The sequence below is a fragment of the Ranitomeya variabilis genome, chromosome 1, assembly GCF_051348905.1.
Source record: "Ranitomeya variabilis isolate aRanVar5 chromosome 1, aRanVar5.hap1, whole genome shotgun sequence".
In the NCBI taxonomy this organism is placed as follows: Eukaryota; Metazoa; Chordata; class Amphibia; order Anura; family Dendrobatidae; genus Ranitomeya; species Ranitomeya variabilis.
Window position 1 is genome coordinate 1064285908 of NC_135232.1, and position 144179 is coordinate 1064430086.

Sequence of the window (144179 nt, forward strand, 5' to 3'; positions counted from 1 at the left end):
GGTTCCTCGTAAAGCAATCCGAGCGCCAGAAAAAACGCATCAATATTCGCCAATGCCGGATCTCCTGGCGCTAGCGAGAAAACCCAATCCTGAGGGTCGCCCCGCAAGAAAGAGATAACAATTTTAACTTGCTGAGCTGAGTCTCCAGACGAACGGGGTCTCAGAGAAAGAAACAATTTACAATTATTCCTGAAATTCCTAAACTTAAATCGATCTCCAGAGAACAGTTCAGGAATAGGTATTTTAGGTTCAGACATAGGACTACTGGTAACAAAATCTTGTATGCCCTGCACACGAGCAGCAAGCTGATCCACACTTGTAATCAGAGTCTGGACATTCATGTCTGCAGCAAGCTTAAGCCACTCAGAGGTAAAGGGGAGGAAGAAAGAGAGGAAAAAAAACAAAAAAAAACTCAGAATTTCCTTTCTTACAATCCCACTTCTGCAATGCATTAAACATTCAACTTTGGCCTGGCATACTGTTATGACCCCAATGGCAGAGGGTCTCTGCAAAAAATACCAAGTCTGCAAACACAAAAAAACCAGCTCATAGGGCGGTGGTAACTGGGCTGACCGTATATCTAATCCTAGCACCACAAATAGCAGCAGCCGGGGAACGTGCCTATGTTGGTTCTAGACGTCTCGCGCCAGCCGGAGAACTAACTAACCCTAGAAGGGAAAAGATAGACCTTTCTTGCCTCCAGAGAAAAGACCCCAAAAGTTGGATACAAGCCCCCAACAAATAATAACGGTGAGGTAAGAAGAAAAGACAAACGTAAGAATGAACTAGGTATTTAGCAAAGAGAGGCCCACTGACTAATAGCAGAATATAGTAAGATGACTTATACGGTCAGCAAAAACCCTATCAAAAATATCCACGCTGGATATTCAAGAACCCCCGAACCGTCTAACGGCCCGGGGGGAGAATACCAGCCCCCTAGAGCTTCCAGCAAAATCAGGAATCACATTTAGTACAAGCTGGACAAAAAATAAGAGCAATACAAATAACCAAAAAACAAGGAAGCATGACTTAGCTTAATTTTGCATGAACCAGGACCAGCAGACAGGAGCAAACAGAAAGGACTGATTACAACGATGCCAGGCACCAGACTAAGAATTCAGGAAGTTCATATAGCAACACCCCTGGACTAACGACCCAGGTGGGTGCCAAACTAGGGAAAGACAATCTCAGAGTCATACCACTAGTGACCACAAGAGGGAGCCAAAAAAGTCTAATTCACAACAGTACCCCCCCTTTAAGGAGGGGTCACCGAACCCTCACCAAGACCACCAGGGCGATCAGGATGAGCAGCGTGAAAGGCACGAACTAAATCGGCCGCATGCACATCAGAGGCAACCACCCAGGAATTATCCTCCTGACCATAGCCCTTCCACTTGACCAGATACTGAAGCCTCCGTCTGGAGAGACGAGAATCCAAGATTTTCTCCACCACGTACTCCAACTCGCCCTCAACCAACACCGGAGCAGGAGGCTCAACAGAAGGAACCACAGGTACAACGTACTGCCGCAACAAAGACCTATGGAACACGTTGTGAATGGCAAACGACACCGGAAGATCCAAGCGAAAGGACACAGGATTAAGGATTTCCAATATCTTGTAAGGACCGATGAAGCGAGGCTTGAATTTAGGAGAGGAGACCTTCATAGGAACAAATCGAGAAGACAGCCATACCAAATCCCCAACACGAAGTCGGGGACCCACACCGCGGCGGCGGTTGGCAAAACGCTGAGCCTTCTCCTGTGACAACTTCAAGTTGTCCACCACATAATTCCAAATCTGCTGCAACCTATCCACCACAGAATCTACCCCAGGACAGTCAGAAGGCTCCACATGTCCCGAGGAAAAACGAGGATGGAAACCAGAGCTGCAGAAAAATGGCGAGACCAAAGTAGCGGAACTAGCCCGATTATTAAGGGCAAACTCAGCCAACGGCAAGAAGGTCACCCAATCATCCTGATCTGCAGAAACAAAACACCTCAAATAAGCCTCCAAAGTTTGATTAGTTCGCTCCGTTTGTCCATTAGTCTGAGGATGAAAGGCAGACGAAAACGACAAATCAATGCCCATCTTAGCACAAAAGGATCGCCAGAACCTGGAAACAAACTGGGATCCTCTGTCAGACACGATATTCTCAGGAATGCAGTGTAAACGAACCACATTCTGAAAGAACAAAGGAACCAGATCGGAAGAGGAAGGCAGCTTAGGCAAAGATACCAAATGGACCATCTTGGAAAAGCGATCACATACCACCCAGATGACAGACATGCCCTGAGACACCGGAAGATCTGAAATGAAATCCATGGAAATGTGTGTCCAAGGCCTCTTCGGGACAGGCAAGGGCAACCCACTGGCACAAGAACAGCAAGGCTTAGCTCGAGCACAAGTCCCACAGGACTGCACAAATGACCGCACATCCCGTGACAAGGAAGGCCACCAAAAGGACCTAGCCACCAAATCTCTGGTGCCAAAAATTCCCGGATGCCCTGCCAACACCGAGGAATGAACCTCGGAAATGACTCTGCTGGTCCATTTAACAGGAACAAACAGTCTGTCAGGTGGACAAGAGTCAGGTCTACCAGCCTGAAATCTCTGCAACACACGTCGCAAATCCGGAGAAATGGCTGACAAGATCACTCCCTCTTTAAGAATACCAACTGGTTCTGCGACTCCAGGAGAGTCAGGCACAAAGCTCCTTGAAAGAGCATCAGCCTTCACATTCTTTGAACCTGGTAAATATGAGACCACAAAGTCAAAACGGGAGAAAAACAATGACCAACGGGCCTGTCTAGGATTCAGGCGTTTAGCAGACTCGAGATACATCAGATTTTTGTGATCAGTCAAGACCACCACACGATGCTTAGCACCCTCGAGCCAATGACGCCACTCCTCAAATGCCCACTTCATGGCCAGCAACTCCTGATTGCCAACATCATAATTCCGCTCAGCAGACGAAAACTTCCTAGAGAAAAAAAGCACATGGTCTCATTACAGAGCAACCAGGGCCTCTCTGCGACAAAACGGCCCCTGCCCCAATCTCAGAAGCATCCACTTCAACCTGAAAGGGAAGTGAGACATCAGGCTGGCACAAAACAGGTGCTGAAGTAAACCGGCGCTTCAACTCTTGGAAAGCCTCCACGGCTGCAGAAGCCCAGTTAGCAACATCAGAACCTTTCTTGGTCATATCCGTCAAAGGTTTAACAACGCTAGAAAAATTAGCGATAAAACGACGGGAGAAGTTAGCAAAGCCCAAGAACTTCTGAAGACTCTTAACTGACGTGGGTTGAGTCCAATCATGAATAGCTCGGACCTTGACTGGGTCCATCTCCACCGCAGAAGGGGAGAAAATAAAACCCAAAAAGGGAACCTTCTGTACTCCAAAGAGACACTTTGAGCCCTTAACAAAGCATTCTCACGCAAAACCTGAAACACCATCCTGACCTGCTCTACATGCGAGTCCCAATCATCAGAAAAAACCAGAATATCATCCAGATAAACAATCATAAATTTATCCAGATACTTCCGGAAAATATCATGCATAAAGGACTGAAACACTGAAGGAGCATTAGAGAGCCCAAAATGCATCACCAAGTACTCAAAATGACCTTCGGGCGTATTAAATGCAGTTTTCCATTCATCTCCTTGCTTAATGCGCACAAGGTTGTACGCACCACGAAGATCTATCTTGGTGAACCACTTGGCACCTTTAATCCGGGCAAACAAGTCCGACAACAGAGGCAAAGGATACTGAAATTTAACAGTGATTTTATTCAGAAGCCGATAGTCAATACAAGGTCTCAAAGATCCGTCCTTCTTGGCCACAAAAAAGAATCCCGCACCAAGAGGGGAAGAGGATGGACGGATATGCCCCTTCTCCAGAGATTCCTTGATATACGAACGCATTGCGGTATGCTCAGGTACAGACAGATTAAATAATCTTCCCTTAGGAAATTTACTACCCGGAATCAAATCTATAGCGCAGTCACAGTCCCTATGAGGAGGAAGAGCACTGGCCTGGACTCGCTGAATACATCCTGATAATCAGACAAATACTCAGGAACTTCCGAAGGAGTAGAGGAAGCAATAGACACCGGTGGGGAATCACCATGAATTCCCTGACAGCCCCAACTTGACACAGACATTGCCTTCCAATCCAAGACTGGATTATGGGTCTGTAACCATGGCAGACCCAAAACGACCAAATCATGCATTTTATGCAGAACAAGAAAACAAATCACCTCCCGATGTTCAGGAGTCATGCACATGGTTACCTGTGTCCAAAACTGCGGTTTATTTTCCGCCAATGGCGTAGCATCCATACCTCTAAGAGGGATAGGATTTACCAATGGCTCAAGAACAAAACCACAGCGCTTGGCAAACGACAGATCCATAAGACTCAGGGCAGCACCTGAATCCACAAACGCCATAACAGGGTAGGAAGACAATGAGCAAATTAAAGTCACAGACAAAATAAATTTAGGTTGCAAATTACCAATGGCGACAGGGCTAACAACCCTTGTAAGGCGTTTAGAGCATGCTGATATAACATGTGTAGAATCACCACAGTAAAAACACAACCCATTCTGCCGTCTATGATTTTTCCGTTCATTTCTAGTCTGAATTCTATCACATTGCATTAAATCAGGTGTTTGTTCAGACAACACCACCAGAGGATTAGCAGTTTTGCGCTCCCGCAAACGCCGATCAATTTGAATAGCCAGCGCCATGGAATCATTCAGACTTGTAGGAATGGAGAAACCCACCATCACATACTTAATGGCTTCAGAAAGGCCATTTCTGAAATTTGCGGCCAGAGCACACTCATTCCACTGAGTAAGCACGGACCATTTCCGAAATTTTTGGCAATACACTTCAGCTTCATCCTGGCCCTGAGAAATAGCCAGCAAGGCTTTTTCTGCCTGAATTTCAAGATTAGGTTCCTCGTAAAGCAATCCGAGCGCCAGAAAAAACGCATCAATATTCGCCAATGCCGGATCTCCTGGCGCTAGCGAGAAAACCCAATCCTGAGGGTCGCCCCGCAAGAAAGAGATAACAATTTTAACTTGCTGAGCTGAGTCTCCAGACGAACGGGGTCTCAGAGAAAGAAACAATTTACAATTATTCCTGAAATTCCTAAACTTAAATCGATCTCCAGAGAACAGTTCAGGAATAGGTATTTTAGGTTCAGACATAGGACTACTGGTAACAAAATCTTGTATGCCCTGCACACGAGCAGCAAGCTGATCCACACTTGTAATCAGAGTCTGGACATTCATGTCGGCAGCAAGCTTAAGCCACTCAGAGGTAAAGGGGAGGAAGAAAGAGAGGAAAAAAAACAAAAAAAACCTCAGAATTTCCTTTCTTATAATCCCACTTCTGCAATGCATTAAACATTCAACTTTGGCCTGGCATACTGTTATGACCCCAATGGCAGAGGGTCTCTGCAAAAAATACCAAGTCTGCAAACACAAAAAAAACAGCTCATAGGGCGGTGGTAACTGGGCTGACCGTATATCTAATCCTAGCACCACAAATAGCAGCAGCCGGGGAACGTGCCTATGTTGGTTCTAGACGTCTCGCGCCAGCCGGAGAACTAACTAACCCTAGAAGGGAAAAGATAGACCTTTCTTGCCTCCAGAGAAAAGTCCCCAAAAGTTGGATACAAGCCCCCAACAAATAATAACGGTGAGGTAAGAAGAAAAGACAAACGTAAGAATGAACTAGGTATTTAGCAAAGAGAGGCCCACTGACTAATAGCAGAATATAGTAAGATGACTTATACGGTCAGCAAAAACCCTATCAAAAATATCCACGCTGGATATTCAAGAACCCCCGAACCGTCTAACGGCCCGGGGGGAGAATACCAGCCCCCTAGAGCTTCCAGCAAAATCAGGAATCACATTTAGTACAAGCTGGACAAAAAATAAGAGCAATACAAATAACCAAAAAACAAGGAAGCATGACTTAGCTTAATTTTGCATGAACCAGGACCAGCAGACAGGAGCAAACAGAAAGGACTGATTACAACGATGCCAGGCACCAGACTAAGAATTCAGGAAGTTCATATAGCAACACCCCTGGACTAACGACCCAGGTGGGTGCCAAACTAGGGAAAGACAATCTCAGAGTCATACCACTAGTGACCACAAGAGGGAGCCAAAAAGTCTAATTCACAACAGGCAGCATCATGGTTTGTCCCTGCTTTTCTTCAGCAGTGACAGGGAAGATGGCCAAAATTGATGGGAAGATGGATAGAGCCGAATACAGGACCATTCTTGAAGAAAACCTGTTGGAGTCTGCAAAAGACCTGAGACTGGGACGGAGATCTGTCTTCCAACAAGACAATGATCCCAAACAAAGCAAAATCTACAATGGTTCACAAATAAACGTATCCAGGTGTCTGAATGGTCAAGTTAAAGTCCAGACCTCAATCCAATCGAGACTCTATGGAAAGAGCTGAAAACTGCTGTTCACAAACGATCTCCATCTAACCTCACTGAGCTCGAGCTGTTTGCCAAGGAAGAACGGGCAACAATTTCAGTCTCTCGATGTACAAAACTGATAGAGACATACCCCAAGTGACTTGCAGCTGTAATCACAGCAAAAGGTGGCGCAACAAAGTATTACGTTAAAGGGGCCGAATAATATTGCACGCTTCACTTTTCAGTTTTTGATTTTCCACAAAAATGTAAAATAACCAATAAATTTCGTTCAACTTCACAATTGTGTTCCACTTGTTGTTGATTCTTCACCAAAAATTTGCATTTGGATGTAAATAATTGGAAGCCGAATATATTAACAACCCCTCTGAAAATTCTTTTCATAAATGGCTAGGGAAGGGGAGGGAATATTTGTTATATTTACGGGAAAAAGCCAGAGAAAACTTTTTTTTACCAAACAAACTTATTTTGAACTAGGGAACCAATCTAGTAAACTTTTTGCATATATAGTCCAACAAAATCAAATGTCCCCATCCATTCTGTCCATTAGCATGACGGAGGGAACCCCATTGCTCAAGTCTAACCAAATTGCAAACAGATTTGAAGAGCACTTTAGAGAGTTGTATAATTCTCAATTGAACCACACTGTAGAAGAAATTGATGAGTATTTAGACCAGATTGAATTTCCTAAACGTTCTTGTGAGGACCAGGCATTCTTGGATAGGGATATCACTTTGAAGGAAATCCGGGAAGCAACCATTTCCTAGTGGAAAAACTCCCGGACCTGACGGTATGCCCACGGAGCTATATAAAAGGTATTTAGATCAGTTAGGGACAGTTCTGTTGCAGACCCTTTCTGAAGCACTTGCAGGACACTTGCTCCTCCAATCCTTTTATGATGCCACTATTGTGGTGATTCCAAAGCCTGACAAGCCTGCTGAGGAGTGTGGTTCTTATCGTCCCATATCCTTGCTCAATACTGACTATAAAATACTTACGAAACTTATTGCTAATAGACTGAAGGCAGTAATATTGGGCATTATACATGAGGACCAAACTGGTTTTATGCCAGGAAGCTCTACCTCCTCTAATATTAGAAGGGTGCAGGTTCTGATGCAGATAGGCCATAAATATAAAAGACCTTGGGCGATAACCTCTTTAGATACTGTAAAGGCCTTTGATTCATTAGAATGGACATTTCTGCAACGGGTGCTTCTGAAATGTGGTTTCTCTGTTAAATTTTGCAAATGGATTGAATTGTTATATAGTATACCGAGAGCTAATATACTGGTAAGTGGCGTATTATTGGAATATTTTAATCTGAGTAGGGGCACCAGACAGGGCTGCCCACTATCCCCAATGCTCTTTGCACTGGTGATTGAAACAATTGCACTTAAATTTAGACAAGATCATTTGGTGGAGGGAATCAACATAAACTCTAGGGTGAATAAGGTAGGATTATATGCTGATGACCTGGTGCTTTTCCTGGATAAGATTGGACAGTCCCTTCCTAGAGCGATTGACCTTATTAATTGCTTTGGAGAATTATCGGGTCTTAAAATTAGTTGGAGCAAATCGGTAGTCATGTCTATAGTGGATAATATAACAGTACCGTGTTATTTGTTTAAAAGTAGTTAAAAAATGTAAGTATTTGGGCATTGCAATTAACCAAAATCCAATTAAATATCTTGGAGACAATATATACCCCCTCTAGGATATGATGAAAAAAAAGTTTGGGATATGGTCTCGACTCCCCCCTATCTGTAGCGGTAGAAGCGGTAGAAGAGTAAATGATGAATGTCATAGATGTGAGGAGGAGGGTGCGGATTTTTGGCATCTCACTTGGGATTGTAGACTTATAAGATATTGGAAGGATGTGATTTTTACACTAGAGAGGATTCTTGTGATACCGGTTGGATGTAGTCCAGAGATGTGTGTGTTGGGTGTTGTGGATGAAGAAATGTGGACTCAATATGACAGAATATTTCTCAGAGAGGCTCTGTTTATGGCTAGGAAAGCGATAGCGCTGAGGTGGATGGGGGGAAAGTCTCCTTCAATCAATCAGTGGAAAAAATTAGTGAACGATATAATTCCATATGAGAACATATTATACAGGAACAGAGGATGTCCCCAGAAATTTCATAGAATTTGGGAAAGGTGGTGCAATTCACCCCTGACACACCTAGCCCCTGGTGCTGTGATTTCTTCAACCGCGAGATATAATCCTGAGGTTTCTCTTTTTCAGTACATGAACGTGATGCTTTATGTGGACTCAGGAACATTTGGTTATTATACATACTTGTTACATACTCAGAACCTTGATAAATAACTTCTTGGCTGATGGTGCAATGCTGCTGAGAATACATTGTGTTTAATGTTCTATTTTACTTATTTTATTTGTTTGTTTTGTCATTGAAAGTATGATTTTATCATCGATATTGTGGATGATGATTTGATGGATTACTCTGATTTTACACTGCAATGTCACAAGCCTGTTATATTATTTTGTGGAATCTTTCAATAACAAGAGTTTAAAAAATTTTTTTTACATTTGGTATCTTTATGTTTGAAGCATGATATGTGGGAAAAGGTTGAAAAGTTCCAGGGAGCCGAATACTTTCGCAAGGCACTGTAACTCTGACAGTGGGCATTTAAATGCTCTTCTGGACGCCGGTCCGGAAACACTGCGCAACAAATTTCAGGGAAGTTCTTGTCCCCTGAGAAAATGTTATTGTATGCTATAGATTTTGATATGCTGAACACAAATATGTGCTCCCAAAGTCTGTATCACGTAAGGTTTTTAACCCCTTCATGACCGGAGCTTTTTTCGATGTTTCGCTCCCCTTCTTTCCAGAGCCATAACTTTTTTATTTTTCCATCAATATGGTCGTGTGAGGGCACATTTTTTTGCGGTAAGAGTTGTCCTTTTGAACGACACCATTGGTTTTACCATGTCGTGTACTCAAAAACAGGAAAAAAATTCCAAGTATGGTGAAATTGCAAACAAAGTGCTATCCCACACCTTTTTTTTTTTGTTTTGCTTTTTTGCTAGATTCACTAAATGCTAAAACTATTAGGATTCTCCAGGTCATTACGAGTTCATAGACACCAAACAAGTCTAGGTTCTCTTTTATCTAAGACTAAGTGGTGAAAAAAAATTCCAAACTTCGCTAAAAATAAAAAAAAAATGCGCAATTTTCCGAGACCCGTAGCGTCTCCATTTTTCATGATTCTCGGGTAGGGTGAGGGCTTATTTTTTGCGTGCCGAGCTGACATTTTTAATACCACTTTTGTGCAGATACGTTCTTTTGATTGCTAGTTATTGCATTTTATTGCAATGTCGCGGCGACAAAAAAAACAACTAATTCTGGGGTTTTGATTTGTTATCGTTACGCCATTTAGCGATCAGGTTAATTTTTTTTTATTAATAGATCAGGCGATTCTGAAAGCGGCGATTTCAAATTTGTGTAGGTTTGATTTTTTTTTTTATTGTTTTATTTTGATTGGGGCGAAAATCACCCCAATTTAAACTTATGTTTTTTATATTTGTTTTATATTTTTAAACACTTTATTTTTTATTTTTTTTTACTTTTGGCATGCTCAGATCACCTCTATGCAGCAGAATGACAGGCTTGCTATGAGCTCCAACCACGGCCATATTGACGGAAAAATAAAAAAGTTATGGCTCTGGAAAGAAGGGGAGCGGAAAATGAAAAAAAGCTGCGGTCATGAAGGGGTTAAAAACCTTACGTGATAGACTTTTGGAGCGCATATTCGTGTTCAGCATATCAAAATTTATAGGATGCAATAAAATTTTCTCAAGGGACAAGAACTTCCTTGAAATTTGTTGCGCAGTGTTATTGACCCAACTCCCCCATATAGGAAAAGTGATAACATTGACTGGTGGTGGGGGGGGGGTTTCTGATTGCTTGGACCCATTCCGCAAAATGTGGAACTTTTTATCCTCAGACTGGAGTGGCATGTCCGACTTGACCACTGATCCATTCATTCCCTCAGTGGCTGCACTTGTTTTTTTTCTGGAAGCCCCAAAGAGAATGAATGAAGATGCCGTCAGACATCCCACCTTCCGCTACATTTTAGAATGGGGATAAGTGTCCAATCAACGCTAAAACGTCCTCATTCTTCCGATCGGTGTAGTTCCCAACGGTCGGACTAAAGTGATCATCTATCTTGTAGATCCCATGGATCGGTGATAACTTGTTTTAACCAAAGAACCCTATTAATGTAAACTACATTAGGATGTGTGAAGAAGTGCGCGAGCTCCCTGTTGAAGGGCCACGGCCTTGTCTCAAGGGAGTATTACCAACCTTCTGGAAGTGTCCAGGATCATCCTCAAAAAGGATATCTGCTGGGCTGGAAATGAGGAAAAACTTGTCTAAGATTAGCTGCCAGCCCAGGTGAGAAAGGGTATCGCAAGAGATATAGACGACTCAGCGCAGTCCTGGAAGAGTGGCTAAAAAGTCGACCAGATAGGGCAGGACGACCACGCCTCTAAGGGTGCAAGAGGAACATGACAGCCGCCATAACCCATGCGAACACTAGGGGTGCGGTATAAATAACCAATATCCCACACTAGTATATGTTAACCTCAATAACAACCGAATTTCAACAAACTCTCCATATAGGAAGGAGAAAAACCGAGGCATCCATAAGATAATAAATGTCCAATATTTTATTAGAAATTTTTTTTTTTTTACATAAAATTGATTAACCAACGGGTTAAATCCATACAATGGGAAACTCAATTAAAAACAAGCAACAATGGGCAAGAATGAAAAATGAGACTCCTATATAGCATGTAAGATATATAAATATTATGATATAATTATGACATTCAGTTCCCCATATGATAAATAACATTAAATGATCTATAATAATTGTATTGAAATACAAATCTTTACTGCGGACCTATATCAGTCCAAAGACATGTGAAATATCAGCAAATACAATTATACAAGAAAAGAGTCTTACTTTTCGGTCCCCTTTTTGGAACCAAGATCCCTTAGATCTAGACCGTCCTGGTCAACTCATCCACTGCTGGTTGGGTCTATAGGAAACATGCAATCCTTTGTTCCTGCGTGGGGAACGCTCCCAACTTCTCACCGAATAACTGAACACCCTGGTAAGGGAGTGATGTCAGAGGCTTTTTGAACGCAGAGTACGCTTCCATTCTCTGAGCTATAAAGTCCTTCTGAGTGTAATGGCATTTGCTGCTCACAGCGCCGCGCAAATAGCCGCATCCGAGAGGCGTGAAGCAGCTAGTCTCCCACTCAAGAAATTAGATTGACCAGCTGTACTCTCTTTGGGAGGTTACTGTTGTGAATCAAGGAAGTTAAGGTTTCCGACCAGGAGACCATTGCTGTAGCAACCCATGCGGCAGTTAAGGAAGGGTAGAGCGCTGAACCCGAGGCCGCAAGAAGGAACTAACCAGATTTGGTATCTGACAGTCCATTATATTTTTAATTGATGACCCATTGGGCAGGGATACTGGAAGGTATACCACAGGAGATTCTACCCGGTTAATCTGCCAAGTGGCAGAATGCGCGGCTACAAACGGAAGGTCAGGAATAGCAGTCTCTTGCAATCGCCGCTCTCTTTTGACGGTGCGGAGTTAAAATTATGAACCCTCAATCCACCATCCTCTTAACAGGGAAGTGGAGAGGGATCGTCCGCCTTCTTGCATCATCTGCTATATAGTGATGATGCAGAGGGGGACGTTCGGACGCCAAAAAGGGTGCCTCTGTACATCCACAGAGGTCAGGTCACCGGGAGGGTGGACAGGGCTGGTTGTCCGGCGTTAGGCCTGGCTGCAGAAGAGGATACATGGAGGCGACACTCCGTGTGCTCGTCTATTGATGGTGTGGGGAGATTGGTGCCCTTTAAAAGGACCCGTCGCCCCTAAGAATCTGACCAGGCATGGCATCCCACCTCCTAGGGGGTATACGTGGAGGGGACACCCCACGTGTTCGCATATTGGCTGAAAAAGGATACCGCGCTTGCAGAGTCTTCTGTCCAGTGAATCGCTTATCCGGACGCTCCCTGTCTGGGTGCATGGCAAATGCTCTGCTGGGAGTTTAGTCTCCTTATGAGGGACACTGCGTCATCTAGAGTAGAACCGAAGTCCTCGTCAATCTACAGAGATTGGTTAATGATATAAATAGGCGAATCCAGCAAATCCATCCTTTTCTGAAGTTCTGGTGAGTCCAGAACCAAGGCCGATTCATATTCAGAGTCTTGTTCTCAGCAAATCATTGGTGAGGGATCAGGAAATGAAACTTCAGTTTTCTAGATGCCTGTACGTTTCTAGAATACTTGCGGCCTCTGCTAGCCAATGGCTAGCATGAAGGAGAGGAATCATCTATATCGGTCCTGCGAGCACTCCGAGCCACAGAGGGTTCAATCTCTTGGTCAGAGAAGCCATGGGTTGCGGCAGTGACGAAACCCACACAGGGAACTAGGTACTCTGGGATAAGCTGGGGTTGGCGGCGGAGGGCTCCTGAGCTCATTTAGGGTGACCGGTCTCGGACTGGTCATGTGCCTTTAAGACAGGGAATATTGGTCATGAGCCTTTAAGACCAGGGGATACTGGTTCTGTGCCTTTAAGACCAGCTAATACTGGTCATGTGCCTTTAAGATCAGGGAATACTGGTCAAGTGCCGTTAAGACCAGGGAATACTGGTTCTGTGCCTTTAAGACCAGGGAATACTGGTCATATGCCTTTAAGACGAGGGGATACTGGTTCTGTGCCTTAAAGGCACATGACCAGTATTAGCTGGTCTTAAAGGCACAGAACCAGAACCAGTATCCCCTGGTCTTAAAGGCACATGACCAGTATGTCTTGATCTTAAAGACACATGACCGGTATTCCCTGGTCTTAAAGGCACATGACTGGTATTTCCTGGTCTTAAAGGCACATGACCGGTGTTCCCTGGTCTTAAAGGCACATGAACAGTATTCACTGGTCTTAAAGGCACATTACCGGTATTCCCTGGTCTTTAAGACCAACTAATACTGGTCATGTGCCTTTAAGATCAGGGAATACTGGTCAAGTGCCGTTAAGACCAGGGAATACTGGTTCTGTGCCTTTAAGACCAGGGAATACTGGTCATATGCCTTTAAGACCAGGGAATACTGGTCATATGCCTTTAAGACCAGGGAATACTGGTCATATGCCTTTAAGACCAGGGGATACTGGTTCTGTGCCTTAAAGGCACATGACCAGTATTAGCTGGTCTTAAAGGCACAGAACCAGAACCAGTATCCCCTGGTCTTAAAGGCACATGACCAGTATGTCTTGATCTTAAAGACACATGACCGGTATTCCCTGGTCTTAAAGGCACATGACCGGTATTTCCTGGTCTTAAAGGCACATGACCGGTGTTCCCTGGTCTTAAAGGCACATGACCAGTATTCCCTGGTCTTAAAGGCACATTACCGGTATTCCCTGGTCTTTAAGACCAGCTAATACTGGTCATGTGCCTTTAAGACCAGGGAATACCGGTCATGTGCCTTTAAGATCAGGACATACTGGTCATGTGCCTTTAAGATCAGGAATACTGGTCATGTGCCTTTAAGACCAGGGAATACCGGTCATGTGCCTTTAAGATCAGGACATACTGGTCATGTGCCTTTAAGATTAGGGAATATTCTAATTTACTGAGATAATGACTTTTGGGTTTTCATTGGCTGTAAGCCATAATCATCAACATTAACAGAAATAAACACGTGAAATACATCACTCTGTAATGACTCTATATAATATAGGAGTTTCACTTTTTGTATTGAAGAACTGAAATTAACTTTTTGATGATATTCTAATTTTGTGAGATGCACCTATATAGTCAATCTGCTTCCCGGGGCTTCAGGAAAATGGCCGTGGGAGGCCGCACGTGTGCAGATTGAGATCACGGCGGCCATTTTCCTGAAGCCAAGTTCGCAGATTGAGATCTCGGCTTCAGGAAAATGGCCGCCATGATCCCCATCTGCGCACACGCGGCCTCCCGCAGCCATTTTCCTGAAGCCCCGGGAAGCAGAGCACTCAATGCGCGCACGCGCGGTCTCAGGAAGATGTCCGCCGCCATCGAGAAACCGATGATTAACAGAGCAATGCTGCTCACCTTGGATACCGGGCCGCCACAGCACTGCCGCAACCCCCCCATGGACACCAGGCAGTGGCGTCGCCCACCTAAGCAGGAAGGGACCCTGCTCAGGTGCACGCCGTACCGCCCACGGCGCCTCAGCATCACCGCACCTCTGCCGACACCATGCCTCCTGTGACCCTGCTCTGCCACTGCCAGCCCTCAGCTAAGACACCGTACCTTAAATTCGGACAATAAAACGGACCCCCATCTTCTAAAAGATCTTTTTTTCTGCAATTTTCACCCCAAATTTGGGGTGCGTCTTATGGTCCGGTGCGTCTTATAGTCAGAAAAATACGGTAAGTCACATCCTGACATATCCTCCTGCTAAGTACGGGAGCATGAGCAGGATGTCAGAGGCCCAGAGCAGCGCAATGACATCACAGCGCTGGGACTCAGACGTCCTGTGCAGTCGCTCCACACACCACATCATATACAGCACTGGGACTCAGAAGTGCCGCGCATCCAGGCACCGCATCATCCTGACTTTGTGTGGACAGCATGCTTAAAGGAGAAAGGAGAGCAGTAGTGCAGGCAGATTGTGTATTCCTGCTCTACTGCAGGACTTTACTATATCTGCAGGCTGCACACGCCGAGATAGTTAAGGATAATGTAGACCCCAGGAGGACCCCTGTGTGTGTGTGACTCTGGACCACCGCACCCCTCTGCCCTTCCCGGGTAGCTAGGCTATTGCTATTTGGGGGTTTGTATTGTTTGACTGCAAAAATATTTTCTAAGACACCTGTCACTGCACTTAATGCCTTTGCTACACTTTATTTTATAGAGTAATAGGTTATAGAACACAAATGAACATGCAAGAATCACTCGTTAAAAATCAATTTTATTTGTATTATTTTAAAAAATATCCATAAAACTGTTTACACTTCCAAAACAAAAAATACATGCCATAAAAGTTGGTTTTAATAAACTATAAAAATAGAATATAGACATTATTACCTCTTTGCAGTGGTCCACACATCCAACATATGCCAGACACAATATTTGGTAATAGTTTTCTTTTGCGCATGGAACCAACTGGCAGCATAATGCTCTCTTGCAAAAAATATTATAAGACAATTCATAATATGTACATTCCATATAAAAACATCCAGTATGTACACATCACAATATATAATACTCTGTACATTTGTTCACATCCAAGAAAGAAAACAAAAACAGAAATAGAAGCTCAACTCCAATAAGCTCTGTATTTCTGGCATTAATAAGGCTGTGGGCACACGGAAGAACAATCAGAAGCCTAATAGAACCTATTAAAAGGGGTTTCCAATATAAAAAAAAAAAAAAACGTAGGTCTTTGAAAGACAAAGCCTTTGACACCTTTATACCTTCTATATGTTGTTGCATTCTGGAGAAACAAAATTAAAATATCAAAAAGTTAATTTATTTCAGTTTAATTTATTTCAGTTTATTTACAGTCAATGACTTTTGGGTTTTCATTGGCTGTAAGCCATAATCATCAACATTAACAGAAATAGACATTTGAAATAGATCACTCTGTAATGACTCTGTATAATATACGAGTTTCACATTTTGTATTGAAGAACTGAAATAAATCAACTTTTTGATGATATTCTAATTTGAGAGAAGCACCTGTACATTAAAATGCCTTTTTTCTGATCTAGGAAAACCCCATAAAGGTTAATGAGTTCAGTGTCTGCCTCTAGCAGATTGAAACAGGTCATGACTATTATGAGCAGAAGCCATGATGCCAGTGTGCTCAGAGCCCAAGACTCTTTTATGCATTAAACATCAGAGCATTTTTATTTGCTCCATCCTCTTTTCAGATTATAAAAAGATTATAAATTACTAATAAAAACCTGAGCAGAGAATTTGGTTCTTCATTGAATCCGTCATATAAAAATCTATCTACATAGTTTCTGTGATAAAAAAAAAATACATTAATGTTGCTTGTAGCCTAAGAATTAAATAGGCTGTGTTAAAGAGAAGAAAGTCAAGTACAGGACATTATTAATGCACGGCATATAATACAAAATAATTTAAAGAATTATTTGAAAAGGGGAAAAAAAATATTAAAACATAAATCCTCTTGCCAAATCCAGGTGAATCTTCAGATGAAATAAAAATCTGTTTTTTTGCAAGTTAACAAGTATTAAACTTCAAATGTAATAGTTTTTGGTGTTCAACTTTCCTTCCAAATAAAAACAAAAAGTGTTAAAAAATAAAATAAAAAGTGACGACTTCTAAAAATAAAAGATTGTGATATTCCAAATTGTGATAAAGAAAAAACAAAAATGAGCGGAGCGTTAAGGTAAAGAAGTAGACTATAGACCACTGTGACGGATGCGTCCCTATAAACATATGGCGAGTGTGAAAACAGACACCCAGAAGCTAAAAATGGGCCCAGACCTATTTCTACTCACAGCTGAGAGTTTGCTACAGCTGTATCCACTCTAAAGTAGTCCTGTCACATACAAAAATTTTATTTATTCATTTTTTGTTTTAATTTGGAGTAAACGCCACTGCTCTGTTGAATATAGTATTTTTTTTTATTTTTGCACCTATCCGTTCCTAAGGGATCCCCTTTTCCATATCTGTAAGGGCTCATGCAGACGTCCATGTATCTCTGGCAGATATGCACACACTGGTCGGCGGCTCTCCCCACCTGAGTGGGACCACTTCATGTATTTCTATGAGGCTGTCAGGACCGGGTAGGGCCAGTCCGACCATTAGTGTCCGATTTGCAGGGAACAAGCGTCTGTATGAACCCTAAGGCTATGTGCACACGATGCGGATTTTGCTGCGGGTCCGCAGTAGTTTCCCATGAGTTTACAGTACAATGTAAACTTATGGGAAACTGAAAAAACTGTGCCCATGCTGCGGAAAAAAACGTGCGGAAACGCAGCGGTTTACATTCCGCAGCATGTAAATTCTTTGTGCAGAATCCGCAGCGGTTTTACACCTGTTCCATAATAGAAAATCGCAGGTGTAAAACCGCAGTGGAATCCGCACAAAAACCGCGGTAAATCTGCAGGAAAAACACAGTGTTTTTGCCCTGCGGATTTATCAAATCCGCTGCAGAAAAATCCGCAGTGGACCATTCTACGTGTGCACATACCCTAAATCTACTGGTTAGCCAGGTGGGTGTGATCCTCAACACTTGTCTATATGAGTCTTCTTAAGGAACACACCCAGTTGGATAAAAGACTAGTCCATACTGCTAACATTTATCCACACACAGACACTGTAAGCAAGGTTTAGGACAGGCATTTGTGCTGTGGATGTATTCATGGCTGAAATTAATCTTTAGAAAACAGCTTAATTTGACAAATGATTCAGACAAATTTTCAGCATCTGAGTGTAAAACCAGAATGATTCCATTCTCCATAAATAAAGATTTCCTAACCCTGGCAAGGAACTAAAAGATGAAGAGCTGCACCTTACAGAGAAAGTGACCCTGCTGCAATCTCTGTATCGGTCACCAGAAAACAGCCAACTTTGTGCTACGCTGCTAACTGCATAGATGTCAGCGGTAATTAATGGGATTGTCCTGGACTGAACAAATGACGATCGATGGCAGGAAACATCATCAAATCTGCAGCGTGTCACTTCTTACTGCATTCTTGCAGCGTTTGTCACTTAATAAAAAGCAAAAAATGCATAAATAATGCATGCAAAAACAAGGCAGGAATGCACGCATTTTTGGTGCAGAAAATGTCTGCTGAAAATACGTAACTTATGTGCTTCATGTCTAGTGGATATGAGTACTAAATGCTATATTTGCTTCTACAGCTCGCCCCATAGACAGACTTGAAACGGAGCATTAAACGTGGCTCCAAAAGTGGTAAATTATTTGGCTCAGCACCACCATACTCTAATATCACAGGTACCTAAAATCCAAAGAACAGTAAGATCGCTCTGTACTAATAATATTGACACTGATTACTCGGTTCAAATATGGAAACTTAAAAGATCACAATAAAATGTCTATTGAGCAAATTAAAGGTCCGCCAATAAAGCACCAGTATTTTGTCATAAAACAGTCAGTGGCCAGATAGGCGCACGGCGGACACTCCACACATGGTGAAGCCCCCTATAAAATAAGCAAACACTTCTATGTTGTCACACAGCACCGGCAGGTTAAAAAAATATATATAAATAAAGACATCATTATTTTCTTGGTTGTATGGTGCTGGCGTGCTACTCCGAATAAAGAGTACTATTCACTTCCAACAGCCTAGATTACAGTATAGTCGCAGATTCACTTCAATTTTACACGGAGAACTCCGGGGGTCTTTTCTTGAAATCTAAATGAAAAGAAATACAAGGTTCATTAGATTTCTGTATCAAAATTTTGTGCAACTTACAGCTCTGGATGCAAGAGAATGCATATAATGAGGGAAAAAGAATTGTATTTATAGAATCAAATTTTAAGACTGAGTTGCGTTCAGTAGGAGACGTACAGGACTCACAAAGGCATCTGAGGGCCACTGAGGTGTTAACAGGTTAACATGGAAAACAAGAGCTCCAACTTCTGATGGAATACATTCAAGAGGCTGTCTACTAGGGCAAGGATGTAAGAGAGAAACGGCCCCTGCTGTCCTGCATTAGCCAGAGACCAGTGCCCAATGCCAGTGGCTTCTGCCCAATACAAAGACTAACATAATGGCTGTCCCCATAATCACGTACAGAAAAGAAAAAAGAATTGAAAGAAGAACACATCACAAAAACTAAAAAAATAAATAAAAAATAATGCTGACATTTTTATTTTCTAACTGTAGATCAGGTTTTAATTATCAAAAAGTAATGTAAGTGGCATGTTCCCTTTAATGCTTCATTTGTCCTGTATCATAAAATCAAAATAAAATGAACCCAAAAACTAATTTAGGCAGTACTGGCACATTCACAAACTGTTCCTATATTGTGTTTTGCAGCAAATATACTAATTTTATAAGGTATTCTTTTATAGTGAAGGTAAAAACAAAACAAAGATCAGAGAAATCTGAAAGTAACATTACCCCCCTCCAAAGAGCATATACAGGTCCTTCTCAAAAAATTAGCATATAGTGTTAAATTTCATTATTTACCATAATGTAATGATTACAATTAAACTTTCATATATTATAGATTCATTATCCACCCACTGAAATTTGTCAGGTCTTTTATTGTTTTAATACTGATGATTTTGGCCTACAACTCCTGATAACCCAAAAAAACCTGTCTCAATAAATTAGCATATTTCACCCGTCCAATCAAATAAAAGTGTTTTTTAATAACAAACAAAAAAACCATCAAATAATAATGTTCAGTTATGCACTCAATACTTTGTCGGGAATCCTTTGGCAGAAATGACTGCTTCAATGCGGCGTGGCATGGAGGCAATCAGCCTGTGACACTGCTGAGATGTTATGGAGGCCCAGGATGCTTCAATAGCGGCCTTAAGCTCATCCAGAGTGTTGGGTCTTGCGTCTCTCAACTTTCTCTTCACAATATCCCACAGATTCTCTATGGGGTTCAGGTCAGGAGAGTTGGCAGGCCAATTGAGCACAGTAATACCATGGTCAGTAAACCATTTACCAGTGGTTTTGGCACTGTGAGCAGGTGCCAGGTCGCGCTGAAAAATGAAATCTTCATCTCCATAAAGCATTTCAGCCGATGGAAGCATGAAGTGCTCCAAAATCTCCTGATAGCTAGCTGCATTGACCCTGCCCTTGATGAAACACAGTGGACCAACACCAGCAGCTGACATGGCACCCCACACCATCACTGACTGTGGGTACTTGACACTGGACTTCAGGCATTTTGGCATTTCCTTCTCCCCAGTCTTCCTCCAGACTCTGGCACCTTGATTTCCGAATGACATGCAAAATTTGCTTTCATCAGAAAAAAGTACTTGGGACCACTTCGCAACAGTCCAGTGCTGCTTCTCTGTAGCCCAGGTCAGGCGCTTCTGCCGCTGTTTATGGTTCAAAAGTGGCTTTACCTGGGGAATGCGGCACCTGTAGCCCATTTCCTGCACACGCCTGTGCACGGTGGCTCTGGATGTTTCCACACCAGACTCAGTCCACTGCTTCCTCAGGTTCCCCAACGTCTGGAATCGGTCCTTCTCCACAATCTTCCTCAGGGTCCGGTCACCTCTTCTCGTTGTACAGCGTTTTCTGCCACATTGTTTCCTTCCAACAGACTTACCATTGAGGTGCCTTGATACAGCTCTCTGGGAACAGCCTATTTGTTGAGAAATTTCTTTCTGGGTCTTACCCTCTTGCTTGAGGGTGTCAATGATGGCCTTCTTGACATCTGTCAGGTCGCTAGTCTTACCCATGATGGGGGTTTTGAGTAATGAACCAGGCAGGGAGTTTTTAAAAGCCTCAGGTATCTTTTGCATGTGTTTAGAGTTAATTAGTTGATTCAGAAGATTAGGGTAATAGGTCATTTAGAGAACCTTTTCTTGATATGCTAATTTATTGAGACAGGTTTTTTGGGTTATCAGGAGTTGTAGGCCAAAATCATCAGTATTAAAACAATAAAAGACCTGACAAATTTCAGTTGGTGGATAATGAATCTATAATATATGAAAGTTTAATTGTAATCATTACATTATGGTAAATAATGAAATTTAACACTATATGCTAATTTTTTGAGAAGGACCTGTATGGGAATGCAGGTCTATTAAAGCTAAGTCCATCGACACCTTTATATCTCATATCTGCTGCTGCATTCCAGAGAAATTGGCATTTTAATAAAAAACGCAAAAGAGATATTAAAGTGCTATGAGTGCAACAGAGCACTTCCAAAGCCTCTGCCTCCCTATGTTGTTTCTTTGCCCAACACTAAAGTTTATAGCTTGATTCATAGATGTCGGATTTCCTTGCTTGGTGCTTAACATCACACAGACAGTGAGCTATCAATCATGCTAAACAGCCCGATGCTGGGTGGGAGAACAACCCTGGAATGCAGAGGCTTGGGAAGTACTCTGTCATGCCCAGGGCACACTCTCATTTGCATATGAATGTAAACATTGATTTCTCAGGAATGCAGCAACAGTTAAAAGATCTAGAAAGAATTGATGGATTTAGTTTTTAAAGATCTGCATTCAGATGTGTGTCTTGTGTTGATCTTACTGACAGATTCCCTTTAAATCATCAATAGGGTAGGTGGCACTCTCTTAGGAAATAGTAGATTGTAAAGGTGCAATTCCTTTGGAACAAACCACTGAGCTACTGTAAGAATGTAGCAGACAAGATGAAGGGTGGGAAATCACAACCAATCCTGAACTGTTGCATTTGTATGGGGATAGGATTACCTGTAGTCATGATTAGTGAGGAAATCTATAACAGCAGGTTTAATGCGAGGAACACCTCCTTGGCTATGGTTTCCCTTTCCCGTGACCACAAGGAGATATGACTTGCCTCCGTTCTGTTTGAACGCTGATAAATGTAAGAATAATTGTTATTATGCAAATAAAAAAACAAACATTTTTGACTTGTGTTTTGTTTCAGAAGCAAGTTGAAGACTTCCTAGCTGTATTACCATCACTACTAAAATCTGCAAAGACTGAATACTTCAGATAATCCTGTAAAGCTCATAATATCAGGCATACCATTATGTTCCTGAGCTAAGCATGCATGGGTTTTAAATTGGTAGAGGGGTATAAGCCACTGTCAGACATATGGCCTCAGTTTATCCCTCTAAGGCCGGAGTCACACTACCGTAGAATGTTAATCTATGGGGCAGCTCACAACAGCGTTATTTTCTCAGGTGTATTTGGCGTGTGTGTAAGGAGAGAAGAGAAAGTAAGTGGCTATTGATATCAGCTCACAACTATATACTTAGCTTTTACTGGCTATTACAATGGGGGACTTAAAAAATAAAATAAAAATAAATAAATAAATAAATGACGTAGGGTTCCCCTAGAATTCATAACCAGCAAACGCTATGCAGACAACTACGGGCTGATATTAATAGCCTAGGAAGGAGCCATGGATACCGGCCCACTCCCAAGCTGAAAACCTCAGCCGCCCTGAAAAGACGATTCTCTAAGATGCGCCAATTCTGGAACTTAGCCTCGCTCTTTCCGCTTGCCCTGTAGAGGTGGCAAGTGGGTTGATGTCACCTTTGTATTGTCAGGTGACATCAAGCCCAGAGGTTAGTAATGGAGAGGCGTCAATAAGATGGCCGCATTACTAACACCATAGTCACATTGTATGAAAACACACACACACAGAATAAAGTCCTTCAAATGAAAGAATGAGAGACTCCTTTAATAAATCTTAATTAAACCATACTTATGACCTCGCCCATTCCAGCGACGCCATTGACATCTGCAAAAGAGTTTAAAAAAAAAAAAACAATAAAAAAACTAACAACCAACAATATTCCTCACCTTTCCGCAGAGATGATGATAATCCATTTGTCCCACGACGGATCTAGCTCTGCTACATCTAGATGGCAGGCTGCATGGTTGCATGATGCGGCCATACAGTTTGTCATCCAGCAGAGACACTGAGCAGAGTGTGCTCAGTGTCTCCCTGTGAACTTCCTATTCCCTGTCAGATGCCACCGTGAGCATATGAAAGTTCTCCTGCTCGCGGTGCCGTCAGACAAGTAATGGGAGTTGACAGCCAATGAACTCATGTCACCTATGTGACTTCAGCGCGAGCATTGCATTTGGACAGCAATAGCACTACATTCGGATATAAATCGAATGCTAGGTGTGAAAAATCGGATTGTTCTCGCATTATACTCGTGCCACTCTCGGCAGGGAGACTCGGACCGACTTTTCATACGTTTAGTGTGACTCCAGCCTACGAGTAATGAACTGCCATGCTCAAATATAACATGGTTGATCCTTCTGCTGTCATTTCTCTTTGGTTGACAGTGGACACCAGCATATAAATTAGAAATAGTTGACTGATACTGATGCGATAATTGTGTTCGACACACTTAGTCTGCGATAATTGATATAAATACCGGTCAAAAGTTTGAACACATTTGTTCATTCATAGGGTTTTTCTTGTTCTAACTGAAAGTAAAGAGAAACTTTGGGCCATCATTAAAGAAAAAGACTTTGGTCCATCAAGTACAACTCCACTAGTTATACATTCTCTATCCCTAGATTACCTATAACCCAAATGCCACTTTTTGTGAGTAAATAATCCAGCCCTTTTTTTTTTAAAAGCTGCTGTAGTGTCTGGCATTCCTACCTCTTGTGGTCGGGCATCGCACAGTCCGACTGCTCTAACTGTAAAGAACCCTTTCCTATTTAGCTGCAGGAATCGCCTTTCCTCTACCCACGAGTTTCCCCTCATCATGTCAGTCAATCCAATAATTGCTAGACCCTAGAAGGTATCCTCAAGTGCAGCCATGAAAACTATCAATTGCTATGATGAAACTGATGCTCATGAGGAATGCCACAGGAAAGAAAGACCAAGAATTATCTCTCCTGCAGAGGATAAGTTTATCAATTTTTACATACCACAGAAATCGCAAATTGACACCACCTCAAATAAGAGCCATCATAAATAATGTACAGATTCCAAGTGGCAGTCACATAAACTGCCCAGAAGAGACTACGAGGAGAGGGCCTTAATGGTCGAATTACTGGAAAGAAGCCCTTACTGAAGACCACAAACAAGAGGAGACTTGCCTGGGCCAAGCAACACAAGGACTGGACATTAGATAAATGGTTGAGTCAAAGTTTGATATTTGCATTGTGACAGAAAATGCAAAATGATGGATTCTACATGTGTGGTGCCCATCGTGAAGCATGGAGAAGTGAGATGGTGTCAGGGGGGTTTTCACTGATGACGTATTTCAATTTCAAGGCATACTTTCCGAGCATGGCTGCCACAGTATTCTCCACTGACATCCCATCCCATTTGGTTGGTACTTAGTGGGACCATCATTTGTGTTGCAACGGAACAATGACCCAAAACACTCCTCCAGACTAGGGAAAGACTATTTGACCAAGGGGAGGAGGGATGGATCGCTGCATTAGCTGACATAGCCGCCACAATCATCAGACCTCCACCCAGTTGAGATGGTTTGGAATGAGTTGTACCACAGAGTGAAGGCAAAGCAGCCAACAAGCGCTCAGGAGTTCTCCATCTCTGGAAGCCATTCCTTGTGATATCTGATGAAGCTGCTTGAAAGAATGTCAAGGCCGTGTAAAGATCTCAGCGTAAAAGGGAGTACTTTGAGAAATCTAAAGCTTGACACACATTCTGATTTGTTTCACACATATTTCTTTAATCCTAGTTTCCAAATCTGTTTGTTCATGGTTTTGCTGCCGTCAGTCTGAATCTACAATATGCACATCCCAATAAGAACGATGAAAACCAATGCATGAACAGGTCATTCCAAACTTTTCATCGGCACTGTACATTTACCTACCCTTCTATGCCAGAAGGCCTCGCAAGAGTCAAAAGCTACTAGCCTTTGCTCGCAAAAGCTTAGAAAACACAAGTCCACTTTAATACACACAGTTTTAAGATGTACTGTAGTTTCTACTTCTGAATCTAACAATGAAATGAAAATGTTAATGTACATACCATCTGCTTTGTCCAGTAGCACCTTGCGCAAGTGTTTCATTGCTTCATCCAAATGGAGGCCATGTAAATCTAATATATTCTCGGGCAATAGATACTCATTAGACCTCTCAAAGATCTGTACAGCTGCTCTCAGATTCTCCTCTTTCATCTTCTGCCCATAGAGATACCCCTATAGTAAAGCAATGACCATAAAATCCCATCCATCAGCCGTACATTATACAATGTATAAAGTAATCGTAATTCATGCTCCGAATTTGCCAGAACCAACCTGCTGAGCATAGTAGGCTGCTACTTGCTTCATGCCCCGGTTATGAGCTTCTGCCGCTTTCCTGTAGCTCTCCTGCTGCTTCTGATGATAGAGGAAAGCCTCTGCTCTGAAGTCATCATAATTTGGGAACTTCAGGTCCTGGAAATATCGCTCTCTTAGGATTTCATCATCTGGCTTCAATTTCTTTGTACATCATAAAATAAAAACACATTTGGTTAGTGCACATGGTCAGATCACAGATGAACACAAAATGATGAGAAAACGCAGTTTCTTCACTGGGTTCCATAATGACAAGAGTAAAAGATCAGTAAATATGGGATATGTAATGACACTGCAGAAAATTGGAAAAGCTTTGTCCACCTGTGCAAATAATAAACCTAAAAAAAAGCAGTTGTGCAAATAATTCCCCTAGTCAACCCCCCTTCCCGCTGAGGTCAATATTCATTTTGGCCCTTTTGTTTTTTTCTTCCTCTTCTTCCAACAGCCATAACTTTTTTTTTTTTTTTTTTTTTACTTTTCTTACGATGTCCATTGTTCGATAAAAAATAAATAAATAAAAATTAAAGAGCACTATGATTTTTTACGTCAGTACAATACAGCTATATTTAACTTAAATGATAGTTTTTATTTATTTAAATTATTTTTAAAAAATTTAAAAAAAGAGGGATTTTTGGTTCTTACAGTAAAATCTCTTTCTTGGAGCCTTCATTGGGGGACACAGGTAACCATGGGTGTATGCTGCTGTCACTAGGAGGCTGACACTATGCAAATAAAGAAGAAGTAGCTCCTCCCCGGCAGTATACACCCTCAGACAGACACCAGGCAACTCAGTTGGTGCAAAAGCAGTTGTAGGAACAGGTAATATAAAACTCAACCTATGTACCAACCCACAACAACGGCACGTTAGCCAACACGGTACAACTTCAAGGGAGGGTGCTGTGTCCCCCAATGAAGGCTCCAAGAGAGAGATTTTACGGCAAGAACCAAAAATCCCTCTTTCTTTCTCGCTTCATTGGGGGGACACAGGTAACCATGGGACGTCAAAAAGCAGTCCCTAGGGCGGGTATTCTGCAGAAAAAGAGGAGTTAGGTCGGCCAGTGAGAAACCGCCGCCTGCAGTATCTTCCTACCCAGGCTCGCGTCTGCGGAAACCTGAGTATGCACCTTGTAGAATTTGACAAAGGTGTGAATGGATGACCATATAGCGGCCTTGCAAACCTGCGAGGCCGAAGCTTGGTGACGAACTGCCCAGGAAGCTCCCACAGCCCGGGCAGAGTGAGCTTTCACCCCCGAAGGGGGCTGTTTGTCTTGGACACGGTATGCCTCCAGAACCGCCGAACGGATCCAACGAGCAATTGTGGACTTGGAGGCGGGAAGTCCCTTTCGACGCCCATCCAAGACGACGAACAGAGGATCGGCCTGACGAAAAGAGGCAGTTCTGGCGAGGTAAATTCGGATAGCCCTGACCACATCCAACCTGTGAAGAGATTTCTCCAAGGGATGAACCGGGAAGGGCAAAAGGAAGGGAGGACAATGTCCTCATTGATGTGAAAAGATGAGACAACCTTCGGTAAGAAGGAAGGAACCGGACGAAGAACCACCTTGTCCTGATGCAAGACTAGAAAGGGAGAACGACAGGATAATGCCGCCAGCTCTGACACCCTTCTATTGGGAGGTGATGGCGACCAAAAAGGCTACCTTCCAGGATAGAAAAGAGAAGGAGACGTCCTGAAGCGGTTCAAAGGGGGCACGCTGAAGGGCATCTAAGACGAGGTTGAGATACCAAGGCTCGACAGGAGAACGATAGGGGGGAGCTATATGAGCGACCCCCTGGATGAAGGTCCTCACCTGAGGCAGGGAAGCCAGGTCTCTTTGAAAAAGAATGGATAGAGCGGAGACCTGACCCTTCAAGGTGCTAAGGGAAAGACCCGAATCTAGACCCCTTTGAAGGAAGCTGAGAAGGGAAGGAAGGGAAAAGGTCATAGGAAACAGATTGTTGTCCTGACACCACCGGAAAAAGGCCTTCCAACATCTGTGGTAAATACGCGAAGAAGCCGGTTTTCTCGCTCTTATCATAGTCTGGATGACGCTATGAGAAAAACCAGCATTCTTCAGGACCGCGGCCTCAACGGGCATACCGTTAAATACAGAGACCGAGAATTCGGGTGGAAGACGGGCCCCTGCGAAAGGAGGTCCGGAAGATCCGGAAGCCTCCACGGAACGTCGGATAGCATATTCGACAGTTCTGCATACCAGGCCCTGCGAGGCCAATCTGGAGCTACTAAGAGCACGGGAACCCCTTCTGTCTTGAACTTCTTTACGACCCTTGGGATCAATGGGAGGGGCGGGAACAAATAGGGCATCTGGAACTGGGCCCACGTGATCACGAGAGCGTCGCATCCGATGGCCATTGGATCCCGAGATCTGGAGACGTACTGGGGAACCTTGCGGTTTGCCCGGGAGGCCATCAAGTCGACATCTGGAACGCCCCACAGCTGGCAAATCTGGCTGAAGATCACGGGAAGAAGAGACCACTCGCCTGCCACGATGCCCTGGCGACTTAGAAAGTCGGCTTCCCAATTGTCCACCACAGGGATGTGGACGGCTGACAGAGAGGAAACGTGACCCTCTGCCCAACAGAGAATTTTTGCCACTTCCGACATGACTTGACAGCTGCGAGTCCCTCCCTGGTGGTCTATGTAAGCCACGGCTGTGGCGTTGTCCGACTGAACGCGGACCGGCTTCCCCGAGAGGAGGGACTGCCACCGGACGAGGGATAGGAAGATGGCTCTGATTTCCAAGAGGTTGATAGGGAGGCACGCCTCCTGGGCAGTCCAGAGGCCCTGGGCTGTGAGGTGGAGAAAGACTTCTCCCCAACCCAGGAGACTGGCGTCGGTGGTGATCACCTGCCAGTGGGGAGGGAGAAAATGACCTCCCGCGCAGAATGGAGGAGGACAGTGTCCACCAAGAGAGAGACTGCCTCACCTTGGAAGAGAGGCGAAACGGACGGTCCAGGGAAAGAGGGTTCCTGTCCCAGGCAAACAGAAGGGCCAGCTGGAGGGGACGAGAGTGGAACTGCGCATAGGGGACTGCTTCCATAGAAGCGACCATTTTCCCCAGAACCCTCATGGCGAGACGGAGGGACAGAGGGTTCGGGCCTTTTAGTCTCTGACACCCCGACGAAGAGAAAGGAACTTCTCCTTGGGAAGGAAGAACTGAGCCCGAAAGGTGTCGAATTCCGTGCCTAAGAGCTCCAGACGCTGGGTTGGAGTCAAGGAAGACTTCTGGTAATTGATTATCCAGCCGAGGCGAACCAGCGTGTCCAGAGTAAGCTGGAGGCTCTGGCTGCAATCTCGACGGGATGAGCCCTTGATCAAGAGGTCGTCGAGATATGGGATTACCAGAATCCCTTTGGAACGCAGAATGGCCATGACAGCTGCCATGACCTTCGTAAAGACCCTGGGAGCAGACGCCAGCCCGAAAGGGAGGACCGTGAACTGGTAATGACGCTCTTGGATCGCAAACCTCAGATGCTGTACGCAAATCGGAACGTGAAGGTACACATCCCGAATGTCCACTGAACACAGAAACTCTCCCGGTTCCATGGACGCGATCACCGAGCGCAGAGATTCATTTCTGAAGTGCCGAATCCGAAGATGGCGGTTCAATCGCTTGAGATCTAAAATCGGACAGAGAGAGCCGTCCTTTTTTGGAACCACGAACAGATTTGAGTAAAAACCCGAAAACTGCTTGCGAAAAGGCACCGGCACTACGACTCCCGAGGCGAGGAGCGAATCGACGGCCTGGAGAAGCCCTGGGAGATGAGAGGGCTGTTTCGTAGGGCGAGAGAGAAGGAAACGACTTCCTGGGGGCGAAGAAAATTCTATTTTGTAGCCTGACGTGACGATCTCCCTGACCCAGGCATCGTTGACTACTGAAAGCCAAACCTCTGAGAACAGAAGAAGGCGGCCTCCCACCCTGGAAGGATTTCCAGGTGGGGGCGACCCGTCATTTATTAGAAAACCTGTGGCCGACTTCCGGGAGGCGGGGCATCTGAATGGCCGCATCTTAACAGAGCTCCTGCATGCAGTGCCAGAATCCATGTCCATCTGGCTTCAAATCTCCACAGAAAGGGGAGAGAAGACGCTGAGGAGCTGTGGACACCATCAGGCAACAGGAGCAGTGTGCTTGTCCCGGAAGACAGGGCTGGAAGAGCCTGAGAGCAGCTTGCAGACATCGTGGGTGCAGACGGCCGCCATCTTAGGGGCCTGGAGGACCTGACCATCGAAGTGATCTGCTGCACTACCTGGTAGCTGGAAGCAGGTAGGAGTGGAGCCTGATAGTGCCCTCTCCCTGGAGCTGTGTGCCTGTCGAGGACTGTACGAACTGCAGCAACTGTGAGCACATTGTCCCCCCTTCCTTCATCGTCCATCACTGCAGTGGGGGAGAGACTGTTCTGTGGGGATCCCAGATTCACACGGAGAGACAGCAACACCTCCTCCCCCCAGCAAAGACTTAACCCTAAAGGAGGCACAAAGGAGAGAGTCACTTGGAGGTTTGTGCAGGGGCAGTGTGTACGGACAGAGGGGGCCCTTCCCCCCTCCTCTCACAGGAGAGCTACTCGGTGCAGGGCAGTGAAGACTGTGTTAACCCCTTCAGCCTGAAAGTCGCCTAATGCATCAGCTATCAGTCTGTGACTGGGGTGAGACAAGATTATCACGCACACGGGACTCACTGTGGAACGGGTTTTCTGGGGTGGGGGCTGTGTGTGTGGAGGAGTGATTATAAGCTTCATCCCTGCGGGAGTTTTTGCTGGGGGCGTGCTGCTTACATGACTGCTATTTGATCATTGTTTGACAGAGGAACTGTTCACCCCTGTGGTATTGGTTGCTGCACAGCCTTTTTTGCATTGATCAGAGACTGTCATAGGGCTGCATGTGACTCACCAGAAGGAGCTGAAAGTGCTTCCGAGCTCAGTAATAATCCACGCAATGGAAGGTTTTGTAACCCTTTGTTAAATGATTTGAAGTACCGTGAGTAGGGACATGGGGTAGAAGGTCGTACAATTCTCCGAAGCCGCCACATAAGCCTCATCTTTTTGATATTGCTAATCTAATGGAAAGGTTTCTTACAGTACCTGTGTATAACATGGCACCCAAACCACTAAAAAAGACCACAGACCTTACCAGCAAGGACAAGACAAAAGCAATGGCTGAGCCTGCTCCATCACCTCCTAAGCATGCAGGTACAGGCTCGCCCTCAAGTGGACAATCTGCCAAAGTACGCCCCCAGAACAACTTAGAGCAGACCAGAGCCGACACTCTGGCTCTGGATGTTTCACGTATTTTAATGCCCATGTTTGACAAGAAATTCGATGAATTACGGGACTCAATTACAGCAGTGCTGGCGCAGGTCGCGACTCTATCGCACACAGTGGGGAACCTGGAGGCTCGTACCCAGACATGTGAAACATCAACCGCAGAGCTTCATCAGATGCTTGCACAGCAACAGGAGGAAATTAAGCAATTGAGGGAGCACAATGATGATCTGGAAAACCGCAGCCGAAGAAATAATCTACGATTTGTGGGTATCCCAGAAACCATCAGAGGAGAGGACCTTACTCTTTTCCTGACCAAAGACTTGCCTGCGGCTCTGGAACTTTCCTTCCCACAATACCCCCCACTGCTTGAAAGGGCTCACCGTATAGGGGACACCATGCCAGCAGACAACAAGAAACCGAGACCTGCAATAGCCAAATTCCTGCACTACGTGTCCAAGGAAGCAATCCTTAGAGCATATCGACAAAAGCGTAATGTCTCAGTCCGTGGCCTCAAGATCTTAATTTTTCAGGACTTTTCAAAACAGGTCTCAGACAAGAGAAAATTATTTACGCCAGTGTGCTCCTATCTGGCGGAACACAACATTAGATTCCAGTTGCAATATCCTGCTAAACTCAGAGTGCGGGAAAATGGACGTTTTACGGTGTACACAGATCCTGATGAGGCTAGGGTTAGGCTCATTCCTCAAGAGGACACTGGCTAGGAGAAGTTATAGGGTGTTAAACACCTAGCTTGAGATTATTGCAATGTTCTACCCTGTATGCTCACGGCTTCAGATTAATGTTTTAATATGTTATAACTGATGTTTTTCTATCATAGGTTTGTTCTTATGTTGTTTTTACCCTTGTGTGGACTCCCCTTCCCCTCTCCACCAACACACGACTCTGTACGCCTTACCGACTTCCTGGAGGGTCCTGCTCGCTGGGACAGGGACCACAGGATCCAGATGCAGGATTTTCAGCATTTTGAGACGCCCAGGACTGGGGTAGGATGAGTAACACACCACTTAACACACAGCCATACATTTTTGTATCTTGGAATGTGGCGGGCCTGAATTCCCCGATTAAACGTAAACGGGTCCTTACGCACCTAAAGAGGCTGAAGCCTGATGTGGTCTTCTTGCAGGAGACTCACTGGAGGCAAGGGGATGATAACACTTTGAGAGCACCTTGGATTCAGCATTGCTTTTCAGCGCCGTTTGTTTCCAAGTCGCGCGGAGTGGCGATTTTGCTGGGGAATTCTCTGCCTTACACTTTGCTTGATGAATACTCAGACACTGAGGGACGGTTTTTATATCTTGCGATCCAAATTGGAAACACAGTATACACACTATTGAATATCTATGCTTCAAATTATCCCAATACTACTTTCTTTTCAGAGTTATATCAATTTATTCTGACAAAGCGCACAGATAATTTAATTGTGGGCGGCGACTTTAATGCTGTCCTTGATCCACACCTGGATAGGTCTTCCGCGGCTTCCCATGACAAACGTGCTACTTCAGTCATTTTAAAGATTATGCAGCACACTGGGTTGTGTGATCCGTGGCGGGTGCTCCATACCACGGAAAGGGACTACACATTCTACTCGAGGGTCCATGATACCCATTCTAGGATAGACTACTTCCTAGTAACAGAAACTCTATTCGAAAGGATATCAGAAACCACAATAGAGTCTATCATGATATCGGACCACGCACCAATTAGACTGCAACTGGGGATGGAGCCTCCGAGGGGCTCTTCAGCGCCCTGGAGGTTTCCATCCTATTTGGTTAACTCGGAGGATTTCAAACAGTTCCTCCAGGTCCACTGGAACAACTTTTTGGACGATAACATGTCCTCATCTTCGGATACCTCACTGATGTGGCGCACATCTAAGGCCGTCATGAGAGGCCATGTCATTTCATACATGATACACCAAAAAAAGGAAAGGAGAACTAGGTATAATCTTCTTCATACTGACCTGCTAGCCACACACCAGGCGTACTTGAGACCCTACAGACATTAATAAACAAAACTACTTCTCCGCCAAACAACTGCTAGATGCTTTTACTATTGCCCAAGCAACCAGGAATATAGAGTTCACGAAAAATCATTACCATAGATGGGGGGGGGGAAGACGGGTAGTTTACTGGCCCGCCTGACTAAGCCGCATACCTCCAAGCGCACAATCCTGCAGATTCAACAACCCAAAAGTAACCGACTGGTCACCTCGCCACTTGAGATACAGCAAGCGTTTATAACATATTATACCACACTTTATAAAGAGAGACCGTATGACGCCCAGGGTGCACGGGACTTAATTTCCTCGGTGGAGCCCACAAAGCTGACAGCAGAGCAGAGAGATTTTTTGTCTGCCCCGATAACCATTGAGGAGGTGCAATCGACGATTAAATCTTTCCACAATAGTAAGTCTCCGGGACCTGATGGACTGACCATAGAATATTATAAGCTTTTGCAACCGTATAATACCCCTATTCTAGTGGATATACATAATGATATTTATCTTAAGGGGGAGGTGCTGGAGGGCTTTCATGAGGCCCACACAATTCTTATACCCAAGCCAAATAAAGATCCCCTTGATGTGGGTTCCTTTCGCCCTATTTCACTAATGAATGTAGACTACAAACTTTTAACTAAGATATTGGCGAATAGAATGCAGGTATTTCTGCCACAGGTATTGACATCCTCACAGTTGGGGTTTACGAGGGGGCGACACTCGACCTTAGGGGTCCGATTGGCGGTGGCGGCTACGGTTATGGCCAAACAACAAAACTATCCCCGGACAATGCTTCTCAGCCTTGACGCGGAGAAAGCGTTTGATTCTATCTCATGGAAATTTTTAAATACAGTACTGCGCTACAGGGGTTTTGGAGAGACTTTCCTGGGATTCTTGCAGAATATTCAGCGTGGCGCGGCTACTAGACTCTGGGTGAACAACTTGATGTCCCCTCAGATTAATTTGGAAAGAGGGGCGAGACAGGGATGCCCGATATCGCCCTTATTGTTCAACCTGGCTTTGGACCCTCTTTTACAGTATCTCCATGGCTGGGCAGGTCTTGAGGGCATACGATGTGGGGCGACAGAAATTAAGACTGTGGCCTTCGCCGATGACTTATTGATCTTCCTGTCAAATCCACGGGAGTCTCTGGGCCCGCTCCTTAGAATAATAGAACAGAAGGGGGCGTTGGTGGGTTTCACCATAAATGTTGGTAAATCTGAGGCAATGATGCTCTCTGGGCCTCCCGAACCACGCTGGACACAGGAACACTCTTTACGTTGGAAGACTCACTCCTTGACTTACCTGGGGGTTCAGATCACGAGAGACCCGGCAAAACTTTACAAAACTAACCTGCAAACGTACATCACCTCATTGCAGGACGAGTTGACAGCATGGGAAAAGTTTACCTTGTCCTTCATAGGCCGGGCAAATTTGATAAAAATGATCTCATTTCCCCGATTATTATACCTATTCAATGTCCTGCCATTTTATCTGAGACTAGTGGATGAACATAATATTAACCGTCTGTTTCGCAGATTTATTTGGCAGGGGAAGAGGCCCAGAATAGGATTCCACACCCTCACACAAACCCGAACCAGTGGCGGAGTGAATTTCCCAGACATTAAGCTGTATAACCTTGCAGCAAACATGCGAATTCTCCGAGACTGGTTGAAGGGTACCTCTACATACTCAGCTCTAGCAGTTGAAACATCATTAGTGGGAGGCAGGTCACTGGTAAACGTACTACATGAGCCTTACACATTGGTGCCCCAGGAGCTGAGATCCAATCCTCTGTTTATAACAATCTGGCGGTCTTGGGCGGTCATACGTCGTAGATTAAAGCTATCACCACGGGTGTCACTGGCACAGACGTTTTGTACTAATTCTAGGTTTCAGGCAGGGAAGGCACACCACATTTTTCATGGTTGGCAAACATTAGGCCTGGGCAGGGTGGGAGACATAGTAGATGTACATTCCAAAAAGGTCCTTACCTTCAACCAGGCGACACTCTTATTTGATTTCATCAGTATACACCCTTTCCACTTCATGCAATTACAGAGTTATGTGACGAGTGTTACTTGTGGTTTCAGTGATAATGACTGGCAGGATAGGCTGATAACCAAACTTACCACATGCAAGCTGACGAAAAGGCTTGTGTCAGACTACTATACATTCCTAAGATCTGAGACCGAGAGGGAAGAACATTCCACAGGAATAATGAAGTGGCAGCTTAGTGACCCGTCATTATCACCTACTCTGATTCTACAAATGTTGAGGAATACGCTTAAATTTACACCGTTTACATCTTATTGGGAAATGACGTTGAAGATTATGCATAAATCCTATATCTCGCCAAGGCGCAACTTTCTTATGGGTAATATACCGAGTCCGATCTGTTCCAGGTGTGGAGAGGTCGAGGCAGACATGTTCCACTGCTTGTGGGCTTGCCCACAAATCCAACAATTTTGGCAACGCATACTTGTATTTACTCATACGCATACACCATATAGGGTGGCTCTCACTCCAGCCTGGGCTCTTTTCGGGTACATTACTAATGAAGGGGCTGTGATCCCCACTTATGGTAGAAAATTCTTGTACATGATTTCGGCCTCGGCCCGGAAAACGATTTTACAAACCTGGCTGGCACCTAATGTGCCCACCCTGAGGATCTTCCTGGACAAACTCTCCTTCCTATTTAGGATGGATTGGGTGGAAGCATCCCTTCAGAAAGAACTAAAACCCCAAAATTTTTTTGAACTATGGCAGCCACTTATACCCATTCTTCCGACGCATATACAACAGAGGCTCAAACAATGCTTCTGCACAACTACATGGTTCCTGGAACAGACGGTAGCGGGCCGAGCACCCTTGTGAGTGGAGTTGTCTCTTAAATAACACATTGGGCGAAGTGCGGAGCCGTGTGTTCCCCCCCCCTCCCCTCCCTTCGACTTTCCCTAGTCTGTCTGTTGACCCCTCCACCCTTTTTTTTTTTTTTTTTTCTTCATTTTCTCTTTGGCTATAACTTCCCCTCTTTCACCATTTGGGGTTATCTAGTTACAGAATGGTAGTCCACTCGTATTGTATTTCCATGTTGAATTCTATGCTTTATCTTGATTGAGAGGTATTTTGCCTTTAATTTGCAAACTGGAACGCTAAAATAGTTACCGTCTTTAATAATGGGCTTCTGTAATACCGGAAAGAGGGAAATAATCCCGTGTACCTATGTTTGCATATTGATATGCTAATGTTGAAAATGTTTAATTGAAAATGTTTAATAAAAACAGTTTGGAAAAAAAAAAGAAAACCTGTGGCCCCGAGATCCAGATGATTTTGCGGGGTGGCTCTTAGCTCTCCAGCGCGGCGGAGGCCTGAAGGAAGGTTTTCTTCAGTCCCCTTGTGAGGAGGAACGGTCCTGGTTGGGGTTTCCTGAGGAGGTAAAGGACCGAAAGGGACGAAAGGACTGGGGACCCCTCCTGTTGAAGGGACGTTTCGGCTTGGAGTGGGGTAAGGAGGTACTCTTACCACCCGTAGCGTCCGAAATCATTTGATCTAGCTGCGTGCCGAAGACCAGTGAGCGATTTCTTAGAGGCGGAGTCAGCGTTCCACGCCTTTAGCCAGAGAATCCAGCGAATGGCCACAATGTTGCCGTTAGCCCTGGTGGAGCAGGCCGCCGCATCAAGGGAGGCATTCATGAGGTATTTTCCTGCCAGAGAAATCTGATCTGCCAAATCGGACAGTTCCTCAGCAGGAGCAGAAGCTAGAATGCCCCTGCGCAGGGTCTTGGCCCAGGCTGTAACAGCCTTGGCTACCCATGACGAGGCGAAACTAAGGCAAAGGGAGGCTCCGGAGGCCTCAAATGCCGATTTTTCTAGTGCCTCGATCTGTCTGTCCATGGGGTCCTTAAGGGAAGCTGCGTCCGGGATAGACAGAACTGTCTGTGAGGATAGCCTGGACACAAGCGGGTCGACCTTAGGAGACTCGGACCATTTGGAGACCAGGTCAGAGTGAAAGGGGTATAAAACGTCGAGTCGTTTCCTGCCAGGGAAACGCTTACCAGGGTTTTCCCAGTGAGTGGAGGTAGTGTTGTCAAACTCCTTGTGATTAGGAAAAACCCTAGAGGGACGTTTAATCCGTTTGAACGCAACGGAGACGTCCTGAGAGCTTGCCTCATCCTCCTTAAGATCAAGCGTCTGAATGATAGCTGAAATAAGGCTATCGACCAGGTCCTGTGTTCCGGAAGTCTGATCTGCATCCGAGTCAGATTCCGACTGAGAGGTTACGTCAGACCCGAGGTCCGCCTGCGAGGAGGGGGGAACGGGCAGATAGGGGTATCCCGATATGGTCCGTGGAACTGGAGGAGGATCTAGATAAGGTCCTTTATCTGTCTCTTTTGTCCGGTCTGCCTCTGTGACATGGGCAGGTGCCAGCGAATCGCCGTGTGAGGCGTTCGTGGCACTGGTGGCATTAGAGAGAAGCGGGATACGTTCAAGTGCCTGAACCAGGGACTGAGACACCTTAGTCAGGTCTGACACTGATTGAGACATTGCAACAGCCCACTCCGGGGGAGGGGGGGTGCACTCATCCCGGGACCTAGGAGCTTCTAGGGGAGCTGACATGGTGGGAGGAACGCAGGACGGGCAGAAAGGGGAAGACTGACCTGAGGTCCACTTTTTCTTGCAGAGAGCGCAGGCGTAATGGATGGCCGTAGTGGCAAAGGCCGGAGTGGGGTCGGACATAGGTGGATATTACCTTGTCCCGAAGAGGAAGAATACTGCCGGGAGTAGAGCAGTAGCGCTGAGCCGACCGCGGTAGTCGCAGAAGTCTGTGCCTGTGATCCCCCGAGAATCCTATGTCCCCAGCATGTGACAGGAAGCAGGAAACAGCAGAAAAAGGCGTGGAGACAGCGCGACGCTGTAAGCATATACAGGCGCTGAGGGGGAGAAGCATAAGGAACGCCCCCAAGCGCTGAGCTCCCGGCCGCCTCAAGAGGGCGCTTAAGCGCCGAATGAGGGAGAAGAAAGCCAGGAGAGATAGAAAAAAATGGCGGGCGCGCGCTCCCGCAGTTTGAATAAGAAGGAGGGAAATAGTCGGCGCTGCAGTACGTATCCACGGCGATTGCGCTCCCGCATGTAGCCCCCTTCCTTATACAAGGGACCCTTGATAAGGTAATGAAACATCCAGCCGGGTAAGATCAGGGAGATTGGATTGCCGGGCCGGGGGGGAGGTTTGGGGAGGGCTGTTGCTTGAAGGCTCCCTACCTGGATAAGAGGAACGCATCAGGATCCCTGGAGGAGTAGAGGGTCCTGGAAGAAGTCCTCCTTCCCGCGCCGCGAGCCCCGGCGCAGAAGACGGCGTCGGCCCCTAACCAGGGGGAGAGGGTCACTGGAAGTGACCGCCGTCTTCCTGTCAGCCCTCTCCGAGGAGAGGGATGAGGAGGGGATACGGGCAGGACTGGCCACCGAGAAGGTCACCCTGAACACCCGAAAGGGTGACAGAGGACCAAGTCCTACCCAGCGGGTCCGAGAGGGTGGGATGTGGGTGATGCCACACTGCTCTCTCGGTCGCTCAAAGTGGGGAAAACAGGGTGAGAAAACTGCACCCTGTTACCCTGAAGAAATAGTCTGAAAAAGAAAGGGAAAATGGTTAATACACACAACAAATCCCTGCAAAAGAAAATGCGGATCTGGGGTTAGATCCAGGTCCGCCTCCTACAGACACTAAGCAAAAACTGAGTTGCCTGGTGCCTGTCGGAGGGTGTATACTGCCGGGGAGGAGCTGCTTCTTCTTTATTTGCATAGTGTCAGCCTCCTAGTGACAGCAGCATACACCCATGGTTACCTGTGTCCCCCAATGAAGCGAGAAAGAAACGCAGTAACATCTGCCATCTGCGTTTTTGACACTGCATTAATAAACAGCATCAAAACCACAGCAATTCCTGATCATGGGCACATACCCTAAGTGGTTAGAGCAACAATGCAGCCCTATGTGTCTTCATGGTCAGAGAGTACAAACAAATCCTGGTCACAAGGGTAAGCAGAACTTTTAATGTTGTGTTTTGCAAGCCAGCATTTTTTCCAGAACCTCTTCAAGATCAGGAACATGAGACATTTTGGCTGTGTGGCTTCTTTTTTTAATTATTTTTCTTACTTTTTTGAAAAATTTTCTTTTGTTTTTTAAAAATCAACATTTTTTCTAAAGAAAAAGCTCTAAAACAAATAAAATATTTATGATTAATGGGAATCTGACAGCTGATTCATGTTGCATGGACCCTGAACAGCATGAATCAGATATGGCTGCGTTATTGCAGTTCTATAGGTTTTACTCCTTAATGTTGCGGCAAATCAGAAATAACCTACTTTGAAAAGCCGTCCGGGGACTTATTGGATGACTAGTCCAAGAGGCAGATTTTTGGTGGACTCACTGTGCCCCAACTCTGCTAGACTAACGTTTATCCCTTTGTGTGTGTATAGGGAGAGACCTGTCAGTCTTTGGTCGGCTTTTGAAAACATATTTTCTCTGAAATGCGGCAATGTAAGCGTAAAACATAAAGAGCTGCAATAACGCAGCCTGTGTCTGACTCCTGCTGCCCAATATCCAGGCAGAATGGATCAGCTTTCAGGTTCACGTTAAGGATTTTTTAAATGAAATAAGTCAATTCACATTCACTTAAGACAGGTCAGTAATTAATGGGGATAAGGAAATGTAAGACTGGGTTTTTTCCACATTCAAGAAATGTCAAACTGCTTTTTTTTTCTGTATATGACCCAAATAAAAGTCAAGATTGCCTTGTGAAACAGTTCTTGAACACCAGAAAAATCATTGCACAATGATGCATGACATAAAATAAAAAGAAATACCAAACACAAACCTATAAATACTTAAAAATGTAAGGCCCCCCCCATACACTGACTAATTTTGGACGAACGCACCGATAGCAACAGGTTTGGCCAACAGCCTATAGTGTATGGGGTCATACCCTGTTTCCAACTTGCATTCGCATTGTTCTCCCTGACATAAGCTGATGGCCGAGGTCTCAGCTGGCGGCTTTCACACAGAGCACTCGGCTGAGATAGCGTCCTGTGTATGGGACACCCATCTAATGTCTATGGCCGGTATCAGGCTTTCTAGGGCTCAGAGAATCTCTTTAGCATAGGCCATGAATATCCAATCAGCTGAATCTAAAGGGGGCATCACATTAGCAGAGGATACGTCCTCGTCATGGTTTTCTTGGCACATCACAGTACATACGATGTCTACTAGACTCGCCAATAGGAAGCTACATTTCCATGCACTATATATATGGCAGAGTGCCTACATAAACAATAAGAAGACCGCATTCCTGGCGGAAACACTGTGGCCCCTTTATTCAAATGATTGGGGGGAGTTTGCAGGTGTCAAATCACAACCAAGTATTGATTGATGTCAAGGTGGGTTTCATGCGTCAGACATTCACGATCCAAGTAAGGGGCTGTAGGGTTTGGGTCAGAAGACCTACAGTCAGTCTGGACTGTGTTAAAAAAAACGAACATATCTAAAAGAGCCTGGAAATAACAGATCTACTTAAAACCATTTGTTGTGTTGCAAAGAGACTGGAACTGTTTATGGAGAGAAACAATAAATCATTCAGTAGTAATTATTATAAGGCTAAAAGTTTTAAGGGGAGACATGTAACCTAAAAGTAAGCACGAAGCAAACGAAAAAGCTCCTGAGTTTGTGTATATTGGTGTTAACTAAATATTAAGAGGATTTTCCAATGTATGACACTATATAGGCACAGACTGCTATATTAACCAGGAATTGTACTTTCAAAAAACTTGGCATAAATCAATGGTACAGTAGACTATAAGAAACTTTGGGATATATCTTATCAGCGATATTTTCTTCTTTCTCCACTAATCAGACAAATCATTTGCATCCTGAACTCACGGACCATCCCTTCTGGGGAAAAAAAAACAACAAAAAAAAACAGCTTAACCCCTTCACACTGCAGCCCCTTTTTCGTTTTTGCGTTTCTGTTTTTGCTCCCCTTCTTCCCAGAGCCGTAACTTTTTTTAATTTTTCGGTCAATATGGCCATATGAGGGCTTGTTTTTTTGTGGGACGCGTTGTACTTTTGAACGACACCATTGGTTTTACCATATTGTGTACTCGAAAACAGGAAAAAAAATTCCAAGTATGGTGAAATTGCATAAAAAAGTGCAATTCCACGACTATTTTTTGGATTTTTGCTACTGTTTTCACCCAATTCTAAAACTGACATGCCATAATAATTCTCCAGGTCATTACGAGTTTGCAGATACCAAACATGTCTAGGTTATTTTTTATTTACATGGTGAAAAAAAAATCCAAAGTTTGTAAAAAAAAAAAAAAAAAAAAAAAAAAAAAGTGTGTCATTTTCTGTGACCTGTAGCGTCTCCATTTTTCGTGATCTGGGATTGGGTGAGGGCTTATTTTTTGCACGCCGAGATGACATTTTAAATGATACCATTTTGGTGTGGATAAGATCTTTTAAGTGGCCGTTAATGCATTTTAATCCAATGTTGAGCTGACAAAAAAAACGTAATTCTGGCGTTTTGACTTTTTTTGCTACACCGTTTACTGATTGGATTAATTATTTTTATAGCTTGATAGATCGGGCGATTCTGAACGTGACGATACCAAATATGTGTATTTTTTTTAAAATTGTTTTATTTTGAATGGGATCAGTGATGCGTTTCTGGCGCTATCACATATCGTCAGATTGACAGCGGCATTTAACGGGTTAACACCCGCGGCTGTTAGGGGGCACATGTGAGCTGTACAAAACAGCTGACGTGCTGGGAAAGATGTGGGCTCAGCGCTGGAGCCCACATCAAAGGGAGGGACACGACATGCGCTGTACATGTACAACACATGTCGTGAAGGGGTTAATTTCACCTTGCTAAAGACAATAGTTTATTGCTATCTCAATGAGGTGTCAATTTAAAACTATTATTGTCTATTGAGGGGGGGAGGTGGAAGGAAGAGGAGCAGAGTGAGTAAAAAAGCAGAGGGAGACCCGTAAAAATCATGCAGAGCTTACTAACAAGTGTTTTACTTCACCCCAAAGCTGGATTCACATCTACTCTGATCAGTCCTGATGTATAATGGCCTCCATGCTGCTGCTTGTCTCTAAATGCTAAAGAATGAAGGGAAGGCATCCCTCTCTGTATGCTGTATATGAGGAGATCACAGTAGCTATACTCCACACACAGCACAGAGTCAACTGCAAATAAAACCTGCAGAGGGAAAAAGCACGACCCAAGCCATATAATGGCCCTCAATAGTTTTATTCCTCATACACATACAGGATAGTTTATTTTGGAAAGTTATTTGAAAACACAATGACCCTTTAACCTTAGGTAACCTGTCACCAGTTTTGGGGATTATAAATCCTGCCCATCACCTTTAAGATCTTAAGAATGGGGTTCCAGCAACCCCTTTATATCCTCTGACGTGTCCCTGCATACCTCAGGAAAAGTCTTTTATTCTTGTCCTGCACTGTACTGTATGTAAATTGTGTGGTCAGGTCCCTGGGTATCTTCACATTGTGATCAATGCAGCCTCATGTAAGTGCATTTAAGTGTATGACGTCTTCCCGTAATCCACGTAGGGCCTGGAATCTCGCGCTTGAACAGTGGAATCGGAGAGCTTATGCCCTATTGAACAACCAGTGATTCCCTCATCCACACAGTGCCTGTAGCCTTGTGCCTGAGCGATGGAAAGATATCATCCATTTAAATGCACGGCACTGATCACAATGTGGAGACATTCATCGGACCGGACAATTTGCATGCAATGTGGGACAAGTATAAAACACTTTTTCTGAGGCATGCATGATGGTGGGGCTCAGTAGTTAGCACTATATGGTGGCTCAGTGGTTAGTATTGCAACGCTGGAGTCCTGGGTTCAAATCCTGCCAAGAACAACATCTGCTGTTTGTAGGTTCTCCCAGTGTTTGTGTGGTTTTCCTTCCACAATCCAAAAGACACACTGATAGGGAATTTAGATTGTGAGCCCCAACGGACACAGCGATGATAATGTATGTAAAGCGCAGTGGAATTAACGGTTCTATAAAAGTGAGTAAAATAATAAGAAATAAATAGTAATAAAATAAATATGTAGGGGTGGCAGGAACCCCATTCCCTTTAAACTATGCTGTACATTTTTACAGAATTTCTTTTTGTAAAATAGCATAGCCAATTAGGAAAAGACACCTAAGGAAAAATAAAATCTCGAACCAACAGATTACGCAGAAGTACCTTTTCCTTGCTTTTCTCAGTCGCTGTAGACACCGGAGGCTTGAAGCCTTGAGCTATCACATTCTGCACGGGGTCGGCCTCCAAAACGGAGCTCATGAATTCCTCAGTCTTCTCTAAAGAATAACTGTGGGCCAAAGAAAGTCGTAACTCAACTTAATGCACTAAGTGTATTAAACATATGTCATAAGGTAAAGCTCCATGCTGGAAGTGCTGCTTCATCTGCGATGTTCATGCAGTTATTGTATCATGGTGTATAGCTACTGATCAAAAAATCGGCACTACAACGTGAGCGCCTCAGCTTCATCACCATACACTGCTCACAAGCTCTGCCACTGTCTGAACATGGGGGCAAGGGAGCAGAAAAGCTGACACTGGAGTGCGGATTTTTGGTACAGCTCAAATCAGCTATTCTAAGACTGACTTCAAGCTTTTCGCTGTGTTGTACTTTTTTTTGCAAGCTACAGTAAAAACAGGATTTTTGGTTGCTTACCGTAAAATCTGTTTCTCGGAGCCTCCATTGGGGGACCCAGGAACCATGGGTGTATGCTGCTGCCACTAGGAGGCTGACACTATGCACAAAAAAAGTTAGCTCCTCCTCTGCAGTGTACACCCCACCGACTGGCATTATGCACTTCAGTTAGTGAGAAAGCAGGAGGAGAAACAAACAACAAGGTTGAAAACATAACCATAAACATGAGAACTGTAAACGTGAGAACAGTCATAGAACATAGAACAACAGAAACTGAGAAACATTGGGAGGGTGCTGTGTCCCCCAGTGGAGGCTCCGAGAAACAGATTTTACGGTAAGCAACCAAAAATCCTGTTTTCTCCATCGCCTCTCATTGGGGGACACAGGAACCATGGGACATCCCAAAGCAGTCCCTGGGGCGGGAAAAACAGACTTCCATCAGGTCAGAGGACTCACCACTGGAGCCTGCAAGATCCTTCTGCCTAGGCTGGCGTCCGCCGAAGCGTAGGTATGGACCTTGTAAAATTTGGCGAACGTGTGGATGGAAGACCAGGTTGTCGCCTTGCAAGGCTGTAGGGGAGGAAGCCCTGTGGTGCACCGCCCAGGAGGCGCCGACTGCCCGGGTAGAGTGAGCCTTTATCCCAGGAAGGGGGCACTATGTTCTTGACCCGGTAAGCCTCCAAAATTGCCGTTCTGATCCAGCGAACAATAGTCGCCTTGGAAGCCGGCAGGCCTCTACGTGTGCCATCAGGAATGACAAAAAGAGAATCCGTCTTCCGGAAAGCGTCCGTTCTAGCCAAGTAGATCCTCTCTGCCCTGATGAGGTCCAGCTTGTTCAACGATCGCTCCAGAGGATGAGTCGGAGCTGGACAAAAGGAAGGTAGAACAATGTCCTCGTTGAGGTGGAAAGTGGAAACCACCTTAGAAGGAAGGAAGGAAGGCGGAGGCCTGAGGACCACCTTGTCCTTGTGGATAACCAAGAAAGGAGGTCGGCAAGAAAGGGCCGCCAAATCGGAAACGCGGCGGATAGACGTGATGGCCACAAGAAAGGCCACCTTCCAAGATAGAACGGACGGGGAAACCTCCCTGAGGGGCTCAAAGGGGGAACCCCTCAAAACGTCCAGCACCAGATTTAAATCCCATGAATCCACAGGAGCCCTGTAAGGAAGAGCAGCATGGGCTACTCCTTGAAGGAAGATCTTAACCTGTGGCCGAGAAGACAACGTCTTCTGAAAAAGGACAGAGCGCAGAAGCTGGGCCCTTTAGGGAACTAAGAGCAAGACCCGAATCCAGTCCTGCCTGAAGGAAGGCCAAGATGGAAGGCAGAGAAAAGGACATAGGTGAAATGCGGTTGGACTCACACCAACGGAAGTAAGCCTTCCAGGTACGATAGTAGATCCTGGAAGACGAAGGCTTCCGAGCCTGGATCATGGTGTTAATCACCCGGTCCGAAAGGCCAGACGCCCTTAGAACTGTGGTCACAACAGCCACGCCGTTAAACTGAGCGACCGAGAATTCGGGTAGCAGATCGGACCCCGAGACAGCAGATAAGGCCTGTCTGTAAGGCGCCAGGGGGCGTCCGCGAGAAGGTTGACGATGTCCGCAAACCAAGGTCTCCTGGGCCAATCCGGGGCAATCAGAATGACCAGCACCCCTTCCGCTTTGATCTTTTTCAACAGTTTGGGAAGCAAGGGAAGGGGTGGGAACAGGTAGGGCAGCGCGAACTATGACCAAGGAATGGCAACAGCGTCGACGCCCACTGCAAGAGGATCGCGAGGCCTGGAGACGAACCGAGGAACCTTCCTGTTCATTCGGGACACCGTGAGGTCCACGTCCGGAGTCCCCCATCGAAGACAAATCTGATGGAAGACCTCCTGATGCAAGGACCATTCCCCTGCCGCGACACCCTCGCGGCTGAGGAAGTCGGCGGCCCAAATGTCCACGCCGGGGATATGCACAGCGGATATCACTGGAACCATTGCCTCTGCCCAGAGGAAGATCTTGGATACCTCGGCAAGGGCCAAGGAGCTCCGGGTCCCCCCTTGGTGGTTGACATAAGCCACAGCCGTGGCATTGTCTTTCTGAATTCGGATTGGTAGACCCCTGAGAATCCTTTCCCAGTGATGAAGGGACAGAAAGATGGCCCGAATCTCGAGGACATTGATCAGAAGAAGACTCCGGTGCCTACCAACGACCCTGAACAGTCAGGTGGCGAAACACCGCACCCCAGCTGAGCAGGCTGGCATCAGACGTCACCACCTGCCAGTGAACTGGAAGGAAGGACCTGCCCTGGAAGATGAGAGGTGACATCAGCCACCAGTTGAGAGACAGTTTGACCCGGGGAGAGAGTCGGATCGGACGATCCGGGGAGAAGACAGACCTGTCCCACTGAGATAGGATGGCTCACTGAAGAGGGCGCGAGTGAAATTGGGCGAAGGGAATCGCTTCCAATGTTGCTACCATCCTCCCCAGAACCTTCATGGCGGATCGGAAGGAGGGAAACCCAGGACCCTGGATCAAGCGTACTTCCCGACGAAGGATGGATCTCTTGTCTTCCGGAAAAAAGACTTTGGTCTGATGAGTGTCGAAGAGCATGCCCAGAAAGACGATGCGCTGAGAAGGAATAAGGCAGGACTTCTTCCGGTTGACCAGCCACCCGAAGCGAGCTAGGGTGTCGAGGACGATAGACAGACTTTCGTGAGCCTGAGAAAAGGACGGAGCCTCGATGAGGATGTCGTCGAGGTATGGAAACAGAATCAGGCCTCTGACCCTCAAGATGGCTATCAGCACCGCCATGATCTTCGTGAAAACCCTGGGAGCGGTTGCGAGACCGAACGGCAGGGCGACGAACTGAAAATGGTCTTGGAGCACCGCAAAGCGCAGGAATCGGTGATGTCCCGGGAATATTGGAACGTGGAGGTAGGCGTCCTGAATATCTATGGAACATAGCTTCCATGGAGGCTCAGGAATTTCTATTACTGAACGAAGGGATTCCATCCTGAAGTGATTCAGACGAACTCTCCTGTTCAGCAATTTGAGATCCAGAATGGGGCGAACCTTGCCGTCTTTCTTCGGTACCACAAAAAGATTGGAATAGAAACCTGTGAACTGTTCTTTTTCTGGGACGGGAACGATTACCCCGGATTTGAGGAGAGAAGAGATGGCTGCGAAAAAGCCCCGAACTAGAGCGGGATCTCTTGGAGGACGGGATTCGAAAAAACGATCCCGGGGTGGTGAAACGAACTCTATCTTGTAACCCGAGGATACAACTTCCCTGACCCATGCGTCCTCTACTGAAGAGATCCAGACGTCCCTGAAGAAGAGGAGACGGCCGCCCAGCCTTGGAGATGGACTGGGTTTTGCTGAGAGTCATGCCGAGGTGGATCTTCCAGTCCTGGATCTGGAGGATCTGCCCTGGGGTAGCGAGGACGCCAGGAAGGAGTGGGTCTAAAGGATACCATCTTCTTCTCTTGACGTGCCTGTGGCCTTTGTTGCTGCTGGGAAAAGGAGTTTGACGCTGCGAAGCGACGAAAGGACCGAAGTTGACGTCTAGGAGGAGGGCGACGAGGTTTAGACTGGGGAAGAAGAGAGCTTGTGCCCCCGGTGGCGTCCTTAATGATTTGGTCCAGCTTGGAACCAAAGAGACGTGAACCTTGAAAGGGCAGGCTGGTAAGGGACTTTTTAGAAGACAAATCCGCCTGCCAGGCCTTGAGCTGCGGGTTCCATAGAGGACTCCTTGATGCCACAGGTTTGATTTATCGCTCCAATGAGGTTATAATAATAATAATAATAATAATAATTTTATTTATATAGCGCCAACATATTCCGCAGCGCTTTACAACTTATAGAGGGGACTTATACAGACAACAGACATTACAGCATAACAGAAATCACAGTTCAAAACAGATACCAGGAGGAATGAGGGCCCTGCTGCTCGCAAGCTTACAATCTATGAGGAAAAGGGGAGACACAAGAGGTGGATGGTAACAATTGCTTTAGTTATTTGGACCAGCCATAGTGTAAGGCTCGGGTTACCGTGGACACTCACCCTAAGGCTCGGGTGTTCATGTAAAGCTGCATGAACCAGTTAACTGCCTAAGTATGTAACAGTACAGACACAGAGGCTATTAACTGCATAAAGTGTATGAGAACATGATGGAGGAACGTGATTATGTTGTTGTTTTTTATTAATAGGCCACACAGGGATAATTAGGTTAATGCGTTGAGGCGGTAGGCCAATCTGAACAAATGAGTTTTTAGTGCACGCTTAAAACTGTGGGGATTGGGGATTAATTGTATTAACCTAGGTAGTGCATTCCAAAGAATCGGCGCCGCACGTGTAAAGTCTTGGAGACGGGAGTGGGAGGTTCTGATTATTGAGGATGCTAACCTGAGGTCATTAGCAGAGCGGAGGGCACGGGTAGGTTGGTAGACTGAGACCAGAGAGGAGATGTAGGGTGGTGCTGAGCCATGGAGTGCTTTGTGGATGAGGGTAGTAGTTTTGTACTGGATTCTGGATTGGATGGGTAGCCAGTGTAATGACTGGCACAAGGTAGAGGCATCGGTGTAACGGTTGGCGAGGAATATGATCCTGGCAGCAGCATTCAGGACAGATTGGAGCGGGGAGAGTCTGGTAAAAGGTAGGCCAATTAGTAGAGAGTTACAATAGTCCAGACGAGAATGAATAAGTGAGACAGTAAGAGTTTTTGCAGAGTCGAAAGTAAGAAAAGGGCGAATTCTGGAAATGTTTTTGAGATGCAGATAAGAAGAGCGAGCCAGTGATCGGATGTGGGGGGTGAATGAAAGCTCGGAATCAAGGATGACTCCAAGGCAGCGGGCATGTTGCTTTGGAGTAATGGTGGAACCGCACACAGAGATGGCAATGTCGGGCAAAGGTAGGTTTGTAGAGGGAGAGAACACGAGGAGTTCAGTTTTTGACAGGTTCAGTTTCAGATAGAGGGAGGACATGATGTTAGAGACAGCGGTAAGACAATCACTGGTGTTTTCTAAAAAGGTCGGCGTGATAACAGGAGAAGAGGTATATAATTGGGTGTCGTCAGCATAGAAATGGTACTGGAAACCAAAACTACTGATTGTTTGTCCAATAGGGGCAGTATACAAAGAGAAGAGGAGGGGGCCTAGGACTGATCCTTGAGGAACCCCAACAGTAAGGGGAAGGTGAGAGGAGGAGGAACCAGCAAAACAAACAGTGAAGGATCGGCCAGAGAGATAGGAGGAGAACCAAGAGAGAACGGTGTCCTTGAGGCCGATGGAGCGGAGCATAGTGAGGAGGAGCTGATGATCCACAGTGTTGAATGCTGCGGAGAGATCCAAGAGAATTAGCATGGAATAGTGACCATTAGATTTAGCTGTTAGTAGGTCATTAGAGACTTTAGTGAGGGTTCTGAACCATATCCCTCATGGTAGCGATTTGGTTCGAATCCAGCTCCGAAACATCCTCCGAAGGCGTATCAGAGAACGCCTCGCCTGACTCGGGAGGAGGACCGCAGAGAAGGACCGTGTGGCGAGACGGAGCGAGAAGAGGTCCTGTCTGGACCTTTTGCGGCTTATAATGGAGGGCTCGGACAGAGGTTCCTGCGACCCGCTGGCTACTGCGGGAATCTGCTGGGGTAATCGGTCCAGCACTGACACCAGAGCTTGAGACACCCGTGTTAGGTCCGCCACCGATTGCGACAGAGAGGAAACTCAGCCTGGGGTGGGGGTATCACTCTCAAGCGGAGCGGCCGGGGGATCCTGGGCAGTGGGAACAATCGGGTTGCTGCAGGCCTGACAGAGTGGAGAGGACTGACCTGAGGGAAGTTTGCAGTTACAAGACGTACATGCAAAGTATTTGACCAAGGCAGATGAAGAAGAGGAAGAAGTAGGAGGACGAGAGCGGTCTCCCTTAGAGGAAGACATATTGAAGGGTGCCTGCCAGAAAATGCCAGAGGGTTAGGGGACAGGGGGCAGAGGGGAGTGTCAGTCTGCAGTGCAGAGCTACTTATGCAGACGAAGCGGTTCCAGACAGAAAACGCAGCCCAGCTTGAAGATGGTCCCTCAGGGAAGAAAGCCTTTCGTGGAAGGGAATGCGAATCCTGCAGCAGTGCAGCCAAAGGGACCGGGGACCCGTAGTCGTCCACTGCAGAGCACAGAGGAGTGAAGAGGCGTGCGTGGGCTAATGTGCACTAAGATGGCACCGGTGGGCGGAGCAATGCTGAGGGATGATGGTCGGGCGGGAGAAAAGCCCGCCGAGTAAAGGGGAAGTGGGCGGAGAGGTGTCGCCGGAGGTAGGCCCCGGGAGAAGCCGGGACCTAAATTAGAAATCGAAGACCGCCTGAGAGGGCCGTGGTGCCGGCGCTGCCCAGTTAGAAAGTACGGCCTCGGAAGAGCGGCGCGGCGGCCTTACAGTAGAATAGTCAGTAGAAGAGAGCGCGGCCGCAGGGCAGCACGTCGCCGGAAGAAGGCCCGGGGAAGCCGGGGTCTAAATTAGACACCGGCGACTGGAGAGAGCGGCGCTGCCCAGCTAGAAAGTACGGCCTCGGAAGAGAGGCACGGCAGCCTGTAAGGCTGCTGCGTCAGTAGAAGAGAGCGCGGTCGCAGGGAAGCTCGTCGCCGGACGCAGGCCCCGGGGAAGCCGGGGCCTAAATTAGACACCGGCAACCGGAGAGAGCGGCGCGGCGGCCTTACAGGCCGCCATGCCAGTAGAGAGGAGCGCGGCCGCAGAAAAGGTAGCGCGGCTGCCTGTAAAGCCGCCGCGCCGGACGAAAATGTGGCAGCAGGGAACACTGCGCGGCTGCCTATGAGGCCACCGCGCAGGGCGCAGAGAAAGTGCTGCACATGCAGCGATGACCCCTGTCCTCTCCTGGGACACTGTGGAAAACCCAAGGTACCCCCCTGTGACTACAGGAGGGGTTCTGGAAATACTCACCTAAAAACATCCCTCGTCGTCCGTTACTAACCTCAATCCTAATGGGGAAGGTATCAGACGTCCACGGGAGCTGGAGATGGACGTCCTTTTCTCCGCGACCGACAGGCTCTGGTGGGCGAATGGATGGGGGACGGAGCTAGGACCGGACTTCTAAGCACGCTTGTGTGCTAGGCTCTTGGTCCTGCTGAGGGATCTATGAGGATACGGGGTGGCAGTGCACGCCGTACTCATAGTCTGTATTGTAGGATTACAGGTGTGACTGTTCACCCTGTATCTCTTCCAGAAAAAAACCTGGAAGAAAAACGACGCACATTGAGGTAGATAAGGGTCTAAAGAAAGACCCGTGTCCACCTCCTACTGACACTAAGCTAAAACTGAAGTGCATAATGCCAGTCGGTGGGGTGTACACTGCAGAGGAGGAGCTAACTTTTCTGTGCATAGTGTCAGCCTACTAATAATAATAATAATCTTTATATTTATATAGCGCTAACATATTCCGCAGCGCTTTACAGTTTGTACACATTATCATCGTTGTCCCTGATGGGGCTCACAATCTAAATTCCCTATCAGTATGTCTTTGGAATGTGGGAGGAAACCGGAGTACCCGGAGGAAACCCACGCAAACATACAAACTCCTTGCAGATGTTGTCCTGAGTGGGATTAGAACCCAGGACTCCAGCGCTGCAAGGCTGCTGTGCTAACCACTGCGCCACCGTGCTGCCCGTGCTACTAGTGGCAGCAGCATACACCCATGGTTCCTGTGTCCCCCAATGAGAGGCGATAGAGAAATAAACATTACTTTTGAAGCAATTTTCCAAAATCCCGGCAGTATCTTTGCGGTTCTGTCTCGATTGCGGCAACTAATGTAAAGCAGCTACAACGTGTGAACACAGCTTAGGCGTGAGCATAAGTCAGATAAAACAGCACTGAGGGTGGGAGAAACAGAATCAACATAAGGGAATAGAGATTGCAAAGATTCATGACTTAACAAGTTGTATTTTCTAGATTTATCATTCTGAGGTATGTATACGTTATTGCTTACAGCTCACTAGCAACCTCACCTCAAGTAATCACTAATATGCAGTTACTGTACATTAGAAGGGTATCTTGCACATTGCAAAAAGGTTTAACTACTAGAATCTGTACAGTGGCTATGCCCATGAAATCATTGATGGATATATCACAATATGGGACATAACACTGATGTCTGAGATTATGTAAGGGGCTATCTCTCGTATCTGTATTGGGACATGAAAAGCTGTTGTTGCAAATGGCCGCTTACCGGGCGTTGGCAGGTTTTTGCACGACCAGGAGGTATCAGGCACCCGTCCTAATAATTATGGGTGCGGTATACCAGGCACACAACCTGTGAAATGTACCAACAATGCAAATAGCACGACCCAGAATCGTCAAGACTAGAAATGTTCATGCCATTCTTGATGAGGGGGTGATGTGGAGTCTGACGCTCCTGATTCATGACAGGTGCCTCTTAATGGTTCAGAAGCATCTGAAAAGTGGTATGCGCCCATCAACAATTATTACTCCAGTCTAGGACTGGAGTTAAATATTTGGCTTAAGTAATGCCACAGTTCATCATGAATTAGAAAAGCTTTGGTGTCATGCCTCCGCTCCTCCCATTTTCAGATGGGTAAAATGGTTATGAAAAAGCCAAAATGTTGCTAAATTTTTGCGAAATTCTGCAAAAAATGTGGGACTTTTCAAAGTGATGCATAAATCGGGACCTAAATACTTACAATTGTATGATCATATAAAGGTTGTCCCTGCAATTTTTACATTATCCTATCAAAGTTATAGTCTTTTAAAGTTCTTGTATTGTTTTACACAACTCCTTCTTATGTCCGATTACTTGTGTAACAGAGAGGACCCGCAGCAGAAGCCACGGCATGGATCGAGGAGGACCTGGCTCATCCGAGCATCACATGGACACACCCTGAAGATATGCAAACACATGTTGGTCTAATAGGTTATGTCTTCCTTACTTGTTTTCCTTAAAGATATCCAATAGTAGTTGTTGCTCAATGTTAGGGAACAATTCCAGGATTTGCTTCTCCTTCATTTTCACAGCACAGTTTTTGCTTGATGAAGACTTCTTCTACAGAGGTAAGAACATTTTTGTAAATATTTGTTTTTTTTTCAAGTAGATCATTATTTGTTTCAATAAAACAGTAATGCCGTCATATGTTTAATAGACATTTAGACACCAGCTTGCCGTACCGAGTCTTCATGGGCCTGAAATGCCATTTCCTCTGCAATTATCTGACGTAACGACACCTTCTTTACTCTTGTGTTCCACTGATCCATGAACGGCAGCAGGTCTGTATCTCCTCCCTGTGACACAGCGGACTCAGAGCTTTCCACATTTTCCAATTCGGCTGGGTCATCGGGTACGCTGTCTACAGAAAAATAACAGTGTGGTGAGAAATGGCAAATTCGCAGATTTTCGGCAAAATTAATGAACATGCTGCGTTTTTTTCCACAACGCATTTTTTTTTGCAGAAAAAACGCAGCATGGGCACAAAAATTGCGGAATGCATTAAAATAATGGGATGCTTAATGTAAGCGTTTTTTAAGCGTTTTTGCAGCAAAAAAGCTAAAAAAAAACCCGCTAAAAATCTGGAACGTGGGCACATAACCTAAGTGGTCGAGCCCATCACTAATCATAGCAATCATAATCATAGTAATCATAGTGAAGACACATCCTAGCAATAGACAAAATTATTAAAATATATTCAATTTTATTGATACATTATAAACCATAACAAAAATAGAAAAATAAAAATATAATACATCCAACAAATAAAATAAAAGGGATGTCAATAACTTTCATAATGGATAATTATGAATTGACAGTTTAATCTTTTTGCACACCGGTCTCCGCTTTTATTTTGTATATTGGATGTATCTATTATATTTTAATTTTTTCTTTTTCTATTTTTATGATGCTATGGTTTATAATGTATCAATAAAATTGAATATATTTTACTAATTTTGATAGTCTTTTGACTAATTTTTGAACAAGTTTTTGTGGGTTTTCAGTTGGTTTGTTCGTAGGTACCGTATTTAGGTTTTCCTTATTTTTGGCATTTCCTTCTATTTAGGTTTACATCCTAGCAATAACCTGCTAGGATATGCTACAACGGCAATTGACCTCACGGATCAGCTTCCTTTCAGGGTAGTTATGCCGGGGGGCAGACTGCTATGCTGAATTATATAAAAACTATTCGCAGACCGAGCTAGTAACTTCTCCTCACCACTCAGTCACAATTCCCAGGAATATGATATCAACCCACAACAGCATTTTATATTTTCTGATAACTTCTACTCTACTAAAAGAATAAGACCGTTGTCAACTTTACATGTTGGAATGGCGGCATGTTTTCACTGGAGCATATAATAAACCATTATATCATAAGACCAATAAACCACAAGATCTCAGGCAGACTCATCCCTTCTGATAGGAAGAGGCTCCATTCTTCATGGCACAAGGCCCTGCAGCTCATCAGAACAGATGGACAGACGGTCATCCCTTCCACTTTTCAGGGAACCATTGGAGCGATGGCGCCAGCTTGGTGAGAAATTCAAGTCTTATGTAAACATTTATTTTCTAGAAAGTTTCTTATGCTCTGCTAAATTTCTCTATAAGTCACCATTGGATATTAGAAGGCTACAGTAAGAAAATAAGATATACTTACACTCAATCAGCTGATAAGAGAGCGCTTCTTGACGGTGTCTTTCCTGAGGAATGGGGAAAAAAAACAAAGGTACAATATGATTAAAAACATAACTGAAAATTAATCATCTTGAGAAAAAAAAATTATGTGACATGGAGGAGGGAATAGCTAATAAAGGAAAAGTTTTGCAGCTTAACCACTTAACACCATGGACATATTTTTCATTTTCATTTTTTCCTCCCCTTCTCCCAAGAGCCATAACTTTTTTTATATTTCCGTCAACATAGTCGTATAAGGTCTCGCTTTTTGCAGGAAGAGTTGTACTTCTGAATGACACCATTGATTTATACCATATAGTGTACTGGAAAACGAGAAAAAAAAAATCCAAGCGCAGTAAAATTACAAAAAAAAAGTGCAATTTCCCAATTGATTTTTGGGTTATTTACCATGTTCACTATATGGTAAAACAAACCTGGCAATATGATTCCCTAAGTTAGTACCAGTATGCAGATACCAAACGTACAGTTTATTTGTGGTGAAAAAAAAATCCAAAGTTTGCATGAAAAAAACTTTTTGTGTTTGTCGCCATTTTCTGAGACCCGTAGTGTTTTCATTTTTCGGGATCTGAGCTGGGTGAAGGCTTATTTTTTGCATCCTGAGCAATTGTAACTTTGATACCAGTTTAGGGTACATGCAAAGTTGTGATCTCCTGTTATTGCAATGTTGTGGAGGCCAAAAAAAAAACAAAAAACAAAACCCACAAATTTTGTCATTTCGATTTTTTCCCCTCATTAAGCCGTTTACAGATCTGATTATTGTACTCTATATTTTGATAAGATCGGACATTTCTAAATGCAGTGATACCACATGTGTATATTTTTTATTATTATTTTCAATGGGACAAAAGGGGGTGATTTGAATTTAACTTCCAATCGCCTGTGCTACACATAGCAGGGCTTCAGCACTATAATAAAAATGACAATCTCCTATAAACGCAAGCCACAAGCCAGATTTCAGAGGAGCATCATAATGACAAGCACAGGGGTCTTCTGCAGACCCCCAGCTGTCATGACCACCCATAGGCACCCCCCCGATCATGTGACAGGTGCGCTTATGGGCAGGATTTGTAACGCACTTCTGGCTAGTGCATATTAAATGCCGCTGTCAGAGATTGACAGGGGGACTTAACTGATTAACAGCCACAAGTGGATCGGACCTCCACCCGCAGCTGTTAAAGGCTCATAAAAGCTGATGAAATCAGCTGTCATGTGCAGGGAAAGATGAGGGCTCAATGGTGGAGTCGGTATCAAAGTCGGGGACACGAGCTAGGATGTAAACATATGTCATGTGTCGTGAAGGGGTTAAAGGCGCGGATTATGTTCCTTGTAGATTTATCGGCTTCTTTTTCCATGGTGATGACTAATGTCCCCTTACATGTCCAATAACCGGAATCATACGCTACAAATTCATAGACGTGTGCTGACGAGATGCTAAACGGCTTTGTTTTTTTTTCAGTTTGATTGTGCAGACAACTGCACTCCGATCAGTGGAGACCAAATCCCCTGCTGGTCTCCGGCTGCTGGATCCATTCTATCGGATGATTACAGGGCATGTGAACGTCCTGAATAACCGTGTGAATGTACGGATTGCAGTTCATTTACTGAATATATTAACTAACCAAGATGGATTCTTTCCACTTCCTATGGATGGATTCGGCCAAACTGAGGTCAATTGGTACTACACAATCTTGAATAGTTAATGACCCTGGGCAAAAACAAACAAACACAAAAAAAAAAACCAGATTAAATACACTGAATCTGCTAAAGGGAACCGGTCACCATAAAAATGCCGTCCAATCAGCAGACACCATGGTATAGATATAGCGCATGAGCGGAGGGGATTAATTTATAGTTGTGTGAGAAAAGATTTAGTGTAATCTGTGATTTCATCATTTCATCCTCTGCTTTTTCTGGGGTTTTGGGTCAAGTGGGTGGTCCTATCAGTGACTGACAGCCTCCTTTGTATCAGTGTGCATAGAGAGAGCTGTCAGTCACTGATAGCACCGCCCACTGGACCCAAAACCCCAGAATGAGCAGAGGATTAAACGATGAAAACACAAGTTATAGTGAATCTATGCTCACACAACTATGTATCATTCAGCTCTGCTTCCCCTGTTCTGTAACATGATTGCTACACAATAGGCAGCATTTTCATGGTGAAAGGGTCCCTTGAAAGAGTAATAGTATATTTTTTTTTATTTCACAAATCAATAGCACACATGAAAATAAAAATCTTTGCAACATATCAGAAAAATCAGCTTTTTTTCTCCTCTGGAGTGATCATTGATTCTCAACTCATGGTGAAAACTTGTCTCCAGTGAATTCAGATTTTCTGACTAGATAAGAAATGACAGCTGGTGCTAATAAAGTTCTATGGAGAACTGTAGCGGTCGTTTCAGGAGAACTTGCAGCAGAATGTCTGTCTGCCTCTAGCTCCTCCCCTCTCCATAGAATTTTAAAAGCACCAACTGCCATCTCAGTAATGGGGAAAGTATGGCTTCACTGAATATGAATTTTCCCTCCGACAAGAGTAAAAGATCAGTTCAGGAGGAGAAAGAAGTAGATTTCTCTGAAAAGATATATTACAAAGTTGCTTATTTTCAGGTCTACTGCTGATTTATTAAATACAAATTAAAGGGAACCTGTCACCAGGTTTGACTGATACGAGATACAGAGACCACTTCTAACATGCTGTATATGTGGCCCCCAACCCCACCTGCAAGACAAGATATAGAGCATTTTTTATACCTGCCTGTGGAGCGGCTCGGTCTGAGGTGTTGTTGGTCTTGGTCTGGCACCTCCCATCTTCTTGCTTTTGTGTGAATGACTCGTCCATACGTCATCCACAGTCTCCCCGACATCGCGCTCCTGCGCAGGCGTACACATAGGGACGCGTCATCCACACGAAGGCAAGATGGAGGGCAGCGATCGTAAGAAGATTGGAGGCGCTGGACCAATTCCAGCAGTAGCCCTCGGACTGGACTGTCCCGCAGGCAAGTATAATAAAAGCCCCTTTTCTTGTTTTGCAGGTCGGGTTGGGGGCAGATATACAGCATTATAGTACGCTGTATATCAGGCCTGAAAGGTGGTGGCCGTATCTCATGTCGGTCAAACCTGGTGACAGGTTCCCTTTAAAACGACAGTGACTCTTTAATATCCATGTTAAAGAAATGTCAGATTTACATTAGTTTTATCTTACATAGTAAAGATGGCACTAAACTCACTCAACATCTTTAATTTACAATCCAATAATCTCACACACAAGTTTTCTAAGAAACTCTCCAATGTCCTGCCATTAATCAGTATGGGCATGTGAGGGAGCATTGGTTCAGCAGTGTAAGATCCACTTCAATAGAAGCTGCGAGTACAATTTTACTAACCAGACTATGGCTGTATAGGTTGTAAAATAGCAAGAAAATGACACCAGTTTTAAAATAATCTGATGTGTCAGCACTAGGAAATCAAGCTTTAAAGCCACATTCAGATCAGCCTGGTAGCACATAGACTCTATGCCACAATTACATTTTAGGCTAATTCACATGTGGATTCCAAGCTCGATTTCTCAGCAACTGCACATCGGATGCTACCAGACAGGCATACTATCTACAATGCTCTTTTCTTAATAAATTGCATTGCTTGGAATCAGATTTTGCCACTCAAAGAAATACTTGAGAAAAACAAATAATTTTGCAACGCCATCTGTTTTGCTTATGTCCCCAGCAGCCCCACTCCAGTAATCGTAATGTTTGTACAAGACTACACTAATGTAGGGCATGTCCTCTGAGTATTGCACATGCAGGCACTGGAGCATGCCTTCACGTGAGTAAAACGGAACCTGCCATCAGGTTTTTGCTATGTAATTTGGGAGCAGCATGATGTAGGGGTTGAGTCCCTGATTCCAGCAATGTATCACTTACTGGTCTGCATGCTGTTATTTCAATACAAACGCTGTTTCCACTGCTGCAGATACAGCAATGCCAAGAATGATGAGCTCTGCATAATCCCACCCACACCACTGATTCGCAGCGTTCTGTGTATACTATGCATAGGCAGAAAGCTGTAAATCAGTGACTCTACATCATCTCCTCTCAGATTACATTGCAAAAACCTGCTGACAGATTCCCTTTAAGCTGCAGTTATATATAATTGGCACATGTAGTCAAGCTCTCTGGATGTGGCATCCCACAATGTGATTAAGTCAAACACAGTGGAGACAGTTTACCTATACCAGAGGTCCCCAACCTTTCTTACCATGAGCGCCACGTGAAGCACTGAGCAATGGTCGCGAGCCACATTCAGAGCAGCGACATCCAGCTCCTGTGTCCACCACAGTAGAGACACTCAGAGACCCTCAAACACTGGTTTAATGACAGCCAAAGCTTTCCCATAGAAATCACATCAAGGCAGTATACATATATCCACTAGTCCCACCTTACTCCATTTGGTATTCTCCCATCAAGCACTCCAATCACACTACTGAATCCAGCCTCATGCAACCCTCTTACTGGCAAAATCATATCTCCAGCTTACCATCTCTCCCCACCCCCATGGTAAGTACATTCGTATCCAGATCTGCTTTCTGTGTGGGGCTACTCACAAAAGTCACAATCTGGAGACCCACTCTTCATAACGGTTTCTTAGGCCGGGTGCTAATGCACCAAGCTGGCAGACAGCCACGAGCCACACATCATGGACCCTTGAGCCACATGTGGCTCCTGAGCCATAGGATGGGGACCCCTGACCTATACCAATGATCCTGGAAGGATGGGCTGTGGAAATTAATGTATTATAATTAATACATCATACTTTTGGCCAGCATCAGTTGTCAGGGGAAAGTCAGGGGACCCACCGCACAATCAAGAAAATCACCTGCTCTTGAAAAACTTGGTAAGTTAGGTCAACTTTTCCCTTGCATTAATTTGTTTGTTGGCCTTTAGATTGGTAGTCCAAACCTGCGTCCTTCCTCATTATTTCTTTTTCTATTTAGTACAGTATGTATTATGTTAGTATGAATATGTTTTCACTGCTCAGCAATAATTACCTGGATCAATTCCAACTGGGCCAAACAACTCAGTGAGCTGGAAGGCAAATTCTGGAGGCAAAGCCAACTCCAAATAATCAAATTGTAAGGATTCCTTAGATTGTGAGCCAGGGTTGCTTTTATTTTGCATTTTCTGCTCCTCTTCAGCAAGTGCTGTAACTTCTATAAACTCTCGCTCTTCATTATTTTCAACTGCTAATATTCCAGAACGCTGAATATCACAATTTGTGGACAGATTTGTATGATCTAAATGAACTTTCTCTGAGTTGCCTATTTTTATAGGTTCCACTTGGTTACCGCTTTGTAATATATTGAGAGATGAATCAAGTGTATTAGGATGGCGTGCCTGTAAATCTGAAGACCACATTAGGTCAGAGGTGATGGTGTCAGTTATGGTTTCATGGTTCAGAAAAACTTCTTGAAGATCTGGAGAAATTCTACACTGTTGGCCAAGATTAATTTCGTTAGAAGATAAAACATTGCCATTTTTCATTTCTTCTGCGACGACAAGGGGCAATGCGTTTACAAAGGGAGAGCATTCTTTTAAACTGTAATCAGTGTCCTCATTTTCAGACTCCTCTTCAGGGACGAGAATAGAATGTTCCTCAATTATTACAGAATTGTTATCATTATCGGACTGGGAACACGACTCTAAGTCGTCACTTTCCTCGGTTTCACATTCTTCATCCTTGTAGATTTTCTCTCCAGAATCAAGAAGCAAGTTTGTTGTCCACACTATATCTTTATTGCATCTCTCAAACAAATCTTTCAGTATGTCAAAAGAAAGGGATCGAAAGAGTTTGCAAAGAATATCTAACCCGTCCTGATCTCCTAACCTAATAATATCATCCTCCTCCACAAAGGTACTTTTATGATGTGCCACTCTGTATGGTATATTCTCCTGCGTATCTGCATCTAATAACTTGGACGTGAACCGACTACTTACTCCTTTTAGAACTTTTACAGAATCTGAAACATCTACATTTCTTCTCTCTAATCTCCACGCGATTGCAAAGTCTTGAGGTTCTGTTTGCGTACATTCACATAGGCCAACGTTGGGCTGCTGGGAGAACACCGACTCCTCGTCTTTGGAGGAGATGGAACACTTGTTTGTGAAGCTTAGTGCTAATCTGTGATGCCTAGAGTTATGCCTGGGTTGCTTTACTTTAACATCTTCACTTGAGCTTTGCATATCTTCCACTTCAATACATTCAGTTACTTGCTCTTGATCATTAGTCATCTCGTTACTACACTTGCCCTCAGATTTGCCTTCCTCAGTGCAATCCTCTTTATTCTGCAGGGTTAATGGGATACATAACTCATTTCCCAGTCCCAATAAATGTTCTTCATTATTATCTACAGTGGGGGCGTCACTATTAGGCTCCATTGTTAGAGCAGCTTCTTGCAACTGGTTTTGTTCACTGGATCTATTATCTGTTTGTTCATCATTACAATTCGTGGCTTCATCATTTTCCTGCACACAAGGTGTATGTTTTTCCTGCCTGGCTCTAGGTTTCTTGCTCCGCGGGGTCCTCTGACTCATGGTTTGCTCTACAGGCCAGTCTCCTACAAAGCTGAGCAATTCTGGCCTTTCACCTGTCGGAGAAGACGCTCTCTCTATATCTGCGCCCTGATCGTCTGCAGCTGCCTCTATAGAACAGTCGCCATTGCTCTGCACCTCATCATCACTATTATTTTGGACAATCTGAATTACGTCCATATTGTTGTCACTTTCCGCAGTTGTCAGATCTTTTATCTGTGGATTTTCAGCATCAGGAAGAACTTCTAGGCTGTCTTTAGGCACTTCAGCGCTCTTCTGCATGGCTTGGGCTGCACTATCTACATCTGCCGGGTTTCCTGATTCAGTAGATTCAGAAAGAGAAGTTTCTTCTTCTTTAGGTGTTTGTGGAAAGACGCTAGGTTCTCTGTAAGTACAACAAGATTATTTTACTTTTCTTACAAGAATAAATGCATTAATACACATTAGTACAATACAGTGGTGAAGTAAAAGAAAGTAATTTATAAAAGTAGAGGAATGGCTGTGGGACTTAATACAGGGGTCCCACTATCAGGATACTCCTCCTATTATACATGAAGGAAAGCAGCTATATATGTCTGTCTGTGGAGAACTCTATATCTGTGCATAGGTTAACTAAGGTACCTCAAAAAAAGTTGAGCTATGGCTCATTCAGATGTCAGTGATATTCTCTCACACACAAAAAAAATGAAAAAAAAAAAATGGATCAAATTTTATCAGTGTTTTGACCAGCGTTTAGGCAGAGTGTCAGTTTTACCATCAGAGTTTGGCCAGAGTTTCATCAGTTTGTCTCAGATGACAGAATTAACTGACTAAGGACCCTCAGGCTTCTCCTATCAAACAGTACGTGAAAAACGAACAGAACACGGATGGCGTCCGAGTGCTCTCCGATTTTATGAGGACCCATAGATTTGCATTGGCAAGTTTGATCCGACAATTGGATCAATATCAGAAAAGTCTTCAGACTTTTGTGTAGATCACTCGCTGTTAGGAGAAGAAAAAGAAAAAAAAAAATCGGACATGTGAACTACCCCATAGACTAGGATAGCACTCATACCAGAAAAACTGATGTCTAAATGACGCCTTAAATAAATACCTTGGAAAAGACCCTGTGCTTCCCTGTTTTTGCCACCCTTTTCCATTTTGCTCGGTGTTGCTTCATTGCAGAGATATTCATATTTGCTTCTTCTGAAGCGCACTATGTGAAATCTCTGTTGCAGTCCAAGTGGGCATATCTTCACAGCTTTTTTTTTGGAGACAGGCACCTCCCTCCTCCTTTCCAGATGCAGCCAATCATAGTTCGATAGCTGGTCTACCAATTTTAGACACTACCGAGCTGTGACTGGCAGCCATTTGGAGCAAGAGGTGAAAATGCACGCCTCCAGTAAAGACTGAAGAAATGCCAAGCTGAACTGCAAGCAGAGATTTCACATAACGCGCACCAAAATAATAAAATCTGAATAACTCTGCAATGGACTGATGCAGCACAAAACCGAAAAGAGCGTCGGAATCCGGAAAGATCAGGGATTTTTCCAGTATATTAAAACTATATTTTTTAGAGCATGGGAAAGCTCCCTTTTAATGGCCAAGCCCATTTCTCAGTTCTGACTTCTCAATTTATGTGATAATAACTCTGGAATGCTTCTAAATATCAGAGAGATTTTTTTCGTGAGATGTACTTTATGTTAGTGGTGAATTTAGGGCAATAAAATTTGCATTAATTTATGAAATTTGGTGAAAACTTTGCAAATTCCAAATGCTGAATTTGTATGATCTAACAGCATTAAGTCATATAAAAAATATATAAAACATTTACCGTACGTCTACTTTACATCAGCACAACTTTGTTTGGAAGTTAGAAGGGTAAAAAGTTTAGCAGCAAAATTACATTTTTTTTTTTGTTACATATAAGCTCAGCGGCCGCTGTAGCTCCTACGTCACTGACTTGATTTATGATGCCCTCAAAAGGCTGGAGATACGGCAGTAACACTCACTCCTGTGATAAAACAGGCAGGGAAACACGTTACATCAAAAAGCAGCAGGTGTAAGGCTTTGCTGTCTTATCTGTATACTCATTTATCATAAGTGACTTATGCTTCCTTCTCTGGCCAGGAGCTGTGGTATGTGATGATCGCAAACTTTAGCAGTTCTGTATGGTGGAACACAGCAATTTCACAGGAACATTTTTTAAACACATCCATTCCTAGAACGTTTTATTCCAAGATCTATCAATAATAATGTAATTTGTTTGTAGGACAACCCCCTTAACTCGAAGTTTCTGTCTAAATCCCCCAAAAAACGTGCTTCAGATCAAACCTCAACTTTGGAGTAACTTTGGAGTGTGTCCGGTCTCTGTTCCATTGGAGTACCATCTTTATAGGGTGCACAAAAATGCGGCCAATCACACTTTTTATGCTAAAAAGATGCTTAAAAAGATGGACAACACCAGAACACAGGCAAATTGACTACATCTGCCTCATTACAGTGAATTGTTCTTTCAAGGGTTTCGTAGGAATTGCGTTTCTTTTGGGAGTTAGATGAAAATCTCGATGTTAGTGCTCAGTGAGGAGCACAGGATAAATGTAAACCGAGCCTTATGCTGAGTTTTGGGAGGCAGACTAAACAAATAAACCGAAATTTGAGAACTGCTTTTATGTTATTTTTATGCTGCTCAGCATGCAATATAATTGATAAGACAGATTTTAAAATTCTACGGTCCGTATGATTACGTATTGATATAAGAAAATTTTTTGCTACATTTACCATTTTGTTTACCTTATTCTGATAGCTATAACTTTAGATTTTTCTCCAGACAAAAGTGTATGAAGGCTTGGTGTTTTTTTTTTTTTTACAGGACCAGGACATTTTCAGTGATACCATTTAATTTACATACGATTTTTTGATGTTTTTATTCAATTTTTTTTTGCATGATGAAAAAGATACATTTTTTATGCTTATTATTTGAATGGTATTCACAGTACGGGGTGAATATTGACACAGTTTTATAGTTTGGGTCCTTCTGAATGTGACGATGCCAGTTATGTAAACTTTATTTTTGTTTTTAGATAAAACCTTCATTATTAGTTGCAAAACATTTTTAAGTGAATTTTTTTTTCACTTTTTTTTTTTTTTAACTTGGTCCTATGAAGGAACATGAATATATTACATGTCTGTTGCTGGTCTCATACACTGCAGTATTCATGTACTGCTGTGATGAGAGCTGTCAGTTTTATGCTGACACTTGGCCTGTTAGACCCTACTTTTGGCAAGGACTAACAAGCCACTGGGCCGCATTAGCTAGCAGACTATAAGGCCATTACGGGGCCTTGGCTTTGCCATGATAACATCACAGGATACCATTGGTGTTAACCATCTAGATGTTGCAGTCAGCAATTGCCAGGTAGGGCAAAAGGATTATCCCGAGCCGGCTAGCTGCACGTGTCTCCTGTGTAGGAGATAGCAGTTTTAACTAAACTGTCACTGTGCAATTTCATCCTTTGATAGTTTAAATCAATCACGTACATGGACGGCTGAATGCGGTAAAGTACAGCAACCGCTGACGTACAAATGCGCTATACTACATTGCTGAAACTATGCTATATTTCGCCTGTTACTTCACTTCCTGCGACGTTGCGTTTGAGGGGAGTCTCAAGTGGGCAATCACAGGAGGCTGGAGCTGCACTCACTTCCCTGCAGCATGTATCATCCAGCCAGGAAGAGGATGTCAGAGGCTGGAGCTGCACTCACTTCCCTGCAGCATGTATCATCCAGCCAGGAAGAGGATGTCAGAGGCTGGAGCTGCACTCACTTCCCTGCAGCATGTATCATCCAGCCAGGAAGAGGATGTCAGAGGCTGGAGCTGCACTCGCTTCCCTGCGGCGTGTATCATCCAGCCAGGAAGAGAATGACAGAGGCTGGAGCTGCACTCACTTCCCTGCGGCGTGTATCATCCAGCCAGGAAGAGGACATCAGAGGCTGGAGCTGCACTCACTTCCCTGCGGCGTGTATCATCCAGCCAGGAAGAGAATGACAGAGGCTGGAGCTGCACTCACTTCCCTGCGGCGGGTATCATCCAGCGAGGAAGAGGACGTCAGAGGGTGGCGCTGCAGTCACCTACGACGGCTTCTTTCATCGCCATGCTATGATGACTAGGGTTGAGCGACTTTTACTTTTTTAGGATCGAGTCGGGTTTCGTGAAACCCGACTTTCTCAAAAGTCGGATCGTGTGAAATCGGACGATTATTGTGAAAAGTCGGGGGGCCGACCGAAACACGAAACCCAATGCAAGTCAATGGGGATTTTTTTTTTTTTCCCCTTCTCTCTCTCTCTCCTCGGACAGAGTGTAAATCAGTACATTCCTCGGACTGTGTAAATCGCTACACTCCTCGGACTGTGTAAATCGCTACATCCAAAACGGTAAGATGGCGTTTATACCCCCACCCCCTGTAACGCTGCAGAAAGCAAGACAAGACCTATGTCACGCTGCCCACACTCCTTCATTGGCTGAAAAAATGGCGGTTAAAGCGTCATACGAAACGCGACTTTGGCGCGAAGATCGCCGACCGCATGGCCGATCCCACGCTGGGATCGGTTCGGGTTTCACGAAACCCGACTTTGCCGAAAGTCGGCGACTTATGAAATTGACCGATCCGTTTCGCTCAACCCTACTGATGACGTCCTGTTCCTAGAGGGGTGATAGACACTGCAGGGGAGTGAGTGCAACCCTGGCCTCCTATGATATTCCGCTTGAGACTCCCCTCACACGAAACGTCACAGAAATTGAAGTAAAAAGAACACAATTAGGGAATAGCTGGATTGGGAGTAGTGTAAGTTATTTTATACTAATGCAAACTACAAAAGTGCTTAGGGTGTAAAAATAGATATTTATAAAAGGACATTTTAGGCATTGGACCACTCCTTTAACTGAAATAATTTCTGTAATTTTAGGTGAATTTCCAGAATAAGCTATTGTGTGTGTGGGTGTAAATAACTAATAACACTATTTCTTGCCATTATATGACTAGTCTGCACTATTCACCAGGCTCCCTGTCTAATTTGTAGAGGTCTCCGAGTTACTAAATGGAGACTAACTGCTAGAAAGTCTCCCATACCTAGTACATGTAAAGATGAGGGATTCCTGCTCTCCTGTCAATTTAGCACACCTTCAAAAGAAGCAGGAGGACAACATACAACAGTACTGAGCAATGTAGCTGTGAATCCATTACTGGGGTGAGAAAACACTTACTAAAAAGCAAAACGATCCGGAGTTGCTGCGGGTTTGATGCTGCATACTTAGGCAACGACAAACGCACAGCAACCAGCTGTTACAGCATAGTGGATCGGATTTCAAGAAATCTCATATCCACTATGTGTCCATAAACTCCCGCGGAGACTGATATGCGGCACATCTTTCCAGATCGCATCATGTCAATTTCTCTTGCGGATATGCTTGTCTCTCCAAAAGAAACTTCACAAATTGAATGTATTGGATGTGGTGAATTCTCAGTGAACACATGTGGATTCATAGACGGCAGTGCTCTGGAGGCAGCGAACATGTGCTGTGTCCATAGTGCTGCTACTTCCAGATCGTGGGCACCCGGCCTTAATCCCTTATAATCCTCCTCCCCTGTCCATTGACTTTAAGGGTATGTGCACACGTTGCGGATTTCTTGCAGAAATTTCCTGAAGAAAACCGGAAATTTTCTGCAAGAAATCCGCATTTTTTTTTTTGCGTTTTTTTTCCGTTTTTTTAGCATTCTGCAAGCGTAATTAGCTTGCAGAATGCTAAAGTTTTCCAAGCGATCTGTAGCATCGCTTGGAAAACTGACTGACAAGTTGGTCACACTTGTCAAACATACTGTTTGACAAGTGTGACCAACTTTTTACTATAGATGGAGCCTATGCAGCATCTATAGTAAAAGATAGAATGTTTAAAAATAATAAAAAAAATAAAAAAATGCTTATACTCACCCAGACATCTCATAAGCGGCGTCCGGCTCCTCTTCCTATAGCTGGTCTGTGCGCACAGGGCCTTCCGTGACGTCACGGTCACGTGAGCGGTCACATGACCGCTCACGACCAATCACAGGACAGTGACGTCATCGGCAAGGTCCTTCGCCGCACACCAGCTACAGGAACCGAACGGCAGCGTGCAGCGGTGAGGCGGGAACACTGCGTGGGACATCGAGGGTGAGTATAGGACTGTTTTTTATTTTATTTCTTATTTTTTGACCAGTTATATGGTGCCCAGTGCGTGGAGGAGAGTCTCCTCTCCTCCACCCTGGGTACCAACCGCACATAATCTGCTTACTTCCCGCATGGTGTGCACAGCCCCGTGCGGGAAGTAAGCAGATCAATGCACTCCTAGGTGTGCGGAATCCCTGCAATTCCGCATTTTTAATGAACATGTTGGTTTTTTTTCCGCTATGCGATTTTTTCGCGGAAAAAATCGCAACATTTGCACAAAAAATGCGGAATACCTTGTAAATAATAGGAGGCATATGTTAGCGTTTTTTTCGCGTTTTTATCACGTTTTTATAGCGAAAAAACGCGAAAAAAACGCTAAAAATCCTGAACGTGTGCACATGGCCTAATATGCAGCTTTAATCTGATGTCCCTCAGTGAGTGAGTTAACAGTCTGTCTTGCCTTGAGCAAGATGATTATTAGGAACTTTTCTGGGTAAATAATCAAATCAGGAGGCAAGGGGAAGGAGAAAAAAAAATCTAATTTCTCTGAAAATATATATATTACCATGTTTCTTATATTTGTTAATATTATTTTATAGTTTGTTGACCATTGAACATCCATACAATATTAATAAATGCAAGGAAATATGCAACAAGATGTATATTCTCTTGCCTTAGAAATAGATGGCTGTAGGAAAATGCTGTTTTGAATTTAGTAATACCAAAAATATTGTGAACTTACCCATTTCCTTTGTTTATTTTTCCTTGAGAATTACCAGCATTTTTAGATGCCTTTGAATGCGAGAGGTTTAATATAGAATTTACAGTCGCACGCTCAAAATTTTCTAACATTTTTATAATTTTCTCTTTTTTCACACCATGATGGTTACGCCTGGAGATAAAATGATCACACGGACGTTAGCAGGTATGGCACTGTATTAATGCAATTTTAGGTTACATCATTCCGAAAGTGAAATTTTACTGGACTGGTATAAAGCAATTCACAATTAATTCTAGCTGCTGTCCTCATCTACTGCTCCACATCTGTACAGTAATGGCCCCATACACATTTGATAGAAGACGGCCAACAGATGATTTTAGTGGGACCAGATCTGATGTATATGGGGTCTCCTAACTCTCCCATGACCGAGGTCAGGAGAGAAGGATGGGGAATTGTAAATGCAAATGACCAACGCTTCTGTTTTTACAAGCTGGTGTCGGACAGCCTCTGAAAGGGGTTCTCTGGTTTTAACTATAACTACAGTTACTCTATGTGACTGCAGACTTGTGAATCCCCACAGTGTGTGCACTGCACACTGAGGATCCTCCACTGCTTGGAGCAGGTGCTCATGTGATCCCAAGTATGTGATATGCATACATCAGGCCACATTGCGACTAGACAGTGTGTCCTCGCTCAATACATTTGCATTGAGCGATGCTGCGCACATCTTGTCGGTACTTGACAGCATGCATGCAAATACATGCAGAACCGGAGAATTCTCAAGGTGCACATTGCACATGATATGAGGTTTCGCAAGTCTGCAGTCACTTAGTGACTGGCCTATGTAAACAGGCAGTCAAATGTATCTGGCTGTGTATTTACAATATAACTGTAGGATTAGCACTGGATACGTGTCTTATAGACGCCTCTCCATTACTAAGTCGTGGGCTTGATATCATCGGACAATACAAAGGTGACATCAACCCCACAAATATGAACCCCACTTGCCACCACTACAGGACAAGTTAGAAGAGCTGGGCAAACCTCAATGACATCACCACTGCTCACTGAAGCTGCGCTCGCAGCATCTTATTCACTGGTGGTTCTCAGCCTGGACAGTCGCATCTTGGCACCCATGCCCAGATGTTTTGTCCCATGCCCAGACATTGATTACGGCATGGGACGAAACGACAGACAGGTGAGGGATATGGTTCTTTTTTATTTTTGTTTTATTACAGGAGACGATGGCTTTAATGGAATAGATGTTGACATGAGTAAGGTTTAACTTAGACTCTATTAATGAGTCTGTCATTCTTTCAAACAAAGGACTTTATTCTGGCCGTGTGTTTATTTACAATATACCTATAGGATTAGCAATGGGTAGACCCCTTACCAGCCTGAGAATACCAGCCCCAAGCCTTTGATTTAGCAAGGCTGGTAGTCACATCGATTTCTTTAATTATTTATTTAAATAATGTAAAAAAAAAAAAAAAAAAAAAAAAAGTGGGGAGTCCTCTGTTCTTGATAATCAGTCTTGCTAAAGCTAACAGCTGAGGGTTGCAGCCCCCAACTGTCAGTTTTGCCTGGCTGGTTATCAAAAATACAGGGGAACCCACTTTTTTTTTTTTTTAATTTCTTATTTAGAGGGCATGACCCGAATGAATACTCCCACCAGCCGCTCCTGCTCTCACTGTTATTAGCGGCAGCAGCTGTAGGCTGATGGGAGCCCACACCAGTGACCGGAGGTAAACTTTATATCTCAGATCACAGGTGTGGGCTCACGCTGTCATTTTACAGCCAATCAAAAGCAGTGTTTGTCGCGCTGTCGTGCACATGACAGAGTGACAAACACTGGATGTTCGGGCCCCCCATTCAAGTGAATGAGGTCCGCGTACTGTTCTGGTACCTGGACCCCAACTTTTTTTTTAGCTGTTCGGCCGAACCTGCTGGACCCAAACATCCAGGGGTCCGCCCATCTCTACTCTATAGTTTTGGGACATGTGCATATTTTAGCGTTGCCATACGGCTCTAAAATCCATCAAAAATATTTTCAGGGAAACATCATGAAGTATGGATCTTACAGCAGTTCCATTGATGCGGACATGCATATATAAAATAGCACAGCCATCTACCCTGGGCACAGTGCATACAATTCACGTTTTACACCGTAAATCAGCTGCTGTTTGCCAAGACAATGGCAGCTGAGAAGTGGAGCAGAAACAAAGTAGTATTACAGTAAGAAAACCAAGATCCAGCTACAAAAAAAACCCCCACACTTATTACTACTTACCAATACTTGGTATATTACCTTTCAAGCTCTTTCGGTTTAGACCTCCACCAAGTGTCAGGTTCCCGAAATGTTACTTTGTATTTGTACTTCACAGCCTAGTAATAAACACATATCATTGTCATCAGCAGCATTATTTTACTTCTAGATACAAAAAAAAAAATCAAGTAATGATCCTACAAATAACTGGGTGGCATGTACAACCCCAATTATATAAAAAAAAATATATGGGATGCGGTGTAAAATGTAAAGAAAACAAGAATGCAATGATTTGGAAATCTCTTAACCCTATTTTATTCCCCACAGAACATAGGACACAGATCACAAGGTGAAAGTTAGACATTATTTTCATTTCATTTGAAAAATGAACTCATTTATGTTTGCTTGAATCAGTGCGGATGTGAACACTGGACTTTATTAGCTAGCACATTCTCAGAATGCTCAATGTAAGTATATGCAAGGGGGGATTTGGGAAAGGAGAGTCAGCTCACCGAGTCCAGATGCACCTTGTTTCGGTAAGAATCACCGCACCGAGCAGCCTAGTCTGGGTCGTATCAGCAATGTAGAAAGGGAAGAAGTTTTTTCCAGCGATGACCAGTAAGGTAATAATATTTCAAGATTATTAGTCCATGGTGAAAACCAACATTACTAACAAACCACCAAGTGTCCACAGACTAATCAAAGTGTCCTCATGTATTCAACGTTTTTAATAAATTTTCCTCTGTATGTGTTTTTTTCTACCGCAAAATATAGGGTTAATCACTGTTTTTTAGCTGTCAATTTATTAGGCACAAAGGTGATAAGTGGGAGTGTCAAGGTGAAAATATATTTTCTTATATACTTTTGTACTTTTATACTCTTATACTGTGAAACAATAAGTTTTCCCTTGCTAATGCAAATGTAACTGTATTAAAGATGGCTGCCAGTGTTCATTCTTCACTTCAGTTTAGAATCTGAAAGGTTAAAGTTTCATTTCTTCTGAAATCGAAACTTGGAAATAGAAAGAAAAGGAGGAATCCACCAGGAGACGTCCGACGAATCAGAAAGGGATTGAACACTAGACGTATACTGCTTAAACCCCACCTATTGCATTCCTTTTTAATACTGTGTATTGTAAAATAAACTCAGTTGCTGTACTGCTTCTGATAGGTGTAGATGCGGGACATCAACTAAAATTTAATCAGCTGCGTGTCTGAGTCATTTTAATTGGTACCAGATGTTCTGCGCTCACACTATGATTTGGAATGACTGGTGAATGAGGATTTATTGTCGTTACAACCCCGACAATTTGGAGCCCAACGGGGGGCGTGGACAGCGATCCGAGACCCCCTGGACCCATGCCTGGATGTCTGTGGATGATACCCGTAGTGGCTGACCTCGAGGACTGATCACCCTCCGCACACGGTAAGTGGCGATCATATACACTGTATGTGTCACACTTGCTAGTGTCTCAGCCGTTATTGGTTTGTCTGTGGTCTCTTTGGGTCTGGGGAGTGACCGGTCGAGTGGTGAGACCGAGCGCGATCCTGTGCCACGCTCTGAACCAGCAACTGAGAGACGTCGCATCCGGCGCGTCCTCGTGTACACCACACCTCCTCCACCGGTCATTGTACTCCGTTCAATCACCCTACCCATGACTATTGTCTAGTAGTGAAGTGGACTGAAAAATTGAGCCAGTTGTAGATTGTGGGGCAGCTTAGAGAAAGGGATAGGAGACGCAGCCTCTGTGATATTGTGCTGACAGGTAACTAAGACGTTCCGAGAGGGGACCACCTGTCCAGATAGGTAACTTAAGACGTTCCGTGAGGGGACCACCTATATTTTTGTGGAGGGGTCTCATTAGGAGGCTGCCTCCCAACGGTTGGAATATCGTGGCAGGATAGTCTGTAATCACTGTTGTTCAGGTTAGGGACAGACAGGAAACATTGAGCGTGAGGCTCTTTTCCTAGTACGTCGAACGTGAGGCTCCGTACTATATATATATATATATATATATATATATATATATATATATATATATATATATATATATATATATATATATATATATATATATATATATATATATATAGAACACAGTGTTGACGTTGCTGCCAGTGGTTTACTGCAGAAAACCATAGTATTCTGTAAGAGTCATGCTGCGTATCTTAAAGCAGAAGAAGTCTGTGCCCCACAAGTTAGATGAGGATGCCGTGGAAGTCAGGGCAATAGTGGAGTCACGGGAGGGCAAGAGGCAGTCAAGAAGCTTATCTGCGAGTTGCGCAAAGCTTAAAGAACAAAGGATGAAAATAGGTTGATGGAGAGGGAGGGTCAGAGAATGCAGAGCCCTTGTTTGGTTATAAAATGCCTTTGAACTGTGATTTTACAGATTGTAAAATGGCCGCCGTGCCACTGATGATGAAAATGCAGTCCCAGCCACCGCCCTGTAATGGCGGGACGAGCTCTCCAGAAGCATGGGTGTGTCCTGTTTGTGTTGTGCAGAATCCAACCTGGGTGGAGACCTGCCGAGTGTGCGTGTACGGGCTGTCCTTGGGGCTCCGCCCAGACCACGGAGGATCATAGGAAAGTTTTGTAGAAATTAAGTCTGAAAACTGCTGCAATTTGTGACTGTGTAGAAGATACGGAGCTTTGTATCAGTGCTGTGTAGGAGAGGGGAGGAGGGAGCGGACCACTGAGATTTCTCCTCTTTCCTCATCTGTGCTACGAACTTAGAGAAAGGGGGGCAAAGAGCTGGGCTTTTGTATTCTCCCTTGTGCGCTGTGGAATGCAGTGATTTTTCTTATCTCCGTGTTACTAGATGGGAGGGGGTGAGTGAATCCCTGCGCGACCTACTTGAAATTTTTTCCCTCGGTGCTGTGGGCTAGAGGGAAGGGGGGCCATGTATTGCATTCTAAGTTTTCTCTGTCCTTGGTTTAGTACACGCTGAGAGATTTATGTTTAAAGCAATAAGTACTGTATGGAATTGGAAGTGAAATAGATCTGTGTCTAGTCTTAGAGGAAAACTTGTAAGTAATTGAAAGATTGGTAATTACCTGTATCAAGTTGAGTGGTTGATATATAGCAAATTGAAGATAAACAGGGGGGGCTCCCTGTTAGATGATATGGTCTTTTCTCAGGAAATTAAGCCTCCACTCCCGACTGTAAACCCTGTGCCCCTTACAGTCAAGGCAGCAATATATCCTGGACTGCAGAGAAGTTCTATGGGCGTCTTATGGTAGTGTTTGAAGATCTGGGATTTTCACTGTAACAAAAAGCCCATTCATACCTTTTTGTGGTAGACCCGATATTGAGATTTCCACTCCGGATGATGCATTGAAAATAGTAAAGAGTTTTCAAAAGAATTTAGCCCAGCAGGAAAGGAAAGGGGTTAAGTCAGCAGCGCTTCTTACTGTCTACGTAACAGACTCCAGTTTCTGCCCCCTCCTATCGTACACGCAAGTCCAGCCTCACATTCCAATATGTCTTTAACCCTGTATAGGAATCTCACTCTATTCCCAGCCTCGTTATGTCAATTTTCAGACCAAGAGTTTGTTTTAATCGGTGTAAATGGCAGACCCCCCAGCCCGGAAAGGCCCCTACATCTCCTCTTCCCGTGAAACCTTCACACTTAAAAGGCCAGACTTTCCAGGAATCTGAAGTTTGGTTCCCCTGTCATTCACGCTACTACATCACACCTCAGGAATCCCAGGTTCTTTTCTCAGTGGGGTATGGGGACATAATTACCCACCAGGTAGGAGCCATAGTGAACCCAGCTAACTCTACCCTGTCACATAGAGGTTGTTTGGCCCAACAGATAGCTAGAAAAGGGAAGCCCAGTCATAGCCCAAGAGTGTCAGGCCTACCTTGCCGTTTATGGCCCCTTGTATCCAGGAGACGCTATGTCCACCCAAAGAGGGAATTTGCCCTGTGATATAGTGTTACACACTGCAGGCCCCGTATATGATTACAAGACACCCGAGCACTGCCGTACAGTATTGCAGACTGCCTTGCAGACAGAGCTCACCTATGCAGGACATGCTACAGGTGTGCCGACTCAGCTTCATGGAGACAAACAGAGATCTGTTGCTTATTACAGCGGCCGCCTGGATAGGGCGGCAAGAGGAAATCCCTTATGTGTTTGGGCTGTGTTGTCTGTCCAGCTGTTGCTACACAAATCTTCAGAGATTGTTTTGGATCACCCACTGATGGTCCACACCCCACACGATGTATATAGTATCCTTAATCAGGTACAACCTAGCCACATGTCCATGGCTGGACAGCTGCGACTTCAGTGTGCTATTCTCATGCCTACTAATGTGACTTTGAAAAGGTGCACTGTCCTGAACCCCGCTACTCTTCTCCTAGTTCCTATGGATCCAAAGGGGGGAGGAGTAGGTGATAGGTGATATGAGCAAGGACACTTTTTCTTTCTAGAATGGATCCACAGGAACAAGATTAGGTTTCCAAACCACATGATTGTCTAGAATTGATGTCTCAGGAAACGGCTGGTCTCTAGTGTGCCTATTCTAATGCTGATTTTGAGCTTTTTGTAGATGGATCCCGTCACCAAGATGACCAAGGACGCTTCTGTACCAGATATGCTGTGGTCTCAGAACATGAGGTAATCAAGGCAGAGTCAATGCCAGCTCATATGTCTGCACAAGCAGAGCTCAAGGCGCTTACAGAAGCGTGCAAACTAGCAGAAGGTAAGACTGTAAATATCTACACTGAATCCTGTCCAGACAAGATCACATGTAGTGACATAAGAAGCTGACACAGGATTGTGGTTGGTGGATAGTGGGGACATTAATTTTTGGGAGTAGGATGACAGTAATCCTTTTGGGAAGGAGCTGTAGATCAGCATGTCATGTCACTCCCACCACCAGAGAACCAACCACATCAGGTAGGGTAAGACAGATACAGGATTATTATCCCTGGAGGCCCTCTGACTAGCTAGCTACGCAAAACAATTGGCTGACCCTGAGAACCAACCTTTCTCATTCTACAGACAAATAATGATCATATGATGGACGTATAAGTGCACCTAGGCAGGCCTAGGTAGTTAGTGAGCACAAAAACAGGTGACGTACTAGGACGCAAATTAAGATTTTCTACAGATGTGACAAAGGAGAGAGTGTAGAGCTATACTTTGGACGGTTACAGCTGAAATAGGAAAACATGGAGTACAGTCCCATAAACCCACTTGATGTTAGAGTATTGGTAAATACATTCATTGACGGTATGACCAAAGACTTACGAGACGAAATATAGACAGCCAAACCTGAATGGCGAAATGTAGATCCAAAAGACCTGAAGATTTCTAAAGAAGTTGAACAAATTAGGACAATAAGACGACGTGTCATGTATGCTGGAGCAGACACATCTTTCTTCTCCAGTTGGTTAGGTGGGATCAAGGGATTCCTTCAATAAGCTTGTCTGGTACTGATTGCCCTCCTTATAGTTGGATTGATAATTCTCTATTGTGTTATTCCCTTGTATAAAAAGGTTATTGCCAAAGCAACTCCGACTGGCGCCTTCCTCAATCAAGAAATAGATCCACCAGAGTACAATGGTACTGATCCAGGGGAGATCCCGAAGTATATTCCTCAAGAGAATAGACAAAACCCCCCATTCTCAGATGATGCTAAGAGATTTAGTTTAGGCACAGTGGGAGAACTTCATGTGAGGTTAGTGAAGGGTTCAGCTGCCTGGAGGCCTCTCGCTAGGGGAGAGTTTCTGAGGCGTCTGGATGAAGAAATCCACCTCCCCTTTCCCCATCACATGGACAGTCTCGAAGGATCTTTCTTTAAGGGAAAAACTTAGTGTTTAGGGGGGATTGTCAAGGTGAAAATATATTTTCTTATATACTTTTGTACTTTTATACTCTTATACTGTGAAACAATAAGTTTTCCCTTGCTAATGCAAATGTAACTGTATTAAAGATGGCTGCCAGTGTTCATTCTTCACTTCAGTTTAGAATCTGAAAGGTTAAAGTTTCATTTCTTCTGAAATCGAAACTTGGAAATAGAAAGGAGAGGAGGAATCCACCAGGAGACGTCCGACGAATCAGAAAGGGATTGAACACTAGACGTATACTGCTTAAACCCCACCTATTGCATTCCTTTTTAGTACTGTGTATTGTAAAATAAACTCAGTTGCTGTACTGCTTCTGATAGGTGTAGATGCGGGACATCAACTAAAATTGAATCAGCTGCGTGTCTGAGTCATTTTAATTGGTACCAGATGTTCTGCGCTCACACTATGATTTGGAATGACTGGTGAATGAGGATTTATTGTCGTTACGACCCCGACAGGAGTAGATAGATTAGTATATAAGCATTACAAAAAGCTTCTATAATAGACCATGACTAAGGCTTCTTAGTCGAAACGCGTTGGTTTAGTCAATGGACACTTGGTGGTTTGCTAGTAATGTTAGTTTTTAACATGGACTAATAAACTTGAAATGTTATTACCTTACCTGTCATCGCTGGAGAAAACGTCTTCCTTTTCTGCAGTGTAAGTGTATGTAGCATCAGAACAGGGATCCATAGCCATACCATACTTCAGCACCTGCAAAAAACGTAAAATAATAAACCGTATACTACCTGTCCGCCGTAGTCCAATTAATAACGAGGGTCCCACGACAATCGGGTGAGGTCACTGCTCTATAGGACCTTCAGTGACACACTGACAGGAGACAATGGCTCTTGCAGTGCATCACTGAGGTTACTATAGTTCAAAGTCTCACTTTATGGCAATTGCTGCGTGGGAAAATTTCTCACACAGCAATGCCATAAGTGAGACTAGGGACTATTTTTTTACAGCGGCGGAGGAATACAGTGCGGAAGGATACCTTCCTCCCTTCATTGTATTCCCGGAGCCCCTAGAGAGCGGTCGCATCAGCGGATGCTGCCGTTCTCCACGGGAGATCGTTATGGGACACTTGTGGATTTCTGCGGATCAGGGAGTATATTGGTTGTTTGTTATTTTAATATTTTTTACAGATGACACTGGCTTCGGGGATCAAAATGACAAGTAATGGTGAGTATGTACTCTATGTTATATATACTGTATGTCTATATGTATGCATTGTATGTATGTAGTATGTATGTATGTATGTAGTATGTACGTAGTATGTACGTAGTATGTGCGCAGTATGTACGTAGTATGTATGTAGTATGTATGTACGTAGTATGTACGTAGTATGTATGTTGTATGTATGTATGTATGTTTTGGTTTTTTTTTTTTTACATTCAACACATTAGCCGGATGATGGGACTACTACTGTACGATGCCTGCACACCCGCACAGACCCCCGGCAGGCCGCACAGACCCCCGGCAGGCCAGTACAGACCCCAGAGAGGCCAGTACAGACCCCAGAGACGCCAGTACAGACCCCCGGCAGGCAGCACAAACCCCCGGCAGGCCACACAGACCCCAGAGAGGCCCGTACAGACCCCCGGCAGGCCGCACAGACCCCCGGCAGACCGCACAAACCCCAAAGAGGCCCGCATAGACCCCCCCGAGAGGCCGCTCAGACCCCCGAGAGGCCCGCACAGACCCCCACGGTCCCACAATCATGCAGTCTTCGCCCACACACCGCCCACACTCTTCCCCCTTCCGGAACAGGATGTACAAGGACAGAAAGGGCTTATTTTCATTCTGATATTTGTGTCCCATTGACTTGCATTGGTTTCCGGTATCGGTATTGTCGATATCCGATATTTTTGGGATATCGGCCGATCCAATCTGATACCGATATTTCCGAATATCGGAAGGTATCACTCAACACTAGTCATTGCCAATACATCTAAGGCCTCGTTCAGCAGTCTGCTTTTCACATACGTGTTCTGTTTTTCACACATACAACACGTAACCTTTATAGTCTATTGGGCTGATCACATACCATGTTTCTCCAAAAATAACAGTTTCTTATATAATATTTTACTCCGAAAGATGGGTTAGGGCTTATTTTCAGGGAATGTCCTGTTTTTTCCCCCTCTATCATCAACGATCAACATTTATTTTTGAACAAAACAAAAGCAACATTTATTCAAATTTAATCCCGCTGTGGAACCATGGGGTCATATAGACCCCAGCGCTGAATAAATTGAAATATTTCTGAAACTGGTCTATCTCAGACATTGACCTTCTTTGTATTTTCAAGTAACATATTTCTGCTTATGTTGATGATATTTTGAATTTGTTTTTCAATTTTGTTTCTAAGTTATTTTCAATTTTCTGTGTTTGGGACTCTCCTGACTCCATAGTACCTTTATTGTCTGACTTTTTTTTTTTTTTATGTTTTCTGTTTATTCAGAGGTTTTGTAATATAATTGTAAATAAACAATGGCTAGACGAACTGTGATGACTCCTGATGAAATATTGGCAGCTTTGGATGCTTCTAGTGATGTCGATACTGATAATGAAGGTAATTTGGAAGATAATTTGAGCTGGGTCGAAAGGCACCGTCAGACGTTCCAAGTGGCACCAGCAGTGTTACTGGACAGCGAAAACCGTGCTATGTTTGTCCTCGATCGAAGGACAAAAAGACGAGATTTGTTTGCAATGACTGCAAGAAGTTCATTTGTGAAGAACATGGCACTATGACGTGCAGTGAATGCAAGGGCTAAACTTATTGCCAGATCATTCGTTGTCATTTTTTTTTTACTAAAATACACACAGTTGCAGTTGTTGTGCATTTTTTCATTGAATTTGAGTACTTTGTTATTAGTAGTGCATAAAAATAAAATAAATTTCAGTTTCTGTTTGATGATGACAAATAAATCACTTCAAAAGTTATGTTTGATTTCATAACTGTGTTCTGAAATGATGACAGAATAAAACTTGATTATTCTGAACAGCCAGTATGTTCATTTTAATGAAATACGACGATTTTGAGCCTGGGGTCATATAGACCCCATGGTACAAAACAGTGATTTTTTTTCATGGTTCTACAGCAGGGTTAATCAGGTTATCACATTCTGGAACATCAACATAACTCTCCAAACCCTGAATTCCATCATGAATTTCTTGAGATCCTATATCCTTTTTCCATGTACAAGGTCTTCTTTACCGATGCTAATGAAGAACGATGGGGTTAGAACAATCACTAATAGGTCATTCAATTCCTCATACACATTATAGGCAGCGATTCTCCCATTTACACCATGCAATCCGATTCATTAAAATTTTCCTTGTACGTGCCACTCTCAATGAATGGGGTCGCTGAACTAAGCTGCACCTTATTCATTAAAAGGCGCACACCACTTAAAAAATTAGGAATCTTATAAGTGCTGTGCGCCTCTGGCAGAAATGTAAGTACACACACACATGCATATAATATTTTATTTACTATGTACATTTGTACTCTTGATTAGCAGGATGGTCCAGGAAAATAGTGATTTCAGTGGAGAGCGGGTGGACTGCCGGATGTCATAATGAATGTGATACATTTGCAGTAATTTCTCAAGTGTCCTTGTATGATGGAATCATCTCGCTTTCCTAGCAATGCCATGATTTTATTTTAGCACAAGCGATCAGTCTTAAAAGGGATGTCCACGTGGAATGACACGTGGTGCCCAATCAGCGCTGGTGTCGCTGTTCCCACCTTTGCATGGATTGAGCATGAAGATGACGTCCAGGCTGCAGCTGATCTGACTTCCTCTTCATGTTCAATCCGCACGAAGGCGGAGATAGTGACACCAGTGCTGACTGGTCACTGGGGTCACATGTCACAACACCGCAAGAGAGCTCCAGGACCATGAGTGCTGACACACCTGGAACGGCACCAGCGTGGGAGAACAGTATAGGTTCTTCTTATTTTGTTTTATCAAGGCCAAACATTTAGTTCTAAAAGGGTTTGTCTTAGTAGTGGACAACACGTTTCAGATGGCCTGTTGTCACTCTCTTAGGCATGTATGAAGCAGCAGCGGTCATATGTGGCCATACTGCCTTTTTCTTTTCTGGTGACTCGGGGACTTTGACTCGAAAAACTCAAATGGGAACTTCATGTGTGAATGCAACGTAAAGGAAATGTTGGCCTTTTTTCTCCTATTCTTTCTTGGATTCTCTTGTATTGAGTCTACTTTTTCTCACTATTAGGTGGCATTCAGATATCAGTGATTTTTTTTTCAGTACTCAAAAAATAGACCGCTTTTTATCAGTGTTTTGGATACGATTTTGATCAGTGTCTGGTCAGTTTTTACCATCAGTGACTAATAAGTGACTTTCTCTTCTGAATAACGAATTATATTGCAAAACTTCTACACATTGCAGTGTTAATCATTGACAGCATTTGGATAACACATAGCTTACAGTGTGTGCCAGTATTGATTTATTTTCCATGGATCCATAGACTTGGATGTGTAATGCTGTTCTTTGACTCGGATCAAAATGATACCTGTCTCCATGAGTTTTTTTTGCAGACGCATGGTTTAAATAAACATGCATTTTCCTGAGACATGCCCCCAAATTTATCCCTAGCATGATTTTAGGACTATGCTTGAACTATAAGCCCTACTCCAAAACTAAGTCCTAGTTACAGTCAGGGCCAGCGTTAGGGGAAGTCAGACTGGGCAATTGCCCAGGGCCCCAGTGTTTCTATTCTGAGGTTAAGACTGCTTAAGGACTTTTGGTGAATTCACAGTCGTGACCATGGTGACCCCAAAGGCCTTTTATCTGTAGTAAATCTAGCTGAACAGGTGACAGGCTGGTATGCAGGGCCAGCGTTAGGGGAAATGGAGAGAAAACTGGGCAATTTCTCTGAGCCCTCACTCTCTTGGAGGCCCCAAGCATTTCAATTGCGAGGCTAGGATTGCTTAAGGACCTTTGGTGACATCACAGTGATGTGACCACAATTTCAGTAAAGTTCTCCTAAATGCAGGAGTTTAGAGATGAACAGTAGACATGCTGGTATGTGTGTCCTTAAGCAGTCTTAACCTCGGAATAGAAACACTGGGGCCCTGGGCAATTGCCCAGTCTGACTTCCCCTAACGCTGGCCCTGACTGTAACTAGGACTTAGTTTTGGAGTAGGGCTTATATTTCAAGCATACTCCTAAAATCATGCTAGGGATAATTTTTGGGGCATGTCTCGGGAAAATGCATGTTTCTTTAAACCATGCGTCTGCAAAAAAAACTCATGGAGACAGGTATTTTGATCCGAGTCAAGGAACAGCATTACACATCCAAGTCTATGGATCCATGGAAAAAAAAAAATCAATAATGGCACACACTGTCAGCTATGTGTTATCCAAACGCTGTTAATGATTAACACAGCAATGTGTAGAAGTTTTGCAATATAATTCTTTATTCAGAAGAGAAAGTCACTTATTAGTCACTGATGGTAAAAACTGACCAGACACTGATCAAAATCGTATCCAAAACACTGAGAAAAAGCGAATTATTCTATACGGCACCAGAACATTTATCATGCACCCACGTAAGTATAATAACTCATGAATATATCATTTATCAGGAGGACAAGGAGTCAATAATTTATACCAACCATATTGTTTAAATTGAACAAATGTTTTTATTCAATAACATCAATTATAACCATTATAAAAAACCATTATAAAAAAGTACATGGGTCTCATATATCATGTGAATCACCTCAAAGTGTTAAATATGACCCAGGAAAGAACGTGCAGGACTGAAATAAATGAACTGTTTGTAGTTATTTCAATGATTCATACTAAGTGATGTGATGTGCCTGCTCAAATGAGTCTACTACTGGGTTGAAATTACAATCCCTCGTACTCGCAACGACATCACCCGTATCTCATACTCCAAGCTCATATTTCCTTATATATATATACCATATTAGTGGCAATAATTACCCATAATCAGGTCCAAAGTCACGTTCCGGCCTGCGTCAAGTGACCCCGACGCGCGTTTCGCTTAGTAGTAGTATCGCTTCCTCAGGGGGCGTGACTGATAAAAAGCGGTCTATTTTTTGAGTACTGAAACAAAAATCACTGATATCTGAATGCCACCTAATAGTGAGAAAAAGTAGACTCAATACAAGAGAATCCAAGAAAGAATAGGAGAAAAAAGGCCAAAATTTCCTTTATGTTGCATTCACACATGAAGTTCCCATTTGAGTTTTTAGAGTCAAAGTCCCCGAGTCACCAGAAAAGAAAAGGCAGTATGGCCACATATGACCGCCGCTGCTTCATACATGCCTAAGAGAGTGACGACAGGCCAAGCGGCAGACACGATCTCACGTATTTGGTCATCTGAAACGTGTTGTCCACTACTAAGACAAACCCTTCTTGAACTAAATTTTTCGTCCTGATAAAATAAGAAAAACCTGTACTCTTCTAGCACGCTGGTGCCGTTCCAGGGGTGTCAGCACTCATGGTCCCGGAGCTCTCTTGAGGTATTGTAACACGTGGTGTCAATCGCCCAATCAGTGCTGGTGTCCTGCTCCTCCTGCCTTTGTGCAGATTGAACATGAAGGGGAAGTCAGATCAGCTGCAGCCCGGACTTCCTCTTCATGCTCAATCCATACGAAGGCGGGAACAGCGACACCAGCGCTGATTGGCACCACGTGTCATTCCACCGAACCAGAGCTCCGGGACCGCGAGTGCCGACACCGCTAGAACTGCGCCAGCACGGGAGGCGAGTACAGGCTTTTTTTTTTCTTCTTCTTAAATCGGGCCAAACATTAAGGTTTAAGAAGGGGTTGTCCTAGTAGTGGACAACCAATTTAAGACTGATTGCTTGTGCTAAACTAAAATCATGGCATCACTAGGAAAGCGAGATGATTTCGTCATACAAGGACACTTGAGAAATTACTGCAAATGTATTACATTCATTATGACATCCGGCAGTCCATCCGCTCTCCACTGAAATCACTATTTTCCTGGACCGTCCTGGCAAGTCAAGAGTAATAACGTGCATAGTAAATAAAATAAATAAATTTTATATATATATATATATATATATATATATATATATATATATATATATATATATATATATATATATATATATATATATATATATATATATATATATATATATATATATATATATATATATACACATACACACACACATACATATATATTTTATATTCACAGCTACAGAGAGCAGAGGGTGGGAAGTAGCAGACCTGCCAGTAAATGATAGGCCTACGTCTCATATGAAACTGGAAGTCTGAAGTTCAAGGTCAGATGGAACTATTTCAGCAAACACGTTCTGCTCCATGGCTGCCACTTCTGCTTTCACATGCTCACATAATAAACAGGAGAAGATTCAGCGTTGAACATAGCAGCAGAATGAAGGTGAGAATGTCACGGCATAGATTAATGCTCCTGTGTTAGTCCCTGCACTGTTGTATCATGTGAAAACACAGAAAGGATAAGAAAACCTGTGAGAAAGACGACGTCAAACAATACCATCTGTACACAAGCAGCAGTATTTGCACTTGTCTGTTACTTTCCAAGGTGCACACCCATCTCACAAGGAAACAGCTGCTAAAAAAAAAACACAGCCTCATGTACGATTGTCACTCGGTGGAATCTTTCACTCTGAGACTTATAATTATTGCAAGACAGAGGGTCTGAACAAGATTATGTACAGGATCCCTCTGCCAGGAGGTAAGGTGACCAAATAAGGTTCATGAAGTCTCATCCAACTGATGGGAAGCGGTCTCTACCATAATATGGGTATGTTTCCACATGGCGTATTTGCTGCGAATTGGACACTGCGTACAGCTGCAGGGTTCAATCCGCAGCGGCCAGATGTTATAGCACAGTGGAGGGGATTTTATGAAATCCCATCGCCACTATGTGTACAAAGACGCAGGTGGCAGACCCGCGTAACCGGACATGCGACACGTCTTTATAGACCGCAGCATGTATGTTTATCTTGCGGAGACGCTCAGTCTCTGCAAGATAAATATCACCGTTCTATGTATAGGATGCGGTGATTCTGCATGTGATCAATGAACACATGCGGAATCACCGTGCGTAAAAAAAAAAAAAAAGGGGGCAGCGCTTAGGATGGGGCAGGTGTCCGCTGCATCCAAAGCGCTGCCATTCTGGACCGAAACCGAAATACAGACTAAGAATTTAGCTGCCCAAGCACACTACCAGCACTGTACTGCACGATGCACCGAATCTGCCCCCACAGGATTTATTACAAGCTGCCTACGACTCGTCGGCAATTTGGCTGGTTTTCACAGCACTAAAACAGTCACATGACTGAGAATGGCTGTCACGCAACCAGAGTCACCAATTAGCCCCAACGTTACACAAAATGTTCCAATAAAAAGGTAGAAGCAGAAAAACATAAAATGATGCTAAAGGTTAAGAGACCATTTACTGGCCAATAACCAGGAATGTCCACAAATATCGACCTTTGTAAAAACACTCGTTCATTGGGTGACATGACTTGCTAAACTCCTTTCCATTGCGGTCAACTTTTGTTCTTCCTTTTCATCTTCTAAGACCTATAATTTTTTTATTTTTCTGCCTTTACATCCTTATATCAGGGCTTGTATTTTTTGCAAGAGGAGTTGTAATTTTGAATGGCAACAATTATTTTACCATACAACGGGAATAAAATTCCAAGTGTGGTGAAACTGTGAAAATATTGCATTTTTCTTTAAACTATTTTAGTGGTTAATAAAACTCAGAAAGTTGTAAAAATAAAATAAATGTATTTGTCGCTGTTTCCTGAACCCAGTAACTTCTTTTTCACGCAACTGAGCTATGCGAGGGCTTGTTTCTCCAAGACATGCTGACATTTTTATTACACATTTGGGGTAAATACAACATTTCAAATACTTGTAATGCATTTTCTGTAAACCAATTGGCATGTAAAACTTTGGGCACCCCTGGTCAAAATTACTGTTATTGCGAACAGTTAACCAAATTAAAGATGACATGATCTCTAAAAGGCCTAAAGTTAAAGATGACACATTTCATTTGTATTTTAGGCAAAAAAAAAATATTTTCATCTTTTACATTTTAAAAATTACAAAAAGGAAAATGGGACAATGCAAAAGTTTGGGCACCCTGCATGATTAGTACCTAGTAGCACCCCCTTTTCGCAAGTATCTTTTTGCGGCCAAAGTCTTTCAATTCTCGTTTGAGGCATTTTCACACACGTTTAGGATCATTATCCATTTGTAGAAGTCATCCTCTTTTCAACTTCAGCTTTTTTACAGATGGTGTTGGGTTTGCACCAATAATTTGTTGAATCCTTTCTTCCTTCCACCGATGAAATGATCCCCGTGCCATTGGATGCAACACAACCCAAAGCATGATTGATCCACTCTCATGCTTAATGGCTGTAGAGATGTTCTTTTCCTGAAATTCTGTGCCCTTTTTTCGCCACGCATACCTTTGATCATTGTGGCCAAAGAGTTCTATATTAACCTCATTATTCAACAGGACTGGTTTCCAAAATGCATTTGGCTTGTTGAGATGTTATTTTGCATACTTCAATGCTGACTTTTATGGTGAAGACAAAGGAGAGGTTTTTTTCTAATGTCTCTTTTCTGAACAGTAGAACAATGTTCCACAACTCCAGAGTCTGCTAAATCTTTAGGCTATGTGCACACGTCAGGATTTTGTCAGGATATTGTCAGGATTTTGTCAGGCTTTTTCATCAGGTTTTGTAGCCAAAACCAGGAGTGGGTGATAAATGCAGAAGTGGTGCATATGTTTCTATTATACTTTTCCTCTAATTGTTCCACTCCTGGTTTTGGCTACAAATCCTGAGGAAAAATCCTGACAAAATCCTGACGTGTGCACATAGCCTCATGAAGGTTTTTTGCAGTCAAGCAGGGTTCTGATTTACCTCTTTTGCAATCCTACGAGCAGCTCTCACTGAAATTTTGCTTGGTCTTCCAGACCTTATCTTGACCTCCACTGCTACTGTTAACTAACATATTTTAATAACACTTCAAACTGAGGAAAGAGCAACTTGAAAACGCTTTGCTATCTTCTTATAACCTTCTCTTGCTTTGTGAGCCTCCACCATTTTCATTTATCTATGGCAGCTGTTTTTTGCACAAGGTTAAAGGGCACCTGTCACCCCGTTTTTTCAGTATGAGATAAAAATACTGTTAAATAGGGCCTGAGCTGTGCATTACAACAGTGTATTTTGTGGACCCCGACTCCCCACCTATGCTGCCAAAATACGTTACCAAAGTAGCCGTTTTCGCCTGTCAATCAGGCTGGTCTGGTCAAAAGGGCGTGGTGTCTTCCCCCAGATCTTGCTTAGTTTTCCGTTGGTGGCGTAGTGGTTTGCGCATGCCCAAGGTCCCGAATCCACTGCACAGGGGAGTTAAAAGAGCACGACGTGCACTATTTCATTGGTGATCGGTGGGGGCTGCCATCTTCCTTTGGCCGCACGTGCGCAGAAGCGGCGCTCTGCTGGCCGCGGCTTCAGGAAAATGGCCGCGGGATGCCGCGCGTGCGCAGATGGAGATCGCGGCGGCCATTTTCCTGAAGCAGAGTTCGCATCTCGGCTTCAGGAAAATGGCCGCCGCGATCTCCATCTGCGCACGCGCGGCATCCCGTGGCCATTTTCCTGAAGCCGCGGCCAGCAGAGCGCCGCTTCTGCGCACGCGCCGCCAAAGGAAGATGGCCGCCCCCACCGATCACCAATGAAATAGTGCACATCGCGCTCTTTTAACTCCCCTGTGCAGTGGATTCGGGACCTTGGGCATGCGCAAACCACTATGCCACCAACGGAAAACTAAGCAAGATCTGGGGGGAAGACACCACGCCTTTTTGACCAGACCAGCCTGATTGACAGGCGAAAACGGCTACTTTGGTAACGTATTTTGGCAGCATAGGTGGGGAATCGGGGTCCACAAAATACACTGTTGTAATGCACAGCTCAGGCCCTATTTAACAGTATTTTTATCTCATATGGAAAAAAGGGGTGACAGGTGCCCTTTAAAGAAAATTTGCATCACCTGGCCTCTCTTAACAATGATAGCGAACAAGCCATAACCGTAACAGGCTAATTAAGGTCTGAAACCCTGGTCAAAGTTATCTGAGCACACAAATTTCCAAAGGTTATTATACTTTTGCATAGGCCCAGTTTCCTTTATTAACCCCTTCATGACCCAGCCTATTTTGGCCTTAATGACCTTGCCGTTTTTTGCAATTCTGACCAGTGTCCCTTTATGAGGTAATAACTCAGGAACGCTTCAACGGATCCTAGCGATTCTGAGATTGTTTTTTCGTGACATATTGGGCTTCATGATAGTGGTAAATTTAGGTCGATAATTTCTGAGTTTATTTGTGAAAAAAACGGAAATTTGGCAAAAAATTTGAAAATTTCGCAATTTTCACATTTTGAATTTTTATTCTGTTAAACCAGAGAGTTATGTGACACAAAATAGTTAATAAATAACGTTTCCCACATGTCTACTTTACATCAGCACAATTTTGGAAACAATTTTTTTTTTTGCTAGGAAGTTATAAGGGTTAAAATTTGACCAGTGATTTCTCATTTTTACAACAAAATTTACAAAACCATTTTTTTTAGGGACCACCTCACATTTGAAGTCATTTTGAGGGTTCTATATGGCTGAAAATACCCAAAAGTGACACCATTCTAAAAACTGCACCCCTCAAGGTGCTCAAAACCACATTCAAGAAGTTTATTAACCCTTCAGGTGTTTCACAGCAGCAGAAGCAACATGGAAGTAAAAAATGAACATTTAACTTTTTAGTCACAAAAATGATCTTTTAGCAACAATTTTTTTATTTTCCCAGCGGTAAAAGGAGAAACTGGACCACGGACGTTGTTGTCCAATTTGTCCTGAGTACGCTGATACCTCATATGTGGGGGTAAACCACTGTTTGGGCGCACGGCAGGGCTCGGAAGGGAAGGAGCGCCATTTGACTTTTTGAATGAAAAATTGGCTCCAATCTTTAGCGGACACCATGTCACGTTTGGAGAGCCCCCGTGTGCCTAAACATTGGAGCTCCCCCACAAGTGACCCCATTTTGGAAACTAGACCCCCCAAGGAACTTATCTAGAAGCATAGTGAGCACTTTAAACCCCCAGGTGCTTCACAAATTGATCCGTAAAAATGAAAAAGTACTTTTTTTTCACAAAAAAATTATTTTAGTCTCAATTTTTTCATTTTCACATGGGCAACAGGATAAAATGGATCCTAAATTTTGTTGGGCAATTTCTCCTGAGTACACCAATACCTCACATGTGGGGGTAAACCACTGTTTGGGCACATGGTAAGGCTCGGAAGGGAAGGAGCGCCATTTGACTTTTTGAATGAAAAATTATCTCCATCGTTAGCGGACACCATGTCGCGTTTGGAAAGCCCCTGTGTGCCTAAACATTGGAGCTCCTCCACAAGTGACCCCATTTTGGAAACTAGACCCCCCAAGGAACTCATCTAGAGGCATAGTGAGCACTTTAAACCCCCAGGTGCTTCACAAATTGATCCGCAAAAATGAAAAAGTACTCTTTTTTCACACAAAATTTCTTTTAGCCTCAATTCTTTCATTTTCACATGGGCAACAGGATGAAATGGATCCTAAAATTTGTTGGACAATTTCTCCTGAGTATGCCGATACCTCATATGTGGGGGTAAACCACTTTTTGGGTGCATGGCAAGGCTCGGAAGGGGAGGCGTGCCATTTGACTTTTTGAATGGAAAATTAGCTCCAATCGTTAGCGGACACCATGTCGCGTTTGGAGAGCCCCTGTGTGCCTAAACATTGGAGCTCCCCTACAAGTGACCCCATTTTGGAAACTAGACCCCCCAAGGAACTAATCTAGATGCATAGTGAGCACTTATAACCCCCAGGTGCTTCACAGAAGTTTATAACGCAGAGCCGTGAAAATAAAAAAATAATTTTTCTTTCCTCAAAAATGATTTTTAGCCCAGAATTTTTTATTTTCCCAAGGGTAATAGGAGAAATTGGACCCCAAATTTTGTTGTCCAGTTTGTCCTGAGTACGGTGATACCCCATATGTGGGGGTAAACCACTGTTTGGGCGCACGGCAGGGCTCGGAAGGGAAGGCACGCCATTTGGCTTTTTGAATGGAAAATTAGCTCCAATCATTAGCGGACACCATGTCGCGTTTGGAGAGCCCCTGTGTGCCTAAACATTGGAGCTCCCGCACAAGCGACCCCATTTTGGAAACTAGACCTCCCAAGGAACTAATCTAGATGTGTGGTGAGCACTTTGAACCCCCAAGTGCTTCGCAGAAGTTTATAACGCAGAGCCGTGAAAATAAAAAATGTGTTTCCTTTCCTCAAAAATATTTTTTAGCCCATAATTTTTTTATTTTTGCAAGAGTAACAGGAGAAATTGGACCCCAAAAGTTGTTGTCCAGTTTCTCCTGAGTACGCTGATACCCCATATGTGGGGGTAAACCACTGTTTTGGCACACGTCGGGGTTCGGAAGGGAAGTAGTGACGTTTTGAAATGCAGACTTTGATGGAATGCTCTGCGGGCATCAGGTTGCGTTTGCAGAGCCCCTGATGTGCCTAAACAGTAGGAACTGCCCACAATTGACTCAATTTTGGAAACTAGACCCCCAAGGGAACTTATCTAGATGTGTGGTGAGCACTTTGAACCCCCAAATGCTTCACAGAAGTTTATAACGCAGAGCCGTGAAAATAATAAATGTGTTTCCTTTCCTCAAAAATATTTTTTTAGCCCAGAATTTTTTATTTTTGCAAGAGTAACAGGAGAAATTGGACCCCAAAAGTTGTTGTCCAGTTTCTCCTGAGTACGCTGATACCCCATATGTGGGGGTAAACCACTGTTTGGGCACATGCCGGGGCTCGGAAGGGAAGTAGTGACGTTTTGGAATGCAGACTTTGATGGAATGGTCTGCGGGCATCATGTTACGTTTGCAGAGCCCCTGATATGCCTAAACAGTAGAAACCCCCCACAAGTGACCCCATTTTGGAAACTAGACCCCCCAAGGAACTAATCTAGATGTGTGGTGAGCACGTTCAACCCCCAAGTGCTTCACAGAAGTTTACAACGCAGAGCCGTGAAAATAAAAAATCATTTTTCTTTCCTCAAAAAAGATGTTTTAGCAAGCAATTTTTTATTTTCACAAGGGTAACAGGAGAATTTGGACCCCAATATTTGTTGCCCAGTTTGTTGTGAGTATGCTGATACCCCATATGTGGGGGTAAACCACTGTTTGGGCGCACGTCAGGGCTCGGAAGGGAAGTAGTGACATTTGAAATGCAGACTTTGATGGAATGGTCTGCGGGCGTCACATTGCATTTGCAGAGCCCCTGATGTGCCTAAACAGTAGAAACACCCCACAAGTGACCCCATTTTGGAAACTAGACCCCCGAAGGAACTTATCTAGATGTGTGGTGAGCACTTTCAACCCCCAAGTGCTTCACAGAAGTTTATAACGCAGAGCCGTGAAAATAAAAAATAATTGTTCTTTCCTCAAAAATTATGTTTTAGCAAGTAATTTTTTATTTTTGCAAGGGTAACAGGAGAAATTGGACCCCAACAGTTGTTGCCCAGTTTGTCCTGAGTACGCTGGTACCCCAAATGTGGGGGTAAACCACTGTTTGGGCGCACGTCGGGGCTTGGAAGGGAGGGAGCACCATTTGACTTTTTGAATGCAAGATTGGCTGGAATCAATGGTGGCGCCATGTTGCGTTTGGAGACCCCTGATGTGCCTAAACAGTGGAAACCCCTCAATTCTAACTTCAACACTAACCCCAACACACCCCTAATCCTAATCCCATCTGTAGCCATAACCCTAATCACAACCCTAACCACAACACACCCCTAACCACAACCCTAACCGCAACACACCCGTAACCCTAATTCCAACCCTAATCCTAACCCTAATCCCAACCGTTAGCCCTAATCCCAACCCTAACCACAACTGTAACCCCAACACACCCCTAACCCTATCCGTAACCCTAACCACAAGCCTAATCTTAACCCTATTTCCAACCCTAGCCCTAATTCCAACCCTAACCCTAAGGCTATGTGCCCACGTTGCGGATTCGTGTGAGATTTTTCCGCACGATTTTTGAAAAATCTGCAGGTAAAAGGCACTGCGTTTTACCTGCGGATTTACAGCAGATTTCCAGTGTTTTTTTGTGCGGATTTCACCTGCGGATTCCTATTGAGGAACAGGTGTAAAACGCTGCGGAATCCGCACAAAGAATTGACATGCTGCGGAAAATACAACGCAGCGTTTCTGCACGGAATTTTCCGCACCATGGGCACAGCGGATTTGGTTTTCCTTAGGTGTACATGGTACTGTAAACCTGATGGAAAACTGCTTCGAATTCGCAGCGGCCAATCCGCTGCGGATGCGCGGCCAATCCGCTGCGGATCCGCGGCCAATCCGCTGCGGATCCGCTGTCAATCCGCTGCGGATCCGCGGCCAATCCGCTGCGGATCCGCTGCCAATCCGCTGCGGATCCGCGGCCGATCCGCTGCCGATCCGCGGCGGATCCGCTGCCGATCCGCTGCCAATCCGCGGCCGATCCGCTGCGGATCCGCTGCCGATCCACTGCGGATCCGCTGCCGATCCGCTGCGGATCCGCGGCCGATCCGCTGCGGATCCGCGGCCGATCCGCTGCGGATCCGCGGCCGATCCGCTGCGGATCCGCGGCCGATCCGCTCTGTGTGCACATGCCATAACCCTACCCCTAACCCTACCCGTAACCCTAACCCTAACCCTCGGCCATGGCTGGATTGTAATATTTCACCAGTTTTTTAGGTGAAATATTACAAATCGCTCTGATTGGCAGTTTCACTTTCAACAGCCAATCAGAGCGATCGTAGCCACGGGGGGGTGAAGTACCACTCCCCCTCTCCCTGCAGATCGGGTAAAATAGGAGTTAACCCCTTCACCCGATCTGCAGGGACGCGATCATTCCATGACGCCACATAGGCGTCATGGGTCGGATTGGCACGGGTTTTCATGACGCCTACGTGGCGTCATGGGTCGGGAAGGGGTTAAGCAAACAACTCAGACTTAGTCTATGTGCACAAGTTGCAGATTTGCCTGCTGAATCTTCTGCACGGAATCTGCATCTCTTGGCAGAATCTGCTCAAAATCTGCACTTTTTTTGCAAATTTTGTCAGTTTTTCTGCGGATTTCATCCATTTTTGCCCCCTTCGGATTTCAATAATGGAATGGGTGCAGAAACGCTGCAGATCCGCAGAAAGAATTGACATGGTACTTAAAATAATCCGCTCCGTGTGGAAAATTCCTCACCATTTGAACAGCATTTTGATCTGCAACAAATCTGAAACGTGTCCATATACCCTCATAGAGGTCAAGCACTAAAGAGATCAATTAAAATAAATGTTATTGATTTATAATGAACAAAGCTTTAAAAAAAAATTAAAAAAGCAAAATGAGCCAGTGATTCGTATATCATTTTCTAGCACTAGTATCACATTTCCCACACATCTGATCCTTCTCAAAGTGATTACTCTAAACCTTTAAGTCTGGTATCTCTGTTTACTAAAGGTACCTTCACACTAGGCGACTTTACAACGATAACGACAGCGATCCGTGACGTTGCAGCGTCCTGGCTAGCGATATCGTTGTGTTTGACACGCAGCAGCGATCAGGATCAGGATCCCGCTGTGAGATCGCTGGTACGTTGCTGAAAGTCCAGAACTTTATTTCGTCGCTGGATCTCCCGCTGACATCGCTGAATCGGTGTGTGTGACACCGATCCAGCGATGTCTTCACTGGTAACCAGGGTAAACATCGGGTTACTAAGCGCAGGGCCGCGCTTAGTAACCCGATGTTTACCCTGGTTACCACTGTAAAAGTTAAAAAAAACAAAAAACACATACTCACATTCCGGTGCCCGGCGTCCGCTTCCCCGCACTCCTCCTGCATCCTGTGTAAGTGCTGGCCGTAAAGCAGAGCGGTGACGTCACCGCTCTGCTCTGTGGGAGATGCCGGAGATGTTCGGCGCTGATACAGGAATGTGAACGTAGCCTTACACGTGGAAAGCAATGAATTATCCAATTTTCATTTTTGTATTTTTAAAATGTAAAAAATAACTTTTTTTTCCCTAAAATACAAAGGAAATGTGACATGTTTAACTTCAGGAATTTTAGAGATGATTTCAACTTGCTTAACTATTCACAATAACAGTAATTTTGAGCAGGGGTGCCCAAACTTTTACATGATAATATGATAATGCTGATGCTTCGAGGTTTGTCCTTTTTACTTTACAGCATTTACTGTACAGGCTAAATAATTTTATAATTTCATAGATTGAACTCTTATAGACACAGCGATACTGAATGTTATATGTAAAATATCTTTATTTTCAATTGAGGGGGCGGGGGAATCAAATTAATGGCGGCTCTTAAAAAAAATGTTTTAACTTTTATTTTGTATTATTTCATTAAAGGGAAGGTGCCACCAGTTTTCTTGTAGTTTGTTTTTTTTGTGAAATTAAGCTTAAAATAGTAAATAAAATGTACTAATGCAATGTTTGCACTGTTTGCAAACATTTCTATATGAAAAATATTATATATTTTCTTACAAATATATATATTTACCACTAGGGGGAGCATTTTCCGTTTTACACCTCAAGCAGCTATAGTGAGACTTACCAGCTTTACTGTTAGCTGGAAAATCTGGGCAGTAACTGCTGACATCAGCATTTCCCTCCCCTTTTGGGTGGTCTAATATCCCTGGGGCAGAATGAAGAGTAGCATCACAGGGCAGAGCCATTTTGTATGTGACTGCTTTGTGATCTGCTATCACCAGCAGTTACTGCATCAGAAACACAGCTACAGAGTTTACAGAAGAGCAGAACACAGTGGGCTCAGCAGCATGGTGGACTGGAGGAAGAGTGAAGACGTGGGGTGTATGGAGCAGCATTATCTGAGCGGAGCAGTCTGTGACTCATCCCTCAGTAAGGTAAGAAGGAGATCCAGGTCTGCAGTGAATGGCCAGGCAATGTGGAGGGAGGGGAGAGAGACATTGGTTTGGCTGAGAAAGACTGATGGGAGAGAGACATGTAGAATGATGAGTGAGACACTTGGAGCGTGATGGGGAGAGAGATACACATGGAACAGCAGGGGTGAGACATGGAGCGTGATGGGGAGAGAGACATGTACTATGATGAGAGACACATGGAGCGTGATGGGGAGAGAGATACACATGAAACAGCAGGGGTGAGACACATGGAGCGTGATGGGGAGAGAGATACACATGAAACAGCAGGGGTGAGACACATGGAGCATGATGGGGAGAGAGATACACATGGAATAGCAGGGGTGAGACACATGGAGCATGATGGGGAGAGAGATACACATGGAATAAGCAGGGGTGAGACACGGAGTGTGATGGGGAGAGAGACATGTAGTATGATGAGAGACACATGGAACGTGATGGGGAGAGAGATACACATGGAACAGCAGGGGTGAGACACATGGAGCGTGATGGGGAGAGAAATACACATGGAACAGCAGGGGTGAGACACATGGAGCGTGATGGGGAAAGAGACATGTAGTATGATGAGAGACACATGGAGCGTGATGGGGAGAGAGATACACATGGAACAGCGGGGGTGAGACACTTGGATGATTTTGATGTGGATCCGCAGCGTTTTTGGATGCGCGGAATTGCATCAAATCCACAGTGTAGTGCACAACCAATGTTAGTCAATGGGAAATTGAGAATTGTTGTGCACATGCTGCGGAAAAATGCGTGCGGATTTGCAAGGTTTTATTTTACGTAGCACATCAATTCTTTTTGCGGATCTGCAGCATTTCTGCACCCATTGACTACCATTGAGTTAGGCAAATCCGCAGCAAAACAGCAGGTGTAAAAATCTGGGATTTTGCTGCGGAGTTGCGTGCGATAAACGCTGCGGAGGAGGGAGAGTGTGGGCGGAGACTGACACTGAATATGTGCGTGTCTGTGTGCGGGTGTCTGTGTGTGTGTGTGTGTGTGTGTGTGTGTGTGTGTGTGTGTGTGTGTGTGTGTGTGTGTGTGTGTGTGTGTGTGTGTGTGTGAACAGGGAGTATACTGCTGGTTTGTTTTTGTTTTTTTTCAGGAGATTGAGGGCGTTGTACGGTTAGCTGACTAATAAAGATGAGAAAGTGTGTAGTGTTTTATTTCATTAAAATACTTTATTCTGGCTGTGTGTTTATTTAACCCCTTAACAACTACAGGAATAGTAATGGTAGGTGTCTTATTGACGCCTCTCCATTACTAAGGCGGCTTGATGTCACCTTACAATACAAAGGTGACATTAACCCCACAAATATTACCCATATGACACCTCTACAGGGTAGTGGGAAGAGAGGCTAAGTGCCGAAATTGGCGCATCTTAGAGAGGGGGTGGCTTTGAGCTGGTGTTTGTAGCTGGGGAAGGGGGTGGGTGCAATATCCATGGCCCCTTCTTAGGCTATTAACATCAGCCCGCAGCTGTCTGCATAGCCTTTTCTGGTTATTCATTATAGGGGGACCCCACGTTGTTTTTTGGGAGGTCCCCCTATTTTAATAGCCAGTAAAAGCTAAATATACAGCTGCGGGCTGATATTCATAGCCTGGGAAGATCCATGGGTATTAACCCCTTCCTAGGCTATAAACATCATATAGTTCTCACATAATACCGCCATATAGATCACACATAATGGCGCCATATAGTTCTCATATAATACCATCATATAGATCACACATACCGCCATAGTGTTCTCATATAATACCGCCATATACTTCTCACATAATACTGCCATATAGATCACACATAATACCGTTATATAGATCACACACAACACCATGTAGATCACACATAAAACCACCATATAACTGTCACATAATAATGCCACATAGATCACACATAATCCCACAATATAGTTATCATATAATAGTCATATTTTATACATTATTCCACCATACTGATCAAACATAATACCACCAAAAAGATCACATATAATACCGTCATATAGATCACACATGCCATAATACAGATCACACATAATACTTGTCTGCATCAAGTGTAGTCTATATGACAGTACTATGCAAAAAATATATATGGTGGCATCATGTGTGATCTATATGGCAGTATTATGTAATAAATATATATGGCGGTATAATGTGTGGTCTTTATGGGAGTATTATGTGATAAATAGATATGGCAGCATTATGCGTGATCCATATGGCAGTGTGCTGGACTATGGGGGGGTCACAGAGAGAGATATACGGTGGAGGGAGCAGAGTATTTCAGGAGAGCAGTGTGCTGGTCTATGGGGGGAGTGTGCGCACGCTGACGCTCACACGCTGACACACACGCACACAACTGTATACTTAGCCTTTACTGGCTATTAAAATGGGGGACCCCAAACAAAAACAAATTACATGGGGTCCCCCTATAATAACCAGCAAAGGTTATGCAAACAGCTGCGGGATATTAATAGCCTAGGAAGGGGCCATGGATATTACCCCCCAGGCTAAAAACCATCAGCTCTCAGCCGCCCCAGAAATGGCGCATCTATTAGATGCGTCTTTTCTGGCACTTTGCCCGGCTCTTCCCACTTGCCCTGTAGCGGTGGCAAGTTGGTTTCATATTTGTGGGGTTGATGTCACCTTTCTATTGTCAGGTGACATCAAACCCACAGCTTTGTAATGGAGAGGCGTATATGAGACACCTATCCATTACTAATCCTATAGTTGTATTGTAAATAAAGGCACAGCCCGAATAAAGTCCTTTCTTAATCTTAATTAAACTATACTTACCGAACGTATAATCCCCGAATCCCTCGTCCTCGTCTCCTGCAACAAAAATAAAATAAACCACAAATATTCCTCACCTGCCCACCGAGAAGATAATCCATAATGTCCCACGACGATCCTGATCACTTTGAGAGCAGTCACATCGGTGATACGACTGCTCTCAAAGACAGCCGGCGATAAACTGACAGGATGAGATCGCCCCCTGCAGTGGATCACTGCGCCGCCGTGAGTATAATTTTTTTTTATTTTTATGTGAATGTGTATGTAATGTAACTTTTTTTTTTTTTAAACTGTGAGCACAGGTAGCAGCAGATGATACTACTCTCCCATCAGACATAGCCCAATGGGAGCAGTAGTCTCATCGGTCCGCGCCTGCTTTTTTACCGCAGGTCACCGCTGCAGGTCACAGTCAGCTGCGGAATCACACTGACATCTTCCAGCATGATCCCACAGCGCTGTGACCGACAGTACTGGCGGTAGCGTTACCGCAGGTGACAGTGACAGCTGTGGGGGTCACGCTGACATGCAACAGCATGACCCCCGCAGCTCCTGTTATCGCACGCACTGAGCTGTGTGTGCAATGGGGAAAGACATGCAGGGGGAGAGGAGTGCATAGGAGGGAGAGTGAACAGGCACAGGGGGATGGAGAGCACACATGGGGAGAGAGACAGCACCCATTGGGAGAGACAGTCACCTCCAGAGTCACAGAGGGAGATATATAGGGGAAGGAGCAGGGTGACTGCAGCACAGAGTATTTCAGGAGAGCAGTGTGCTGGCCTATGGGAGATTACAGAAGAGATATATGGGGGAAGGGTATGTGATCCCTGTTGTGTGCACACTACTTCTCTCCTGGTTTGTGACTAACATTGTTGCCATCCCCCTTCCCCCACCTTAATCTCTGTCCTGTCAGCTGTCCTGCTCTCTCCAGGTGTCAGCTCCCTCTCTGCAGGCTGTGAATGCAGCTTACTGGAGATCTCCAGGACTGTGTGTGAGGAGGCGGAGACAGAGCAGGAGAAGCACACAGGGCAGCGTGTGAGGAGCTGAGGATGTCTGCCCAGGACGCACAGTGCCTATACAGAGGAGCATGGAGGTAAATCACCCGCACTCCCCATCCTCCGGCTCCAGTGAGCACTTCTGTCCTGCGATAGAGAGTAAGTGGAGCTCAGCAGATAGAACTGGGCTATAATAAAATGGCGGCTAGTCACACTTACAGCAGTGAATTGTGCAGCCCACAGAGGCGTGCCCAGCTCACTGCTAATGCTGCTGCAATGTTAGAGATAGGGTCAGCGCCGGTCTATTATCTCCTATGGCCATGGGGTGCCGTAATATGACACTGTTAGTGTCGTGAACTGCTGTGAAACCAAGATGTCAGCCCCCAGTGCCTTCTTTAAACTCATATAACAAACGAAATCTGTTTCACATGCATTTAAAACATGGTTATAGCAGCATGTTATGCTACATTACAGTGATTTATTAATGATCTACAAACGCGGTACCTTCCCTTTAAGTGGCTTGAGCCTGCGCTTGTCTCATGGCTTGCATTACATGCTGCAGTACCACAGTACTGCGGTCTAGAGAAACCTACTAAGTCACCTATGAAGCCAAGCAACAAGCGTGCACATAGGCATGGAGACCTTCAGCAGGCCCCTAAATACCATGGCACACCATCGAGCAGTGGGAGGGCAGACTGTTGCATGAAATCAGAGTTTGACAGCAGCATTTACGGGACTAACAGAAGCGATCAGAGGTTAGTTCTGATCGTTGCTGTTCGGATAAGCGCATACAGAAATTTTTTTGAGGCAATCAAAAACTAAGTGTTTTCTAGTGGGAACTCCTTCAGGAAATGTTCGCTCTTTTAGGCGTTTTTTTTTTTTTTTTTTTTTTTTTACTTCCTGAAGACCACCCTGGAGCATTTTTCATCAGGAGCAGCTTCAAAGAGGTGATATGCACTTCCTTTTTTTCTCACCATGTGTTTTTGAAATCTGTGGCCCAATGACTTCACTGTTAGAAAAACAAATCTAGCAGAGATCAGTTAGTGAATAACGGACTAAAAAGTTGTGCCAGCACAATATTCTAACAGATTTCTACTGAATACAATCTAACGGGTCATTACTGGACATGTGAACATAGCCTCACTTTACTCTGCATTCACACGTTGCTGCCAAGATGGAGGTTTGCATGTGGCGTTGGCTGAAAGCACTTTCACTGGTAAAGGCTACATAGTTCTGTAGATAAATGACCGGTGTTTGTGTGGCCATTAACAATGACAGTGATTTCAGCTGCTATCCTCTGCCATCACCCGGCCGCATTGTGGCTGCAAGGTTTAACCGCAGCCATAAAAGAACCGTAGGAAAGACACAAAAGTGTCAGTAAAATAATGTGTCCTGCACATATGATAAAGAGCATGCATGAAATTTTTCACAACATGGCATCATATAAAGTCTTTAGGGAACCTACAACAGTATATCAGAGAGTCACACACACACACACACATAAGCGTTTCCGAATACAGTATATTTTATTCATTTCCATGTAGGAACACGGGAAGCCTGGAGCCACCTGGGAAGTGTAATGGCCTACAGCTTCCCTGTGCAGACACCGAAGCCAGCGGTCTGCTGAGATTTGCCTAGCACCGGTGTGAAATTGATTTCTTGTAGCCCCTCAAGTTTGTCAGGACACACGCTTGTCACGTGAGCGATTAAGCTAAACAAGATGTATTCCTATGCAAAGTCCTCAGACGTACACGCACATTACTCAGCAAAGCAGCGGGTCCAGCCTATTAAAGGGAACCTGTCACCCCAAAAATCGAAGATGAGCTGCAGCAACCGGCATCAGGGGCTTATCTACAGCATTCTGGAATGCTGTAGATAAGCCTCCGATGTAACCTGGAGAGGTTAGATTATACTCACCCAGGGGCGGTGCCGCTGCGGTCCAGTCCGATGGGCGTCGCGGTCCGAGGCCTCCTTTCTTCTTATGATGACGTCCTCTTCTTGTATTCAAGCTGCGGCTCTGGCGTAGGCGTACTTTGTCTGTCCTGTTGAGGGCACAGCAAAGTACTGCAGTGCACAGGCGCCGGGAAAGGTCAGAGAGGCCCAGCGCCTGCGCAGTACTTTGCTCTGCCCTCATCAGGCCAGACTAAGTACGCCTGCGCCAGACCCGCAGCGTGAAGACAAGAGGACGTCATCGTAAGATGGGAGGCCCCGGACCGGACCGCTACGCCCATCGGAGCGGGACTTCAGCGGGACCGCCCCTGGGTGAGTATAATCTAACTTGTTTTTCTCATCTTTCAGGATACATCGGGGGCTTATCTACAGCCCGATGACGGTGGCCGCAGCTCATCTTCGATTTTTGGGGTGACAGGTATTTTAGTTGTGTGTTAAAGGGAACCTATCTAACAGACACTGATGGTACAAAGCCATCAGAACAACAAACTGCAAATTACATTAGGGACTACTAAGAGAATCGATGAGAATCTCCCTGCAGAGATTGCCAAATATGAGCCTTATAGGCCATGCAGTGCTTATATGGGACTTTATATATGGATATAGCCTGTTCATAGAGGAAGAGGACTTGAACTCTAGAGCCGCCTATTAGAAGTAGCTAAAATCCAACCCTTGACATAAGGCCCCGTCTCACACAGCGACGCTGCAGCGATACAGACAACGATGCTGATCGCTGCAGCGTCGCTGTTTTGTCGCTGTGTGGTCGCTGGGGAGCTGTCACACAGACAGCTCTCTCCAGCGACCAACGATCAGGGGAACGACTTCGGCATCGTTGAAACTGTCTTCAACGATGCTGAAGTCCCCCTGCGGCACCCGGGTAACCAGGGTAAACATCGGGTTACTAAGCGCAGGGCCGCGCTTAGTAACCCGATGTTTACCCTGGTTACCAAAAAAAACAAACAGTACATACTCGCCTTTCGGTGGCCCTTGCCGTCTGCTTCCTGCTCTGACTGAGCCGCCGTACAGTGAGAGCAGAGCGCAGCGGTGACGTCACTGCTGTGCTCTCACTTTACGGCGGCAGTCAGAGCAGGAAGCAGACGCCAAGGGACCTGACGGGCAACAGATGGTGAGTATGTACTGTTTTTTTTTTTTTACATTTACGCTGGTAACCAGGGTAAACATCGGGTTACTAAGCGCGGCCCTGCGCTTAGTAACCCGATGTTTACCCTGGTTACCAGTGAAGACATCGCTGGATCGGTGTCACACACCGATTCAGCGCTGTCAGCGGGACCTCAACGACCAAAAAAAGATCCAGGCCATTCTGACACGACCAGCGATCTCACAGCAGGGGCCTGGTCGCTGGTACGTGTCACACATAGCGAGATCGCTACTGAGGTCGCTGTTGCGTCACAAAACTTGTGACTCAGCAGCGATCTCGCTAGCGATCTCGCTATGTGAGACGGGGCCTTTAGGAGAAAAAGCCAAACTACACTGTGTTCCAAATTATTATGCAAATTGGATTTAAGTGTGATAAAGATTTAATTGTTTTGTTTTTCAAATAAACTCGTGGATGGTATTGTGTCTCAGGGCTCAATGGATCACTGAAATCAATCTTAAACACAGGGGATAATTAGTTTTCCAGGTGATTCTAATTAAAGGAAAACTACCTAAAATTGATGTTCCACATTATTAACCCCTTTACCCCCAAGGGTGGTTTGCGCGTTAATGACCGGGCCAATTTTTACAATTCTGACCACTGTCCCTTTATGAGGTTATAACTCTGGAACGCTTCAACGGATCCCGGAGATTCTGACATTGTTTTCTCGTGACATATTGTACTTCATGATAGTGATAAAATTTCTTTGATATTACCTGCGTTTATTTGTGAAAAAAGACGGAAATTTGGTGAAAATTTTGAAAATTTCACAATTTTCCAACTTTGAATTTTTATGCAATAAAATCACAGAGATATGTCACACAAAAAACTTAATAAGTAACATTTCCCACATGTCTACTTTACATCAGCACAGTTTTGGAACCAACATATTTTTTTTGTTAGGGAGTTATAAGGGTTAAAAGTTGACCAGCAATTTCTAATTTTTACAACACCATTTTTTTTTTTAGGGACCACATCTCATTTGAAGTCATTTTGAGGGGTCAATATGATAGAAAATAACCAAGTGTGACACCATTCTAAAAACTGCACCCCTCAAGGTGCTCAAAACCACATTCAAGAAGTTTATTAACCCTTCAGGTGTTTCACAGGAATTTTTGGAATGTTTAAATAAAAATGAACATTTAACTTTTTTCACAAAAAATTTACTTCAGCTCCAATTTGTTTTATTTTACCAAGGGTAACAGGAGAAAATGGACCCCAAAAGTTCTTGTCCAATTTGTCCTGAGTATGCCGATACCCCATATGTGGGAGTAAACCACTGTTTGGGTGCATGGCAGAGCTCGGAAGCGAAGGAGCGCCATTTGACTTTTCAATGCAAAATTGACTGGAATTGAGATCGGACGCCATGTTGCGTTTGGAGAGCCCCTGATGTGCCTAAACATTGAAACCCCCCACAAGTGACACCATTTTGGAAAGTAGACCCCCTAAGGAACTTATCTAGATGTGTGGTGAGCACTTTGACCCACCAAGTGCTTCACAGAAGTTTATAATGCAGAGCCGTAAAAATAAAAAATCATATTTTTTCACAAAAATGATCTTTTCGCCCCCAATTTTTTATTTTCCCAAGGGTAAGAGAAGAAATTGGACCCCAAAAGTTGTTGTCCAATTTGTCCTGAGTACGCTGATACCCAATATGTGGGGGGGAACCACCGTTAGAGCGCATGGCAGAGCTCGGAAGGGAAGGAGCGTCTTTTGGAATGCAGACTTAGATGGATTGGTCTGCAGGCGTCACATTGCGTTTGCAGAGCCCCTAATGTACCTAAGTAGAAAATCCCCACAAATGACCCCATATTGGAAATTAGACCCCCCAAGGAACTCATCTAGATGTGTTGTGAGAGCTTTGAACCCCCAAGTGTTTCACTACAGTTTAAAACGCAGAGCCGTGAAAATAAAAACTTTTTTTTTTTCCACAAAAATTATTTTTTAGCCCCCAGTTTTGTATTTTTCCAAGGGTTACAGGACAAATTGGACCCGAAAAGTTGTTGTCCAATGTGTCCTGAGTACGCTGATACCCCATATGTTGGGGTAAACCCCTGTTTGGGCACACGGGAGAGCTCGGAAGGGAAGGAGCACTGTTTTACATTTTCAACGCAGAATTGGCTGGAATTGAGATCGGACGCCATGTCACGTTTGGAGAGCCCCTGATGTGCCTAAACAGTGGAAACCCCCCAATTATAACTGAAACCCTAATCCAAACACATCCCTAACCTTAATCCCAAAGGTAACCCTAACCACACCTCTAACCCAGACACACCCCTAACCCTAATCCCAACCCTAATCCAACCGTAAATGTAATCCAAACCCTAACCCTAACTTTAGCCCCAACTCTAACTGTAGCCTTAACCCTAGCCCTAACGGGAAAATGGAAATAAATACATTTTTTTAATTTTTCACTAACTAAGGGGGTGATGAAGGGGGGTTTGATTTACTTTTAAAGCGGGTTTTTTAGCGGATTTTTAAGATTGGCAGCAGTCACACACTGAAAGACGCTTTTTATTGCAAAAAATATATTTTTTTGAGAGCTAGAATTTTTCCATATTTTGGTCCACAGAGTCATGTGAGGTCTTGTTTTTTGCGGGACGAGTTGACGTTTTTATTTGTAACATTTTCGGACACGTGACATTTTTTGACCGCTTTTTATTCCGATTTTTGTGAGGCAGAATGACCAAAAACCAGCTATTCATGAATTTCTTTTGGGGGAGGCGTTTATACCGTTCCGCGTTTGGTAAAATTGATAAAGCAGTTTTATTCTTCAGGTTCAGTACAATTACAGCGATACCTCATTTATATCTTTTTTTTATGTTTTGGCGCTTTTATACGATAAAAACTATTTTATAGAAAAAATAATTATTTTTGCATCGCTTTATTCTGAGGACTATAACTTTTATATTTTTTCACTGATGATGCTGTATGGCGGCTTGTTTATTGCGGGACAAGATGACGCTTTCAGCGGTACCATGGTTATTTATATCCGTCTTTTTGATCGCGTGTTATTTCACTTTTTATTTGGCGGTATGATAATAAAGCTTGTATTTTGCCTTTTTTTTTTTTACGGTGTTCACTGAAGGGGTTAACTAGTGGGACAGTTTTATAGGTCGGGTCGCTACGGACGCGGCGATACTAAATATGTGAATTTTTAGTGTTTTTTTTTATTTAGATAATGAAATGTATTTATAGGAACAATATTTTTTTTGCATTGTTTTTGGAATTTTTTTTTTTTTGGTTACACATGTGAATTTTTTTTTTTTTTTTACACTATAACATTGCCCCAGGGGGGGGGGCATGATGTTATAGTGTAAGATCGCCGATCTTACACTTTGCTGTGCACTGTGTCAGATCGGCGATCTGACGTGCACAGCTCCTGGAGGCTTCCCGGCCTGCTCTAAGCAGGCGCAGTGAAGCCACCTCCCTGCAGGACCCGGTTGCCGCAGCCATCTTGGATCCGGGCCTGCTGCAGGGAGGAGGAGGTAAGAGACCCTCGGAGCAACGCAATGTAATCGCGTTGCTCTGGGGGTCTCAGGGAAGCCCGCAGGGAGCCCCCTCCCTGCGCAATGCTTCCCTATACCGCCGGAACACTGCGATCATGTTTGATCGCAGTGTGCCGGGGGTTAATGTGCCGGGGGCGGTCCGTAACCGCTCCTGGCACATAGTGCCGGATGTCAGCTGCGATAGTCAGCTGACACCTGACCGCGATCCCCCCATGAACGCGGACGATCGCGCTGGATGTACTATCCCGTCTGTGGTCATACGGGCCCACCCCACCTCGACGGGATAGTACGTCCGATGTCAGAAAGGGGTTAAGCAGGCCACAGTTTTCAAGTAACATGGGAAAGAAAAAGGATCTCTCTGCTGCTGAAAAGCATCAAATAGTGCAATGCCTTGGTGAAGGGATGAAAACATTAGAAATTTCCCGAAAACTTAAGCGTGATCATCGTACTGTTAAGAGATTTGTGGCTGTATCTGAGCACAGATGTGTTTGTGCTGAAAAAGGCATAATGAGGAAGATTTCTGCCAGGCAAGTTCATCGGATTAAGAGAGCAGCTGCTAAAACGCCATTACAAAGCAGCAAACAGATATTTGAAGCTGTTGGTGCCTCTAGAGTCCCTCGAACCTCAAGGAGTAGGCTTCTTTAAAGGCTTGCTGTGGTGCATAAACCTACTATTCAGCCACCCTTAAACAGTGTTCACAAGCAGAAATGGTTGCAGTGGGCCCAGACATACATGAAGACTAATTTCCAAACATTCTTGTTTACTGATAAGTGTTGAGCAACCCTGGATGGTCCAAATGGATGGAGTAGTGGATGGTTGGTGTATGGCCACCATGTCCCATCAAGGCTGCAACAACAGCAAGGAGGTGGAGGAGTCATGTTTTGGGCCGGAATCATGGAGAAACAGCTGGTAGGGCCCTTTAAGGTTCCTGAAGGTGTGAAAATGATCTCTGCAAAGTAGAGTAAAGTGACTGACAACTTTCCTCCATGGTATAAAAAGCAGAAATGTTCCTTCAGGAGCAAAATCATCTTCATGCATGACAATGCACCATCTCATGCTGCAAAGAATCCCTCTGAGTCATTGGCTGCTATGGGCATAAAAGGAGATAAACTCATGGTGTGGCCACCATCTTCCCCTGACCTCAACCCTATAGAGAACCTTTGGAGTATCATCAAGCAAAAGATCTATGAGGGTGGGAGGCAGTTCACATCAAAACAGCAGCTCTGGGAGGCTATTCTGACTTCATGCAAAAAAATACAAGCAGAAACTCTCCAAAAACTCACAAGTTCAATGGATGCAAGAATTGTGAAGGTGATATCAAAGAAGGGTCCTATGTTAACATGTAACTTGGCCTGTTAGGATGTTTTGGAGTTAAATAGCTTTTTGTTCAGTGAATGTGACCTCCTAATGCTGCAAATTCCACAAGTGAGCATTTTCAGTTGTTTTAAAACATCAAATGTTTAGAAATTCTACTGTGCCTAATAATTTGGAACAGTGCATTTTAAGTTTTTATTCATTTTGGAGATTATACTGTTATCATTGGGAGGTTTATTCAATAAAATTCGATGTATACTAGTCTAAAGAGTGATTACTTTTATTAGACTGACTGTCATTTGCACCGACCATTTAGGAAAAATCAGAGAAAAATGTCATTTGCATACTAATTTGGAACATAGTGTAGACACTCCATTTGCAAACACATGTTTTGTGATAATTGCCCCTCATAAGTGCAAAGCAGGTAGTTCTTGCATGGCTGGGTGAGAGGCCTCTGACAGCGAAAAACAAGGTGAAACCTTATCTCTGACTGCGTCAAAGACCTCTCAACCTCTCACAGCCAAACATGATCACCTGTTTTGCACTGATGAGGGGCAAATACCCCAAAACATGTCTGTAAACTGAGTTTATTAGCCATGTGGAAAGGCACAATAAAGGGTACATAATGACTTACGATTGCTACCTCCAATATGAGGAGTTTTGTCTTCTTCCTTTGTGAAAAGGCTATTGCACATGAAAAGGAGTACTTGGTCTGAATCAATGTTTAAATAGACTGCAGTTCATTGCCACCCAGAGAATTACAACAGTGGAAACCCACCACTGTGCAAAAAGAGTGCACACAGGTGCTGAAACTACTCAGAATTTACAGTACATTGACATGCATGGTTGTAAAACGCAGACATCTATATACGGTATATATAATTGTCTAAGGGGTACTTCCGTCTGTCTGTCTGTCTGCAAGTTCCATCACGGAAATCCCGTGTCGCTGATTGGTCTCGCCAGCTGCCTGTCATGGCTGCCACGACCAATCAGCGACGGGCACAGTCCGGTTAGTCACTCCCTACTCCCCTGCAGTCAGTGCCCGGCGCCCACTCCATACTCCCCGCAGTCACCGCTCACACAGGGTTAATGCCAGCGGTAACGGACCGCGTTATACCGCGGGTAATGCACTCAGTTACCGCTGCTATTGTATTGTGTGTCCCCAACTTTTTACTATTGATGCTGCCTATGCAGCATCAATAGTAAGAAGATCTGTTAAAAATAATAAAAAAACAAAAACCTGCTATTCTCACTTTCCGTCGTACGACGATGCGCTCGCGCCTGCCGCCATCTTCCGTTCCCAGAGATGCATTGCGCAATTACCCAGAAGACTTAGCACCGCTAAGTCTTCTGGGTAATTGCGCAATGCATCCTGGGAACAGAAGATGGCGGCAGCCGCGCGCTTATCACCAGAGCTTCGCTGGATCCCAGCGGGTGAGTATATAACTATTTTTTATTTTTATAATTTTTTTTTTAACAGGGATATGTGCCCACACTGCTAAATACTGCGTGGGCTGTGTTATATACTGCGTGGGCTGTGTTATATACTGCGTGGGCTGTGCTATATACTACGTGCCCTGTGTTATATACTGCGTGGCCTGTGTTATATACTGCGTGGCTGCTATATACTGCGTGGCTGCTATATACTGCGTGGCTGCTATATACTGCGTGGCTGCTATATACTGCGTGGCTGCTATATACTGCGTGGCTGCTATATACTGCGTGGCTGCTATATACTGCGTGGCTGCTATATACTGCGTGGCTGCTATATACTGCGTGGCTGCTATATACTGCGTGGCTGCTATATACTGCGTGGCTGCTATATACTGCGTGGCTGCTATATACTGCGTGGCTGCTATATACTGCGTGGCTGCTATATACTGCGTGGCTGCTATATACTGCGTGGCTGCTATATACTGCGTGGCTGCTATATACTGCGTGGCTGCTATATACTGCGTGGCTGCTATATACTGCGTGGCTGCTATATACTGCGTGGCTGCTATATACTGCGTGGCTGCTATATACTGCGTGGCTGCTATATACTGCGTGGCTGCTATATACTGCGTGGCTGCTATATACTGCGTGGCTGCTATATACTGCGTGGCTGCTATATACTGCGTGGCTGCTATATACTGCGTGGCTGCTATATACTGCGTGGCTGCTATATACTGCGTGGCTGCTATATACTGCGTGGCTGCTATATACTGCGTGGCTGCTATATACTGCGTGGCTGCTATATACTGCGTGGCTGCTATATACTGCGTGGCTGCTATATACTGCGTGGCTGCTATATACTGCGTGGCTGCTATATACTGCGTGGCTGCTATATACTGCGTGGCTGCTATATACTGCGTGGCTGCTATATACTGCGTGGCTGCTATATACTGCGTGGCTGCTATATACTGCGTGGCTGCTATATACTGCGTGGCTGCTATATACTGCGTGGCTGCTATATACTGCGTGGCTGCTATATACTGCGTGGCTGCTATATACTGCGTGGCTGCTATATACTGCGTGGCTGCTATATACTGCGTGGCTGCTATATACTGCGTGGCTGCTATATACTGCGTGGCTGCTATATACTGCGTGGCTGCTATATACTGCGTGGCTGCTATATACTGCGTGGCTGCTATATACTGCGTGGCTGCTATATACTGCGTGGCTGCTATATACTGCGTGGCTGCTATATACTGCGTGGCTGCTATATACTGCGTGGCTGCTATATACTGCGTGGCTGCTATATACTGCGTGGCTGCTATATACTGCGTGGCTGCTATATACTGCGTGGCTGCTATATACTGCGTGGCTGCTATATACTGCGTGGCTGCTATATACTGCGTGGCTGCTATATACTGCGTGGCTGCTATATACTGCGTGGCTGCTATATACTGCGTGGCTGCTATATACTGCGTGGCTGCTATATACTGCGTGGCTGCTATATACTGCGTGGCTGCTATATACTGCGTGGCTGCTATATACTGCGTGGCTGCTATATACTGCGTGGCTGCTATATACTGCGTGGCTGCTATATACTGCGTGGCTGCTATATACTGCGTGGCTGCTATATACTGCGTGGCTGCTATATACTGCGTGGCTGCTATATACTGCGTGGCTGCTATATACTGCGTGGCTGCTATATACTGCGTGGCTGCTATATACTGCGTGGCTGCTATATACTGCGTGGCTGCTATATACTGCGTGGCTGCTATATACTGCGTGGCTGCTATATACTGCGTGGCTGCTATATACTGCGTGGCTGCTATATACTGCGTGGCTGCTATATACTGCGTGGCTGCTATATACTGCGTGGCTGCTATATACTGCGTGGCTGCTATATACTGCGTGGCTGCTATATACTGCGTGGCTGCTATATACTGCGTGGCTGCTATATACTGCGTGGCTGCTATATACTGCGTGGCTGCTATATACTGCGTGGCTGCTATATACTGCGTGGCTGCTATATACTGCGTGGGCTGTGTTATATAGTACGTGGGCTGTGTTATATACTGTTTGGGCTGTGTTATATACTGCGTGGCCTGTATTAACGCATCGGGTATTCTACAATATGTATGTATGTATATAGCAGTCACATAGTATATAGCACAGGCCACGTAGTATATTTGTCTGTTATATACTACATGGCTCCTATATACTACGTGGCCTGTGCTATATACTATGTGGCTGCTATATACATACATACATACATATTCTAGAATACCCGATGCGTTAGAATCGGGCCACCATCTAGTATTTCACAAATACAGAACATCCAAAATGTAATTAAGCAATTCTGACCATAGAAACATATGGCTTCATTTCCCATCCTTGTAAGTTGGTATTGTCTATTATGATGGGAGAGACATTCTTCTCAAAGGCGTCCTTAGCTGAAATACAAGAGCAAAGAATAAAGTAAATTTCTACTCGCAGACTGTAGAAAGATGACGTTCAAAAATACTGAACAATTGTCCCTTTTTTGAGTATAGGAACTGCAGCCCTGAGTGCCAGTAAGTACTCACATGTATTACATTTCCATGTCTTAACAGTGAGCAGTCTAGCAAAAAAAATCAAGCACTATTAGCCTAGACAAGCTTACAATTGTCAACACAAGAGGAAAAGGGAAAATTGTTTTTACCAACGAGGCACATTTCACAGAGTAATAATGCACAGCAGCCAAAAGACAGGCCCACAGAATCCAGAATCTTGCCCACAGAATCACCCCCAATTTTAAAGACCATAAATAATAAAAAAACTACAAAAATTAGCAGTAAATATATAGGCCCAAATCGCTGTAACTATATATCAGAACCTAATGACATTTTCAATGAGCACACAACCTGATCAAAGGCATAACCTCTATCAAAATCCAACCTCATTTTATTTTTCTTTGCCCCTGAAGTGACTAAAATCAATATTATTCCACATACTAATAAGGTCGCTCAGCTCACCCTCGGCGTGGTCAAGCACATGAGAGCACGGTTCTCCCCACCAATTTACCAGCAGATGCCTAAAGCAAGTGTGGTCCACAGTCTAAACTCTAGGATGCTGACACTATGGATTTTCAACGCTTTTTTTTATTCCACTTTCACATACACATATATACATATCGCTGTGTATATAAATTATTGGTGAGTTTGGTTTGTGTATTACATGCAACAAAATCTCTTGAGCCATTGTAGGTGCAACACAAAATCGTATGAATCACTTGCAGAACGGTTATGAAAAATGGGTGTGATCATGTCATGTGTAAATTCACGTTTCTCATCTAGGATTGTGTCCTCTACAGCTTCAGTTAAGTTGGCCATATACTTTAGATATACAGTTGTGGCAAAAAGTTTTTGAGACTTACACAAATGTTGTTCTTTACTGTTTTTAGATCTTTTAGGCAGATGTTTCTATTGTTACAAGATTAAATATCTACAGAGTTGAGCCTTATAATTTAAGTCTTCTGCCCGTCACCCTGGCGGCTGGATATCGGTTTCTGGGCCAAACTCTAACTGATGACGGCCCATTCTTGCCTAATCAGTGCTTGAAGATTATCACAACTTCTGAGATTTTGTCAACCCACTTTTTGAAGATTGACCACAAAATGAGATCTGGAGAGCTTTCTGGCCGTTAACCCAAAATTTTAATATTTTGAGCCACTTAGTCATCAATTTTGCCTTGTGACATGGCCTCCATCATGTTGGAAAAAGCAGTGCTCATCACCAAATTGCTCCAGTATCATTGGGAGAAGTTGCTCTTGGATATTTAAAGTCATCTTAGCCAAAATTGTAAGTAAGCCCACTCAATGGACAAAAAGTTCACACATACGAATGGTCTCAGGATACCCAACTGCTGAGACACAGGACTCGTGGTAGCGCTCACCTTTTCTTGTCAGGACAATCATTCGTCCAAAACAGTCTGAAGGGGGCTTCATCAGAGCAAAAACAATGCAGGAAGTACAAGGGTTTGGACTGCAGAGGACTGGGGTAAAGCTATTTTCCCCTACCTTGAGCCCTGTGTCAGACCAACAGTAAAATTATTCTGAGACCACATATGTGTTGGGGTTATGTCAATGACTAACAACACTTTAAGTGGCAATGTGTCCATCTCACCTAGACCAGCCAACCATCTAATATGTCTGTGGGTGTCCTCACTGTCACCTGATAGCAGATGTAAATGGATTTCAAACTACCGAACCCTTTTTTCCTCTGGACGATATACTGTTATCTGAGGACTCTAGCAGTGGTTACTCATCTTCCTAAGGACACATATTCTCAGTTCAACAGAGTTTGTGTCGCGTGTCCATTGTATGTAGGGGTCAGGGGAGAGCAAAGAGCCAAAAATATGCATTGTTTTGACAGCAAAGAATAAGAGAGTGTCATTTGTATGTCTGCATCGGGAACCTGTGAGATAGTAAAGTCCTGTGATTACAGCAGCCTCTGCACTCATTTATGCAGTTTAATAAGCTCGTAAGAGTTCAGCAGTGACGGAGGACGTGGAAGAAGTGTTGACCAACAAGTGTACTGCTGGCTAGCAGGCTTGTAGACTGAGGAACCGTTCCAGGGCTACAATTTGTATTTAACAAGGCATAAAACGATAATCTCTCAATTTAAAAAAAAAAAAAAAGTTGTCTCAGCTTTTTTTTTAGCAAGGTACAATACATGAGGAGATTATTTTACTGGAAGTATGCCTTAAACATTGGTGAAAATTAGTGATATTACAAAAAAAAAAAAAAAAGACCTACCTGACCCACAGTCAGAAGCCTGTGCTTGCCCTTCCAGTCTTTAAGTAAATTGGCTTGAGACAGCTCTAAGTATGGTTGTAGTCTAGATTACTATAATGTAAGGGAAGGTGCGCACCATGCTCCCCATTCACAGACCCGGCATCAGGACAAGGTGTAACTCCAGAGGGAGCGACTGTATGAAAATCATCACACATAGTACATATGTGAACATAGCGAAACTTCGTTCCAGAGAATACAATTATAAAAGCGGTCTGTGTTTTGGAAGCAATAATACACTATTATGTGTGCGGGCGTTTCGTTGGGAGTGATGCTCTGCTATATTTTTCCATATTAATAAAGTTTCAGGAGTCCCAAAAAGCAGATTGTTCTTACCTCGCTTGTGATTCCACTCATGGGCTTCACCAAGACAGCTTATGTCATACTGGTAATCACCATTTAGGCTAAAGAAATCATCAGTACTTAGAATAACTCCAGTTGGATTCTGCCCTAATATTAATCTGGAAGACAAGGATATTTTCTGTTAAGGAAAATATATAAAAACAGAAACATAAAACGGAGATCAAAATAAGAAAACTTCAGTAATTCATGTTCCCTTTCAGGAGTATGGATTCATTGTTTAAGCAGGTTGTCCAGTAAATCCTATTTATCAGCTATCCATGGCGCTGGGACCTGAACCAATCGGCATGGCTTACCATGACACCCAGAGGCCTGATGAAGAAGCCACCTGTCACTGCCATCTTGGTACTCTCGTTACGCCCTAACCACAGGCTAGGCTTCACTGGAGATCAGCCTTTTCCCTAATACTGTGGGGCTTGCAGTATATAGAACAAGCAATCAAAGGATCTCAGGTTGTAAATCGCTTCCTTTTTAGTTTAGAAATAAGAAACATATTTAGCATTGACACATTTGTAAAAGTGGATAAACGCTGTAAAAACGTAAAACGTCAAAATTGCTGTTTTTCGGCTGAGGTATCTCCATAATGAAAAGCAATCAAAAAGTAGTGTGTAACAAAAATGATATTAATAAAATAGAAAAATAAAAAAGTCTGCTCGCCATGTGCCATGATTACATATTGCCAGGTAATTTTTACTGCACGATGAATACTGTAAAAATGAAACCGAAAAATCAAAATTGCTTTTTTCCCCCCCCCACATCATTTAACCTTATTTGGTATTATTTTCCTGTTTTTTAGTACATTATATGGTAAAAGTAATGGTTTAATTCAGAACTACAATTCGGTAAGAAAAAGTAAACCTTCATAGTGCTAGGTAGACTGAAAAAAAAAATTAAGGGTCTTGCAAAGGTGAAAGCAATTTAACCCGTAAAATAAAATTCTAACTACTTTTATTTTATATTCACACTACGAAAAAAAAATTAACACTCTCTTGGGGTGTAGTCCTTTCATTGTTCAGGAAAGCTTGAGAGTTCAGACTGGCGGCATGGTCGCCTCACTGGTCTGAACTGGGCAGCTCTGCCTCTGAGGCATCGGAGACGCCGGGCCCTGCCACCTGTCCAGCTTCAGAGCGGTGCAATGCTAACAATAAATCAACACAAAACCATTGTGACAATGAGAAAAAAAAAAAAAAAAACTTATAGCTCTTGGAATGAGACAAAAAAAAAAAAAAATGGAAAATTAGGGCACAGGCTGGTAATTCTTTAGAGTATCCAAATAACTGTTTACAGCCAGCAGAGATGTCCTTCTCCAACATGTAACTGGAGCAGCCATGTTTGTCACGGACACAGCACGTCCGTTATAGTGCAGGGGCATGATTACCTTTTTGTTTTTGCATGGACAGATTAGGCTGTGAAAAAGAATTGAATGTCTTTTATATTTTTTAATCTGATTTGCAGGTCAAATTCGCCCATTGATGTGAACAGGTCTTATACCTGGATGCCAACCAGAATACGGTTTAATGTTGAACAGGAAGGAGAAACTAATGGTAAAAACGGACGCAAACAACAATGGATGAAAACTGGAAACGCAAAAAACAAAAAAAACAAAAAGAAGGTGTAGAGGGCACAAAACCATGGAGGCCCATTGAATCACATGTTGTTGACCTGCACAGCGAAGATGCAGCGCTGGAGTGACAGGGGCTTCTTTTAAAGCATTACAACAAGCTGTGGCACCAATATTCACTAAACACTGAGAACGTCTTCAAGCTCCAAAATTCAAAAGTCCTAAAAGAGTTAGGGAAAAGGGCTCTAATGAATGAACGACTGCAGCAACATTTAATGATCAAATATATTACCTTGCTAATGTAGATTTTCCAGAGCCTGGAGCGCCCCTCAGAAGAACCAGAACTTTTCCTACAAACGGGGTCACTTTTTTTGCCATCTGTGGACCACTCTGTGCCATATTTATAGGTTTAATAGTCTCATCTTTCCAGTGGGTTTGGGGAAAATTGTTAAAATTCCAGAGAAATTGGGGAGGGTTATAGCAAATTCCAGCAACAGGTGGCCTTATACCAGCTACACTCGGCCACTGCAACGGATTAATAGCTACTGGTGCAAAGAATGCAGGATTGATATTGGAGACTGGATAAAAGCAGGACGCCATAGGATTCCACTTTGTTTGTGAGTTTGGAGATACATTTTGCAGTTTCACTTGTGTTGTCGATGACATTGGCCCAGTAAATGGCTCATCTACTTCCGGAGGTTTCTCGACACTCGTGACATTTTCTTGGGAATATGTGGCTCTATAATTAGAATAGTCTGCATTTACCAACCCATCTGGTTCTGCGACATCTGAAACTGCACCCGGGTCATGTTCATCAGACAGAACATCTGACTCCAAGGTATATGTGTGATCTTCACTCTGCAGATCTGCGCTGGATTGATCAGCTAATGTATGATCTGTGTGGCATGAAGTGTCGTGAATATTCCTAGTGTGATCCGGCTCTGGCTCCACTATATCCTCCTCACATCGTTCTGCGCAGTTTAGGCCATACTTATCAAGTGCCTCATCTAACAACATATCCAAGTCATTGCACACCGTCTCGTCCATATATGAGGAATCTGTTGGTTCTTCTATTTGATCAGGCACATGTTGAAAATTATCTGGAACTTGTGATTCCACCTCAAAATCATCCAGGAATGAAGGCACCTTGGCAAAACCTGTTGACTCTTGAGTATTCCCCTTGGTTGATGTTGATAGCTCCAAAAGGTAGTCCATCACGGTCTCAACTAGGTCAAAAACAGAAACATGCCGAAATAAAACCTCGCTACTTCTCTAAATCAGGTTTATAGACTCACATCATGAATAGTACTTTATTTGGCAGTATTACCTACCTTCTTTATACTCACTGAGCACCATCTCAACCAAGGACGGGTCAAGGTTGGGGAACATCTCACACATGTTGCTAAAAACTTCCTCCCTGTTATTGCTCATTGCTGGAGGAAGGGGTAGACCAGCTGAGAGCGATGGGACTGATGGCGAGCCGGTGAGAGAAACCCTTCTCTGAGGACTTGCCGATAAACTCTTTCTTTTTCTAGGCATTTCACACTTGGATGTTAATCAGTCTTGTCTTTTATTTACCGTAATTTCCATTCTTAACATCTATATATATACCTGGAAAAGTGAGACAACTGTTAGCAAGTAAGGCTGTGCTAGAAAAAAAAGACTAATACAGGATAAGAGAGTTTAACAATATTATAAAAAATTCAAAAAAGGCACCAAATGATCAGTGGTTGGTACATTCTGCCCGGACTTGTCAAACAACTCACTGAAACCGGTTTAATTAATACGTATGGCAGTAAAAGGAATGCATCATCAGATAATAACCTACTATCTAAATCATTTTTTTCTCTTTAGTCTTTGCCAATGATTACCGTATTATTCATATCACATTATGTACTAAAAAAAAGAAATCTTGACATTTAACACTGGCAGCATAGAAGTGAGACGCCTCTGGGGACCTGTGTGTCCGACTAGTCACCCGTGCAGTTCGGTCCCTGCCAGATTATAAAGTATGGTATGTTTTTCTCCGAAATGCTGCAGTGTTTCAGTGTCAATCACCTGGCAGAGCTTATACAGACAGTGCCTGGTACCGGATGCCCGTGGATTGGGCAGCTTGGATCAGATTGTCAGGTTCCCTTTAAGACCAATCTTCTGGGGGAGAGGGGGTCATCACTGAGCTTATGGACTAATTATGTCATTTCCCTCCACAGTTGATTTTAGCACTTATTTGGTTACCCCGACCAGTCTAGCAATGCGCCGTTGAGATGCAATAAATGTCCAAGGTTGACAACAATTGTCATATCTGCAACAATTGCAACAGTTTTTTCTTGGCGATTATGACATTAATATAAGAATGTATATATTAGCATCTTCTAGAGGCAAGCAGCTGCAGCTTAACAGTAAGTAAGTTCACACTGGGCGTTTTTGTTGCTTTGTTATGCTAATTTTCAGCTGTTTTTTACAGCACCAGCAAAGCCTATGAGATTTCAGAAATCTCATGCACACACACTGGTTTATTGTGTGATCAGTATTTTGTGCTTTGCTGCGTTTTTTGGACATCACTTCTTTCATTCTCATTTCATTCATTTTTTTTCAGCGTTTTTCACCAATTGTCTTGAATGGGTGTTGAAAAAACGCAGCAAAATCGCAGGTATCATTATTTGCTGCATTTTTGCTGCTGAAAATTCAAGGACATTAGCATGGACAAAGAAAAAAAAACACACCAAAAAAAAAAAACACACAAAAAAACACAACAAAAACCTGCATTTTTGACGCAGCTTCTTTCCTGCCATGAAGATCAGGTTTTGCTGCAGAAAAAAAAAAGCAGCAAAAACGCCCTGTGTGAACTTACCCTTACTGTAAAGTGGGTGTACATGGGAATGAAAATGAGCTGCAGGGTTCACAATCACAAGACAAAATCAAATGCGGTACTGTGAACTGATGCGTTTCTGTGGCAAATACTGATGAAGCACAGAAAAAAAAAAAACTACTTCTAGACATAGCTGATTACATCCCGTAATAAAAACGTATGTACTCAGCCCAAGATGGATCAGCGGAAGCAATTACTGATGCGATAACACTTAGCTGATCATCTGTGCAATGCATAGAGTCATGTCAGTGAGAAAATCTAGAGCTTCCCACCGCAGACCTTCATGGCTTATCTACAGAACATGTCAATCACCCCATCAGAGAAATCATTGCACATGGAGGCGTTATCAACAATCCAAGAGCGGAAAACATAAGGAACAATGTTATTTAATACTAACTCCCCTAAAAGAAATGTGCGCAGAGTCATTACCTCCAGCAGCGAGCCGCTCTCACAATATCGTCCTATTGCATAGAAACATTTTCCTAGTAACTTATCAGCGGCCAAGGTCTTGTGTGCAGACTATCAGCAGCAAACATTCACAGGACTGGTCCCATTATGCCATCTGCACTCACTGTTCACACACTTGTACTGGTTTTACAGAAATAAGAAACCTTGCCATATTTTCTACTCCACCTTATTTAGAAAGCCACAAGTGTTAGCCACACTGATAGCCTAATAGGGGTAAGTTATGTTCACGTGTCCAGTAGAGATCTGTTAGAATGGATCCAGGGGCAATCCGACGGCAAATAAGTCTTTGAAAAACTGATTTTAGATGGATCTGTTATAACACTGACGTCTAAAAATGGATCCGACAAATAGCCATCCGTATTGGTTTCATTTGAAAAGGATCTGTTTTTTGCTTACTGGATCAGTTTCAAATGGAAGATTACTTGACCGTTCACATGTGTGTATATGTTAAATATTTTTCCAGTAAGCAAAAAACGGATCCATGCTGCTGGTTCCATTCTAGCGGACGATTAGTGGACATGCCTTTGTCATGTAACAGGTTATTTTTTATAGGAGGCTGCCACAATTCCCCTGTATGCCCTGAGTGTGTGGATAAATCACATACATGGGGTCACAAGAACACCCACTCACTTGAGGGATACAGGGAACCATGGCAGTGTGTACACTGAATGCAGACTTATCAATTCATCCTAAAAAAAAAAAAAAAAAAAAAGATATCCCTCTGCTGCTTGCTGTAGGTTTGATAAAATCATTACTATAGGAGATTATCACTGGAAGACTAGTAAACCTGCTGCCAAGTAGTTCTCTATATTCATAAGCTGTGTATAATCATTACTGTGCATAGGCAGAAAGCTGCTAATCAGTGGTGCCGGCAGGGTTATACAGGGTTCACCAGTCAGAGAACTACTACATCCTGAGCAAAGAAAACTGTGACAAGCAGCCCAGTAAGTGATACATCAGTGGAATCAGGGTCTCAGTCTCTACATCATGCTGCTCAAACCTGCTGACAGATTCCCTTTAAATACAGTGTAGGTAAAGCTGAATATGGCTGTGCAATGTGTGATAATATTTTCTGAATTAAAAGAGATATATATGTGTATATATATATATATATATATATATATATATATATATATACACACGCACATATACATACATACACACACACTGTACCTTTGTACTGTAGAAATAGAAACATGTCTCTTTGGCCCAAGTAGCAGATACCTTTTACTGGCTAATTAAAAATTATAACAAAATTATAGATAAATGTATATTTATTATGTTATTTTTTTTCTGAAACGCTCTGGATAGAATCGTGCAGTCTGGCTGTGAATCACGGTGGGACAGCATGAATCTCCTGGCAGGTTTCCTTTAGAAAGCATCTTTCTTTGAGGCACATTGTCCTGGGTAATTTTAGTAGGACATGTGCTGCTTATAACAGGGATATTCAAGATCTACAAAGAGCGCTGCTGTCCTGGTGAAACAGGCTGTTAAATGACTGCCGGTCAGCTTGCCTGTTGCCGATCGGTGGCTGTTTAACCCTTGAGGACAAGTCAGCGTACGTGTAGCCTAAGGCTACTTTCACACTAGCGTCGGGAACAACCCGTCGCTGTGCATCGGGCCGCCGTTCCCGACGCTAGCGTGGTCTCCACCGCACAACGGGGGCAGCGGATGCATTTTTCCCACGCATCCGCTGCCCCATTGTGAGGTGCGGGGAAGTGCGGGGAGGTGGGGGCGGAGTTCTGGCCGCGCATGCGCGGTCGGAAAAAGCGGACCGTCGGGAGCAAAAAACATTACATGTAACGTTTTTTTCTCCCAACGGTCCGCTACCATACGCCCAAGCGTCGCAAAACGGACGCAACGTTTTGCAATGCGTCGCAAATGCGTCGCTAATGTTAGTCTATGACGAAAAAACGTATCCAGCAAGAACTTTTGCTGGATGCGTATTTTCGGCAAAACGACGCATTTGCGACGTATTGCAGTTAACGCTAGTGTGAAAGTAGCCTAAGAAAAGCCATTGCTTTCCAGAACTGAAGACATCCATTAAAGGGTTATGGAGATAATGGAGTAATGGTGATACTGTTTCTTACGTATCAGCACATATTACTATATTAACCCTGAATCTTAGTCCATCCTGTTATTATAACTTTTAGTCTCCATGTCTGGTTGGTAGCCCCAAGGCTCATCTGTTATCTCTGTGGCCTTGGATTATAGTCTCATCTATGAGGACGCTCCAGACTCTGTGCTCAGCTCTAATCAGACTTCTAGGTAATTTGCTGTATCCATCACCAGACACCCGGTCCTGGTACGTGACTCTGTAACTGCTTTGTGTATTGTTCTGTCATTTCTGATTGTTGGTAAACCCCAAAGTGTTGTTAGTAATTGGCCGCACGTATGTAAGGCTCTCCCAACTTTTTATAAATGTAAGTAGCTGGCTATTTCGGGTCGGACCTGGCCATAGCCACACAAGTTCCACAAGTTCTTGGTCTTCTCCACTGGTCAATGTTTATATGGCATAATTAGGAATCGACAAAAATGATCGGAAGAACCATGTATAGGGTTTTGCCTGAGCAATGCAAATTGATAAAACTACTCCACAAAGGGTAGAAACAGACTCTAAAACTTATTACCTAGCGCAGCGATTCCCAACCACTGTGCTGTGACATCTCGGTTAAAGATGGCAGCCAGATTAATACAAAAAAAATACTTGGATTTGGGCAGGAGCCCATTCTTGGCAGCACGACTAATAGTCAACTGCATCTTTCAGGTACCGCAATTGAATAGTCCAGCAGTGCTGCAGGAAACCATGGGCAGCTTCTGGCATCTCTCACAGGCAGCACGTCAGGTGAGTGCGTATTCATTGTATCCAGGGGGCGCAGATTGTATGTACACACACTAATATATATATATATATATATATATATATATATATATATATATATAAAAACACATTGTAAGGCTGCAGTAGCATCGTACGCAGTGAAGAAGCAGTGACCCACAAATTCAAACACAAAAGTCTCTTTTAATGTGTTTCTTCACAGCATTAAAGTCCAATTCACATAAATGCATATAGCTTCAGTGGATAATATCAGTAACCAGTTTACACCAGTTCAAAGCAATACATATCACATGGCTTTAGATTTGCGGTCCCTAAACAGGCCAGACTTCCCTTGTCCAGTTTCCCTGGGCGACCGCACGCCATCTTACAGTCTCTATACGTCTCCATACACACAGCCTCATATGTTGCAGACACTACACACGCCAGCCCTCCTCTGACTAGTTCTCGTGGGTGTCTTGCATCGCTGTATCACAGTCTCATTACAGACTCTTTACTCACACAGCCGTACACAGTTCAGGATATCCTCCGGATAGCAGCCGGGCACCATATCCACCTGTTTGCAATCGTTGCACATGCTAGTCCTCTTTCGGGCACAGGACATCCACCTCCGGGCACAGGACTGTCCACATCCGACTCCTTCGGGCACAGGACATCCACCTCCGGGCACAGGACTGTCCACATCCAAGACCAGTACCATGGACGACTTGCACCTCTGTGTACGCTGCGGGTGCCAGGCTATTCAGCTGCCCTGGGTGCTGGCTCTGCTGGCCTCCATGCACTCTGCAGACCAGCACACACCAGACTGACACTGGCATCTCGCACACCTGACACGGCCTGACACCTGACACACCCATACCCCTTACTGCAGGGTTTTTAACCCCTTCATGACTGTGGGATTTTTTGTTTTTCCGTGTTCGTTTTTCACTCCGCTCCTTCCCAGAGCCATAACTTTTTTATTTTTCCGTCAATTTGGCCATGTGAGGGCTTATTTTTTGCGGGACGAGTTGTACTTTTGAACGACATCATTGGTTTTACCATGTCGTGTACTAGAAAACAGGAAAAAAATTCCAAGTGCGGTGAAATTGCAAAAAAAGTGCAATCCCACACTTGTTTTTTGCTTGGCTTTTTTGCTAGGTTCACTAAATGCTAAAACTGACCTGCCATTACGATTTTCCAGGTCATTACGAGTTCATAGACACCTAACATGACTAGGTTATTTTTTACCTAAGTGGTGAAAAAAAATTCCAAACTTTGCTAAAAAAAATATATATTGCGCCATTTTCCGATACTCGTAGCGTCTCCATTTTTCATGATCTGGGGTCGGTTGTGGGCTTATTTTTTGCATGCCGAGCTGGCGTTTTTAATGATTCCAATTCGGTGCAGATACGTTCTTTTGATCGCCCGTTATTGCATTTTAATGCAATGTCACGGCGACCAAAAAAAAGGTAATTCTGGCGTTTCGATGTTTTCTCTCTTTACGCCGTTTAGAGATCAGGTTAATGCTTTTTTTTACTGATAGATCGGGCGATTCTGAACGTGGCGATACCAAATATGTGTAGATTTGATTTTTTTTTAATTGATTTATTTTGATTGGGGCGAAAGGGGGGTGATTTAAACTTTTATATTTTTTTATTTTTTTTACATTTTTTTTAACTTTTTTTTTTAAACTTTTGCCATGCTTCAATAGCCTCCATGGGAGGCTAGAAGCAGGCACAGCACGATCGCCTCTGCTACATAGCAGCGATCTGCTGTTTGCTGCTATGCAGCAGAAAATCAGGTGTGCTGTGAGCGCCGACCACAGGGTGGCGCTCACAGCTACCGGCGATCAGTAACCATAGAGGTCTCAAGGACCTCTATGGTTACAATGGAGAAGCATCGCTGACCCCCGATCATGTGGCGGGGGTCGGCGATGCCGTCATTTCCGGCCGGATGCGGTAGTTAAATGCCGCTGTCTGCGTTTGACAGCGGCATTTAACTAGTTAATAGCGGCGGGTGAATCGCGATTTCACCCGCCGCTATTGCGGGCACATGTCAGCTGTTCAAAACAGCTGACATGTCCCGGCTTTGATTCGGGCTCACCGCAGAGCCCTGCATCAAAGCAGGAGAGCTGACATCGGACGTACTATCCCGTACGTACGATGTCAGTAAGGGGTTAAACACACACAAACCTGTGGCCTTCAACCACCTGGAAAACCCGGAGCGGAAATCCATGACTCATGCACACCTATGGACTTCATCCGTCTGCATGCACATTCTGGGGAGAACAAACAGCGCCCCCTAGCTGTATCAGAGGCCACAGCCTCACAATATATATATATATATATACACATACACACACACACACACGCGCTGTGTGCAGAATTATTAGGCAACTTAATAAAAACCAAATATATTCCCATCTCACTTGTTTATTTTCACCAGGTAAACCAATATCACGGCACAAAATTTAGAAATAAACATTTCTGAGATGCAAAAACAAAACCTCAAAAAATTAGTGACCAATATAGCCACCTTTCTTTATGATGACACTCAGCAGCCTCCATCCATAGATTCTGTCAGTTGAATGGGTCTATGCACATGTCTCCGTGTTTTCATATGTTTCTCCGGCAGTACGTACAGCAATACGTCCTGCACACGTGCACTCTGCTCCGTGTACACGTACCGCCCGCAGGAGAGGCAGCGCTACAGTAAGCGCTGTCCCACCTGTGTGGTGCTGAAGGCTGCATTCATCTCTTCTCCCCCGCAGGAGAGAAGAGATGAATGATCAATTTTTTGTTCTTTCTTGTGAAAAATAAAGTTTGCTGGGGCCTCCCATGCCCAGTGCGCCGCCCGGCCGCTTGCATAGAAATACTTACCCAGCTCCCGCGATGTCTCCTCTCTCCTCTCAGCGCCGGGAGCCTGTCCTGTGTGAGCGGTCACGTGGGACCGCTCATTACAGTGAGGAATATGCGCATATTCATCACTGTAATGAGCGGTCCCACGTGAGCAAACTTTATTTTTCACAAAAAAGAACAAAAAATTGATCATTCATCTCTTCTCTCCTGCGGGGGAGAAGAGATGAATGCAGCCTTCAGCACCACACAGGTGGGACAGCGCTTACTGTAGCGCTGTCTCTCCTGCACGGTCCGTGTGGTCCTCAGGCGGCACACGGCTGCCGCACGTGTGCCACACGGCTGTGCCACGTGAGCACACGGACACGGATAACTCTGGTACCGGAATTATCTGGACGTGTGAAACCGGCCTACCACTGCTTGAAGAAGTTGTCTTCCAGAAACTGGCAGTAGGTCTGGGAGTTGAGCTTCACTCCATCCCCAACCCGAAAAGGTCCCACAAGTTAATCTTTGATGATACCAGCCCATACCAGTACCCCACCTCCACCTTCCTGGCGTCTGAGTCGGAGTGGAGCTCTCTGCCCTTTACTTATCCAGCCTCTGGCCCATCCATCTGGCCCATCAAGAGTCACTCTCATTTCATCAGTCCATAAAACATTTGAAAAGTCAGTCTTAAGATATTTCTTGGCCCAGTCTTGACGTTTTATCTTATGTTTCTTGTTCAAAGGTGGTTGTTTTTCAGCCTTCCTTACCTTGGCCATGTCCCTGAGTATCGCACACCTTGTGCTTTTTGTTACTCCAGTAACGTTGCAGCTCTGAAATATGGCAAAACTGGTGGCAAATGGCATCTTGGCAGCTTCACGCAATTCATGGGCAGTTATTTTGCGCCTTTTTTGCCCAACATGCTTCTTGCGACCCTGTTGGCTATTTGCCATGAAACGCTTGATTGTTCAGTGATCACGCTCCAAAAGTTTGGCAATTTCAAGACTGCTGCATCCCTCTGCAAGACATCTCACAATTTTGGACTTTTCAGAGCCCGTCAAATCTCTTTTCTGACCCATTTTGCCAAAGGAAAGGAAGTTGCCTAATAATTAAGCACACCTTATATAGGGTTTGATGTCATTAGACAACACCCGTCCTCATTACAGAGATGCACATCACCTGATTTACTTAATTGGTAGTTGGCTCTCAAGCCTGAACAGCTTGGAGTAGGACATGTATAAAAAGTATCATGTGATCAGAAAACAACTTACCTAATAATTCTGCACAGTGTATATAAACATTTACGGTATATTAAATAGGCCTGGGGCGCACATTTTTTTTTATATTAAGGGGACTTTTCAATATTCAGGTGGCAGGGAATATTTTTTTTTTACCAATTATTTGTAGTACATTTTTCAGGATTAAAAAAAAAATCTTAAAATTTTGACAGTTTCTGTGAATAGCTTTCTTTTTTTTTTTTTGGAGGGGGAGGACCCTTCAGTGGTCAAATTTTTTTCACGTGTGTTTGTTCCCCCCACGTTTCAAAACCTGATTAAAAATTATTTAAAAAAGCACAGTGTGAACTATCGATGCGTTTTTCCATTGGTATCAATAGGAAGTTTTTTCAAAGAGGATTTTAAACATTTTTTAGGTGGATTTTGAGGCAGAATCAACTCCAAAACGGGTCCCACTGTTGCAGCTACCACTGGACTGCAGAACAGGAGACGCATGTCCCCACTTCTCCTGTGGCCACAGGACTGCTGCCAGGTGGTGTCCACACTCTTCCTTGTCTTTGGAAGTACTGATAAGAGCAGAGTTCGGCACTTGGCAAGGATCATCGGTGCCAGACACACACTCAGGCACGTATATTAGATGCTTCCGTCGTTTATTCCTACAGAAGAAATAGACTGACATTGCACAGATTAGAATCGGTTTCCATTTTGCATCCATCTTTGTTCCTTCTGGAAATTGATCCGTTTGACTAGAGGAGTCTCTAAACACCTCTAGTGTTCTGGCTGTCGGAAATGCTAAAACACAGACCCGTTAATGGTTGACATAACGGATGACCATTACTAATGTTTCGTTCTCGAGAAGACTTTAATGTTAACCTCTTAACGACCGCCAATACACATAAAAACAGCGGCCGGTAAACTCCCTTATTCTCTCATTGCCCTTTTAAAACGGCGATCGAAAATAAGAGAATAGAGGAAAAAAAGTGTAAAAATAATTTCTCTCTCCTCTTACATGATGTAACAAGTCAGAGGAGAGATAAATTGTGTCCTCAGGCCCCCACGGTACCTTAGTACTGGAACCACCATCCCCTGGCCCTTCATGAAATAAAATGGAGGGTGCATGAGCAGTGCGCCAGCCAAAATCTGTCCGACACCCGACAACCACAGGAAATAATCCTATTGCTTCCTGACTTGTGATCAATGTGATAGACCCCATCACAGTGATCAGAAGCCCAATATTTAGTAAATATGGCAGCACTTGGGCTGTGCCTCTCTTTTCTCTCCTTGTAATTGTTCTATGAGAGGGGAGAGATACACTACGTCCAAGTGATGTCCTGCCAGAGAAAAAAAATTATCTAATTTCTATCTCAGTTTTAACCCCTTCCCGACCTGTGACACAGCGTATGCGTCATGAAAGTCGGTGCCAATCCGACCTGTGATGCATATGCTGTGTCACAGAATGATCGCATCCCTGCAGATTGGGTGAAAGGGTTAACTCCTATTCCACCCGATCTGCAGGGAGAGGGGGAGTTGTACTTCAGCCCAGGGGGGGTGGCTTTGCCCCCACGTGGCTACGATCGCTCTGATTGGCTGTTGAAAGTGCAACAGCCAATCAGAGCAATTTGCAATATTTCACCTATGAAAATGGTGAAATATTGCAATCCAGCCATGGCCGATGCTGCAATAGCATCTGCCATGGCTGGAAATCATGTTCTGCCCCCCCCCCCCACCGCCCCCGATCTCCTCCCCAGTCCTCCGTTCTGTCCGGTACCCACCTCCGTCCCCGTCTGCTCCCCCATGCTCCTGTCCGCACCCCCCGTCCTCCGATCCCCCCCCCGTGCCTCCGATCCACCCCCTGTGCTCCGATCCACCCCCCCCTCATACTTACCGAGCCTCCCGAAGTCGGTCCGTCTTCTCCCTGGGCGCCGCCATCTTCCAAAATGGCGGGCGCATGCTCAGTGCGCCCGCAGAATCTGCCGGCCGGCAGATGCGTTCCATGTACATTTTGATCACTGTGGTAAACTTATCACAGTGATCAAAATAAAAAAAATAGTAAATGACCCCCCCTTTATCACCCCCATAGGTAGGGACAATAATAAAATAAAGAAAATATATTTTTTTTCCACTAGGGTTAGAACTAGGGTTAGAGTTAGAACTAGGGTTAGGGTTAGGGTTAGAACTAGGGTTAGCGTTAGAATTAGAATTAGGCTATGTGCACACTGTGCGGATTTGGCTGCGGATCCGCAGCGGATTGGCCGCTGCGGATTCATAGCAGTGTTCCCTATGGAAAACCAAATCCGCTGTGCCCATGGTGCGGAAAATACAGCGCGGAAATGCTGCGCTGTATTTTCCGCAGTATGTCAATTCTTTGTGCGGATTTCGCAGCGTTTTACAGCTGTTCCTCAATAGGAATCCGCAGGTGAAATCCGCATAAAAAACACTGGAAATCCGCGGTAAATCCGCAGGTAAAACGCAGTGCCTTTTACCTGCGGATTTTTCAAAAATGGTGCGGAAAAATCTCACACGAATCCGCAACGTGGGCACATAGCCTTAGGGTTAGGGTTGGAATTAGAGTTAGGGTTGGAATTAGGGCTAGGGTTGGAAATAGGATTAAGAATAGGCTTGTGGTTAGGGTTATGGTTAGGGGTGTGTTGGGGTTAAAGTTGTGGTTGGGGTTGGGATTAGGGTTGTGGTTAGGGGTGTGTTGGGGTTGGGTTGTGATAAGGGTTATGGCTAGAGTTGGGATTATGGTTAGGGGTGTGTTGGGGTTAGTGTAGGAGTTAGAATTGAGGGGTTTCCACTGTTTAGGCACATCAGGGGTCTCCAAACGCAACGTGGCGCCACCATTGATTCCAGCCAATCTTGCGTTCAAAAAGTCAAATGGTGCTCCCTCCCTTCCGAGCCCCGACGTGTGCCCAAACAGTGGTTTACCCCCACATATGGGGTACCAGCATACTCAGGACAAACTGGGCAACAATTATCGGGGTCCAATTTCTCCTGTTACCCTTGCGAAAATAAAACATTGCTTGCTAAAACATAATTTTAGAGGAATGAAAAATGATTTTTTATTTTCACGGCTCTGCGTTATAAACTTCTGTGAAGCACTTGGGGGTTCAAAGTGCTCACTATACATCTAGATAAGTTCCTTGGGGGGTCTAGTTTCCAAAATGGGGTCACTTGTGGGGGTTTCTACTGTTTAAGCACATAAGGGGCTCTGGAAATGGGCTCTGGAAATGGAATGTGACGCACGCAGACCACTCTATCAAAGCCTGCATTTCAAAACGTCACTACCTCCCTTCCGAGCCCCGACTTGTGCCCAAACAGTGGTTTACCCCCACATATGGGGTATCAGTGTACTCAGGACAAACTGGGCAACAACTATTGGGGTCCAATTTCTCCTGTTACCCTTGTGAAAATAAAAAATTGCTTGCCAAAACATCATTTTTAAGGAAAGAAAAATTATTTTTTATTTTCATGGCTCTGCATTATAAACTTCTGTGAAGCACTTGGGGGTTCAAAGTGCTCACCACATATCTAGATAAGTTTCTTGGGGGGTCTAGTTTCCAAAATGGGGTCATTTGTGGGGGGTTCCTACTGTTAAGGCACATCAGGGGCTCTGCAAATGGAATGTGACGCACGCAGACCACTCCATCAAAGCCTGCATTTCAAAACGTCACTACCTCCCTTCCGAGCCCCGACTTGTGCCCAAACAGTGGTTTACCCCCACATATGGGGTATCAGCGTACTCAGGAAAAACTGGACAACAACTTTTGGGGTCCAATTTCTCCTGCTACCCTTGGGAAAATAAAAAATTCTGGGCTAAAAATCATTTTTGAGGAAAGAAAAATTATTTTTTATTTTCACGGCTCTGCGGTATAAACTTCTGTGAAGCAGTTGGGGGTTCAAAGTGCTCACCACACATCTAGATTAGTTCCTTGGGAGGTCTAGTTTACAAAATGGGGTCATTTGTGGGGGAGCTCCAATGTTTAGGCACACAGGGGCTCTCCAAACGCGACATGGTGTCCGCTAACGATTGGAGCTAATTTTCCATTCAAAAAGTCAAATGGCGCTCCTTCCCTTCCGAGCCTTGCCGTGCACCCAAACAGTGGTTTACCCCCACATATGAGGCATCCGCGTACTCAGGAGAAATTGCCCAACAAATTTTAGGATCCATTTTTATCCTGTTGCCCATGTGAAAATGAAAGAATTGAGGCTAAAAGAAATTTTGTGTGAAAAAAAAGTACTTTTTCATTTTTGCGGATCAATTTGTGAAGCACCTGAGGGTTTAAAGTGTTCACTATGCCTCTAGATAAGTTCCTTGGGGGGTCTAGTTTCCAAAATGGGGTCACTTGTGGAGGAGCTCCAATGTTTAGGCACACAGGGGCTTTCCAAACGCGACATGGTGTCCGCTAAAGATTGGAGCCAATTTTTCATTGAAAAAGTCAAATGGCGCTCCTTCCCTTCCGAGCCCTGCCGTGCGCCCAAACAGTGGTTTACCCCCACATATGAGGTATCAGCGTACTCAGGACAAATTGGACAACAACGTCCGGGGTCCAGTTTCTCCTTTTACCCTTGGGAAAATAAAAAAATTGTTGCTAAAAGATCATTTTTGTGACTAAAAAGTTAAATGTTCATTTTTTACTTCCATGTTGCTTCTGCTGCTGTGAAACACCTGAAGGGTTAATAAACTTCTTGAATGTGGTTTTGAGCACCTTGAGGGGTGCAGTTTTTAGAATGGTGTCACTTTTGGGTATTTTCAGCCATATAGAACCCTCAAAATGACTTCAAATGTGAGGTGGTCCCTAAAAAAAATGGTTTTGTAAATTTTGTTGTAAAAATGAGAAATCACTGGTCAAATTTTAACCCTTATAACTTCCTAGCAAAAAAAAAATTTGTTTCCAAAATTGTGCTGATGTAAAGTAGACATGTGTGAAATGTTATTTATTAACTATTTTGTGTCACATAACTCTCTGGTTTAACAGAATAAAAATTCAAAATGTGAAAATTGCGAAATTTTCAACATTTTCGCCAAATTTCCGTTTTTTTCACAAATAAACTCAGAAATTATCGACCTAAATTTACCACTAACATGAAGCCCAATATGCCACGAAAAAACAATCTCAGAATCGCTAGGATCCGTTGAAGCGTTCCTGAGTTATTACCTCATAAAGGGACACTGGTCAGAATTGCAAAAAACGGCAAGGTCATTAAGGCCAAAATAGGCTGGGTCATGAAGGGGTTAATAAATCCCTTCCCAATCGTCTAATCACCCCCTTTATTATCCCCCCACATCATCCCCTAGTCAGATTACATTTTTATTTTAGAATTTTTATTTCTTTCATTCTTTGCTGTTAAGAGTTAGTCTTCGAATTTAAAAAATAAATAAATTACGACGTTATGGTGACATTTAATAAGAAATGTTATCAAATTCTGTGTCGAACCAGTCTGCGTGTGTGTCTGCTGCGTAGGCACCTTAGGGGCCCTGCAGTTGCACCATGGTGTCCATCTCTTTCAGCCAATTTGTGTTCCAAAATTCAAATATTGCTCGTTCCCAGCCCTGCCGTTTGTCCATGCAGAACTTTTTGCTTACATGTGTGGTATTGCTGCACGCTAAAGAAAATGGGTAGCAAACTGTGGGGTCCATTTTTTTGCCTTTCCCCTTGCAAAAGTAAAAATTGTTTCATTCCACTTTTCATTCATTCCAGTGCAGCACCTGAGGGGTTAATTTTTTTTAATTTTTTTTTTACAACAGTTTTGAAGTACGGTATTTGAGGGGAGCGTTTTTTAAAATGACATCACTTTTGGGGAGCTTCCAATATATAGGCTCCTCAGGGTCCATTTAAATCTGAATAGACCTCCTAAAGAGACAGGTTTAGTAAATTTGTTGAAAAGAAATTGTTGATGTGCATGCACCAAACCACCAATTGAAGGACTATTTTTTCCTGATTGTGAAATGGTGCTCTCCATTGGTAACGGTTATATTATTCAGACAACTTAAAACCCAGGATGCAGCAACACCGAATATATACATTAAATCCACTCAAAATAATCTGAATTTCATTTTAAAGGGAAATAAAAACGCATGCTGCGTTTTTTACTGCGATGCATTTTTTTCACAGAAAAAAAACACAACATGTGCACAAAAAATTGCATATTGCATTCTATTAATAGGATGCTTAATGGATGCATTTTTTTTTCACGGTTTTATCGCGTTTTTATAGCAAAAAAAAGTGAAAAATCCAGAACGTGTGCACACAGCCTAAAGTCTGCGATCTCCGATCATCGCTGGATTCCAGAATGAAAAAAAAAGGCATTTATATACAAGCTGAAAATAGTCCATTAAAACAAACACGAATTTTGGTGCCTTTGTGTGTATGATGTATGCGAGGAAACCATGCCACAAATTTACTCCCATTGAAGTGAATAAAAAGCTTGTTGCAAGCAGATTGGCAGAGCTACTTGATGCAAATGTTGGCACAGAAGGGGCATCCACAATAAAGGTGCTAAAAGGAGTCGGTTATCTGATTCATGCGGCTCAAATTACAGGCCGTGTATATCAGATCCTGACTGCAGGATTACAGCCAGGCATATTTCACTCTGAAACACTGGGGACTCGCCGGCGCCAGGATAGGAGGAGGGATATAGTATGGAGATACAATGGCACAGATGAATTTAAAGGGAACCTGTCACCTGAATTTGGCAGGACCGGTTTTGGGTCATATGGGCGGGGTTTTTGGGTGTTTGATTCACCCTTTCCTTACCCGCTGGCTGCATGCTGGCTGCAATATTGGATTGAAGTTCATGCTGTGTCCTCCGTAGTACACGCCAGCGCAAGGCAATATTGCCATGCGCAGGCATGTACTCCGGAGGACAGAGAATGAACTTCAATCCAATATTGCGGCCAGCATGCAGCCAGCGGGTAAGGAAAGGGTGAATCAAACACCCAAAAACCCCGCCCATATGACCCAAAACCGGTCCCGCCAAATTCAGGTGACAGGTTCCCTTTAAAGATGCAGCCACCGCCTTTCAGGGCTCATCTACAGAGGGGGGGGGGGGGTCCGGCGCCTCCCATCTTCTTGTGATGCTGCCCTCCTGTTGTTTCATCGCTCTCTGGCATCAGCGCTCCTGCTCAGGCGTACCGATCTGTTCTGTTGAGGGCAGAGTAAAGTACTGCAGGTCAAACGAGTCGGGAAAGGTCAGAGAGGCCCAGCGCCTGCGCACTGCAGTACTTTCCTCTGCCCTCAACAGGGCAAATCAGTACACCTGCGCCGGAGCGCCAAGGCCAGAGAGTGATGAAGAAGCAGGAGGGCGGCATCACAAGAAGATGGGAGGAGCCGGACCCGGACCTGTGACACCCATCGGACCAGACCGCCCCCAGGAGAGTATAATATAACTTATTTTTCTTCAGTTTAAGGTCAGTCCGGGGGCTTATAGAATGCTGCAGATAAGCCCAGAAAGGCAGTGGCCGCATCTTATAGCGGCAAAATCTGCTGACAGGTTCCCTTTAAGTGAGAAAACTTGACTTTTAAATCAAAGGAGCATTTGCTAATGATACTTTCAAACGTCAATATTATCCAAAAATAATGTAGGTCGTAGGTTAGACCCAGGAGATCTCTTGGAATCTGCGATATTCAGGAAGAGTTGAAGAATATAATTGATATTAGTTTTCGTTCCCAATGTCTAGTTTTAAGTTCATTATTGGAAACATGCAGGAACTGACTTGGTATAGGAGGACGGCATACATGCGGTCACATGCCGACTAAACTACATCCGCCTCGCTCAATGCGAGTGTACAGAGCAGTGTCTCTCAACTCCAGTCCTCAAGACCCCACAACAGGTCATGTTTTCAGGATTTCCTTAGTATTGCACAGATGATAATTTCATCACCTGCTCAAGCATTAATTCCATCGCCTATGTAATACTAAGGAAATCCTGAAAGTATGACCTGTTGTGGGGTCTTGGGGACTGGAGTTGAGAAACACTGGTATAGAGCGAGGCCAGTTGCAGTCTAATTGGCACGTGACCACATGTATGCAACTCACATGCTTCTGGTCGGCATGCACCGGAGAATCCTCACAGTGTGCAGTGCACGCGATGTGAGGACTCACAAGTCTCCAGTCACATAGAGGGACTGCACACTTCTAGCATTAAACAGGACAAATAAAATTTGTTGCATGGGCTCTGTACCCCCACATTTGTATTACAGCAAGGATTTATTATGTCACTGGATTTTAACCATTAATAAAGAATCTCTTTTATTGGAGCTGGAGCACCTTCTGTTTCTACTTTGTAATTATCCCTCGTCTGGATCCGAGACGAAGCTCCGTGCGCCTGCAAGGATCGGTGAGCTGGCCATGGCTTTTTAGCCATCATCTTATTTTGTTTTTGTATACAAATAAAATTTGGCTGAGCCACTGCCCCGAACTGTCCTCTCTCAGATGCAGCTTCACCTCTACAGCATCGGAGGAGCACAAGGGGACCGCTGTCAGCCGGATCCGGCCAACTCTATTGTAAGACGCTTGCAAACATGTGCTCCTTGCATCACGTGGCCTCTGCGGACACACTGCAGAGGTGGCAGGTAACCTAGGCAACCAGAAGTAAACTATAGCAAGACCATTCTTCAGAACAGAAGATTTTAACAAAAAGTAAATGCTTTGAAAATTTAGACCTTTTAATTAGTGATGAGGGCACGTACTCGGGTAACATCTTATCTGAGCGTCTGGCAGTGCCTGTGTATTATGCGGCTGCATGATTTGCAGCTGTTAGACACCTGTGGGGAGCCCCTAACAGGCAATCCCTGCACGTGCTGAGGCTAACAGACGCATATCCTGCAGTCACAGGGACTCTCATAATATACGAGCAGGCCCAGGAAAGACGTTATCCGAGTACAGTCACTCATGAGAAAGGATTATACAGCCATCCGGATATGGATGTAAGTACACCTTCACTATCAGGTCTATCAGGGGTTGTTCTGTACTCTTATACTGATGGCCTGTCCTCAGCATAAGTCATCAGTTCCAGATCGGAGGGGATGTGAGACCTGGAGCCCCCGACAATCAGCAGCTCCTGGACCGATGTGATCGCTTGGGGAGCTGTACAGCACAGCGCCATCCACTGGATAGTGGCCGCAATTGGGTACTGCACATCTCCCCTATCCGAACAAATAAGTGATTTGCAGTTCCCACTGCGGCCACAATGCCGGTGGTGGCGCTGTGCTGTACTACAGACCGGCACTGATCGGCGAGGGGGTCCGGTGTCCTCCATAAAAGGATAGGTCAGCACTATACCAGTCCTGCACAACCCCTTTAATGATGCACTCAGACTGTATGGTGCAACCTGGTGACAACAGCTGAGAGAAACTAACAATCCCATTCCATGGCTGCAGTTGTCAGGACAGCACGGCTGCTAGGCAGGTTCTGGCACTTGTAGTCCCTCTGCACTGTGTGTGTGCGGTCGGCTACTCACAGCAAACAACTAGTCCTGCGAACTACAACTCCCATAATCCTTTACCGCCAGGCTCTGCTCTATAGCTGCACCGCATAATCACGTTCCTGGCCATTGTTTACCTCATGAACCGGTCACCTCGCAGATTCCGCCTCCCGACATGTACTGAGCACCGCCAGAACACAGGGACCGGAGCCAACATCACACCGAGCACATCACGTGACCCTAACAACAAGGTGAGACGTGCTGCGCTGTACAACAAAGCGCCGCCGGAGCGCCAGCGCTCACAGCCGAGCGCCCTCCTGTGGCCCGGAGGACCTCACTACTCTGCGCCTGCGTGCTATGCGTGAGAGAGGAGGCTGCTGGGGCTCCTCAGGGCACAGGTGACAGCAGCAGCTCCCAGAGCGCTCAGTCCTGCCTTCTAGACAGGAAGTGGTAGGACTATCCATGGCCCAAGGTCTGTATGAGAGCAACAGCGACTAATGCCATGCAAAAAATCTCACATGGACAAAATTCCAGGTTTTCAAGCGTTGGCGCAGTCATTAATGATCATAACCATAGATTATAATGGGAACGTGTTCTGTCTGCCACGTGCGTCTGAATAAGGCCGAACACTGATGGCTACATTCAGCAATGTTCGGAAAACCTGACGTCCGGCCGAGGCCTGAGGCGGCTTTACACCTCAGACATTCAAGGTCCAGGGACCTAAATGTGGAGACCGACCGCAGGGCTACTGACCCTACCGCAGGTCTGCTGACCCTACCGCAGGTCTACTGACCCTACCGCAGGTCTACTGACCCTACCGCAGGTCTACTGACACACTCGCAGGTCTACTGACACACTCACAGGTCTACTGACCAGACCGCAGGTCTACTGACCAGAACACAGGTTTACTGACCAGAACACAGGTCTACTGACCCCACCGCAGGGCTACTGACCCAACCGCAGGGCTACTGACCCACTCACAGGTCTACTGACCAGACCGCAGGTCTATTGACCAGAACGCAGGTCTACTGACCACACCGCAGGTCTACTGACCCCACCACAGGGCTACTAACCCAACCGCAGGGCTACTGACCCTACCGCAGGTCTACTGACCCACTCACAGGTCTACTGACCAGACCGCAGGTCTATTGACCAGAACACAGGTCTACTGACCCCACCGCAGGTCTACTGACCAGAACACAGGTTTACTGACCAGAACACAGGTTTACTGACCCGACCACAGGTGTACTGACCAGAACACAGGTTTACTGATCCAACCGCGGGTCTACTGACCCACTCACAGGTCTACTGACCCGACCGCAGGACTACTGACCCTACCGCAGGTCTACTGACCCAACCTCAGGCTTACTGACCCAACTTCAAGTCTACTGAGCCGAACGCAGGTCTACTGACCCACTAACAGGTCTACTAACCCGACTGCAGGTCTACTGACCCACACACAGGACTACTGACCCAACTGCAGGTCTACTGACCCAACCACAGGTCTACTGACCAGAACACAGGTCTATTGACCCAACCGCAGGTCTACTGACCCGACCGCAGGCCTACTAATCCGACCGCAGGTCTTCTGACCCACACACAGGTCTACTGACCCGACCACAGGTCTACTGACCAGAACACAGGTCTATTGACCCTACCACAGGTTTACTGACCAGAACACAGTTCTACTGACCTAACCGCAGGTGTACTGACCCGACCGCAGGTCCACTAACCCGACCACAGGTGTACTGAACCACACACAGGTCTACTGACCGGAACTCAGTTTTTCTGACCAGAACCAATTTCTACTGACCCTAGAGTATAATGGGAATGTGTTCTGTCTGAGAAAAGCACGTGCGTGTGAATAAGGCCGAATACTGATGTCTTCATTCAGCAAAGTGATGAAAACCTGATGTCTGTCAGAGGCCTGAAGCATCTTTACTCCTCAGACATTCACGCTCCAGGTACCTAAATGTGCACACCGACTGCAAGTCTACTGACCCACACATAGGTCTACTGACCAGAACACAGGTCTACTGACTAAAACACAGGTCTACTGACCCTACCCCAGGTCTACTGACCCAACCGCAGATCTACTGACCCAGCCTCAGGTCCACATGGAAAAATTAGGAGTATGCACTCGTGTGGTCCATGCGCCAGACTAGATCATATAAATAGCAGGCAATCCCTTCACTTGTCTATGATGTGAGTCAGTCACATCTGTAATGTGCGGACATGAGTGGCACTTGTCTTTACCTTAACCTGAGGTACACCAGGTTCTGTGGAGGGTCCCATTATTCTTGACGAAATAGTGGCGTTGCTGCGCTGTATTTGTAGGCAAAAGTGATGGCAACTTTGATGGTATCCCCGATGGATTGTCACAATACATCAAGAATAAGAGGGTTATTGAACGGGTTTTCCAAAAACGCAAAAAAAAAAACTTGCACAAAGTGCCGGACACGTGGTGCACTGGATCCTCAAGTTGTAAGTCATTTATCAGAGAAAAAATGGCTCCTTTTTAGCATATTTCCTCCCTTTTTTGGGAGATCTTGAAAAACTTCTTCAATAACACTTCAAGGGTATGAGTTCACAGTATCTTTTACCCGCTGGGGTATTCGAGTATTTCAAACAGAAGATGCTTCTTTTATCATTACTAGTTTTTACTGGCACCAGCACTGACACTTGTCTAAATTTACTACTTATTTCATTGGTTATAGTTAAGAGTACATTAGATCAAGAAAAAACTTCACTACATTTCCAAGGGTAAAATTCAAACTTAGAGATGTAAAATGACATATAGCTGAATACAACTAGGCCAGCCTACTATACAGTGACAACTCTGAGTACAGATAATGTAGATACCTGCTGTCCTAGGTAATACCATAGATAAAATACAGTGATAACCGTCAGAGTAGATAATGTAGATGTTACCAACAATCCTATGTAACACCACAGATAATACCGTGCTATCGCTGAATAAAGATAATGTAGTAGGTGATTCCAGCCGTCCAATATAACAAGACAGATAACACAATAACTATCGAAGTACAAACAATATAGTAGTTGTTACCTGCAGTCCTATGTAACATCACAGATAACACAAATGATAACTCTCTGCATACAGACAATGATTATTTTAACAACCATCATATGTAAAACCAGAGTTGGCACATTGATAAATCTCAGAGTACAGACAATTTAGAGGCTACTTGCATCCCTATGTAACGCCCCCAATAACAGAATGATAACTGTCCAAAGTGCATATGATGTAGTAGATGATACCTTCCATCCATTGTAAGGCTGTGTGCACACGTTCAGGATTGTTCAAATTTTTTCCGTGGTTTTCCGCTATAAAAACGCAATAAAACCGCAAAAAAACCCACATACATTAAGCATCCTATTATTAGAATGCAATCCGCACTGTTTGTGCACATGTTGCATCTTCCGAGGGGGAATCGCATTCCGGAAAAAAACACAGCATGTTCATTCTTTGTGCGGAATCGCGGGGATTCCGCACACATAGGAATGCATTGATCCGCTTACTTTCCACATGTGGCTATGCCCACCATGCAGGAAGTAAGCGGATCAAATGCGGTTGGTACCCAGGGTGGAGGAGAAAAGACTCCTCCAGGGACTGGGCACCATATTCTGTGTAAAAAAAAAAAAAGAATTCAAATAAAGAATCGTGATATTCTCACCTTCCGGCGGCCCCGGCAGCATTCCCGCTCCTTGCGATGCTCCCGTTCCCAGGGATGCTTTGCGGCAATGACCTGTGATGACATAGCGGTCTCGCATGATGCTACGTCATCTGGGGTCATTGCCGAGAGGCATTATTGGGAACGGGAGCATCGCGAGGAGCAGGAAGGCTGCGATTTTTTATTTTTTTTATTATTTTTAACATTAGATCTTTTACTATTGATGCTGCATAGGCAGCATCAATAGTAAAAAGTTGGTCACACTTGTGAAACAAATACTCCTCAGAATAAAGCGATGCCAAAATAATTATTTATTCTATAAAATAGTTTTTATCGTATAAAAGCGCCAAAACATAAAAAAATGATATAAATGAGGTATCGCTGTAATCGTACTGACCCGAAGAATAAAACTGCTTTATCAATTTTACCAAACGTGGAACGGTATAAACGCCTCCCCCAAAAGAAATTCATGAATAGGTGGTTTTTTGTCATTCTGCCTCACAAAAATCGGAATAAAAAGCGATCAAAAACTGTCACGTGTCCGAAAATATTACCAATAAAAACGTCAACTCGTCCCGCAAAAAACAAGACCTCACATGACTCTGTGGACCAAAATATGGAAAAATTATAGGTCTCAAAATGTGGAGACGCAAAAACTTTTTTGCTATAAAAAGCGTCTGTTAGTGTGTGACGGCTGCCAATCATAAAAATCCGCTATAAAAAAATGCTATAAAAGTAAATCAAACCCCCCTTAATCACCCCCTTAGTTAGGGAAAAATAATAAAATAAAAAAAATGTATTTATTTCCATTTTCCCGTTAGGGTTAGGGTTAGGGCTAGGGTTGGGGCTAGGGTTGGAGCTAAAGTTAGGGTTAGGGTTGGGGCTAAAGTTAGGGTTAGGGTTTGGATTACATTTACGGTTGGGATTAGGGTTGGGATTAGAGTTAGGGGTATGTCAGGGTTAGGGTTACCATTGGGATTAGGGTTAGGGGTGTGTTTGGATTAGGGTTTCAGTTAGAAATGGGGAGTTTCCACTGTTTAGGCACATCAGGGGCTCTCCAAATGCGACATGGCGTCCGATCTCAATTCCAGCCAATTCTGCGTTGAAAAAGTAAAACAGTGCTCCTTCCCTTCCGAGCTTTCCCGTGCGCCCAAACAGGGGTTTACCCCATCATATGGGGCATCAGCGTACTCGGGACAAATTGGACAACTTATGGGGTCCAAGTTCTCTTGTTACCCTTGGGAAAATATAAATTTGGGGGGCTAAAAATCATTTTTGTGTGAAAAAAAAATATTTTTTTATTTTCACGGCTCTGCGTTGTAAACTGTAGTGAAACACTTGGGGGTTCAAAGTTCTCCCAACACATCTAGATAAGTTCCTTGGGAGGTCTAGTTTCCAATATGGGGTCACTTTTGGCTTTTTCTACTGTTTGGGTACATCAGGGGCACTGCAAATGCAACGTGATGCCTGCAGACCAATCCATCTAAGTCTGCATTCCAAATGGCGCTCCTTCCCTTCCGTGCTCTGCCATGCGCCCAAACAGTGGTTCCCCCCACATATGGGGTATCAGCGTACTCAGGACAAATTAGACAACAACTTTTGGGGTCCAATTTCTCCTGTTACCCTTGTGAAAATACAAAACTGGGGGCTAAAAAATCATTTTTGTGAAAAAAAAAAAAAGAATTTTGATTTTCACGGCTCTGCGTTATAAACTGTAGTGAAACACTTGGGTGATCAAAGCTCTCAAAACACATCTAGATAAGTTCCTTAGGGGGTCTACTTTCCAAAATGGTGTCACTTGTGGGGGGGTTTAATGTTTAGGCACATCAGGGGCCCTCCAAACGCGACATGGTGTCCCATCTCAATTCCAGTCAATTTTGCATTGAAAAGTCAAATGGCGCTCCTTCCCTTCCGAGCTCTGCTATGCGCCCAAACAGTGGTTTACCCCCACATATGGGGTATCGGCGTACTCAGGACAAATTGCACAACAACTTTTGGGGTCCAATTTCTTCTCTTACCCTTGGGAAAATAATAAATTGGGGGCGAAAAGATAATTTTTGTGAAAAAAAAGAATTTTTATTTTCACGGCTCTGCGTTATAAACTGTAGTGAAACACTTGGGTGATCAAAGTGCTCACCACACATCTAGATAAGTTCCTTAGGGGGTCTAGTTTCCAAAATGGTGTCACTTGTGGGGGGGTTTCAATGTTTAGGCACATAAGGGGCTCTCAAAACGCAACATGACGTTCCATCTCAATTCCAGTCAATTTTGCATTGAAAAGTCAAATGGCGCTCCTTCCCTTCCGAGCTCTGCCATGCGCCCAAACAGTGGTTTACCCCCACATATGGGGTATCGGCGTACTCAGCACAAATTGTACAACAACTTTTGGGGTCCATTTTCTCCTGTTGCCCTTGGTAAAATAAAACAAATTGGAGCTGAAATAAATTTTGTGTAAAAAAAAAAAAGTTAAATGTTAATTTTTATTTAAACATTCCAAAAATTCCTGTGAAACACCTGAAGGGTTAATAAACTTCTTGAATGTGGTTTTGAGCACCTTGAGGGGTGCAGTTTTTAGAATGGTGTCACACTTGGGTATTTTCTATCATATAGACCCCTCAAAATGACTTCAAATGAGATGTGGTCCCTAAAAAAAAAATGGTGTTGTAAAAATGAGAAATTGCTGGTCAACTTTTAACCCTTATAACTCCCTAACAAAAAAAAATTTTGGTTCGTAAATTGTGCTGATGTAAAGTAGACATGTGGGAAATGTTACCTATTAAGTATTTTGTGTGACATATCTCTGTGATTTAAGGGCATAAAAATTCAAAGTTGGAAAATTGTGACATTTTACAAATTTTCGCTAAATTTCCATTTTTTTCACAAATAAACGCAAGTTATATCAAAGAAATTTTACCACTATCATGAAGTACAATATGTCACGAGAAAACATTGTCAGAATTGCCAAGATCCTTTGAAGCGTTCCAGAGTTATAACCTCATAAAGGGACAGTGGTCAGAATTGTAAAAATTGGCCTGGTCATTAACGTGCAAACCACCCTTGGGGGTAAAGGGGTTAATAGAGATTTATGGAACATATTAAGGATGCAAAGGGATGGAGGAAGCTTTATTCTGAATGCCACATGATTGACCACCTACAGGATCTCATATGGACCAATAAACTTTGGACGCAGCTTTAGAGACAGCACTTTAAGTTTAATGTTCTTAGATGACAGCCAAATCTTATGCCCAATCTTAAAAACAGGACCCACTGAATGTCTTATTTTGGCCTTCCATTTTTGGCAAATCTGAGTAGTCTTAATATTTTTTTGAACCTCCCTCCAGACATCCCCAAGTCTCTGCACGGTGACCTCCACCCCAGGACATTCAGAACTAATCCTAGAAAATTCATCAAAATGGGGATGAAAACTATATCTGCAGAAAAACAGTGAGGTTCCAGTAGACTGATCTACTCAACTGTTAAAGGCAAACGCAGCGAGAGGTAAAAACAAAGACCAGTCCTCCTGCCGAGCTGCCACAAAGCACCTTAAAATTTGTTCCAAATATTGATTTGTCTTCTCAGTCTGACTTTTGGTTTCAGTGTGTTAAGCAGATGAAAATGGCTAGTCAATCCCGAGTTTACCACAAAAAGTTTTCCAGAAATTAGAGACAAATAGCACTCCCTTATCAGACACAATGTTCAGAGGGATCCCATGTAAGGCTACTTTCACACTTCCGTCGGTACGGGGCCGTCACAAACCGTCGGCCCGACGTACCGACGGACGTTGTGCTAAATTTAGCACAACGTGGGCAGTGGATGCAGTTTTACAACGCATCCGCTGTCCCTTGTGATGAGCGGGGAGGAGGGGGCGGAGTTCTGGCCGCGCATGTGCGGTCGGAAATGGCAGACACGTCGCACAAAAAAAGTTGCATTGAACTTTTTTTGTGCGTCGTGTCCGCCAAAACACGACGCATCCGTCGCATGACGGATGCGACGTGTGCCCATCCGTCGCATATACAAGTCTATGGGCAAAAAACGCATCCTGCAAGCACATTTGCAGGATCCGTTTTTTGACCATAACGACGGATTGCGACGGTGAACAAAAGTCGGTAGTGTGAAAGTACCTTAACCTTAAGGTACCGTCACATTTAGCGACACTGCAGCGATCTAGACAACGATGCCGATCGCTGCAGCATCGCTGTTTCATCGTTGTGTGGTTGCTGGAGAGCTGTCACACAGACAGCTCTCCAGCGACCAACGATGCCGAAGTCCCCGGGTAACCAGGGTAAACATCGGGTTACTAAGCGCAGGGCCGCGCTTAGTAACCCGATGTTTACCCTGGTTACCAGTGTAAATGTAAAAAAACAAAACACTACATACTTACATTCCGGTGTCTGTCGGGTCCCCCGGCGTTCTGCTTCCCTGCACTGTAAGCGCCGGCCGTAAAGCAGAGCGGTGACGTCACCGCTGTGCACTGCTTTACGGCCGGCCGGCGCTGACACAGTGCAGGGAAGCGGACGCCGGGGGACCCGACTGACACCGGAATGTAAATATGTAGTGTTTGTTTTTTTTTCCATTTACACTGGTAACCAGGGTAAATATCGGGTTACTAAGCGCGGCCCTGTGCTTAGTAACCCGATGTTTACCCTGGTTACCAGTGAAGACATCGCTGAATTAGCGTCACACACACCGACTCAGCGATGTCTGCGGGAGATCCAGCGACGAAATAAGGTGCTGGCCTTCTAGCTCCGACCAACGATGTCACAGCAGGATCCTGATTGCTGCTGCGTGTCAAACACAACGATATCGCTATCCAGGACACTGCAACGTCACGGATCGCTAGCGATATCGTTGTTAAGTTGTTCAGTGTGAAGGTGCCTTTACACTATGAGAAATAAACAACCTGGAGAGTGTCTCTGCATTAGGTAATCCTGACAAAGGAACAAAATGAGCTTGTTTGCTGAATTGGTCAACTACCACCCAGATAGCAGTTTTCCCACCAGACAGAGGTAAATTTGTGATGAAATCCATGGACTTGAAGCAGTGGAGTGGGTATAAGTATGGGGTACCACTGGTATATTAGAAAGTTTTTCGCGAACAGTGATATTTTAAAAATTAATCTTCTAATCTGTACTATTATAAAACATAAACACAGACATATATAAAAACCCTAGGGATTACGACTTGTGCAAACAGGGCAAAAATAATAAACATGAATATACCTGAAACACCATAAATGTACTATGACCCCCATAGAGACCTGGTCCTATTATGGCAGCAAGTAGTCACATAAAGATATCTGAATCAGGTCACATACAAGTTATCAAAATACTAAGAAATTAGTATAATAACGTATACTAGATGGAAGACAGCATATTAATGGTATACACACACGTGGTCAAAATTGTTGGTACACTTCCTTTAATGACAGAAAAACCCACAATGGTCACAGAAATAACTTGAATCTGACAAAAGTAATAATAAATAAAAGATCTATGAAAATAAACAAATGAAAGTCAGGCATTGCTTTTCAGCCATGCTTCCACAGAATTTAAAAAATAAAATTCATGAAATAGGCCTGGACAGAATTTATGGTACTCCTGAAAATAATGTGACAAAAGGGAAATGTTAAATCAAGGTGTGTCCACTAACTAGCATCACAGGTGTCTACAATCTTGGAATCAGTGAATGGGCCTGTATATAGGGCTACAGATACATACTGTGCTGTTTGGTGACATGGTGTGTATCACACTCAACATGGACCACAGGAAGCGAAGGAAAGAGTTGTCTCAGGAGATTAGAAAGAAAATTATAGACAAACATGTTAAAGGTAAAAGTTATAAGACCATCTCCAAGCAGCTTGATGTCTCTGTGACTACAGTAGCACATATAATTCAGAAATGTAAGCTCCATGGGACTGTAGCCAACCTCCCTGGATGTGGCCGCAGGAGGAAAATTGATGACAAATCAAAGAGACAGATAAGACAGCCCTGACCAAAATTACTAATGGCCTACTTACAGCCCAAGCTAACGGACAATAATCTATACTCCTCGTTCAAGAACTGTCCTCTGCTTTCGACACAGTTGACCACTGCCTCCTACTACAGATCCTCTCATCCTTTGGCATCAAATGCCTCACCCTATCCTGGATCTCCTCATACCTTTCCAACCGCACATTCAGCGTCTCCCACTCTCACACTACCTCCTCATCTCACCCTCTCTCTGTTGGAGTCCCCCAAGGCTCTGTTCTAGGACCCCTACTCTTCTCAATCTATACACTTGGCTTGGGACAACTCATAAAGTCCCATGGATTCCAGTACCACCTGTATGCTGATGACACTCAGATCTACCTCTCTGGCCCAGACGTCACCTCTCTGCTGTCCAGAATCCCAGAGTGTCCATCAGCCATATCCTCCTTCTCCTCTCGCTTCCTAAAACTCAATGTGGACAAATCTGAACTCATCATCTTTCCTCCATCTCATAGATCTTCCTTACCTGACCTATCTATCGCAATTAACGATATCACGCTTTCCCCCATACCGGAAGTCCGCTGCCTCGGAGTAACCCTTGACTCTGCCCTGTCCTTCAAACCGCACATCCAAGCTCTTTCCATTTCCTGTCGCCTCCAGCTCAAAAATATCTCCAGAATCCGTCCTTTTCTCAGCCGTCAATCTATTAAAATGCTTGTGCATGCCCTCATCATCTCCCACCTCAACTACTGCAACTACTGCAACATCCTTTTCTGTGGCCTCCCTGCTATGACCCTTGCACCTCTCCAGTCCATCCTTAACTCTGCTGCCCAACTAATTCATCTCTCTCCTCGCTACTCTTCCGCTTCTCTCCTCTGCAAATCTCTTCACTGGCTTCCATTCCCTCAGCATATCCAGTTCAAATGAATAATAATGACCTATAAAGTCATCCATAACCTGTCTCCTCCATATATCTCTGATCTAATCTCCCAATATCTTCCCTCACGTAATCTCTGGTCCTACCAAGACCTCCTTCTCTCCTCCACATCTATTCACTCCTCACCCAACTGCCTCCAAGACTTCTCCCGAATATCCCCCATCCTC

General features: G+C 44.2%; 1 protein-coding gene across 1 annotated transcript; it reads right to left on the bottom strand.

The window, feature by feature from the left end:
- Positions 1-15441: 15441 nt before the first annotated feature.
- N4BP2 (NEDD4 binding protein 2) lies at positions 15442-115303 on the bottom strand. The gene is made up of 16 exons (XM_077279884.1): positions 115096-115303; positions 114057-114990; positions 112180-112304; positions 109377-109465; positions 69975-70051; positions 67688-67837; positions 59223-61147; positions 55801-55886; positions 54144-54186; positions 52666-52844; positions 52431-52543; positions 43034-43157; positions 25416-25598; positions 25148-25316; positions 21901-22024; positions 15442-18904 (listed from the first exon to the last, which is right to left on the bottom strand). Exons 1-16 carry the CDS (start codon positions 115301-115303, stop codon positions 18859-18861), a joined length of 4575 nt encoding a protein of 1524 aa, XP_077135999.1. The 3' UTR covers positions 15442-18858.
- Between the last annotated feature and the right edge of the window lie 28876 nt (positions 115304-144179).

Excerpts from the sequence above, each read along its gene's own strand:
- N4BP2 (XM_077279884.1), bottom strand. The coding sequence starts at position 115,303 with ATGCCTAGAAAAAGAAAGAGTTTATCGGCAAGTCCTCAGAGAAGGGTT. Across the intron at positions 114,991-115,095 it reads GCTCAGTGAGTATAAAGAAG|TTGAGACCGTGATGGACTAC; the intron begins GTAGGTAATACT and ends TTTTTGACCTAG. Across the intron at positions 22,025-25,147 it reads GCTACTGGACAAAGCAGATG|CGTTCAAACAGAACGGAGGC; the intron begins GTATGTACATTA and ends TACATTTATCAG.